At 46.9% G+C, this 144,179-nt stretch overlaps 3 protein-coding genes across 3 annotated transcripts; 2 read left to right on the top strand and 1 right to left on the bottom strand.

The window, feature by feature from the left end:
- The first annotated feature begins 48,354 nt into the window (after positions 1 to 48,354).
- On the top strand, positions 48,355 to 86,720 carry LOC136947482 (SAM and SH3 domain-containing protein 1-like). Its single transcript, XM_067241578.1, has 19 exons — positions 48,355 to 48,482; positions 58,569 to 58,619; positions 58,872 to 58,921; positions 64,109 to 64,149; positions 64,604 to 64,690; positions 64,858 to 64,970; positions 65,997 to 66,098; positions 71,757 to 71,892; positions 71,985 to 72,409; positions 74,997 to 75,071; positions 75,316 to 75,459; positions 76,454 to 76,586; positions 76,998 to 77,167; positions 77,424 to 77,633; positions 79,140 to 79,290; positions 79,430 to 79,558; positions 82,141 to 83,147; positions 84,980 to 85,111; positions 85,343 to 86,720. The coding sequence occupies exons 1-19, from the start codon at positions 48,480 to 48,482 to the stop codon at positions 85,601 to 85,603; spliced, it is 3,420 nt and encodes a 1,139-aa protein (XP_067097679.1). The 5' UTR covers positions 48,355 to 48,479; the 3' UTR covers positions 85,604 to 86,720.
- A 2,217-nt stretch (positions 86,721 to 88,937) lies between these two features.
- Positions 88,938 to 133,361, top strand: usta (uronyl 2-sulfotransferase a). The gene is made up of 8 exons (XM_067242448.1): positions 88,938 to 89,339; positions 116,569 to 116,612; positions 119,958 to 120,113; positions 124,902 to 124,981; positions 125,144 to 125,297; positions 130,400 to 130,497; positions 130,670 to 130,827; positions 131,081 to 133,361. The coding sequence occupies exons 1-8, from the start codon at positions 89,111 to 89,113 to the stop codon at positions 131,371 to 131,373; spliced, it is 1,212 nt and encodes a 403-aa protein (XP_067098549.1). The 5' UTR covers positions 88,938 to 89,110; the 3' UTR covers positions 131,374 to 133,361.
- A 757-nt stretch (positions 133,362 to 134,118) lies between these two features.
- On the bottom strand, positions 134,119 to 141,861 carry slc22a16 (solute carrier family 22 member 16). Its single transcript, XM_067242447.1, has 8 exons — positions 141,761 to 141,861; positions 140,460 to 140,936; positions 140,003 to 140,120; positions 138,530 to 139,115; positions 137,455 to 137,582; positions 135,910 to 136,019; positions 135,663 to 135,762; positions 134,119 to 135,496 (listed from the first exon to the last, which is right to left on the bottom strand). Exons 1-8 carry the CDS (start codon positions 141,802 to 141,804, stop codon positions 135,302 to 135,304), a joined length of 1,758 nt encoding a protein of 585 aa, XP_067098548.1. The 5' UTR covers positions 141,805 to 141,861; the 3' UTR covers positions 134,119 to 135,301.
- Between the last annotated feature and the right edge of the window lie 2,318 nt (positions 141,862 to 144,179).

Below are 144,179 nucleotides of genomic sequence, written 5' to 3'. Positions count from 1 at the left end.
GATCCCAGGCAGAGCTACACTTCAGAATAAACACTGAGCTGTGCTTGTATTGTACGCGTGTTGGAACTGGGTGGGATGGAGCTTGGTGTTTCCATAGTGCCTGGCTGGGAGGAAATGTAGGGTAGAGACTTGCCTCATTTCTGAACACTGTGTTCTCATTAGAACGTATTCCCAAACCGTGACATAGACCAGCACTGGCAGGATAGGAAGATGTTCTCTCTATGTCTCTCTCTCTCTCTTTCTTCCATTGCTGGGTGTTGTGTTGTGTTAATGATATCTCCAGGCTTCATATAGACTAGGGCCCTTGCCAAACAGCCCTAATATCAAAGACAAGCATTGCCACAATTTGTATCTTTGTGGTTGCAAACCATCACCGTAATTACTTCACAGGCAAGTCAATTTTCCACGGAAAACGCCTCAAAGAACATAATGAAGGGAACGGCGCTCCTGGGAATGGCTCGATACAGAACAGAGAGGAACGCAGGATTAATCCTCGGAATACCTCTGGAATTTGCACCCTTGGTCCCGATCCAGTTCTGGGATCAAAGACATTCCCATAAAGAGCGTGTTTGTCCCTGCAGTGTTGATGTTAACTTTGATATGATTAATCTCTTACGGACATGATACTCTGCTTCTCTCATACACACATCCCCACGGGTGTGTTGGTGTGTGTGTGTGTGTATGTGTGTAGAATAGTGTGTGTTGGTGTGTTGCTGTGTTGGTGTGTGTGCATAGAAGACAGTACTGTGTGTTTATGTATTGTTTACAACCAACATCAGCTGGTTTGTCTCAACATTGTCTTTGTTTAAAGGCTTTGTTCTTGACTAACTTAATGACTCTCAGAATGTTGGTTTCATCATCCCATAGACTGTGCTGTACTGTTGTAATTACTAAACCATAATTGGACCTGGTAGAACATATAATAGGGTGTGGCCAATGAACAAATTGCCCATCCTTTGATAGTCAGAATGAAGATGCACTGTCTGCTATTGGTTATTGTAGTAGGGTGTGTAGTGGAGTCATTTTTGTTGTAAGATTAAGTATAGTACTGTAAGTTTGGAAAGGTTTGACAGATTTAATCATCTTAATGATGAACTGAGGATCAATCATGAACCATCAGCAATTGGTTCACACAGCAAAAGTAATGCAAATAAAAAAGCTGGTGTTAAAATACCAGTAAAGCCCCATTAAACGTGTGGAGATTCTGGTATGTCTGCAACACCACAAACACGGCATGAATATACTGTAAATGATCATTAGTGTCACAACGTATTAAGTAGTTCTACTTAATACTTGAAGTGCTACTTTACGTGTTTTTAACCCTTTGACTTTGTGAAAATGTGATTTGTCATTCTGTCTAATCATTCATTCTCTTTGTACGTTTCGGTCGTTCTAAAAATCTCTTTGGAGAGAAGCAAAGTCATGACTAGCCCTAAGTGCTGCTGTATCAAAACTCTGAAGTGGGCCTTATGTATCCTCCCAAAAAAGCATATCAAATATTTGCAATAAATATTTGATTTGTATCTGCATTTTTGGATGTGCAAAATTAACCCCTAAATGAACGTATACCCAGCTTACTGAAAGATGAGACGGAGTTACAAGTTAGAAGCCAGTGGGTGCGAGGCAGCAGAAAGGATCTCTCTGTATCCTAGCCCGCCGTGTGGTGAGAGGCCTCTCCCAGGATGCCTCTTCACACAGTCCTCAGGGGGGGATGCAACTCTACATATTCTCCCCTTAATAAGAGACATTTAATTCAATGTTGAATGCCAGAGATAAGACATTGATTTTTGTGTTCTGTGTGTGCGTGTGTGGTTGTGTGTCTGTGTGTGTTTGTGTGTGCACGTGACAGCAACACCATCATTCACCTGTGAATGTCTTTCTGTGTAATTATCCTTGACATTGAGAGGATGTGTATCGATTGATGTATGAAAGAGGTGTACAACTTGTTCAAAACAGCTGGGTCTGCATCTTAATCATGCCCTCACACACAAACACAGACATACACACGGACACATACACACACAAAAACACATCCTTTCCCACAACGGAAGCTTCCAGTGTGTGTTGGCCATAGCTGCATGACCTCTTCCTCTTCGTTTCCAATGCAAACTGAATGTCTCTATTTCACCCCCAAGCATAATGAATCCACACACATAGATCAATACATCCACAGGGAGTGGAAAATGGATGATATTAGACCCATCCTCCCTCCACTCAGCCTGTGTTGCTACCCTGAGGTGACATGTTTTGTCTGCTCCGCCAGACTAAACCACAACATCTCCACCTGACTCATCCCTCTACTTTAGCCCCCCAGCTGGTCGTCTGGGGAGGTAAGCTAGGCTGAAGTCTACCGCTGCCTATTTGTCCTCAGAACATAGAGAACTGTCTCCCAGCTTCGGCTGTTGCTCGACAGGCTTTACCTCACAGGCTACCTCCAGCATTCACCCTCTTACAGACTGGTGAATTCCCTCCGGGATGTAATTAAACCAAAAAAAATCATGTTACCACATCAACATTTTGAATGTGCTGTTGTTATTACTACCTATGAGTTTGATCTGATCTCATCCATTTCTCCGCTTATTAACCCGCCGGCCCGTCGGGTACGGGTATGGAATGTTGCATGTCGTTTCTCACGCGAGTCAGGGGTGGAAAGTTGGAGGTTTAACTGCCGTTTACACGAAGCAGGCCACCCGGCGACGAGTGACTGAAGTGTTTCCAGGGTGATTCAGCCAATGATCAAGGCCCTCAGGCCTCTTCAGTCTGTCTGTTATTGACTTACGTCCTTGCGTTTGCGAGCCAAGACATTGCAGTCCCTGTTAATGTTTCATTTGTCTTTGATTTGTCAGAGATGTCAGATGGTATTATGCTGCCTCGCGTGACAGGCATCCTGCAGGCATTGACATTGCAACACACCTGGATAAAGACCGGCTAACCTTTCAAAACACAATCTTTCAGTTTGTTGTCACTGAATGAATGTCAGTAAAATTTTAGTGAAAAGTGAAGTTTACATTGTTGAATTAAACAGAATCAATACAAAGGAGTGGGAGGAAGGGCTGTTTTTGAGGAACGAGTTCCTCTCTCTGTCTCTCTCTCTCTGTGTCTCTGTGTCTGTCTGTCTCTCTCTCTCTCATTGTTCTTGTTCTATGAAGTGGCAGTTGAATAAAAGTCAGATTTTGTGCTGAAGATAGTTTTGTGACCTTCTCCAAAGCGAGACAGAGTAAAACTCTGAGATCAAAGCCATGGTGATAGCAGCTGATGCTTAGGAAGGAGCATGAGTGTGTGAGCGTTTGCTTTGGTCTGCATTCAAAAGTGTCTATGTGTGTGTGCTTGTGCATGTGAGCATTTTGGTGAGTTTGTGTGCTTCTGCTTTGGTCTACTGTCAAAGGAGTGTGTATTTGTGTGTGTGTGTACATGTGAGAGTTTGTACAGCCAGCGAGCGTCAGCCTAATGAAACCTGGCTGCAGCTCGGTGGAGATGGCGTCTGACAGCATCAGAGTCTCCAGGCTGGCTCCTCCATCTTTGATGTGTCCCTGCTACAGACTGAACATGATGGGCCCTGTCTCCCCTCCGCTTATCCCGGCCCACTCCTCTCCACCACCCAGCCCCACGAGGGCAGCTATGGCTGCTCACAGCGCCCATAATTATGCACTCCCACCTTAAAACCAGGCACACACGCAGCTAGTTGGTCCAATTCGTTTTTCAACAGCCGAAACAAGTGGGAGTTGGGGGAGCTGTTCTGTGACTGGTTACTGTCACATCAGCAGTGTTGTCAGGTCCGCTCATAAGCATAGGAATGAAGATGTAACCTTGAGACATGTTGGCTGGGTGCTGTGTGTTGCGGGTGTGTAAACAGAGCTGCAGGCACGAAGGGCAGACCTTGAAGGACCGAGAAGGGAGGATGCCATTAAAAACTCTTCACAGGACAGCAAAGTCAGTAAACTTGGTCTATGAATTGATTCAGAGGAACTCACACACAAAGACACATGCAAATCACAAGTAGACCCCCCCCCCTCCAATACTCACACACACAGGTAAAACACACACACGTACACACTGTGCACACGCACACATCCATCACTTGTCAGAATGGAATGAGTGTAAGATAGTGATGAATGAAGGGATGTTTCCATGGAGCTCAGGATGTGAGTGAGCACACAGACACTTCCGCCCCGCCCAGCCCTGTTTCCTCCACTGTCACACCAGTTAGCGACATGTTCCCCCCTCAACCCCCCACCAAGTTTGTGACCTTAAACTTTGAAGGTCAGAGACCAGTTTAAGTGAAAGGTTTTATGCAAAATTCATTCTGAAGCAATGACTGTAAATCAATTTGCGTCATTTGCCTACTGAAAATGGTAGTTCAGTACATCTAACCCTGTGTGTTCAGCACTAAAGCTGTGTTTGGGATTATCAGTGAATAGGGATTAGTCGATTTGTAGAGATAATGGCAGTTGGAAAAGACCCATGTTTGCTTATCTTAAGCACAGGTGTGCGTGTGTGTGTGTGTGTGTGTGTGTGTGTGTGTGTCTGTGTCCTCACCAGCGAATCCTTAACCAAACGACAAAAGGTCTCAGGTATTTTGGGGGTAATATTTGTCTTCGGAAACGATGGAGGAAAACAGCTCCCATCTGAGCGGCGAGGTGTGAAGGTCACTCCAACTGCGCCCCTCCCTCTGTGCTAGGCATCACGTGCGTCATCTCCCATGCCAGCCCTGCCCACTGCCCCTCTCCATCACCCCACAGGGGCTGTGCCGTGCCAGGCAGGGCCCAGCGTGCCTGACCACGGTGCTTGGTTTGGCACTGCCCTCTGCTCTCTCACGTAGATGCCACCTCCGCCGGCGATGCCATATGTTTGCCCCTGTCTGTCACATGCGGAGGGCAGAGGTGAGAGAAGCCCTGCGGTGCCGCCCTGCTGGCAGCGTGACCTGACCCTCCGGGGAGCAGGGCATTCTGGGACACATTCCCCCAGCGTGGTGTGGTATCGGGACAGTGGAGGAAATATCCTTTTGCTGTGTCTGTTCATGGCTTCACCACCGTCCTTCCCTATCACACTCTACGGGCTGAGCTCCTTTATCAGTGGCGGGAAGCCGATTTGCTTCTCTGTGATCCTGCATATTTTACCTACCTTCATGTTAATCCTGTAGGTTTGCTGTAAATAGCTGTTCCTCATCAGGGAACATGGGTTTACGACAGGTGACAGTGCTGATAGTGGCAGTTTTAATTAAACCAGCCTTTCTCCTGCCAGTTTCTTTTTCTAAGCTTTACTGGCTGTTGACCCTCCATGCTGCAGAATGAGATAGTCGAAGGGAAAACAGACAGGTCTTTATTCCACTAAAGGAGAGATAGACTCATCGTTTTGGTAACAATCAGGGCTGTTGTTTTTGGTTTTCTCTATACAGTAACAATTAACTCACGTCAGTCTAGCTTCAGTTCCACTTGGGGTCAAGCTGAATCTGTGTTAGTTTTGTTGATCGTGTCTTGCACTGAGTTTCAACATGTACATAATGGATCATTTCAGCTGCGACTTCCAGCCTGTTCTGACTGTTGTGAAGCAGACTTTCACTATGAAGGGTAAGAGATTGAGAGAGTGGACAGCGTTAGGGTACGTCCCTCTGAGCTGATCTCACTTCCTCTTTTGTACTCTTGGAGGAAATGACTGTCTCCACGGGAACCCCTGGAGAGGGAAACCAGCAGGCTGGGAACTCAGAGCAGAGCAGCACTAATGCTGAACATCCTGCTAATGGGTCATTGTGGACCTCTCAGACCACCTACCCAGCTGCACACAAAGGATCGCACCGTCATTCATCCATACATAACCTACAGCAGCTTTAAACAGACAAGAAAGTGATAAATGCATTCACTCATGGAGGTCTGATGACCGAACACACAGAACAACACTCCCATGACGTCAACTGGGTTTGGCTGATCTCAAAGTCCTTTCTTCTCCTGTGGAGTTTTGTTCTCATATACTGTGTGTAGTAAGTGTTCATGTTAGATTAGAGTGTAGTATTGACAACAACTCTTCCTGTGTTCTCAGTTTGACTGTGCCATCACGGTTATTCCCTGAAGATGTCTCTAGAAAGCTTTCTGCCCACATCCTAAGGCACTATGACTCATCACTTACACACATCTCAGAATATCCGATAGGAAAACATGTGTCCCTCTCAGATCTAGTACCATGTACCCTGGCATGGAACAGAACCACTGACCAGATCTGTTGGGAGATTTGTTTGTGTGCATTATGAATCGATTAGAAGGTCTGGTATTTGTATTTCTAAGAGAATGTTACTCGTCTTCTAGGTTTTCTTTTCTCTCTGAACTAGGAGCAAGCAACTACAAAGCCAATCACAGCTGTGAAAGCCGTTGAAGTAATTCCTCTCAGATCGAGGGCTTGTACAGTTTGAAGACTGGGTTGCACCAGAGGCAGTGCTTGGAGCTTTGGAACGGGACCAACTCTTTTACTACACAGCAGTTCCCCTATTCAAACAGGACAGATATGGGTATTTCGCCATTTTCATACAAGGAAATACAAATCTAAGACTATTTCCATGTGACAATCTCCTGGATGGCCTATTTTTCCCCACATAAAGAGGTTACTCCCATCTGTAAAATAGTATAAAGTTATGAGGTATGAAACTAGCCCTGCTTCACACTAGATGTTTACACCTTTCTAACAAGCCTTGTTAGTTTCCCAGGTCCATCTATTTACAGACGTGTTATATTGCTTCACAGAGCCTCCTACAGCCCAGCATCACTGTGACCTGTGTAGAATTAAGGCTGAGAATGACACATCTGCCTACACAGAAACCGTACTTCACACAAGGGCCTGTGGCCAAGTATCAGTCCATGCATTTAAATAGGAATATTATCATAATGATTGACGTGTGTGTTATGAGTGTGTTACCCAGGGTGCACTGCCTGTCTTGTTTGTAGTGGAGGGCGGAGCCCCACTATAAACAATGATGGAGCTTGACAGTTCTAAGAGTGCACGCCGGAGAAACAAGTTGGAACTGTTGACTCAAGAGCTTGATCTTTATGTTAATGCTGGAGAATTTACGATGGTTCTGTTGCTGCTAGCTCGGGGGCTCATACACAGTGAAGGATTTACAGGATCGACCTGGGATGAATGAATAACAGTGGCAATTATGTTTTTTGTCATCCTTTTAAGTTATCTTTTAACTGTGTGTGTGTGTGTATGTATGTGTGTTTCATGTGTATTTCTATCAGTGCTGTGGTCCCTGACTGCACAGCTAGACCCTCTGTTTCCTCATGGTCCTAGAGTAATTAACTCAAAGCGTGATGATACACTGGCAGCCTTGCTCAGCAACACTGGCAACACTGTCTCAGTGGACAGCAAAGTAATCATCTCCACTGTTATTGGAAAGGGAAGGCAGTGTTTCTCCTGGTGACCGTGTGTCACAGTGGTTAGCAACACTGCTAGCAACACTGCAACAGTATCTGCAGCCACACTGATGGCTGCACCGCTAGCAACAGAGTTACAGAGCTAGCTACACTGCTGTTCACAGACACACTCTTTGGCATTTGAAATCCGACAATCAAAGAATAATCTGAAAATATATGGAAATTACACAACTTGAACTTGCTAGCCCGGATCAAAATCAAATACAAATGTATTTGTATAGCCCTTTTTACAAGCAATGTCACAGACATGTTCACATACGTCTATTGAACTGCCCCTCAACCAATTTAAACCCCAGACACGAAACAGCAACACATTTATTCCAGACCTACAAATTAATCATTTACACATGCACACACGAAACACACACACACCATTTCTTTATTGACACACCTTACGTCAGGTTAATTACTGCAATTACCTTAAATCAATTAGCAATCACAAGCACCATTAAACTAGTTATACTTTTGCTGTGCGCTACAACAATGAGTCAAAACGGTGTTAATTGTTCATGATAATGGTCATGATTGGTTAATCGCCTTAATGGATATTTTGCTTAGTTGATAAGTGATTTCAAGGGCAGTCAACTCTGTGCATTTGTATTGAACCTCTAACTGATTATATTTTCTCTCACCCTTCCTCTCTCCCCCTCCATCTCCCTTCTCTCTTTCTCTCCCTTCCTCCATCTGCCTAATCCGTGGGTGTGGCTTCCTTCTGCTGTCCTGTGTCCAGGTAAGAAAGAGACTCCAGGAGTCCAGTCTATCTCTATTGTCCTTCAACCTGCACACACCTTCAAGGCTGTCTTCTCAGGAACTAACCAGGGTATCTTTGTGATGTCGAAGGACTGCAGCTATTGTACTTCCAAACAGTGAATGTAATTAGAACCAAAGTGAACTGGAAATATCATGATTTAGACAGGCTGGCCTTTTGTGGGTAACTGATTTCAGTACTTGTCGAATCATGGTCGCTTTGCTTTTATGAAAAAGAGAAGCGTCATTGTCATTGTTCTGCTTTTCTAAAAGTGAGAATTATTCTATTACATTGAGAGTAGAGCAGCGGATGTTAGAATGTGTATATAAATTGCCTCTTCTCACAAATTCAACAATAACAGGCTGTCTACAGCTCTAGTTAAATACACACCTCTTGTTATAAAGATGTGGAAAGAAATCGATGAAGGAGGAGGTACAGAAGGAGGAAAGAAGGTGGGATGGAAAATGGAGAGAAGGAGGGGACTAAAGGGTGTGGGGGACTATGAATGAGACAAAGACTTGGGGAGATGAGGTCTTAAAAAACAAGGTCATCTGGACCTGAGTAGCTATTGAGCAGCGACTGTGTGTGTGTGTGTGTGTGTGTGTGTGTGCGTGTGCGTGTGCGTGTGCGCGTGCGTGTGTGTGTGTGTAGACGGGATGAGAGGAGTGTGAGACCAGATAACAGAGCAGAATGGCATTGGGTAATTGAGATATCAATCAAGGGGGTTATTTTGGAGGTAATTGTGGGGATTCTTTGGTGTGTCTGTGTTGAATAGGTGAAAGAAGACAGGATGGCCCTCAGATACAACCATTCACAGCCCGACAATAGCCAGGGTATCCAGCCTGGTGCAATGACTCTCCTCCAAGGCCTTTATGTGAAAGTTGTGTCCTGCTTGCCTTACACCTATGGAGTTAAATTTGGTCTGTTATCAACTGTGTGTTGTCTGCCTGCCTGTCAGCATGAATAACATTGAAGACTTAAAGTAGATTAAAGATGTAAGTTATATGTAGTTTAATCACTGATATTCCAGCTGTATTCATCCTGATGGACATGGCTCTGGTCTGTGGAGGGGTGTTTTGTTTTGCTTTAGAAGAAGCAAGGAGCTCATGAATATTCTGAATCCACATGAGATGATTTACGACAATAATGTGGATTTGTTCCCCAATGACAAGCAGCTTGTGTGGGCCCACACATGCACACACGCATACACAAACATAACCACACAAATGCAGACACACGCATATATACACACACACAAACGCAGACACCTACACTACACACAGACACATGAACACATATACACACCCACAAACATATTCTAACTGTACTCGTACACACATGTACGCATGCCTAAATCATTTATTTATGAGCAAAGCCGTTTTACTTTTAATATGCCATTTTCTGCTCAACTGGTCCCTCTTATGTTTGCTGCTGTGCCTGGCTGGGTTGAGGAACAATGCTTTAATTACTGTGGTGATGATGACAGGCAGATACTGTTCTGGGATCAGCGTTGGATCAGTGGCCTCGCCTCATCTTGTCAGTGAGCGGCCAGCCCAACTGACCTGAGATCAGTGGATTAAACATATTTCCATACTGTATCTCTTACTGGTGTGTGCAGGACCAGATACCAGCTTAGTGAGAGAGAAAAGGGTGGTGACAGGGTTTGACAGACCCCTGAGAGACCAGGAACTGTACTGTATGTACCAGCACAGGCTCTCCTTCCTCACCCCCCCCCCCCCCCCCTCCAAAACAACTTCTTCTCATCCCTCTCTCCCTCTCTTCTGCTTGTCCTGCCTTCCCTCTCTCCCTCTCTTCTGCTTGTCCTGCCTTCCCTCTATCCCTCTCTTCTGCTTGTCCTGCCTTCCCTCTATCCCTCTCTTTTGCTTGTCCTGCCTTCCCTCTCTCCTCCCTCCAGCCCTGGCTTCTTCAGCTGTCCGAAGAAGTTAGTGGTAACAAAGACCAGAACTGACGTTGTTTCCTTATCTCTTAGACCCAGACGTAGAATCACCACGGTGACCGCATTAGCAGGCTGCAACTCACCACCCACTCAGCTGGGACTGACTTGACCTACCAATAATTGGCAACCTTGTAATGTACCAATAATTTGCATTATCCAATCCAATCTTGGGTGATGAATCATTGTCCAGCCGAGCATGACGCAGACATGGGGTCATTAGAGAACCAGTGAGGGGTGGTGAGGAGATGACGGACGATGTTCAGGCATGTCATCCACAGCTCAGAACCCTGTTCAGATTAGGGGAACAAATGAGCAGATGATCTCATCTGTACTATATGATGTCTGTAGCAGAAGAACAGTAGCCTGGCCTAAATTGGGATTGGGGTGATGTGTGTGTGTGTGTGTATCCATGCGTGCGTCCATGTGTGTGTGTGTGTGTGTGTGTGAGTGTGTGAGAGCCAGCATCAGTAGTAATGAGTGATGATTGTGTCAGTAAGCAGCTGGTCCTGCTGCCTCCATGGGCAGCTCTCTCTGTGGTCGCTGCATGCCAGCGCTGCTGTAGGCTGACAGAGGTGTCATTAGCTGCTTCAATCTACCTATACAGTTATACTGCTCTACCTACATCACAACAGTTATATTGCTCTACCTGCAGCATTACGGTCTGAGGTTAAACGTGAGTATAGGTGTGTTTGTGTGTGTTTGTGTGTGTGTGTGTGAAGGACGGCTTCTCGAGCTTGAACATGAATGAAAGGGACTCTTGTAGATGGTCTCCTGCTCGCATTAAACATGTCTGCTGCTTTGAGGAGGCTGTCAGTGGGAACACCAAGCTCCTGCTGCAGTCTGAACCGTGCATCTTTATCAAAGACCAGATTCAGAAGGATACTGTGTTTTCAGGCGGAATCACACTCTGTAGTCCTCCCTGACTGGGCCCTGTATTCACATTAGTCTGTCATAATCTGTAATCTGTGCACAGAGAGAGAGAGAGAGAGAGAGAGGGAGAGAGAGAGAGAGAGAGAGAGAGAGAGAGAGAGAGAGAGAGAGAGAGAGAGAGAGAGAGAGAGAGAGAGAGAGAGAGAGAGAGAGAGAGAGAGAGAGGAAGAGAGAGAAAAAATGGCGAGAGAAAATAGTGTTAGAGAGAGAAAAGGGGAGAGAGATAGAGAGAGTGATCATTATCCAGCTCTTCTCTCTAGTTCTGGTCCAGATCAATACAGAGCACCAGCATGACCGCTGTGGCAGTGCCGCTCCACAGGGCATCATTACTACTCACACACACTACACACACACTGATACACGCAGACACACACACTCACTGACACAGACACACACCGACTGACATGTACATAGACACACTCGCTACACGCGGATACAGAAACACCAAACACGCACACCGACACACATACAGGCACACATACACAAACAAACAGGGAGAGAGAGAGGCACACATTTGTAATCACACCAACAAAGACTCTCACTGTTGTATGTCACTTTTCAAAACAGCTAGTGTATTGTTTTTTGTAGTAATTGTGCCTTTGGGAGGTTTTAAAGCTGGCTAGCCCTGTTAAAACAGGAGAGATATCCAATAGTCACAAAAGGTTAAAGGATTACAAATGTGCACAATTCCCTGCTCGTTCTGTTGAATTTGTATTGCAGGGTCTTCTTTAATGTTGCAGACAGAATTTAGCTGTTCATCTACTGTCAGTCTTTTTTCCTGCTCATTAATGAATTCAAAATTAGGTCATAATATTTACAGAGTTAATGAGTTTCTATTCTTGAATAATTAAGCAGCAGGTTATTTGGTCTTGTTTGGAATCCAGAGAGAGCAAATTGTATCTCTGTGCCAGCCTGTGTTGAGCTGGTGACCAGGACACACCTGCACTGTCTCTGTGCCAGCCTGTGGGAATAATTCCTTAGCATTGGGACTAACTCATAGAATCATTGAACCCTTTTGTGTGCCCATGATCTGCATGAGCCACTTCAAAAAGCCAACTGTGGTTGTCACTGAAACAAAGCTGGACGCCCTGAGACTTGGGCATGTTCCCCCTCTGTTCCTTCCGTGTTACTGCTCTGCTGCTGCACTTTGGCTGTGCCGTGGCCTTAGACAACAGCAGCGGTTCTCTGGACCAGACCAAGGATCGGGGCAGTTCATCTGCTTCTCATAGATGTTTGTATCTGTCCTGATTTGAATGCTTTCGTATCTGGAATCACAACAGAGAGGTCAGAGAGAAACAGATGGAGGGTGAAAGTGAGAGTGATGTCTTCGAGGAACAGAGAGAGTGAGAGAGAATGAAAGAGAGAGAATGGAAAAGAGAGAGAGAGGTAAAAGAAAGAGACCAAGAAATCCGGACCAGGTGTGTGTGCGCCTGCCAGTGCACCACCACTATATCATCTGTCAGTCATGTAAAGCGTTTATTTCCAAAATACCAGACACTCACATATTCTACTGCAGGACTACGCTTCAATGATTTCTCCCCCACCAGAAATTCACATTTGGAAAGAACCATGTCCTCACACACTTGTCACTATGGCAACCAGCCTTCTGCAAAGCGTCTCTTTCAGTGAGCAGAGAAAAAGAGAAGGAGGGAGCAGGGCAGAAAGAGAGAGAGAGAGAGTTGGAGGGAGGGTTCAGTGAGAAAGACAGAAGAAAGAGAGGAGGGAGGGGCAGATATATAAAAAAGAGAGAAAAAGAGACAAAGAGACAGAGATGGGTCTGGGGCAGGGAGAAAGAGAGAGATAGAGCTGGAGGGAGACAGAGAGAGAGAGAGAGAGAGAGAGAGAGAGAGAGAGAGAGAGAGAGAGAGAGAGAGAGCGAGAGAGAGAGAGAGAGAGAGAGAGAGAGAGAGAGAGAGAGAGAGAGAGAGAGAGAGAGAGAGAGGAGGAGAAGGAGAAGGACAGAGAGAAAGATTGATGAATGTTTCTGTGTGATGTGTCTCAGCAGGAGTGGAGATGGCAAATCCCTGTCGTCTCCTGTCTATCCCCCAAACTCTGGCCCTGTATTAAACTGTGACAAACACACGCACAAACACACACACACAAACACACACACATATCTAATATCAGCAGGGAACCACTATAGCCCAGACACGCTTTCAGGTGTCAGTAATATTGAGTGATCTCTGGTCAGCAGGGAGGGACAGTAGGAAACTGAGTTGTAGAGGAGCAGCTTACCATGTGACAGTCAGGAGGAACGTTTACAGGTCTCAGCCCAGTGGGAAGAGATGCCACACAAAGTGCTGTCCTGTTAGTTCTCCGAACATTCAACACACAGAGACCTGTCTATGTGCGCTGTTCTACAGCATAACCCAGACTCCATGGAGAAGGATACTGCACCCTCTTTCTCCCTCTCTCTCTTTCTCCCCTCTTTCTCTCTCTATCTCTCTCTCTCTCTCTCTCTGTCTTTCTCTCTCCCTCCTTCTGTTCCCTCCTCTCTCCTCCTCCCGCTCCTCTCTCCTCCTGTCTCTCCTCCCTCTCTCCCTCTCTGTCTCTCTCTCCCTCTCTCTATCTCCCTCTCTCTTCCTCCCACTCTCCACACACAGCATCGCTGTGCCCACTCATATAACCGTAAACTGCACTTCAGTGTGAGTAGTGCCCATATGAAGAGCCAGTCCTGAACATGAAATATGTATTTTATGTATCAGTCTTTCATCTGCAGCGCCGAGCAGCTTAGCTCTCACCACCCTGGGAAGTTTCACATACTCGCCGTCACCCATTTTTTATCTTCTCCTTTTAATTAAGGGGGAGAATGAGGTCTGCAGAAAGGGAGCTAATCTTTATTAATTGGAATTTCTGGGCCACTGGGTTGCTTGGGGCCTCGTTACGAAACATCCACATCAGAACGCCGCCAGCCAATCCGTTTCACATCATTCAGCCAGGAAGGAATCTAGCGCTGAACAACGCTCCTGGCCTTTGAAACACTAGCCTGACCCAACACAGTCTTTACCCTTAGCTGTCGTACTCCCAGCCCTGCTCGCCACCATCTCATTCACAGTCAATGGGACCGGTGCAGTGCATGTCCAGGTAGAGGAAGGATCTGTCGTTTAGCGGTGAGCTGGGTCAGATGTTAGACGGGCCCCTGGGGTTCCATCTTGCTGTCACATGTCAATCAGGAATGTGTCCAGTGCGAGGCAACACCTCAACTCTCACCTCACCCTTTGCAATTGTTCCCCTGTCACTCTTTTACACTCTCTGTCCTCGCGGTCTCTTTCCGTATCTCTCTCTCGCTCTCCCTTCTGTCGTTCTCTCCCTCACTTATATCTCTCCCTCACTCCCTCTCTTTCTCCCTCTCTCTCTTTCTCCCCTCTTTCTCTCTCTCTCTCTCTCTCTCTCTCTCTCTCTCTCTCTCTCTCTCACTCACTCACTCTTTAATTGAAGTCAGCCAAGGAGAACTGCTGCAGAAGTTCAGAGTGGGGCTAAGCTCTGAGCATATGTGTATGCGTGTGTTAGTAAGTGTGTGTGTGTGTGTGGGGGGGGGGGGTGCCTGTGTGTGTTTTAAGATGTGTGTGGTATGTGTGTGGGTGAGTGTTTGGAGAGGTTGAAAGATGTCTGGCAAGGTAAGAGGTGTGCGTGTGTCTGTGCCTCTGCCTTCTATAACACTGTCAGATCTTCAAGTATGCAGTGTTTTTTACTGTGTATGCATCACCACACAAGTCTTTCCCTTGTGTGTGTGTGTGTGTGTGTGTATCTGTGTGTGTATCTGTGAGTGTATCTGTGTGTGTTTGTAGGTGTGTGTGTCTGAGTGAAACAAAGATGTTTCAATTGCGCTGGCCCACACTACGGCCACGATATCACTCACTCTGGTCTCTCTTTTTCGGAGTGTTATAAATCACAGATATCTCCTCTGTCTGTGGACCTGGCTATCTAAAGGCTGTCTTGTGTGGGTGTAACCTCTGACAGGTTTGTGTTTGTGTAGGTGTGAGTATGTGTGTGCGTGTGTGTGTGTGTGTGCGTGTGTGTGTGTATGTGTGTGTGTGTGTGCGTGTGCGTGTGCGTATGTGTGTGTGTGTGTTTGTGTAGGTGTGAGGGTGTGTGTGTGTGTGTGTTGGAGGACCCTCGCTGGTTGGAATTGGACAGGATTGGAACCTGTCTCGGTAATGGGGTCTGTGACCCAACGGGCCTATCACATCTACAGCAGTGTGTGTGTGTGTGTGTGTGTGTGTGTGTGTGTGTGCCAAACATATTTTCCCAAACAGCTTTAAGGCCAGGTCCAAGCTATTGTTAGTGTGTTTAGCTATCATCAAGACTATAAACATTGATTATTCTAAATGGATGTTGCTTTAGCCTCATAGATACATATAAGTTGTACCCTTTTGGATGGATCTATCTATCCATCGGCTGACAAGGCATCAGACTGTCAGATGTGTGTTTAGTTGTTCTGAGCCCTAAGTACATGACGGATGGTGAGAGTATATGTTTGGAACCATCTCTTCCTTCTCTCCAGCTGTCTCCACTGCTCTGTAATCATGCTGGATAGGAGCTGCTCTCACAATGAGTATAATAACACAGAGAACACAGGCCTCAAAATCACTGCCCTCTCCTCTGCTGCATTCCCATGCATTAGAATGGGATTGTGTGTGTGTGTCTGTGTGTGTGTGTGTGTGTGTTAATTCATCTACCATGCATATATCAATCATATCAATAACCATAACAGCCTTGAACATTGTGCGTCATAATGACTTTGTAAGCCTTCACCCCATGGTTAAAACAAGCACGGAATATGGACTGGGTCCGATAGTTAAAACCACATTATGGATTTCCAGGAGCTCACTGGTCGTTGGCCTGCCTCTGTCTGCCTCAGTCTGCCTCAGTCTGTCACAGTCTGTTGACAGAAGACAAGATGGCAGTCACACTAACAGGCCGCAGCACCACTCTTCTCTGGCATTGGGGTGGGGGTGGGTGGTATTGGGGTGGGGGTTCTTGGGCGGGGCATTACAGACGGGGCTGTACCGGTGTAGACCTCATGGGTTTGGAAAAGTTGTTTTGTCTGTGTCAGCATTGGCTAGTATCTAAACTGATTTCCAACTCTACGGTTAAACTGATCAGCAGTTGGTTTGTCCATCCGTGCGTTTGTGTGTGTGTGATGGCGTGTGTGTGTGATGGCATGTGTGTGAGTGCAGAGAGGAAGTGTTGATCAGGTAGTTGTAAGTACACTGTGCACAGTGGCTCAGCTTGGGATAATCTCATCGGTGATGCCAAGGGTAGATGTCGTGGGAGGTGTGAATTGAATTTCTGAACCCAGCTTTGTTAGTGCCGTATGAATGGTCACAGTCACACTAAGTCAAACGATCTTAAAGGTAAGGAGAGAGAGGAAGAGAAGAGAGATATCCACCTCAGGCTTCTTCAAGATTCTGAAATGCCCACACCCATCACAGGCCTCCAGGAACATGGAACCTGGAGCTGGAAAATACCTGATCTGTCTGCATGCTCTTTTAATTGCACACGGCTGGGTGGGTTCCAATCCCTGGAGACCCCTGGTAATTCACACATGTCAGGAGAGCACAAGCCCTCGACTGGCAGCTCAATATCACCCTACCTAGACGGGGGGTGTGTGGAGGGTAGAGTTGGTCGATGGAGAAGAAGAGAAGGGGAAAGAGGGGAAGAAAGGGAGACTTGCCACAGAGATCTCTCCCTCAGGAGCGTATTGGGTTAAGACCTCCTGCCTTAACACAGAGACAGAGACTGCTGTCAATCATCCCACGGCTAAACGACCCTCCCATTCTAACCAAACCAGGAAGTCTGAGGAGAACAGCCAAATCAGCACATAGATACTGAACCCCTGTTCCCATTCTGTGTCCTCACCCTGTGTTCCCACCCTGAAACCTTGATCTGAGTGACCTTGGAAAGTCTCCTTGGAGAGTCTCCTACATGTAAATCTGAATTCTACACAAGATTCTTGGATCACTGGAAGTCATACATCCCACCAGTAGATAAAGAAAGCTCTTCTGTGAGGAGTCTTGTGGGGCTCCAGGCCTCCAGGGGGAAAGCCCCCTGGCTGGTGTTACGCTGTTTATGTTTGTCCGTGTCCAGTGGGATCTGATAAGGGATCTCATGACTCAGTTATGTTCATGCCTCTGTGGGTCAGCTGATTCAAACACCCACAGAGAGAGAGAGAGAGAGAGAGAGAGAGAGAGAGAGAGAGAGAGAGCGAGTGAGAGAGAGGAGGACAGAGAGATAGATTGATAAATGTTTCTGTGAGAGAGAGAGAGAGAAAGAGAGAGACATTGGTAACTACTAATAATCTACAAGATGATCAACAAGCTGCTGATGGAAAGATAAAAAGCTATATAGTAGGTCCACGTTATGATCAGTGTGGTTAGTTTTGGTTTTGGCATGGGGGGGGGCAGCATGCGGTTGGGTCAATGTGGGGTTTGTCAGTGGTGACGCCAGGCAGCCTATCTCTAATAGGATTTGGACATTGCCCAGTCATGCACACATGCACACACACACACGCACGCACACACACACACACACACTGTAGAAAAAAGTGTTTAAACAGTTCCAGTCCCAGTACCTCCATCTTCCCCCACAGCTATTTATGCCACAGGCACATTTTTATCAGTATTGCTCTCTCTCTCTCTCTCTCTCACTCCCTCTCTCTCTCTCTCTCTCTCTCTCTCTCTCTCTCTCTCTCTCTGTCTCTATCTATCTCTCTATCTATCTCTCTCTGTCTGTCTCTCTATCTGTCTCTCTGTCGCTATTTCTCTCTTTCTTTCCTCTCTCCTGTCTTTCTGCCGCCACACCACCTTCATTCTCTCCTACTTTAAGTATAGTTTTCTGATGTAACCTAGAGGCAACATCAAGGTGAAGTAACTGTGTGACTTAGTCCCCTGGTAACTCCGGTAACCCTGGTAACCCTGGCGGGACAGCTCTGATCCACAGGAACAGGCCAGGCCGGATGAGCCCAGAGAGATGGAGGTGAGAGGGACACAGACAGTAATCACAGGCAATCATCAGCGCTGGGAGAGTCTTCCCTGGCCTGGACTACCCCTGGAGGGTAGGAGTGTGAGACGTGTGAGGAGGATATGCAGGAGGAAAAGAGAGAGAGAGAGAGAGAGAGAGAGAGACAGAGAGAGAGAGAGAGAGAGAGAGAGAGAGAGAGAGAGAGAGAGAATAAAAGTAGAATAAAACCTGGCTAGTCCCCTCTATCTTCAGGCTACTGGAGCAGTGCTGCTGTGAACTTGTCTGGTTCTCTATCATCTTATTACCTACTTTTCCCTCGCCCCATCCCTCCCAACCTTCCTCCATCCCTCAATCCATCCTTTCCTTTATTTCCATCCCTCCATCCATCCACCCCTTTCTCCTTCGGCGCACAAACTAGCTCATCCACATACATAAATATGAATGCTGGGTCTAATGCTGGTATGGTCTCATGTGGTTCAGGGGTTAAGTTAGCATCTTAGCAAGTGACAGATTTGTCTCTGGGGCAGAGGTAGCTGTGACCAAGCTGTCTTCAGTGTATGTCACTCATACTCCTGATCTGTAATCTCGTATCTATGTTACCAGGCAAACGAAGGGCCCGCTTTGTGTTGTCGCATATAATATGTGTGTCTTAGGGTGTGTCTGTGTTTTGTGTTTGAGTATGAGAAAAGCCAGGATTTTTTATTGTAGTTGTCGTTTCCATAAGAGAGACAGAGACAGAGAGAGACAGAGAGAGAGGGAGAGAGAGGGAAGAAGGAAACCTCTTATATTTCCTTACATCCTCGTACCCATATGATTGGAAGAGAAGGTCCGGGGGATGTATTTAGCATTTTGAGGAGGATCTGAGGAGAAAGGGATTGGCTCTTTAGAAATGCAACCCTGCAGTCTCCTAAAGCTGAAATCCCACCCTTATAGAATCGTGTGAAACGGCTTCTTCTCTCTCAGAGAATTCTCATGTCGTGGAAGCTCTCTGGAGCCAGACAGGACACTCTCCATTCTGAGCTAACCACCCAGTGCTCATCTCCACTGGTGAATGTGGTTCCCAGATCGTTGAGACAAAGAAGTGTTCCCCTTCTCCAGTAGCCCAGCTTCCAGAAGGACTCTCCTTGACCATGTGGTTTGAAAGGATGGGACTGCCGCAGAACAGGGATGTAAAGCCTTCTGGTTTGAGGATCCATAGAGCTACTTTAAGTCCTGGTTGCTCTGTGGTTAAGGCTTGGATGTCTGATGTTTGCTTCCACATTTGTTCTTCGCAGCACATTCAATTCTCTGTGTGTGTGTGTGTGTGTGTGTATGTGTGTGAGCAAGACAAGCTCTCTGCTGCCATCTCTTGGCCAGATTCAACTCAAATGTAACCTTGTCATTGAGATTTTGCAAGTCTGTGTATGTCTGTGCCTCTCTCTCTCTCTCCATGCTTTGCTCCCCTTAGGGTGCTTTGTTTGTGCATTTGTTTTTTGGTAAATGGGTATGTGTGTGTGTGTGTGTGTGTGTGTGTGTGTGTGTGAGAGAGAAAGAGAGAGAGAGAGAGAGAGAGAGAGAAAGAGAGGGAGAGACAGAGAGAGAGAGAGACAGAGACAGAGAGAGAGAGAGGGAGAGAGAGGGAGAGAGAGAGAGGGAGAGAGAGTCTCTGATCAAATTAAAGTCTGCAAATTTGGTGGCTAATTACTTGAATCTAGAGAAGGAGGTCAGTGATAGTCAATGAGCGTGTGTTCCAGTTCTCCCCCACCCCCCTCTGTGAGTTGCCACTTGTCACATATTTGCATTTAAATTGCTTTAAATATGATGTTCCTGGTAAATTCCTTATCGGCAACTTGTTTAAAATTCATGAGCGCTTTAGAATTTTTTGGGGGAAAAGTAGAGACGCCTACAAATCCTTTGACGCTGAAGAAAGTGGCAGGTGTGTGTGTCAGGGTCCTTTTCTGTCATAGAGAGAGAGCGTCTGCCATCCAAACATTTCAGAAATTGTGTTCCTTTTTTTCTGCATTTCAAAGAATCTCCTTCTCCCTCTCCCTCCCCCTATATCCTTCTCTCTCTCTCCCTCTCGTTCTCACTCTCTCTGTGTCTCTCTCTCTGTCTATGTTCATTTCCCAGTTGGAGCTAACAGATGGTGTTGGGACCCCATGTCCCCTGCGTGTGTGTATGCATGTGCATGTGTGTGCGTGTGTGGATGTTTCTATGCCAGTTAGTCCCAATGCTTATGATCAGTATTCAGGAACAGGTCTGTGGATACTCCAAAGTCTCCCCAAAGAGCCCTAGGGACTCCTCTCCTCCTCTCTCCGCACTGCCTGTCTCTCTGCCCCCTCACCTGTCTCACCAAACACTGCCTGTCTCTCTGCCCCCTCACCTGTCTCACCAAACACTGCCTGTCTCTCTGCCCCCTCACCTGTCTCACCAAACACTGCCTGTCTCTCTGCCCCCTCACCTGTCTCACCAAACACTGCCTGTCTCTCTGCCCCCTCACCTGTCTCACCAACACCCTGTCTACCTGAGGAGGAGTTCACACTTGCAAACGGGTGTCCACACCTTTTGTCCAAGTGTACAAAGACGCTTGTGCACCCTCAAACACATGTTCCTTTGTCCTAGTGTTGTCTTTCAGGGGGATTGGAAGTTCTGTGGTCAGAACTGTATACAGTATACAGAAGAGCTCTATTCTGAGTCAGCTATGGTATTCTGGAACATCAATGGGGTTGGACAGGGGAGGAAAGTGTGTGTTTTATGTTTGAAACCTTTGAACCTAACAACCTGAGATCCTGCATCAATGGGTAGAAAGGGACACCAAGAGGGTAAAAAAAAAAGAGGGAAAGAGGAGAAGAAAGAGGGGAAATAGAGAAAGAAGGAGAGAGTGAAAAAGTGAGATAGAGAGAGACCCATACTTCACCCAAGCAGTCATAAATGCTTCCTTCCATCTACTCCGTCAGAGAGGAAGGGTCAGGTCCATGAACTCAGCCTGACCTGTTCCTCCAGACTGACCCAGCTCAGAACCATCGCTGCTGCAACCTCCATCCTCTCCATCTGCATCTGCACGCTTTGAAGTTCTGCCCCCGCCAGCATTTTATCCCAGCGATAATCTTTTTCTTTATGAGCTGACCGACCTAATGAAGTGTTTTATGTGTCTGTCTGTGTGTGGGTGTGTTTGACCCGGGAGTTTCTCTGTATTTTATATCCTCTTCCTGAATGACAGATGTGAGTGATGGTTGGCTCAGGCAAGGCTTTCATTAGTTATGATAAAGCTGGGTGTAAATCTGTAACCAGACGTTGTCATGCTGTGATTAGCATTGATTCATATGACAGAGGCTACAGAAAGCATGACCAGCCAAGCTGGGTCACCCCCCCCCCCCCCAATAATAATCCACACAGGATCCACAGCTACGCACTGGAAACGATTTTCCAGCAACATTACAAGAATGTTAGTTGCATTGTATGTGTGTGTTTATATACGTGTGTGTGTGTGTGTGTGTGAGTACCCTTCCTGTGGATGTGTAAGCTTATGAATGTGTTTGTTTATAAACATCCTTTCAGCATGTGCACTTTCTCTAAACGTTGCGACAGCAGGTCTAAACAGGATGCAATGCGGTGTGTGTGTACAGTATGTGTGTGTGTGGGCCTCGCAGTTTCACTGACCCGGCTGTGAAACCCGAACACAACAATCATGACAGCACACCCCGTTCACCTGGCACATTCAGAGAGTTGCTGGTTTTATTTGACGCTGGGCTTGAGTTTGAGGGATTCAGCTTGGTTATTCCATTCACTGAAGGCACGCTGTGCATATACTCCTGCACTGTCACTGGAGGACATAGATAGTGGGTTTTCGTTTGAGGGTTCTTCTGGCTTCAACAGCCACAGTCTCTGTGAATGACCCCTCCCCACCAGCCTCATTCCTGTGGTGTATTCTGGGTACTTGGTCCTGTCAGCGAGTCTGGCTGCCTAAACCTCCTCCCCCGGGGGCTCCCCTGGTAACCCTCCAGCCCCCTGCCTGTCCTCCCTTGGCCCTGTCTCGTTCACCCCCACCATCTCTCTCACTCCCTCTCCCGCCTTCTCTCTCTCTCTCTCTCTCTCTCTCTCTCTCTTTCTCCATCACTCTCTCCCACGGCCCCATAGGGTCCACTACTCAGCATTCCTAAACTGGATGCTTTTTCCCCTGCTCCCTTTCTCTTTTTTTTCATCCCCCTCTCCCATTTAACACTGAGAAACCCTCCAATCCTCACTGAGTGACTCATTCAAATAATAGTCTCTTCTCTCTGTATCAGGTTACTCTCTCCTACTTTTTTTCACCCTCTCTTTTCTCCCTGTATCTGGGCCATTTATAAATGAGGGCCTTTGAAAGAGACGAAGGGAGAAAGAAAAAGAGAGAGAGAGACATGTAAAGAGTGAGACTTTGAGAAAGAGAGAGGGGTAACGAAGGACGTTGAGAGTGAGCGAAGCCAAAACTTGAGTAGCCCTGTAATTTTCTGCTTGGGTTCTATAACCATGACAGACAAATGAGTCAATCTGAGTTTGGTTTGTGGCCCCCTATGTTGACCCCCCCACCCCTCAGCCTCCAGTCCAGGCTTACTCCACAGCCAGCTGGGCCCCAGGGAACAGGGGTGGGGGCAGCCCTGGAACTTGGAAAAGGTGGGGTTCCTCTCTCTCTGGCTCTCTCATAGTTTCTGGACTTGGGAAGCAGTGGGATGTCACACACTGGGACCTCACAGCTGTGAGAGAAAGAGAGAGAGAGAGACAGAGAGAGAGAGAGAGAGAGAGAGAGAGAGGAGAGAGAGAGAGAGAGAGAGAGAGAGAGAGAGAGAGAGAGAGAGAGAGAGAAAGAAAGACAGGAAGAGGAAACTGAGGGAGGAGGAGAGAGGAAACAGAGTCAGAAACAGACTGGAGGAGGGAGAGGCAGACTTGGAAACGCAGGACAGACTTGAGAGAAAGAAACAAGAGAAGAGAAAGGAGAGCCGGAGAGAGTGAGAGCCCTCCCTCAGTGTGCGCCAGCGCCGGAGTTAGCGTGGCTAGCGTTGTGCTAGCCTTCCTTAACACAGTCTGACTCCTCAGAGGACAGCACTCTGTTCGGTTCTACTCTGTTCTGCACTCTGTTCTACTCTGCTCTATCCTACTCTGCTCGCTTCCTCTCTGTTCTACTCTGCTTTGCTCTACTCTGTTCTATTCTACTCTACTTGACTCTGTTCTACCCTGCTTTATTGTATTCTGTTAATACTCCACAGTACTGTACTCTACTGCTGTGCTCGTGCCAGTGCACATTGTTCTCCGCTCTCCTGGTAGTACCCACTGTGACAGAGCTGGCCAGCTGCAGGAGAGACTCTGTTTTCTCTAGGCCAGGACAGCGCTGGTGAGTCATTCTACCTCTATTCTTCTGGGTTCTTCTCTCTTTTGAGATGATTTTTGGGTTTGGACCAAGTCATAGAACTAGCCATAACAGTAAAACCTTTAAGATTTCAAGCAGTGGAAGCCAAGTCTTGTCACTGTGAAACAGACAGCAAGAAGGGAAGTTTCACAGTGAGTCTATCTGATGTGGAGAGACAGTGACAGTGGTATTGTGTTGTTCAGTCTGGGAGTGCGGGTATGTTAGCTAAAACTCTGAAGCGTGACCAACGTCCATCTGAGTGCCTGACAGGTTGACTGACTCACTGGCTGACTGAATGACAGGCTGACTGACTGAATGACTGTCTAACTGACTGGTTGACTTTTCTGCTGCTCAGTCAGCTGGTTAGAAGACTGTGTGCCGCACACTGGACATTTATTTGTGTATGAATGCGCATATTTGAGTGGTGTATGACTCCATTAAACATAATTACACTGTGCTCCTGTAGACAAAACTGAAAAGGGAGCATAAAGAAGGACAGAGAGAGATAGAGAGAGAAAGAGAGAGGGAGAGAGAGATACAGAGAGAGAGATACAGAGAGAGGGGGAGAAAGAGAAGAGTATGAGAGCAATATAGAAGGGAGAGAAAATGAAAGAACAAGAGAGCGAGAGGAGAAAGGGATCCGACTTCATTACTATTTATCGTTCTCCTCTCTGTATTGGTATTGTTCTCCTCTCTGGTCTGTATTGATTTCCTCTTCTATAGAGGAAGATCAACAGCCCACCACCACTCAGTCAGGAACCAAATAAATAAGGTGCTCATATCAACAATGAACCTGCAGATCACACCTGTTCATTGATTTCTCTTTTTCCCTTCTATACACACACACACACACACCTAGACTCACTCACACACACTCACACGTGGTCAGTCATTGTCGTTCGTAGCGACTGTTCAGGGTTAGTGTGCGTGTGTGGGCGTCTGCTAAATGACTAAATGTAAAAAAAAGACTAAATGTGTGTGTAGTGTGCATGTGTGGTGTGTGTTTGGGGCGTGTGTGGGGGCTATGGACTTGAACAATGAACTGTGCTGTGTGAACTCTATCTTTGTCCTTCTCTCTCTCCCTTCCTCCCCGTCTCGGCCTCTGCCGACATCTGGCCATACTGCTGGCTGACAAGGAACAAGGGAATGGAGAGAGGGAGGGAGGGGATGGAGAGATAGAAACGAGAGGAAAGGGAAGAGAGAGAGAGGGAGGCCAGAACAGTCCCTGGCTGCTCCAACTGTAACAGCATAAGGCTGGTTCTCCTAAAGTCTGGCCCCCCTCACCATGCCTCTCTGTGGGAGAGGAGGAGAGGGGGATGGGGGGAGAAGGAGGAAGGGGAGTGGGTTCAGACAAGGGAACACCGTGCTTCAGTACCCTCATCCACACTAGGACTGTTTGAAACTAATTCAGCTACGATGGGGAAGTGTGTCTCTGTTAGTAGTGGGTCACTCCTTTCTCTCTTTTCCCCACTCCCTCTCTCTTCCTCTTTTTCCTTGTTTTAGTTTCACTGAGAGCAGGGAGTGCAGCTGGTTTCTTGGCTTAGTTCAGATGTTTGTGCAATGGAACTGTTTCTGTGTTTAAGAAGCCATGCAGGTGGTGTGTGCGTGTGCATGGGTGTGTGTGTGTGTGTGTGTGTGTGTGTTACAGATGTTGTTTGCATCGCTTGTCAGTGTTGCTTCCTCCACCACTTGCCCACACAGGGGATCAAACAAACGTTTCTCTCACTGCTGTGTTATTGAGATATGCTACTATGGTTGTTGAGCCTGGACCGTCCTGTGGTCAGTCAGAGAAACTAGGTCAGCCCAGCACAACTCTGACCCTGTGTGCTCCTCCCCCCCCCGGCCAGCGGAGTGTGTGTGTGTCTGATGGTATAATGTGAGTGTGTGTGTTGATGTGTTTTGGTGTGTGTTTGTGGATGTGTAGGTTAGTTTGTGTGAAGGGAACAAGGCTTCCTTCTGTTGTTGCCAAGGCAATAAAAGCCTTTCAGTAATGATCTCAGCCCACAACATCCCATAATAACCAGCACTGTGACTGACAGGACTGGGTTGGGGCCAAGACCAGAGCTGAAGCAGAGAGAGGGCAACAAAACGTAATTTCTTACATTGTACACAACTCGACAAACTTCTACCCAATTTCCTTCTCCAGAAGAGAGAAGTCATTTGTATTTCTCAAGGGTAGAAAGCAGGGATTGGCAGAGCAGAAAGGAGGAAAAGACAGAATATGGGCTGTTATTATATGTAAAACAAGTACGCTCATTTATGTATCTGTATTTTGGCTTCATTCATGAGTAATGGCCTCAAGGTCTCTTTTGAGGACATATATGAGATCATGGATGTAAAACACATGTGATGCAGTCAGTTCTCTCACTCAGGGATGTGTTTGAAAGACAGGCTGAGAGAGAGAAAGAGAGAGAAGGAGAAAGAAGCCGCCAAGTTTGCTGTATCTTTGACTTCCACTGGCGTTTGAGGAGACTGATAGATCAGCATATGTAGAATTGTAACCATATGGCTGCACATTACTAGTTTATTATTCATAGAAAGTCTTTATTCTCCCTAGGAGAGCTACCTCCAGGAGAAAATGGGATTCGTTGCACATGTTCGAAACACACAAGGGTTTTCTCTCTCTTTTTATCCCACGCTCTCTCCATCTCTCCATCCCGCCATTTATCCTCCTCACAGGGCAGATGGGTCATGTTTTCATCTCTGATGTAGGGTTTTATTTGCCCCTGCCCTTATCAGCACGCTCACACGCACATACAGATATGCACACACGCAAATACACAGACACACACGCACACACACATACACACAGACACACACCCCTCCTCTATGGAGAGAAATCCATCACTGTCAGAGTACACACTGCAAGACAGATTACCTGTTGGAGACACACACAGTCTTTTAAACACACACACATAAATACAAACACACCACTCTCTCACTCTTTAACACACACATATATTCACATGACATCCTTTGCTTTAAGTTCTGTCAGCCTACAAAATCCCTTAGTCATCGTTTGTGGTTCCAAGGAGGCTGACGAGCACTTCTGTCATCATAACCCCAGTCCCCCATCCCCACAACCTCCAGCCTGCTAGGCCCTCTGTAAACGTCCCCCCTAGGGATGTGGCCCCCAGCCTGCTCCAGCGCTCTCCCACACACTCTCCACGCTGGGTGTTGACTCTCTAACGCTCCACAGATGCTTCCGTCTGAGGGACCTACCCACTATGTCTGGGGGAAACATGACTGTGTCTATACTGTGTGTGTGTGTCGTTTTCAAAATTGTTGTCAATATGAAAGTCGGAGGTACGATGAACCTAGAAACTCTCTCCAGTGTAACGTGTAACTCCAGTGTCCACACCCTTGTTCATAACAAGAGAATATAATATAACAGCCCATAAATCCACTCAGACAATTTACTGGTTCTTGTTGTTCCTCCCATCCCAGGGAGCACGGGGAGCAGTGATAATGAATCACATGCAGGGTCAGTAGAAATATGTCTCCCAGCAGCAGTTTAGTGTGGAAAGCTTGAACCCGGATGATGACTATGATGATGACTGTGTTAATTAAGGGCGAGTGTTTAACAAACCCCACCCTGGGTGCTTCCTCCTCCCTCCTCCTCGGCCGCCCTCTCCACGCTGTTCCTCACTTCCTGTACCTGCTGTGCCCCGGGGGTGAGGTGCAGGGGTAGTTATTTAAACATTAAAAATGTCTGTGTACAGAAGCCCTGCCTGCTTCATCAAATCACTCTGTTTGGATTAAACATTTTCCATACTTAGTTTTGATTGGGTACCAACGCTGGGGTGATGTGTGTGTGTGTGTGTGAGTACATGTGGTGCGAACAGCTGGATTTAGTTGGTCACTGTGGTGCTTGAAATTAAAAGCTCATAAAATGTATTTGAAAACATGTCAGAGGTCAGGTGCAAATCAGATGAAATGTTCTGCTTGGTAAATTCTCCAATGTCGAAGGTTACACACCATATTGGGATGAAAGGATTACAGCTCTTACCTGCACAGCAAAGAAAAACAATGCATGCTGTTAAACTGCCCAGGGACAGTTGAACTGTTTGTGTGTGTGTGTGTGTGTGTGTGTGTGTCTTGCCAAAGGCATCTTACACCCTTCAGCCCTTTCTCCCCTGCTGTTCCAGTCTATGGTACCAGACAACAGTTGATTCCCAAGGGCACCTTAGTTTATCTGTGTGTGTGTGTGTGTGTGTGTGTTTGAGTGATGCACTGTGTTAATCAGAGCTCAGTCCAGATGCCTCTCTGCCTCGCGGCACACACTGTCAAACACACACACACACACACACTCCACTCCTCACTTTCCACTCATAGCTTACAGCTGTCCACCAGCACTGTATCAGTACTTTTTACACCCCATTTATTTCCTGCTCTTTTGAGGTTGTTCTGCAGATTATGTTCTGCTTTAACGTGATGTGATCTCAAGATGCCTATAGAGTCCAATCCAACATTACACACACACAACATGCTTTTCCTGTTTGTGTTTCCTGTGGAAACAGGCCTGCCTGTGTGTGTGTGTGAGTGATGATGTCATGCAGTGATAAACAGCGCTGGGACCCGGGGGCCCCTGTCATCGCTGGCCAGATCTCAGCATCAGGATTTTCTCACACTCCGCAGGACAGCCCCGTCACCATTGCGTCAAGACCAAAACACTGCTGACCAAATACTTAACCAAGCAGAACCACATCACTTAACCCAGCAGAACCACATCACTTAACCCAGCAGAACCACATCACTTAACCCAGCAGAACCACATCACTTAACCCAGCAGAACCACAACACTGAACCCACCAGGACAGGAACATTATTAAAAGCGGAATATCCATCTTCTTGTGCTAAACATATACATCGAGATCTAAGCTGATTGGCAGATTGGTCCAGTAGTCTAGACTAATAGAGAGATGGGGGGGGGGGGCTCTACTCCTCTCTGTGATACTTAGAAGTCACCTGTTCACTTCTAGAATCACCTGTTCACTCCTTCAGCCTGGCAACTGTGAACGAGAGAGGAGGTCTTCCCACACGGCTGAGCGTGATGCTGTCATTGTAGATGATGTTAGACATGGGGAGGGAGCTGGCAGTGGTGAAGCACTGACTTTGAACTGAGATATAGACTTCTTTATTTAGGGGGTCATCATTAGACATGACCTTATGCTGTGGTCAACAGGCTGCAGAGAGTGCTTGTATGTGTGTGTGGGTGTCGTTGTGCATGGCTAGTCCAGCCCAGATTGTCTTTGACTCAAACACCAGTCTTTTCCTCTAATGAATGGTTGCCTCTCTAAAGTCCAGCTGCGCTAGCAACCATAGAAACATGTACAGAGACCTCAGATTAGGAACGGCAGCCAGCCAAGCAGCCAGCCAGACCATCAGCCAGCCAGCCAAGCAGCCAGCCAGCCAAGCAGCCAGCCAGACCATCAGCCAGCCAGCCAAGCAGCCAGCCAGCCAAGCAGCCAGCCAGACCATCAGCCAGCCAGCCAAGCAGCCAGCCAAGCAGCCAGCCAGACCATCAGCCAGCCAGCCAAGCAGCCAGCCAAGCAGCCAGCCAAGCAACCAGCCAAGCAGCCAGCCAGACCATCAGCTAGCCAGGCAGCCTGGCAGACTAGCAGTCAGACAGCCAGGCAGACCATCATCAAACATGCCAGCCTGCCTGGATGGAAGTGGAGAAATGTCATGTGCTGGGCTGGGTTGGAACAACTGCAGTGGTTCAGACGCAGAATGTTTTATCTTTCACCTCTGAAATCTTCTCACTGTGGCCTGGGCTGTTTAATGGCCATCATAAAAGTATGAGTGTGTAAACAAATGAAAGTGAAAATTTGAACGTGTGTGTGTGGTTGTGCATGTACACGTGTGTATGTGTGTGCACCCATGCATGTCTGTCTCTATTGGTGATATGGTTTGACCTAAGGCCATGTTAACCCTTTCCTGAATATCTGACACAGCCTGAATCTTCAAGCTTCCTGTCCTCATCCTTCACTGCTGACGTGGAACCATCCTCTGCTATGATGTTCCCTGACTCTAAGGGGCGCTGTTGCTCCAGAACTCTGCCCTCTGGTCTTGTCTTGTCTGCTGGACCCATGAAAGCTTCTTTTCCCTTCTTACTCCCTCACTTCTCCCTCAACCACCATACCTTCTCCTGCTTTCTTTTTTTGCATCTGTTCAGTTCTTCTCGCTATTCTCCTCTTTGGTTCCTTCTTCCTTCTCTCACTCTTCTTTCCCCTCTCCCTCTATCCTTCTCTCCCTCCCTCTCTAATGCTCTTTTCTTCAGCTCCACCTTTTCTTCAGCTCCACCTCTGCAACCCCCCCATCCCTCTCTTTGCTATGGCCTCAGAGTACAGTAGTAACACATGATGCCATCACATGCTCTCCCTCATGCCTCTCAGTCTGTCCCATGAAGCCCCAGGTCCAGGCTGGGGCTGGACTGGGTCTGGGCCGGCTCTGGGCTGGGTCTGGTCTGGGCTGGGGCTGGGGCTGGGCCGGGGCTGGGGCTGGGCTGGGGCTGGGTCTGGGTCTGGGGCTGGACTGGGTCTGGGCTGGGGCTGGGCTGGAGCTGGACTGGGTCTGGGCCGGGTCTGGGCTGGGGCTGGGCTGGGGCTGGGTCTGGGCTGGGGCTGGGTCTGGGCTTTGTTCGGTTTGGGCTGAGCTGGGGCTGGAACACAGTTTGGTCAAAATGAGACACTGTGTCTGGGCTTGTAGTGAGGCAGTGGTCAGATTTGTGATGATTACGTGGCTCACGTTAACAGTGACGAGTAGGAATAACATGGACTGTTTACTGTAAACCCTGGAGCTGGTTTGGTTGAGCAGTTCCTAGTGAGAAGCCGTGTGGTGTGCTGGGATGGTGAAGACTACAGTGCTGTCTGTGTAGGCTGTTTCACCGTGAGCCACAGAAATCACAGCCCATTTATATCCAGATTAGGGACAGAGCTGTAGGCAGAGACACACACAGATGTGTATGCCATCATAAGTGTTTGTGTTTGTGTGCGTTGCCATGGTTACACCGAGCCACCAGGAACCCCCCTTCCTAAACTCCTTCCGTCCTCATCGGTGAACCACATCCAACAGACTCTGGACTCTATGCCATTGAGGGGCGGGAACACACACACACACAAACCTCTTGTTCAACCACAACTCATCCACATACTACTCTGATTTCTTCTATTTCTGTCTGCATCCTGTACTGTTGTAAACACACCAAACTCTGGAATCTTCTACTCTGACCTCCAAATGCTCAGGAAGTCCCTCCAGAATGCTCTCTAGCAGGAATGGCACAGCCCCGAGGAGATTACCTACACAGTATGGCTCATACCAACTCAGTGGGAAGGGGGTGGTGGAGATGGAGCAGGTAGATGGAGGGTTTTCTGTGGATGCTGGCTTGTGTCCAAATGAACGATGGGGGAGAAGGAGAGAGAAAAGAGGAGAAGATGGGGAGGAATAGGAAGGGGAGTGATGAAGATAGAGGGAAGAGGAGGGTGGAGGAAGATTTATTTATTTGGCGAGGACAGGTGCCAGCTTCTAGCCTCCTAGCTGCCTGGCCGCAGGACATGCGTCCGTCTCGGCTGTCAGCCTGGTGCCTAGCTCCGGAGTCCAGCCTCAGGTGGGAAAACTCAACCCAGATTGTGTGTGTGTGTGTGTGCTTCTCCTCCTACAAAACTCCAGGGTTTCCTCCCACTCTCTATCTCCATCCCTTCTTCATTACCATCTCCCCCTCCTTCCGTTTATTCTTCTAGCCGTGCCTCACTCCCTCACTCCCTCCTTCCCTCTATATCTCCATCCTCCATCCATCTCTCCCTCTGCCTGTGTTTGGCAGCAAGTCATATTGATTTAACACATAGTTCTTTGTTGACTCACTGGAGGAGAGGAGTATGGTGACAGTCTGTCCTAACCAACCCTCATGTTCTTATTCACAGCTGCCTTTGGTCACTGATATGGAGTCAGCGGATTCCTCACCTGCTCAGAACTAGAACCATTAAGGTTTTAAAACTGACCGTAGACCAGCACTTATGGAGGGCCCAGACTTCCAGGAGGGTTAGGGGGGCAGAGGAGGCTCATTACTGGGGGCTAGGTTGGCCGTGGCCCTCTGGGTCTCTCTTTCTCCTCTCTTTCTCCTTCTCACGCTCTCTCTCTCTCTCTTTCACTTTCCAGCTCTCTTGCTAAAGAGCACTGACCACTTGGCTCATTAGGATATTAGCCTGGTCGAAGGGTATGTGTGTGTTTGTGTGTGTGTGTGTGTGTGTGTGTGTGTGTGTCTTAATTGGGTCTCTGATCCAACTAGCAAGAGAGCCCACACAGGGCTTCCCGCCAGCCCATAATGAGTTCTCCTCACACGGGGGTAACTGTCGCCACACGAGATGCTTCTTATCAGGGCATCACCGTGACAACCTTTGCCCTCCCCTACTTACACAAAGGCTTTGAGTTTGCCAATTACACTGTAGGAAAGATTAGACACGACTTGGGGAGTTTAACCAACAGTAGCACAGTCAGCCAGTTTACAAGCTATTAAACCAGATAAATATAATACAAGGTACTCACAAGTGATAATACTTGTATTGCTTTTGTTTAATTTAAGGATTACATCCTAAAATGACTCGTAGGTAGTATGAGAAAAACAGTTTTCTATTGTTTCTGTGTACTTGAATGTGTATTTAACCAAAGACTTTGACACATGTCCTTGAAAGAGCTCCAGGACTTTCCCAAATGTAACAGAACTGTCCACTGTGCTTTTTCCATGCAGTTATGTTTGAGTGATTAGAGGTTGTGTAGCATGTCGTGTTTAGAATTGTGTGTTTGTGGAGACACACTGTAGCCACCAGCCCTCTGGCCTCTGCTGGTGCCAGCGGAGCTGCCGGGGTCACTGGGTTGGAATGACGGGAAATTTCTAGGAAAGCGGTGTAGCTGCTGAGATGAGCTGAGTTTGCAGTGTATGTATATGTAGGTATGTATATATATATATATATATATATACATTTATGTGTGTGGCTATATATATACAGCATGTGTGTGTGTGTGTGTGTGTGTGTGTGTGTGTGTGTGTGTGTGTGTGTGTGTGTGTGTGTGTGTGTGTGTGTGTGTGTGTGTGTGTGTGTGTGTGTGTGTGTGTGTGTGTGTGTACATGTGTATATGTGTGGTATGGGTGAGGAGGCATCATTTTGTGGACACAGAGAGAACTTGCAGAAGAACTCAGGTCCACATATTCCCACTGATCCATGTTTACCTTGTAACAGTGTTCTCAGTGTAGTCCGTGGTGTGTGTCTGAAATATATGAGCGTTGCGTGGATGTTGACAGTAATAACAGTGGTTCCGACCACAGCGCTGGCTGGATCCGGTTGTGGAGGACGTTATTATAAAATACATGACCAAACATTAGCCCAGTCTGCTGTCTACATGTTGCCCACAGTAGGATTGAAGCTGTAAACATTTATGACATTGGTATTGCCTGTGTGAAACCCATTTCATATACAGTAAAAGTCGTGTGATGGATTTGTTAAGTTATGTGTTCTGTGCTGTTTCCATGAAATAAAACCTCCGAAAGAGGAAGAAAGAGCGGAAGTGAGAGAGGGAAATGCCGAAGTCTATCAAGAAAAGAGAGATACATGCAGGAGGGAGAAACCACCATCATGTGTATCTGTTTGTCTACATCTGTTTCCAGAACCATCCCCATAGATGGCATCAGGGGAACATCGTACCCGTTTGTGCCAGTGGCAGAGCTGGCACCCCCCTCTCACCACACTCCAGATGTGCAGTTTCCACAAGCATTGCTCTGGGTGACTGACTCTCTCCTTTCAACACGGGAACACAAGTTTGTCAGTCAGATTTTCCACTGGGATAACTTAGTGAACGCACCACATCTCAATTCCTGAGAGAGTTACCTCTGCCCCAGTTGACTTATGTCACTGCAAAATGACCTAATCAAGTATTCTCCAAACCGTTGCTTCAGTTATACAGATTCCCTATAGTGGCCTGTGAATTGCTACTAAGGACAGAGACAGACTTGTGATTGGTTACTGAGAAGAAAGATCACAGAGACAAACCAGTTGTTGGTTTCTTAGGAGACATAGACAAACCTATTCCAGCTTCCCCATGGTCCCACTGGCTACTGCCTGAACTAGCTGCTAAGTGTCGGGTACACTAGCCCATTCAAACTCATTGGATGTACAATGTCTATATGTGTACAAAATGACTAAATGAAAAACATGTCTATATGTGTACAAAATGTGTTTGTGTGAGTGCTGAGGTGCTTGTCGGCAAGCATTTGTGTGGTGTGTGTGCACATGCAGCTGCTTGATTATGGCTGTGTGTAAAAGTGTATGTTATGAGACAGCAGTTAAACCCGGCCCCAGAGACAGTAAACCTCACCTGGGATGGAACCACAGGCAATAATTATACACACTGCCGTGCTGCACATGGTCATAAAACTAACAGACCCGCTGCAGGTCATCTGTTTCTACCCAGCCTAGTCTGGCCCGGCTTATGAAGTCTTGGGATGGTGTGGTTGGAAACAGGCTGTACTGTTGGGTAGCATGATGCTGGTTTGTGCCTGGAATACAAAGGTAGTCACTAGTTCAGTGGGGCAACAGCAGAGGGTGCTGTTTATCTCTGCTCAATCACAGAGAGAGAGAGAGAGAAAGACTGAGAGACTGAGAGACAGAAGTAGGAGAAAGCATAGAAAAAGGGCCCCATGTGAAAGAAAAGGTTCTATAAAGGAAGAAAAATGATTTGAATAAAAGCCAGTTGGAACAGAAGATAAGTGAGTATACACAACCGCCCCTCAGGTGATTAAGATGTAGTGTGCGAGTCCATCCATATGGTGGATGCTAGGTACATTCACAGGGTATTTTAGCAAGGTGGGTAAGTGGCACTCCAGTCGACCCTGGAGAGACCCTGGCACCACCACGGGCACCTGTTCTGGCTGGCACTTCTGGGGCACTGTCACACAGTACCATCTGTCAGGGACGGGGCCAGCCCTGCTATCATAGCAATACTGCCATACTAGTGTGTGTGTGTGCGTGTGTGTGTGTGTGTGCATGTGTGTATATATACGTTGATGGGTGTGGGCAGACATGAGTGTGGTCTGTGTGTGTGCTGGTGTGTGCCTGTGTGTGTGACAGTGGAACTGGACTATTCCGTAACAGCAGAGGGATCACATGACCTCTCTAATAGAGTATGACATGCTGGGCTTTATTTGTCTCCCTGGTCCAGCCTGGCACTACCCTGCGTCATGCCAACGCAGCTGTCAGCCCTGCCTGTTGACCCACACACTGTGGGAGACTCTCTGCTGGCTGCACCTGTGGTCTTACTGACACACACATACACACACACACACACACATACACACATACTGGATATGTAACTTAAATAGCACTGGAACTTTTGAGGACCAAGACAATGACCCAATGAGTTCAACATTTTGTTGTTTGACTATTGAGGGGACTGGTCCCCACAAGAATCGCTAAATAAGTCCACTCACACACACTCACTCACTCACACACACACACACACACACACACACACACACACACACACACATACATGTCCTTAGGCATTCACACAGTGCATACTGTACCTTAGAGAACTGACTTTTGTCCAAAACAACATCTGTCCTTTTGGTCCAGCCCGATAAAAACTCAGTAACATAATCACATACCACATGGCCTTCGGGACTGTCTTGCGTGAAGAATTTGCTAGGCTGAGGCTTAGCAAAGTAGTGTGGGTAGACAGGACCAGGGGGTTTAAATAACCACTCGGATGGTTCCAAATCCCGCTTGGAAACAAGTGTGTGTGAACATGCATGCAAGCTCATAAATGGACACACACACACACTCTCCTACATACACACATAGACACACAGACACAAAGACAACCAACATGCACACAAACACGCAATGAAACGCGATAATCAAACCCAGAAAAAATAAAATGTCTCCTTTTCTTGAACAGTAGTCTGTAGTCTTGCTACAGGAACCGACCCCACAACCACCACTACCCCCACCCTACGCTTACCTCCCCACCCCCCGCATCCCACTGCCGCATCCCACCTCAACCCAAACAAGCTGCTGCATCCTTGGTCTGTGGAGAGATTGTAGCTATGTTATCTGCTGGCATTCCTCTGGCCCAGCCAGGATCCCTGTGCCCATGTCAGATAGTGGGAGCTATTGCCTTGCCTAGCAGTAAGTATGAACATCAACCAGGTAGTATTATTGTGTTGACATGCCAAGCTCTGTGTGTTCTGTTTGACTTGTCTGTGTGTGTTGTGCCTCACACAGCTGGCTATCACACAACCCCTCTCCAGTTCAGGATGGTCCCTCTCTATTCCTCTCTTTCTGTGCTTTCTGTTTTCTGTCCACCCGTGTCTCCCTTCTCACTCTCTTCTCTGAGCAGTCTCTCTATCTCTCTCTATCACTCTCTCTCTCTTTGGGTTTGAAGTTAGCTTTTGCTCATGATATTACAGGCAAGCACACTCCAAAGAATAATACCGTAAAAACACAAACAGAACACAGGCCGTTCATTATTACTCCCTGAAACCTTTGTTTTTGCTCCGCAGAACAGTGTTTATCTCATTTAATGAGCTGGTTTGCAGGGGTCTAACTGGAGGATGGTAATTAGCTGTTCTGCTAATTGGGCCTGTTTGATTACTCCCACGCAAGAGTCACTGGGGTGTGAAGTAACACAGGGCAGGGATGTTGCCTAAACACACACACACACACATACTATACAACGCACGCAAAAATATACAAAGCATGCTGTTTCAAAGGAGACATCTCAGCTTTGTGTTACCTTTGACCCTTTTGAGCTGTATTAAAAACAAGTGAACTCTAATCTTAATGTATCCACTGAGAGCAGGAACATAAGACAAGCACACAGAGCTGTTATCAAACTGGTATTTCAGTTCCTTTCATGCAAGTTAGTCAAAGAATATGGAATAAACGAGTTGTAGTTATTGTATATATACAGTTTTCTGGACAATATTCTGTATTTACAACATACTGTAACAGTGTAGGTAATACTTTATGTACAGTAACAATCTGTGTTTATGTGCTACTGTATTTAACTGTATCTAACATATTGTGTTTGGTGATGCAACTCTGGGGTTGTCTGTTTCTGCACCAGGCTGTTTATCACCCCTGCCTGGAAAGGTCACGATCCCTGGGGGATATTTTCAGATCAGGGTCACTGACCTATAAGGGTCACTTTTTCTGTCTGGGGTGGTCTCGCACACTTTTCATCAGTTTTCTGTCTTGTCTCCCTCCCTCTACCTCACCCTCTCAATCTCTCCATTTTCTTAACCCTTGAATCCCAGTCTTCTGGCATGTCCTCCTATCCTCTCTTCTCCTCCCCTCCTCCTCTCCTCCTCCTGTTCTCCTGTTAGGGAGTCAGGTGGCTGAGCGGTTAGGGAATCGGGCTAGTAATCTGAAGGTTGCCAGTTCGATTCCCGGCCGTGCCAAATGATGTTGTGTCCTTGGGCAAGGCACTTCACCCTACTTGCCTCGGGGGGAATGTCCCTGTACTTACTTTAAGTCGCTCTGGATAAGAGCGTCTGCTAAATGACTAAATGTAAATGTAAATGCAAATGTTCTCCTCTCTCCTGTCCTTCTCCTATCCTTCCCTCCCCACTCCATACTACTTTGTCTCCTTCACTAATACACCAGTCGGGTGCCAGACTCTATCTCAGAGTAAGCAGATAAGGTACAAGGTAAAGAAAGAGATGACAAGGTGTTGACATCACACAGACTGTAGATCCATCATGTCCAAACACATCTAACATAGTTCATACATATAGACGCTATGTTGCCTGTTTGAAGGCTGTGTTGTCTGTGGTACTGACAGCACTGTATGTAAGCAGGTTAATAAAGGGGCCTCGGGGGTTGTCTCTTCAGATGTGGGTCTTATCTGGTGTCTCTCTGTGGCTCTACCTTTGGGGCACACAGTGCTTAACACTCTCCAGAGACACATATGTCTGCTCCTCTTTCTCGTTCTCTCTCTCTTTCCCTCCCTCTCTCTCTCTCTCTCTCTCTCTCTCTCCAGACCCCCCCCCCCCCCCCCCCCCCCCCCGCCCCCTGCAGGTGGGACAGATTACGAGCTAGGCCTGTCTTTTATGGCTGAGTGTGTGTGTGAGTGTGTGTGTGTTTGAGTATGTCCAGCCAAACTGGCACTAGAACTAGGAGTACTCAGTGAGAACGGAGACTGGCTGGTCTGATCAGCAGAATATCAATTCAGCCTGGGAGAGGACCTCTGTATCCTCTCAGACACAACAAGCCTTCAATGTCTGACCCAGGTGCAGGGACAGAGAGGAAGAGAGTGATGGATGGAGATATGGAGAGAGAGAGAGAGAGAGAGAGAGAGAGAGAGAGAGAGAGAGAGAGAGAGAGAGAGAGAGAGAGAGAGAGAGAGAGAGAGAGAGAGAGAGAGAGAGAGAGAGAGAGAGAGGGGGGGGGGGGGGGAGTGGAAGGAGGGAGAACAAGGGAATGTAGACATGGTATGGCTTGAATTCTCATATTCTGTGGGTTATGGTTCTACAGGTTTCAAGGGTCTACTCAGCTTTACATGCAGAGTGATTGATCATTGTGATGTCATGGCATGCACCATCTGACCCCTGTATGACAGAAAGCCATGAAATCAATTTACCCTTCTCCTCATCCATCCCTTTTCAAAATGTAAAGGTGAATTTAATAGGTTTCAGCTGTGCGTTGGTCTAAGCATGTTCATATGTTCCAGACATCTCATTGCCTCCATTTCTGGACATTATGCTGACATGTCACATGGTGTGAGGTTCTTCCTGGTCACCTTGGAGCTGTGGAGGCCTTGTGTATGAAGTCAATGAGAGTCCTACGGTGGTGAATGAGGCAGGAACGGCAGGATGTCTCTACGATGGTCGCTACCTCTGTCTGGCAACACGACACCTTGATCTGGAGCATGCTTGTCGGGTGGCAATGGGATTACATAGCAGGGGTCCACAGACACACAAACACACACAAGGAGGATGTAACGAGGTGGCGGTCTTGATGATACTCCTCACCATGCAAAGAGTGGTGCAATAAAATCAACATGAACCTGCAGGTAAAGTCCTGCCTTCACGGCTTCTGATTGGCCAGGGGTCATGCATGGGGAGCTTGGGCTTTGATTGGTGTCTCACATTGAGGTCTCTATCACATATATATATACATCTTTATTTGTACCTGTTTCTCTCATCTTCCAAATGTTTCTCTCCACACAATCTTACTTGCTCCCTCCCTCTCTCTCTCTCTCTCTCTCTCTCTCTCTCTCTCTCTCTCTCTCTCTCTCTCTCTCGGTCTCTCTCTGTCTCTCTCTCGGTCTCTCTCTACTCTGGCAGCTGTCACGAGATGGTGCAGCTGTTGCTGTTCAGCAGACACGCTGCTCTCTCAGAGAATGTGCATTTGGCAGCAGAGAGACACTGAAACACACTCAAGACGTTTGCATTACAATAGAGTTGCCCAGTGGAACAAAACAAGCAGCTAATTATTCACAGTTTCCAATTCCATGGATGCATGCAAGACATTTGTTACATGTTTAATCTTTGTAGTTTGTGAATTCTTCTATAGTCCTTTTGGGAAAATATTGTAATGTCATTGGCTTTCAAATAATGTTTATACAGCAAAGTAATAACAAATTAATTGTTATGGTTGACCATAGTCCCTGCTGTATTACTGGATTGCCTGTTTCATTATTGTACACTTTGGCCGTTCATGCAGATTTAGTAGCATGAATAGGGCAAGATTTACGTCACTGCGTGTAGAAATATTTTTCCCATGCGCTTTTGTTTTTGATACAATTGTGTAGAGAATGTCGCTTTGTTCTCGAAAAGCTGCGGACTATTGGTGGAAAGGATAAGCCCTCGTGGGCTAAATGCTGGCAGTATATGCCTATGATGTCTTCTAAAACGGTCGACAGACTACAAATAACAATTCTTAAAGGACGTTTAAAAAAGTAAACTTTCTCGTTGAAGTTTTTACCCGCTCCGCTTAGACATGAGAGCGTTTTTAACTGGGAGGAGTGATTGAGCAGTGAAGTAAGGGGGAGCTCACTGTTGGAGGAGGGAGCGTTGATAATTATCCACAAGGACAGCGCTTCGGGCGTTCTTTTCTTTTGTTGTCAATGAAAACACATATATCTGTATTTGAGAGTTTCTTGTGTTGTGCGACTTTTTAAAAAAAACCGTTAGATTGCTATTACATTAAATATTTGAACGAATTGTTCGTGCGCCTTAAAGCATTCTCACCCGCTGTATGCTTTGGTTCAAGCCAGCGCACAGTGCAGCGAAGTGAGTAGGCTACTCAACCAACAAAGTTTTTAGACGGAATGATTGCTGTTGAACCTGTTGCTATTTTTTTTAATGGTTTCTTCGTACGGCGAGAAGTATGTGCAGCGCATTACGGAGACATGCCTCTTGTATATTTAGCAAGTTTTCTTTCATAAGAATGGGTGGATGTATATTACTTGTGTCACCTTCAATGTTTTTTGTGCCAAGGAATGCTGAAGGATTTCAAGGCTAAGACAAGGGCAACTTTCTTTGGCCAAGGTGCATGTCACGGTCCACGGTTGCCACCGGATATCTTGGCTGAGAATTGTGAATGGTCTCGGATTAAAACTTTGCACCAAAGGCAACTTTGTACTTCGTAAACATTATGGAGAGCGACCAAGGAGCCGCCGCCTCCACCGTCGAACCCGAGGCGGCAAGCGGAGGATCAGATAGTTTTTCCCAGCTCTGGACTGACGTGATGGGGATGCTGGTGAGTGTGTGGGTCGTTGTGGAGGGGGAGGGGAGACAGGAAAGTAACACTTATCTGAGAAAAGCTTTTCAACTGTTCTCCTCAAAGGGGCCTCAGTGCCGATTCAGTTGTGTATTGAGATTGGTTAATGCATGTAAATCACGTATCAAAACAAGAGGCAAGCGAATCCACACAGCCTAGACTACGGCTTTTATCACATTTCATCCTCTTGCCTAACGAATGTTTGAGATGAGTCATTTTCTTTAAAGCTGCTTGCCAAACCTTCTTTATGCTTTAAATCAATTGGTGCGACCAGGACACAGGTGAGAATGGTATATTGCGCTATGACAATTCAACTTTTTCTAACTCGTTATTTAACCAGTCGGATTGTAGTACAGAGCACCGGAACCTTAGCGGTCCTCTTATTGTAGTCTATAGAGTTGGCTATGAAATGTAGAAATTATTAGGCAATATTAACAGTTTATAACACCGTAATAGACATTGAAGATAGCATTCGTCAACACAGCTAATTTATTCTGAAACTCCTTATGTTCCCTGAGAGAGTAAGAGTCAGTCAGCGTGCCAGACACTTGTTGCTGTGTTTTTGCACTAATGGAATGCCAATGTTATGTTGAAAAGGAATTTTGCAATTTTGTATTTCTGAAATCAGCTTCTCTCTCTCTCTCTCTCTCTCTCTTTCTCTCTCTCTGTCTCTCTCTCTCTCTCTCTCTCTCTCTCTCTCACCTTTGTGTAGTTTCTGTGTGTGTGTGTGTGTGTGTGTTTGTGAGGCATATGAGTGTGTGGGAAGGAGAATCACTTCTGGCCTTTGACTCTGGGTGGGAGACCTGGGCTGTGTGCCAAGCGATTTAACTGGATTTATTACTTTAAAGACAAATGTCTTGCAGTGCTCTCATCTTTGACGTATTTCCCTTACAGCTGTAGCACACACACACGCACACGCCAACTAATGATTCTATTGGTTACTGTAGCAAGCCTCTTTCACTGTGTTCATCACAGAGCTCTCCATTAACCCTCCCCCATCACAGAGACCTGAGACAGGGAGAGGGAGATGTTTTTAGCTGCAGTGACCCTCTAATACTCAGCATGAAGAGCCAGCAGTTATTTACGTTCACAGACAAGACCATTAGGCTTCTCTTCAAGTTTCTGAGTTACGTTGCCGGTTTCTGAGCTCAATTTCTTATTCAAGGCCCCAAACCTCTTTATTTGGAGATAAATGTTATTGTGGCCCTATTCCTTGTAGGCATAATGTGTGCTGTGTTGCTAACACCCTGTTAAATCATTTCTTTTGAATGTATATTTTGTTGCCTGGAAATGTCTTGGAAAAGTCAACTGCCAACTGCACCTGCAAGCTGTGTTGTTACAACTAGGGCTTTACATTACCCAGCCAATAATATGTTGAACCCATATTTATGAAACATGTGTAGTGAATGGTCCCGGCACAGTGTATTCTAGTATCTTTTGGCAAGTACAATGGCTGTGCTAAATATAGTCTTCTGGCTACGTAATGCTTTTCAATGGTCTTTGTTTCAAAAGGGCCCTTGGATGAGAATGGCCTTTTGAGCTAACCTTTGCTTGGGGAGATTGAAACATCTAGCATAAGTGTTATAGATTAGTTTTGCCATTTGGACAAGTTCTAGTGAATCTAGAGAGGCGTGCATGCTAGGGCAGATAAGTTTGTAACTTTTATAGATCTAGGCTAGCCTTGTAGCTCTTTCACCTGACCTCTTCACCAACATCTGCATGTACGTCTGAAAGGTCATACACACAGAACCTTCATATCTTTACATAAATCACAGGCTGAGAACCAGGGCAGATATATGCTTATCTTCCCAATAAGCCTGAAAATACCTTCTTATCATGTTCGGGAACCAGATTAAATTTCATCATGGATTCTCAGTCTTTTGAGTGTTTACGCGGCACACAGTAGCAAGAAGTGATTTACTAAGTACTGACCATAGATCAAAGCCTGGGTTGTTTTAAGCCCCCACCCCCCCTCCACACCCCACTTACCCCTCTCTGAGGTTAACTCTTCACTGAAGGGGGGGTGTTTAATGAGAATACCTCTGCAAGCCTCCCAGCCAGGCATTTATTTGTGGTTGCAAGTGGGGTAAACAGCCTGTAGCTAATTAAGAGTCTGGGGCTGTCTGGAGGAAACTGCTGCTGCTGTTTAAACTAGTTTGGAGAGAAAGATGTTCCAGGAGATCTCAAATAAGCACTATTCTTTATACAAACTCAAGGTTTTTGTGGAGTAGTTAACCACCTCAGTGCTCTAGGAGGTGCCAGTAGGTAATCTTGGTTGAAGTTTCTGAAGTTTACATACAGAGAGGTGTAGGTATGTGTAGATATGAGGGAACCATTCCCACCAGAGCCCACAGAAAACACTCAAGACCCTACTCTGGAGCTCAACCAGAGTAGCTCTAACTGACAAGGTTTCATCTCACCTCATCCAAACAACCCCAAGGAATGAGAAATACAGATCTGCTCATTTTCAGGTATGCCTTAGTCTGCTCAGGCTTCTAATTCTCGTCCTTGACCCGATAATTTGATCACAGATGTGGATAGCTAACAGTCATCCTCTGTGTTCCCCCAGTGCCTCTCTGAAAGACGCCTCTCATCCCAAGTATCCTGGATGTTTGTCTCAAAGCAAAGCTTCAGGAAGACATTTTGCTGGGACTACAGAAAAGGGCATGTGCTAACTTTGCCTCTGCCAAATCTAGTCTTAGTACAGGCTCCTTCTTGGTCAGCCTGGTCTGGCTTATGAGTTCTCTCTCGTCCCAGACCCGGGTCTCGTGGTCGGGGTCAGGCAGAGCTCCAGCAGGTTTCATCTGACGGGGCGGCGGTGCCCTGTTCTCTCTCGGCGGCGGATATCCTCAGGAAGCCCCCTTGGAGAGGCCGGGCCACGGCCCCTGGTATGGCCATCAGCTCCTTCCCCTGCTGCAATCTTCCAGAAACCCCTGGGTCTCTGGAAGCTTCATCATACTTACTTCATACTTAGTTCTTTCACTCCCTCCCTCGCTTTTTTTTAAATCTGTTCCTCACCCTCAGTTTTTTGCGTCAGAGACAGTTTTATTTTCCTTGGTTTTTGAGAGCAGATTAAATCGATCTTTAATGCTTCTTCTTCCCCTCGTTCATCCTCTCTCCATCTGTCCATCTCCCCACCAGAAGTTCTGGGAGGCCAGCTTCGGCTCCTCTGCAAGGGGCTGATGGCTGACTCAGGCTGGGGCATGGGTGGGGACAGGGGCAGGACACCTATTGTCCTCTGCTGCTAAACCTTGGCTTCAGAAACAACCCCAGGGAATAGAAGAACAAAGAGAGAGGTGGACTGAGGGATTGCTTACACTCCAATGCTATTGTGCAGATAGCTTGTGTGGGGGCTGGCAGGTGTGGCTTTTGGCTAGTCTTTAACATGTCCAGTGTGAATTGGGAATAAAAAGAGCTTTTAATTCACCTCTACTGTATTTAACTTGCAGCTATGAGGACAAGACGACACAATACAACTGAGTGGGTCAGAAAAAAGGCAGTCGTTTCTATCAAGTGTAACTGATCATACCAGTTTAGCATCGCATCAAATACCCAAATCCATTGTCACCGTCCCTCCCTTTAAGTCACAAGGCTAACTCAGTGACAATAACCTCTGCCATACAAACCATTAAATTACATCCCACGTAACAATGTACCTCAAGAAAGACAAACATGAATGTTCAGCCAGAGACGTTAGCCTGAGTTAATGGTTTTTAGAAGTCTGGAATGCCATCGCTGACTGCTGTGACAAACAAGCACTGGCTTTAAGAGTGTAGCGCAACCAAGCATGTGGTGGAAATCAATTGAGTTTAGCCTGAGCTAAATGATTAGTTCTGTGACTTGTGTAGTGACTTGGTGGCACGCAAGAGGAGAGGTCAGCTTGAGAGAGTTTTAGTCCTACACGCTGGTTATGGAATGTTTTAATAACTTTGACAGAAGTGGCTTGGTGTGCTATTTAGGTTTGTCTTGGGGTTAGAGTGATTTCAGCTTTGGAGTGCAAATTCTTGTTTCATTTTTTTTCTTCATAGAATGACAGAAGGAACAGCTTGCTTTCTCGTGACCTGGCTGTCCTCATGTCCTCTGAGGAGAAATATCAGCCTCCAATCCAGACAGTTGAAGTGTTGAATTGCTCAAATATAGATTTTATTCCAACAAGAGCAACTCGTATCAGAACAGTTTTTAGCACAATGTCCAGTAAATGTTTCAACATCTGTTACACTATGTGAAAGAATAATGACCAAAAACCTTTGTTTGAGATTTGTTTTCTGTTTTTTTCTGGGGGGGTTTTCTGAGTGAGGGAAGTGGTTGGTAGAACATTCAAGAATGAACCGGCGCTCTTGAACGCTGTGCATGCTTGGCGGACTGTCTGTAGCATGGCCTCACAGCTCGAACTAAAGTCAGCGAGTTAGAAATATAAAAAATGTTTGATATATGCGGCAATGACCATGGCACATTCCAAAAAATGGACCAGAGATAGGAATGTATTTGCGGTATATTCCAACTAGTTTAGGAGTCATCATCAAAGTCTGACCTTATGTGTTCTAACATGTCTTGGATTCTATGACATGATTTTTCTCTCTCACAGTGCACACCTGGTCTTTGGTTTGTACATTTACATTTAGTCATTTAGCAGACGCTCTTATCCAGAACGTTTGTAGAGCTATGCCTGTCAGTGTCCGGCTGTAAGAGTGTCAGTACCCCAAGCTGCCCTGTGTGGCTCTGAGCTCCGGAGGTCTGTAGGTCTCCCTGCTGGTGCCACAGGCTCCAGGGTGGTCAGAATGACAGGAATGCTCCGGCTAATTGATTAACGAGGTTGGGGTCAGCAGGTCCCAAGGCTGTTTCCACCCTCATCTCCTCGGCCGTGCTGTCTCACAGCCTATGTTCCCTTTACATTGCTCTCAGATGAGCTTGATTCAAATCTAACAATATAGAGGACCTTTCTCTGTGAAACCGTTTTGGAATCTGGCCATGGTTTCATTAGATGATATCACCAATTGTTAGTCACAGTTTCTTAAGACAAAAGTCTGAAGAAAAAATGTGGTGGGAGTTTTTTGTTAAAGACTCCCTAGTTCTTAATCTGGGACATAAAAGTAACCTTTCAATGTTGCAATAATAGCAAAAACGGTTATGATGCAATAAACCATAAGACATGAGCTCATCTGTCCATCCTTGACTTGGAATAGCAAGATCCAGCAGGAGTCTTTACAGGAACCTGACATCCAGTCAGACTTTCTGTTTCACTTACTGTACATTTTGTAAAGTTTTCTAGAAGATTGACTGGACCAGTCCCAAAATGTTGTTCCAATGTTCTGAATCTGACACAATTCAGCTGAACAGGATGTCGAGAAAAAGGTTGTTTAGGACGAGAAACTTTGCTAAGGAGCGAGGACAAAGCAGTCCTGCTCAAAGCAGACATATTCTGAAATAATTTGGTTTCTCTCCTGTATTGGTGTGGGTGTTGTCTTTAAGGCCTGTTCGTTCCACTAACCATGCTGTTGAATGTGAGGCACGTTGTCAGGGTTGTGTATACACAGGGGGTGAGACCATCGCATGCGCACAAACCATCAGCCTTGTTTCATAAGTACACCCACACACAACTAAAGGCTATCTGTTCATGTCCGTTTAATACATTCTCCTTTGTGGGTCTCATAGTTCTTTTGGTTGATGTAGTAATGATGCAGACTTACTCAGACATCAGGGTTGTATTAGTCATGTGGAGCTTTTAGATGGGGCCTTGGGGTGGGGGGGGGGTGCTCCAGTTAGTGTCCCAGCTGAGGCCAGCTATGTAGGAGCTGGATTAGCTCATGGCAAATGAAGGAGTCCCTGGCATGCACACAAACGACACACACAAACTCTATGATGATTAAAAATGACTAATTAAAGCCTAGAACTGGTCATTCCATTTGGGGTCATTTTAATCAGGGATTCCTCTCGTCCAATCAGTCATGATACTGTATCAGACCCCTGTCTCTTTCACTCATTTTCTCTGTCTCTCTGTCTCCAAATCCATGATGTAGACAGCCAGTCTCAGTCACGCCATGTTCATGCTTAATAAACACTCCCGTTGCTCGTTACTAGCGTGCCTCTGTCTCTCTATCTCTCTCTCTCTCTCCCTCCGTCTCTCTCTCTCTCTCCCTCCGTCTCTCTCTTTCTCTCCCGCAGTGGAATGTTAGGAGAATGTCAGTAAAGCATGTGCCCGCCCAGCCAGGGCTCCCACAGGGAATCTCCACCATCTCAAACCATATGTCCTGGACAGAGCTCCTGCAACAGGGCTGGGTGGACAAATATGAAACAGATCAGAACAAACTGGACTTTGACTCTTGTGAATCAGAGTGTGGAAGGGGAGGCGGGTTATTGAGTTAGGTGGTGGCCAAAGGGAGGAGGCCATGTGTTGGTTTTAGGTGTTGGTTGAAGTGGAATGTTTCTCGACGTTTCCAGTCATGTGTAAGATAGATGGATCCGACCCACTGAGAAGCTGAATGTAGAATATGTTGTCTTGGCTCAGACTGGTTTGTTTTGAAAGTCCCCAGTGTGTGTGTATGTGCTCGCCCCCGTCCGGGTGTGTGTTCATTCTGAACAGGGGCCATCTCTGAAGAAGCCCCTCTCTCTACCCAGTATGCGTGTGGCTCACACACTCCACAGTGGCTCATTCATGAGAGACTGGCACAGAGATACTGGGAGCTGTTCTGAGCCCACAGAGAGACACCAGAGACTGAGAGAAACTGTTCAGGTCCTGCGTGGTGATTCAATGCCAGCTGTCTGACTGGCACCCAACACAACAACACTGTTGATGATTCAAACACGGCCACCCATCCTTCCTACCTGCCCAGTAAGGGCCCGGGGCAGGAAAGGTCCAGTAACCACTGTGTGGATGGAGGAACTGTGAATCTAAGCAGGACAGTGGATCTCTATTAAGCATACTTCATTCGTTACTGTGTGCTTCAGACTACAGTTCTGAAACTTCATACAGTCATATCCCCGCTTGTCGTTTCTTGCAGGGTGTTTGAGGTGAGTTTTGTTGAGTAAGGTCTTTTCTTATTTGGAGTTCACTTCCTCCTTCTATCTCAAACCCACAACTCCCACACAAAGGCAGGAAGAGTGGACCGAGGGAGAGCACAAGGGCAGGAAGACTGTGTTTGGGTTACAGGGGTTGCAGAATGTCATAGCAGTTGAAAGGCCACTACTGATTAGAAAATAAAAAACCGAGGGAAATGTCAAAGTTTGCCATCGTAGTTAGTTACCCTAATTTTAGATTCTTTACTGAAAGCAAACCGATATGTTTTTGCTGCACAAGTAGTGTGTGTGTGTGTGTGTCTCAGTTACAGGTAGTGGAGGTCGAGTGTATGTGTAGAGGCCATGGCCATGTGAAGAAACATTGGCACGCACACACACACACATAAACATGCATAGCACACCCAACCATCAAACACACCTAAACACCTAGACCCACATCCTCTACAGTAGCTTCAGCATAAGCTATGATCAGCCCTATTTCTTCCCACTCTCCTCCTTTCTCCATGTATCCACCAGAGAGAGCGGTAAGATAGACTAACAAACAGCCCTCACCTTCTCACCTCTAACCTCACACATCCCCTGGTGGACATCCCCTACCAGCTATAAGCACAGTGTTAGCCTGCTAACAAAGTTAGCCCAACTTGGCACAGGGGGAGGTAGTGGTGGGTGAGTGATTAGATTTGTGCCGTTGTGCTACCCCTTGCCACCTCCGGCAGAGCAGCACACCCGCCCGCTAAGCTGGCGCCTTTCCCGCGCAGCTAATAACAAGCGTCTGTGGCAGGAGCGTCTTCATTAAGCTGTACCAGGAGCCGGGGGCAGATGGGGAGAGAGCTTGTTACGGCCTTTATTTGATCAGAACTCCTTTTCCTGGCCTGGAGGAGTAAGGAGGCGGGAGGAGAGAGGTCTTTAGGGAGGACTCTCAGGGACAGTGGATGGTGAATGGTGTTTGACTCACTGTTGTGGTATGACACTGTGTACAGTGGAATTGTCCAGGCTACTCCCTGACGGAGAACCGGCCTTGTGGTCTGGATGAAATGCTACGACGTCAGTTTCTTATGTGTTATTGTTCTATAATCTGCATTCCCTCATGGGCTCGTCTCTCTTACGTCCCACTCTACCTGCCTTTGTCTCCTTGCGAGCCTCCCTGTGCAGAAGTTAACCAGTCCTTCTCTCTGTTTCCTGCTCCAGGACGGTTCTCTGGGAACATAGATGACCTTGCTCAGGAGTACTCAGAGTACTACAACACCTGCTTCAACGACGTTAGCGACCGCATGAGGAGCTACGCAAACGCCGCGTCTCCCAGGACCTGGACATGGTGAGCGCACACACACCTTGGGTTTATTTTAAGTACCTTTATACCTCCAAACCACCAAGTACAAGTAGGACAGTAGACCCTTATTTGACTTCACAGAACATGTGAGCACAGTTACAAAACTGGCAACCCACTCCCAACATGTGAAAACTGTTACTGGTCTGGCAACCTCTCTCAAGAGCATCCTGTCTGAAGTTGAGTTCAGCCAATGCAATCTCTACATTTCTTGAGGCAAACACTAATTTTTCGAATATCCTTTTTATAACTCATAATACACCCTCCCCATTAGACCAGTTTATAGCTTTACATAGTGGGATTTCCGCCGAATGCATAGCCAACAGGCTGAGGAGAGAGAGAGAGAGAGAGAGAGAGAGAGAGAGAGAGAGAGAGAGAGAGAGAGAGAGAGAGAGAGAGAGAGAGAGAGAGAGAGATGAGGAGAGAGAGAGAGAGAGAGAGAGAGAGAGAGAGAGAGAGAGAGAGAGAGAGAGAGAGAGAGAGAGAGAGGAGAGAGAGAGAGAGAGAGAGAGAGAGAGAGAGAGAGAGAGAGAGAGAGAGAGAGAGAGAGAGAGAGAGAGAGAATAAAAGTAGAATAAAACCTGGCTAGTCCCCTCTATCCTCAGGCTACTACCCCTGGAGGGTAGGAGTGTGAGACGTGTGAGGAGGATATGCAGGAGGAAAAGAGAGAGAGAGAGAGAGAGAGAGAGAGAGAGAGAGAGAGAGAGAGAGAGAGAGAGAGAGAGAGAGAGAGAGAAGAGAGAGGGCGAATAATCTAGAGTGAGTGTTTGTGGTTGTGACTCTTTTCTAAAACAGTTTGGTCTGAAAGGGCCTGTGCTGGGTGGGTGGGGGGGATTGGGGGTCCTTGTGTGGTTCTGGAGGGGTTCTGGGCTCCTTTCAGAGAGATCTAGGGTAGTGGGGCACCCCTGTGTTGCCAAGCTACTGATGGAGATATGAAAGAATGCAGCTGGTACTGGCAGCAAGTGGCTCTCCCTTCTTGCAGCGCACCACACACTGGGGGTTAACTCACACACACATACATACATACAGACATGCATCACCTCTCTCTCACGCACACACACACACACACACACCCACACACACACACACACACACACACTGACACATACACACACACATACATACATACATACATGCATCACCTCTCTCACACACACACACACCCACACACACACACACACACACACACACACATACATACAGACATGCCTCACCTCTCTTTCTCTCTCTCTCTCTCTTTTTCTCTTTCTCACTCACACACACACATATAGTTTAGCATTCTTCATAGTTAATTGTATTCATTTAGAATCGGTATCCATTTAGCCCTGAGCCCAGACGAACAATCTAATTTCAGAAAAATTCCTTAATACCAGTCACAAGGCGAATCTTCATGAAGAACTCAGCACAACTAATGTATGTCTGTCAGATTCAGAGCAGCAAAGCAGCCAGCATGTCTGTTCCACGCCTGCTGCCATCCTTCTGGATGGTTCATATGTTATCCCCACTTGTGTCAGGAGTCAATTAGATACTCTTATGTGATGAAAGGCATGAAGATGGAAGATAAGAGTAAAGGTGATGTTAGAGTGGAGTGTGTAGGTGTGTGTGTGTGTGTGTGTGTGTGGACTGAAGTGGGTCATCTGTGTGTGTGTGTGTGTGTGTGTGTGAGTGTGTACAGTATGTGAGGGTTGGAGGGGTTCCATCCTGGGCAGATAAAGTGGAGGAAGGGGAAGCAATCAGGACTGGATTTACTGGCTGGGGAAGTCTGCCTGCAGGGGGCTGGCTAGGGGGCTGGAGGCCTTTGGCCAGGAGCCTAGAGCTAGTAGAGGCTAGGGACCCAGGGATGTGGCTAATGCCTGGGGCTGGACTGGAGTTTAGACCCAGGCTAGAGTTGTGACCGGGACTAAGGTTGGGACTGGGGGGTATCAAAGATGTGTGAAGAGGACATGGGACATCGAACAAGGGAAAAGGAAAGAAGAGTAGCTTATAAGAGCCTGCAGCTGCCCCTCTCCCACAGCTTAGAGAAGAGAGAGAACTAGAACGAGAGGTTGGTGGGAAAATGTTGACTGCACAGAGTGATGTTCAGGAAAAAAGGAAGAGGAGGATGGGACAGAGATCAGATTATATCTATGCTCAGAACTCTCACGTAAAACACGCGCACACACACACACATAACTATATGCTTGTACAGTCAAATGTTAAACCTTTTTCATCACACTCCATACCCATACGGGATGCATCATATGATGCTATGCAACAACTGAATCCACGACAGCCAAAATGACTTTTTTCAAAGATGGGATTTCTAGCCAGGTTTTCTAGACTGTCCCAGCGCAGAGATCCTCCAGCCAGCCTTGGGTCAGTTGTTTATGCCAGCTTGCTCGACACTATGCTCCCCTCTGTGCTTGTGTCTCTGGAGATCTTGGTCACAGAGACCTTAGTACCAGTTAGCTATGATAACCTGGAATGAGAGAGAGAGAGAGAGAGAGAGAGAGAGAGAGAGAGAGTAGGAGGAGTGAAATTGGAAAAAGCAGTGAGGGGAGGAAGGAAAGGAGGGGAACGGAGGAGAGGGGGGAGATAAAATAATGATTGTCTCACAAGAAATGTGTCCAATAAGAATGGCTGCCTGCCAGTCCCTTCCAGAAGCTCTCTAGAGATCAATAACAGTGAGATAAGGTGGACCTGCTCAAAGGCCAGACTGATGGGCTGGCATTTAAAACCCCCTTGAGGGACATGGCCTTTCAGGGCCCGGTCGTCATAGCTACAGGCTACCAGGGTCTTCTGGGACATGCAAGCCTCTCCTCCACCACCACTCCTCTCTCTGCCCCTTCTTCTCCATCCCTTTTTTGAACGCTTTTGTCTTTTTCTCCTTATTTCTCTCATCTTTTCTCTCCTTCCCTGAGACACCTCATCACCGTGGCCTGTCTGGTCACTCTGTCCACCTCTGAGGCATGGAGGTCTAGGCGGTCAGAGATCAAGGTAGCTGTGACTCGGCCTGGTCCTTGCACCCCAGTTCGATGACATACACGTGACAGCAGACATAGGAAGACTGGGACTACACTGTGAGAGGCCGTAGGATAGAAAGCCTGCCTGGTCCTGTTGGTCTGTGGAACTGCTGAGGGCCTGGATCTAGACCACAAAGCTGCTGCTGCTGTTGGAAAGTCCCCTCTCAGGAAGCCCATTGGTCCAGCTTCAAAGGATCAACACACTTGGTGTCCTGTTTCACTTTCTCTTCCCCGCAGCCCATGATCCTCCAAATACACCCATATCGAGGTCACTAAGTCCAAGCACGTATTTCATAAACGATCCAGTTTTGCTTTCTTTTCCTCTCCACCGTTGTTTCTCCTTCCTGGCTTGTGTCTTGGAACACTTCCGTTTTTTTCTGCTGTCAGACATTCCGTTTCACAAACAGAACAATACAAAAAAAACTCCAGGGGGGGTTTGTGAGATTTGACCAATACTTACTTTTCCCGAGGGGAGTGCCCCGTTGACTAAAACCGTGTCAGTTTCTGTTGTATTTAGAAGTGTTGACAAGTTGGGCCCTGGAACGGAGCCCCCCCAACCCCACCCCGGCCTTACAACCAACTGTTGACTGAAGCTCTTAGCGATTGCTATCTGGGTCCCCGTTTCCTGTCGACCTGTGCTGGCTCCTCCCCCCGCCCCCCCCACCCCCCGCCTCTGTGTTGGCTCTGTGGGGGGCAGACCTGCGGAGGGGGACACAAAGGGGTTAAACAAACTTCCCCACAGAGAATGAGACGTATGGATTAGCTCTTATCACGCAGCCTAGCGTTCCTATACAGCCAGGCTGACTAGGCTGCTTCCACTGTCAGCAGGACGAGTCTGGCCCAGCACAGTTAAGCCCCACTAGATCCACTCTGGACTCCATTCACATAGAGGTTCCCTTTAAAACATGTTATTGACAGTAGGTTTTTTAAAGGTTACACATGTATTGTAGCAATAGTCAATATGCTAGAGGTTGTTATGGTTGACGCTACAGATGTGTTGGAGATACGGCATGTGCTGAGACTACTTCGTTCAAGTGTTTTGAACGTCTTGAGCTCATCTTGAGTCTCTCTCAAGTGTCTCCCTCGCTCTCCGACTCATCTCTGTCGGAGGTGTAGTCTCATTGCTCTTAGCAACGTCAGCCTCTAATCCGATATTTAAATAGTTGCAGTAGCTTGTTGTTCTGTTTGTCTGCCTGCCTGCCTGACAGTCTTTCTGTCTCTGACAGTTGGCTTGGATGTTTGCCTTTATCTGTTTGTAATTGTCTTTGTCCAGCAGTCTGGCTGACAGTTTGCATGTCTGTTTTTCAACCTGAATGCCAGTCAGTCTGCCTTTCTGCATTGCCAGTCTGTCCGTTAGCCTGTCTATCTGTCTTTGTTAACAAACCTCAAAGATGCCAGGAAGACAGGTAATAGAGACAGAGCACACGGATCGCTCCAGGCTAGGCGTGAATGGACTGGCTAGGTCCAGTCCTCCACTGAGGTAAACACAATTGGAGTTTTCCCATTGGATGGTAGGTCACCATGTTTAGAAACGATGTACACATTTATCTCCCGTTGGAATGTCTGTCCTTAAGCAGCCTCTAGTTTATCATGTCAAATATTTTACATATCCCAAGGGGCTTGACAATAGTACGCCATCCACAAAAGAAGTGTGTACCTGACTATTGTGATTGCACAACATTCAGTAACCACTTAGACTCCCTAGACTCCCCTATTGTCTGGAAGCTTCCATGTTTAATCCCTGGTAAATAAACCAACCAGGAGGAGACAGGAAGGCCTTTCTAGACTCCTCTGGTGTGGTTGAGCTCATCCCCAGCTCCTGATGTTACCAGGTTAGCATAATTGCTGCAGCTGGAGGGGCCTTGCTTGGCGTGGTTGGCAGGGTTCCAGGACTCGAGCCTGGGCTTGTTTGGTGAGAGGGAGGAGAGGCAGGAGCTGGAGTTATTTACCCAGGTGAGGGGCACCCTTGTTCATATCAAAAGTGGGTCAGTTCAACAAGGTCACACTAGCCCGCTAGCTAGCGACAACAAGGAGGGAGGGATGTGTGTTTCTCTAGGCTTGATTTTTGTCTTTGTTGAGACTGACAGTGCCAGTGAAGACACAGGACTATCAGGAGAGGCTTATGTTTGGTGTGTGTGTTTGTATTGTGAGATGTAAGGTCTAATCCTGGGAGTGGTTGAAACTATATTTAGCTGAAGTTCTGTGTACTGCAGAGTTTATCTTTTATTATTTGACTTAGTTCTGGATGAGGACTCTGACACTGGTATTTCTAATAAGACAGGAATTTGTGAAGGAATACCAGACAAACATATGACAGTGCATGTGGGTTTATTGGTTAAGAATTCCTTGCACTGTACACACACACACACAAACACACAGTGTATGGAGGGGTTAGTCATAATCCGGACAGTGTTTTCTTGTAAATGTTACCCATAGGTCTGCAGCAGCAGCGTAGGGCTGGCTCTCTAGACTGAGGTGGAGTCAACTGCAGACCAGAATCTCTCTGTTTCTGTGTGTGTGTGTGTGTGGTATCTTCAGGATCAGCTCGTTCAGCAGGCCTGAGCAGAACACTCTTGTTTCTCTTTAACCGTCACTTTGGGTTGGTCCCGGTCACGCACGCACACACACGCACGCACGCACACACACACACACACACACACACACCACCATGCCACACACCTACTCAAACCAAAGCATGCCACACATGCTCAAAGAAGTCCAACACCAAGGCTGTGGTTCCAACATATGGTGTGTGTTTTTTTTATGTGTGTGTGCGTGTGCGGGCATGTGTGTGTGCTTGTGCGTGCATGCTTTTCGGTTTCTGCTCTAGCCTGGTGGTTTTAATGTCCTTGACTTTTGTCTGACTCTGCCATCCCTTCCTCATTGGTGTATATCAGGCTAGGGCCTGCACCACCAACACCACTGCCTGGCTGGTGACTGGCCTACAATGATATGTAAGGGAGTGGGCTGTGGCAATGGGAGTGTCTTGGTACATTGGTAGTGTTGGTGCTGTGGTAGTGTGTTGGTGTATTTAGCTGTCTGAGACTATTCAGACTGGAAGGCTTTTCTCTTTAGTGTGGTAAGTGTGTTTTTGTGTTTGCAAGTCTAGTCAGACTGTCAGAATGTTCTCTGTCTGCAGGGGAGACCTTGTGACTGTCATTAGCCTCACTCTGATTGCTCTTGTCTGCAGGGGGGATGACAGGACCAGACTTGCCACATATGTCAAGAAGCAGCGTCAGTTTGGTTTCTAAGCAGTGCAGTTGGAGCAGATCCATATTGCCAAGATGAAGTGTCTGTACTATTAACAAAGTGTATACTAACTAACAAATAATGACTCTTTCCTCCTGAACTAACCAAGGACACACTTGCACACACACGCAATATGTACCCATCTGGACACACACAGGCAAGCACGGCAAAAGACACGCACACACTCGCATACCTTTAAGGAGAAGTGGAGCAGCATCTCAGACAGGTTTCAACAGTTCATGTAAAGGAGAACACTCCCCCTCTGGGAGTGTGTGTAAGCGAGATCTCAGCATCACACACTGCATACACACACACAGATCACTTTCATTTCCAGCTTGCCTGTGGAGTTCCCTGCTTGCACCTGCAGACATGCCTCCAACACAGCAGTCCACAAGGCCGGCAGAGGATCACCTTTACCTGCCCTTATGTGGAGTAGCTTTTCCTTGAGACCCCCTTCTTTTCCCTTCTTCTTTCTCTACTTCACTACCTCTTTCACAGGGATGGAGAGAGAGAGAGAGATAGAGACTGAAATAGAGGAGGAGGTGGAACAGAGGTCTGCTTTGTGTTCTTGTCTTGTTTGGACTCTGGAAGTGTGTTTTTGTGCTAGGTAGTGAGGTACTAGATGCTATATAGTCAGTGGGCATGGTGCCTGTAAATATACACCAGTGGAAAGACTGGCATATCAGCCTCTTACCCTGGAGCGGGCATCAAAGAGGATCTGATAACAAAGGACATGAAACACCACCCTCAGGAACAGAGCTGGAGTGTGTGTGTGTGTGTGTGTGCCCCAGTTTTTTGCACTTGCATGTGTACAGTGTGTGTGTGGGTGTGCTCCGAGCCAGTGAGAGCTGTGTCTGTCACTGTCCGTGCAGCACACAGCCCTGTCCGGGCCTCCATGTGAACAGTTTTACATCCTTGGGCCTCTACCTGTTCCCTGGCTTACGGAAGTCCCTTATCCCCCTGGCCTCTTCTGCTGACTCTCCTGATTTACACTCGGAAGAACTGACATCCGGACTGTCCACTTCTATAAGTGTTCTAACAGACATGCAAGCAGGCAGACCGACAGACAGACAGACAGACAGACAGACAGACAGACAGACAGACAGACAGACAGATACAGGCAGAGACAGGCCAGAAGACAGGCCTAGGTTGCTACTGGCTAGCAAAGGCTAGGCAGAAGCACTGGTACACAGTCAGATTATCTTCTGCAGGGAACCACAGTGTTAGATGTTGACTCATTTGAAGGTGTTGGACTTGGTCAGGACCATGGCTTCACCTAAGTAACCGAAAGTAATAAATCTCTGTAAATGGGTTCTGACAGCTCTGATGAAGTCTCTCCAGCTATTCCCATTGCCAGTTGTTCTCATCTGTTTCCTTGTTTCCTGATAACATTTGGGAAATGGTAATGCGCATTACACAATGGTAATGCGCACACACACAGAAAATCTCCCTTCATGTCTCCCTCCACTTTAGAGGAAGTTGCTACTCACTTCCCTTCCTGATGTCTAGTCATTCAGTTACTGGATTTCATTGGTAGGAAAAAACGATCCAACACCAGCTCTTCCTTTGATTGTCTGCCTTCATGCTCACTGGGATTTCCTTCTGTTAAGTCAAAGGTCATCCAGGGTGTTTTTGGACGACCTTTGATTTCCCAATCAGAGTCAGTGTTACTCACCCATACCCCAGTCCAGTACTGCAGATGCATGACTGGAATCATGACCTCTGTGATTAGGAAAGACATAGAAAGCTTCTGGCATGCAGAGGCATTACATGAAGTCCCAGCTGGACTAATCATGTGTGGGTAGAGCTGGGAGGCCAGGACTGACTGACTGTCAACCCTCATCAGCCTCCCACAGAGAGCAAGGCAAAGGAACTGAGTCATTTGAATTTCCAAATGAACTACCTTGGATAATATTGTCTTATTTTTATCCACTGAACTTTTTTAAAATTATTATTGGGCTATCATCTGACATTATTAAAGTAGCAAATGGTAAAATAGATACACAGGGGGAAATGTGATTGTACAGATTAGGAAGACCATTTCAGAACCAGAATGTCAACAGCTGATTTAGGCTGAAAGTATGATGAGGAAGCTGGTGTATTTCGGTGTGAATTGGTTTTCCTCAAGGCTGTGTAATGGCAGCACACTTGTTCTCTGAATTGTACACTCATGTGAATGAAGAGCAGTTCCCATGTAGTGAATCTTCCCTAGAACACTCAAACAGGTGCTGAGGTACTCAGAAACACAGTTAGCTTGCTAGCATTAGCTTCTTATCTTCACTACAGTAACACATTCCACTGTGGAGGGGATGGGGAGGTTACTGCTGTTGTTCTACTGGGAGTTTCAATATAAAAGGGATTAATATGAGACGGGGACTGAAGCCACACAACCTTCACATTTTCATTTCAACATTTTAACACTCAGAAAAATGGCTTGCTACACTTTTTATACAGCAGGCTACTGTACTATATAGTCACATGTTTTGGTGATACTTGTTATTACAGGTTAATGTGTGGATAGTTATGTTAAAATGCAAATGTACAGCCAAAGGCTAATAGTCAGTTGGTTCTGGATTGCAAAATAAACCCATGTCTTCCATAAAGGACTGTACGTCTGCCGTCCATCCCTTCAGCAGGCTTAACTTGGCAGCGAGAGTTGTTCCAATTGGTTTATCCGGTTATCTGTCTCTCTCTATTACTCTCTCTCTCACTCTCTCTCTTTCTCTCCCTCACTCTCTCTTTCCCTCCCTCCCTCCCTCCCTCCCTCCCCCTCCTTCTCAGTCGAAAGCGTGTGTCAGTAATGTCTGGATAGGCCATAATAACAGCAGCTGTTTTAGACATTATGCTACTGCTAATCTACCTCACTGACAGGGTAAACAGACCTGAGCGATGGGGCTCAGGGCAGGAGAACAGCAACAAGAACTTGTCTAGGGCCAGGGAGGTCTCACACCACACGTCAAGTCAGGGACACACCACCATCCCCACTGTTTTCCTCCATAGTCAATTCATGTATATCATGGCTGCGATCTACACTCAAACCCATATTTCTAGTCAGACTTGAATTCATACTTCTCATCATTTTTAGACAGAGTAGATTTCTTGATGTTGGTCGTGATTGATGAGAGAGTAATTTGAGGTGTGGTGATGCTGTGATGATAGGGCCATGCAGGTGAACAGCAGAGTGGTGTTCCTTCTCTTTGACAGACTTGTCGTACGAGGGCGGAGCCAGCTAGCTAAGAAAGACACCCACTATGCCGACTGGCTGGCCATTGCTTTGTTTGTTGAGTTGTTCAAACTACATCTAGTGTTGAAGTAGGTAATACCACACACACACACACATACACACACAGACTGATGGACTCAAACACACATGCAGACTGACAGGCACACACACACACACACACACTCTCTGTGCCCTATAGGTGACTGAACCAACAGGTTTGGCAGGTTTGTGAATAGCTCAGATGAGTGGTGAGGTTTTCAGCTGTTCAGATGGGGTGTGCTTTAGGCGTGTGCCTGTTCACACGTGTGTGATTGTTTTTGTGTTGACGTACAGGTCGGGACGCGTGAACACCCCTGCGGGGTCACCCCTCCTTTTCTCCTCTTGTTCTTGATGCTCCAACATCTCTATCTTTTCATCGTGGTGCAGTGCTGGGAACAGAGCTTCGGTGTTTTACAATGCTGTGATTTGTCATCGGTTTATTTCGGAAGCCTAGAGTCTGGTTAACCAGCGAGTGTCTGTTCACCATTCATCTAACCTCTCCCTCCTTTTCCTCCCCTCCTCCTCTCCATCCCCCTCTCCTCTTTTCCCTCTCTTTAACAGGACAAAGTAGACTCCAGTTCCACCTCCCTACAGCTCCGCTCAGAGATCCAGGTAAGCTCAGAACAATCCACACCGTCTCTAAACCCGAGAGGTAGAATGTGGTGACATCAGCATTACCTTATTTTCCGTACAATACGGTACACACTCCTTACTGGCCTCCCTCCAGAGACTAGAGCATGGTCTTACATCTAAGTGATTAGAGCTTTACAGAGACATGTGGTATTCACGTTGTCTGAATGTTCGACGTGTCGACATCAGAAGCTTTCCGTGCATGCCTGATCGCAGTACCTTTTCTGTCCACAGGAGTCTCTGGGCTTCAGCAGTGAGATGTCCACTCCAGAGACAGAGAGAAAGTAAGAACCTCTCCGTCCATGTCTCTTCTCTCTCTCCCTCACTCTCTCTCTGCTTATGAGGACACACACACGTGCAAGCATCCGGACGCACACACAGACAAAGGGCACAGACACACACAGCACGACACACACGCACACTTACATCCCGTAATCACTTGAGCATGATGTACAGTCACATGCATCATCCCTCCTTCATCACTGACATGCTTACATAGACAGTCATCAGTGTTGAAGGACACTCACATGCCCACACACACACATACAACCACACACACACACACACACACACACACACAACCACACACACACACAGCCTGGCTCAAGCCTGGACCTGGATATCTGTCACGTCCCTCTGTGTGCCCCTCCCTCTGCAGGTGGTTCTCCAGGCTTCCTTCCTGCCATTGTGTGCACTGGGGGGAGGGAAGGGGAGAGAGGGGTGAGGAGGAGAGGGGAGAGGGGGGAGAGGAAAGGAAGGGAGGAACTGAAGAGTCATAGAGAATGAATGAATGAATGAGAGAGAGAGAGAGAGAGAGAGAGAGAGAGAGAGAGAGAGAGAGAGAGAGAGAGAGAGAGAGAGAGAGAGAGAGACAGAGACAGAGAGAGAGAGACATAGAGAGACAGAGAGAGACAGAGAGAGGATAGGGAAGGAGGGAGGGAGGAGTAGACCTGGTGTCTTTGAGTCCCGGTCCATTGAGCAGGACATGGGTGGGGCTGTCCTGCTGGATTTGTGTGTGTGTAAGAACCACAAATGTCCACCTCTCAGACCACAATGGCCCAGTCAGTGACACACTCTTCTCTGGGGACATGACCATCAGTCACAAGACTGCCCCAGACTGACATCACTGCAGAGACCCAGTGACATACCAGGGTCCTGGCCCGTGGCGTTGGAGGGGGGTGGGGGGTGGGGGATGGGTGCAAACACTCTACAGGAGGGCAACAAACACCCTACAGTACTCTAGACACCACGCCGTGTCACCAGCCACCTCTGGGATTTAGACGTGTTCCCGGGGGGGGGGGGGGGGCCTGAGCCCCATGTGTGTGTGAGGGAACACATACCACAGGCGTGATCCGTGCTCCCCGGCTCCTCACAGCGGAGGAACACGAGCCCGGGGTGATAGGAACCAGATGAAGGAGCAGGGAGGAGGAGGCCCCAGAAGCCTCTCAGAATGAGAGGGGGCCTCCTTTGTTTCCAGGGATCTCTCACTCTCTCTCTTTCTCTCTCTCTCTCTCTCTCTCTCACTCTCTCTTTCTCTCTCTCTCTCTCTCTCTCTCTCTCTCTCTCTCTCTCTCACACTCTCTCTCTCTCTCTCTCTCTCTCTCTCTCTCTCGGTATTTGCACATCTTTACTCCCCCATGCAGCCCCCCTATATTGGGGGAGGGAGGGAGCAGGTTCATTCCGGAGGGTTTTTATTGACAGGGAGGCCTGGCTTCACCCTTCTTTCACCCTGACACTTCCTGTCTCCCTCTTCTTCTCTCTCTGTCTCTCTGCCCCTTCTCTCCCTGCCACCGTGCTGACGTTTCGCTAAATCCCATGGAGCCCCACACCCCAAGGCAGGCGGTGTCCCATTTCTGCCCTCTCCCTCTCTGTCACCCACACGGCCCCTCCCTCACCCCTCCTCTTCCAGCTCTCCTTCTGACCCCCTTTTCACAGCCTCTGCTCTTTCCTTTCATTTTCCCCCCGCCTATACTTTCATTGCTTCCCTTCTTTTTCCTTTTTATTCTTTACCAACATGCTACATCCCTCATTCTCTCTGCTCCCTAGCTCAGCGGTTGTCTGGTGCAGCCATCTATCATGGGTAGACAGACTGGCCCTCTCCCCCTTTCTCTCTCTCTGTCTTTCTCCCTCTTTCCACACTCCCCCCCCCCCCCCCTTTATCGGCCTACCCATCACCACCTCACACTGGAGGACAATGGCCTCACAAGACATTACCCAGAACCCCCTGGGCCATGCCACCCATGCCCGTCCGGGGCTCTCCATACAGGAAGCAGGCACCATTCCCATAATACATGGCATGCGAGGCGTTGCAGGGAGGCGATGACAGAAGACTGCTTGGAGCGCAGGACAGAATGGGAAGGTGCAAGCATGGATCTTCCTGTGGTCACGGTTGATTGATAAGTGGACACAATACTTTTGGCGTGGAGAGAAAAGACTAGTCTTTATTGGCCAGAAAGGACAACAGAGGTGACATACTTTTGTTGAAGAATAACTCTGGGATAAGCCTTGGTTGGCCAACTGTCAACGATCTATAAACCTTCTCTTTGAAGGGCTTTCAGAGGTTTGACCTGCGTTTGTTGGCTTGTTTTCAAAGTTCTGCTGATGGTGACGTCATGACAAAGGTGTCTGCAGATGGATGGTTGTTGTAGCAACACAGTCATGTTGGAGGAACACAAGCGTAGCAGCAAGATAACTGTACTCACCAGAGGAAAGGTGTCCTGTCCCTCATGGAACAAGGCGGAGACCTTGTGTTTATGATGGTGTGTGTGTGCGCTCATGTGTGCGCGCGCGTCTGTGTGTGCGAGGCGTGTGAACATATGCTTGAGCATGTCCTGTCCAGTCTCTTGACTACCCTCAAGTCATGGAGGATATCCCTGTGACCTCTGACCTCTACTGTGACCCCTGTCAGGGTCGTTTCCTTGCTCTTCCTGTCTGAGCTCTACCGGGCCACCCAACACATTGTCTGGCAGGAACGCTGAGTCCTGCCCGCTGCAGGTCAGGTGGCAGGTGTGTGACACACGCACACACATGAAAGACACAATACAACACACATAAACGTACATATAAAAACACACACACGTGTACATGTATCCATATATACATTTCATCATCAGCATTCCCTCCATGACGAAGTGACAACAGATGCTCACATTTCCACACCCACTCGGTTAATATACAAACCACCAATCAGAGCACTGGATACCTCCTCACTGATTTGCTCTGCTGCTTACGGATTCACTGCCAGGTTTCTATTTCTCTGTGTGCCCCACAACGGTACCACACACTACTTCTAGCCTCCACACTGGACTATTAAGCTGAGGTGTGTGTGTGTGTGTGTGTGTGTACACAGCATTAGTACCCAGGTCACTGCCTTCCTGGTCTCATGATTCATAAGTAGTCCAGCGTAGTTCTATGAACTTATGACTGTTGAGGATTGAAGTAGAGACGCATGCCGAGATTTAAACCAATTAAAGCAGCCATACAAAGACATGCACTGACAGCCTGGGGGAGAGCGGCATTCACTACTCCTTGACTAAAGAGTGTGTGTGTGTGTGTGTGTGTGTGTGAGAGAGAGAGAGAGAGAGAGAGAGAGAGAGAGAGAGAGAGAGAGAGAGAGAGAGAGAGAGAGAGAGAGAGAGAGCGAGAGGTTAATTTATAGAGCGTAGAGCAGACCTCTTGCAGAAAGCTCCTCTACTACTCACCCCTTCTTATTAGCATTAGCCCCGGCCCCGGCTCTCCCACTGCATAGCAGCCGAGACAGGATATGAGAGAGGGATGCAGAGAAGAGGAGAGTGAGTAAATGAAAGAGAGAGAGGCAGAGAGCAAGGAAGAAAGAGAAGGGATAGAGGGGAATGGACGGAGGGAGAAACGGAGGGGGATAGGATAATAGAAGGAGAGATAGAGAGAAAGAGACAGACATAAGAGGAAGATAGGAAGGTGGAGGGGCCAAGCATACATGCCTCCATTCAATTAGCATCTCATTAGGTTGCCATGGCAGCCAGGCTTTAAGCGGCGGTAAACTTTCCCATAGCACCAAGAGGGCCGTCATGCCATTACACACGCACGCACACACACACACACACAGAGTGAAGGAGGCTGAGACAGATGTGGCATGGTTCTTGTGCTCCACCTCTACACACCTCAGCCAGCTTGTCTATGACAGGAATGTGAAGCATGGACACTATGCACCTTGCTATGTGTGTGTGTGTGTGTGGTATGTGTGTGTGTGTCTGTGATGCCTTTAGCAGGGAGGGCAGGTCTATATCTCCCCCACATGGAGTGTGTGATGTCAGGTCTCGATGAATTCCTTCATTAACGTAACATATGAACGTAACACACGCTGCCGTAGAAAACCACTCCAAAAGTCGACAGTGAAAACCAGACGTGACCGAGACACCGCTCTGTCTGAACTACAGGAGGTCATGCCTGTTTACTCCTCACTGGCTCACCAGCCCAGGAGACAGGGACGAGAGAGGTTGCGAGAGGAGACAGAGGAGAGAGGGAATGGGAGGTGGGCTTGCTGAATGACAGTGTCTCTGTGCTCCGACTGGAACATTTATTTGCGTCTGGAATAGGCAAAATGTTTTGCAAACTTCATCAGCTTCTCAATCCAGTTATTTTCCATGTCCTCTCCTCAGCGATCTCTCCCTCTCTCTCTCTCTCTCTCTCTCTCTCTCTCTCTCTTTCTCTCTCTCTCTCTCTCTCCCCCTCTCTCTCTCTCTCTCTCTCTCTCTCTCCTCGTGACTGTCTATCTTCAGAAGGGAAGTGGAAACACAAACAGGCTGAGTCTGCCCTGTGGTTTCTACTCTCTGGCTTTCTCTGGCTTTCTCTCTCCCATCGTTTGCTCCTCTCCTTTTCTCTGCCAACACCCATCCTATCCTCATATCTTCATCAGCCTCGGCTCTCTTAGAAATCTCTCCTCTACCCACTCTTCTTTAATTCTCTCACCCCTATCTGGCGCTCCTCTCATGTCAATCCCTCTCTCCTAGCCACCTTTCTCATTTCCTTTCCTCACCTCATCTCACCTCCTCACCTCACCTCCTGTCTCATCTCCTCCCCACACCTCCTCTCAGCTCTCCTCGTATCCTCTCACCTCTCCTCGTGTCCTCTCACGTCTCCTCTCCTCACCTCCTCGTTCCTCACCTCCTCTTTTCCCCCTGATCCTCGGGAGCCTGTCTTCCCCTTCTACCGTGTTTCACCACTGCCCCCTAGTGGTCAACACATACCACAGCCAATACAACCGTTCCCTTCTTAAACACATTATTTAATGTAGTTTGTAAAATGCCTGTCCTCACTTATCCTTCAGTGTGTGGAAATGGAGGTTTGACAATGATGGAGATGAGAATGTGTTCGATGGTGGGGATGTTGGTGTTGGAGGGAGTAGGGTATGTTTGATATGAACTTGTGTATTTTTGTGGTGTGTTTGCGGTGTGTTTGTGGGATGTTAATGTTCTCCTGTGTTCTTCTTCCAGGATGTCTCTGCACAAGTCCAGCTCAGAGGACGGCTCTGGAGGTTAGTGTCATCTACACACACACGCATACACACACACTGGGATAGAGACGCACATAAACATCACACACACACAACACAGTCACATTCATACCAATAAGACTCCACTGTACAAAGATTCAACAGACACACATTCCACATCCATGGCAGTGCATGTGAACTGTGGGTGACCCAGGGACAAAGATAGACACTTTAGTAGGAAACTAGGGGTGAGGATCAGCATTCCTTCCCACTGGCAAGTCTCTGTCTAATGTGTATTAGAAATTCACGAGTGTGAGATCTGGCTTACACACACACACACACACAGAGACACACACACACAGAGACACACACTCACACAGACACACACCGAATGGCCTTAAAGGCTGACCGAAGGATCCCATTGTGTCTTTATCAGATGCCCTAACTCCCCAGTCAGGGTTCTACATAAACACCCACTCTCTCTCCTGACTCGCAGGTAAATGGGATAACAAGAAGAAGAACAAATCCTTCTGGCAGAACTTCCGGAAGTCTCAGAAGGGAGTCGTGAGGCAGATGTCGAAAGGTTCAGTACTGATTCTGTCATCCTTCTGTTTGTTTACCCTATGTCTTCACCATCTCGATCTACCTCCCATATCCCCACAAAGGGAACTTTGAAATACTGAGACATGAAATCCTGCTCCTCTACTTGCCCCCTTCCTCACTTCGACCTTTACCCTTTGACCCTGGCAGGAGAGGACATTGGCTACGTGGCCAGTGAGATCACCATGAGTGATGAAGAGCGTATCCAGCTGATGATGATGGTGAAGGAGAAGATGATCACGGTGGAGGAGGCTCTGGCCAGGGTAGGAACCAGTCCTCTCTCCTGGGCCCAGCCTGCCTCTCCTGGGCCCAGCCTGCCTCCAGCACGCCCCACCCTCCTGCTTCATCTCTCAGGGATGGAGCTCTTACTAAAACGACTCACACCTACTAACATGTACCTGGCACATACATGATAATCATGTACTATCCCCATTACACACACACACACACACACACGTTCAGCCCAAGCCTCTTGGCTCAGGCTCTTGTGGCATACTGGGGTTTCTGGGGTTCATAGTTGGTGTGTGTGGGGTTGGATGTGGATGTGTTCATGCTGCAGGACATACTGTAGATAGAAATGGTAGCTCAGTAGCTCCCCCTGCTGGTGTGGTGAGAGTGATGCACTGGGGGTTTGTTGCCTGAGATGGTGACTGGTTTTTCATTCGTTTCGGTTTTTCATTATCGTACGTTTCTCCTCCTTCCCTCTTTTTTTATATCCTTTTTTCGTGCTCTGTTATCCTATTATTTATTTCCTACCGTCTCTCCCCTCCCTCTCCTCCCCCTTTTCTCCTCCAGTGGGAGAGCATGTCTGACTGGTTTGCAGTTCTCTACCACCAGGTTGCTCTCCACAAGGCAGACATTGATTCTCCTGCCCCCTGTTTCCAATTCTCTGGCCTACTATTGGGTATCAACCCTCTTTCTCTGTGATTGACACTCAAACAAACCAATCAGACTCCACAATCAATGGGCAGCCTCTGTGGACAGTTGTGTTTGTGGACTGGTACTTGTGATGTGTTGGTGGTGGCCATGTTTGTAGGCCTGTGTTTATGTCTGTTGTTGGAGTTCAATGTAAAACATGTTGTGTGTTTTACTCTGTGTATGCAAATGTGCTCGATTCCCCTGTGTGCACTTGTGATGAGTGTGGGCATTGAAGAGTGATGTGTGTGTGTGTGTGTGTGTGTCAATCTATGTGTGGACTGCGTGTGTGTGTGCGTGTGGAGGCAGCGACCTCGTCCCCAGTGTACCAGGAGGACGACCTCTGTCTTAACTCTTGTTCTCCGTGCGTGTAGCTGAAGGAGTATGAGAGCCAGAGCAGACAGTCCAGCAGTGCTGACACTGCAGAGTGGACTGACGGATCCAGTCTCAATCTAAACCAGTCCTCAAACTGCAACGTAAGTACCTCATACATACCCACACACACACACACACACACAAATACTTCTTAACCCTTGACCCCTCATCCCTTCTCCTTTGAGCTCTGACCTATGAGCCTCCACCCCTGACCCCTTGTCCCTTCACCTCTGACCCCTCACCCCTGACTGTCTCAGTGACCTCAACGACTCAAACAGGAAGCTTCACAGGAGAGCGGCCATCTTTGTTGTGTCTCCGTTGTAACCTTGAATGTGATACGATTGTTGTTTGTTACAACTTGTCTTATCTTTGACTGGATATGTGTGCGAGGGCGGGCCAGTGAATCACTCTGCCTGCCTGTTCCTTTGTGGTGCATTCAGCTCATATTGTTTTTGAGCATGACCGTGTCCTCATACAGACACCATGTTCTTGTTCAGCTCATATGGCAGCGATGATACTTACTAATTAAACATCCTTAAGTAACATCAGCATCACTTTCTCTTTTCCCTATTCCTGTCCAACTCCATCTCTGTCTCTCTCTGTTTCTCTCCCACCCTTCTTCCCTTCCCCTCTCCATCCATCCTTCCTCCCCTCTCTCTCTTTCTCTTCCTCCTCTGTCTCTCTCTGTCTCTTTCTCCTTTTCTCCCTCCCTCTCTGTCGCTGTTCTTCTCAGCCAAACTAAGGCATGCCCTCCCCCAGCATGCCTGCATTCCTCTCCCTCTCTATCCCCAGAGCTGGGTCATAGCAATCAGCATGGGTGGGACCAGGATAATCGCTGGCCCAGGGAGGATGAGACAGAGGCTCATGCCCAGGCTGAGGCACTCTTTCCTGGCTAAAAGAGGCGACCATCTGGGGTTATCCCTGGTGGTCCACGTAGAGAAGGATCACGCTGCAGTGGTCACCCATTACTGCCACGCTTACTTCAGCTGTCAGTCTAATCAGAGACCAGTTGATCTGAGACAGGCCTCAGATAAAACCCAGTTGACCGAAGTGACGAAGATGTGACTTGGCTCAGACCAGACCATGGTCCTCTAAATGTTACCTCACACCAGGGTGTACATGTTTGGGTTAGTGTGTGCTGGTGTGTGTTATTGTGTGTGTGTGTGTGTGTGTGTGTGTGCGCGCTCCTCTCAGGGAGGATACAGCATGTGGAGGGTTAGGATGTTGGGAGGATGTTAAAAGTTGTTTTGGACCCGGCCCAGTGGTCCGTAGGGAGAGAGAGCCCTGTTCTGCTGTGTTGAGCCCAGAAGTGATGTACATCCATGGTTCTGGTGATGTGTGTGCGGGGGCTTAGGAATACGCTGTGTGTGTGAGTGTGTGTGTGTATGTGTGTGTGTGTGTTGATGTAGGTCAAGGGTTTTGGACCAGAACCAGGTCCAGATGGGCTTCCTGCTTCGTAATCTCTCAAAACTATGTACACACACACACACATAAACACACACACACACACTCTTTTTATGCAGCAATGCCATTTAAATCCTAATATTTCAACATATTGACTTTATCTATCCATGTTCCCCCTGGCCCAGCCTTCACACTCCACCTTCAGGATGTTAACATTCGGCACTTCCGGTTCATCATATTCATTTGACATTTCCTCCAACAGTGGCATGATCTGTGACAGCATGTGTTAGTACACACACACACAAACACACAGTCATGCACACACACTTCTACACTTTTTTGCACGCTAACAGAGCTTCCCCTCTGGACCGGGTTTCCGGGTGGTGGTAGTGATGGGTCTGGTATCACTGTGTGGTCTCCAGCCCCGGGTCTGGACCACAGTCTGGCTCTGCACGTTTGATGTGGATGAGTGGGCCGCCCCATGGCCTTGGCACACTGATGTGCTTGTTAACCCTCGACGTGCCCCCACAGCCACCACAACTCTGCTTCCTGTCTGGGAGAGAGATAAATGGACTGACAGAGAGAGAGAGAGAGAGAGAGAGAGAGAGAGAGAGAGAGAGAGAGAGAGAGAGAGATAGAGGATAAAGGGATGACTGAAGGTGTATTGTTCAGAGGAACAGTTGGCTTGTCTTCGGGGGCTGCTAGCACACGTCCACCAGAGGAAGAGAGGGAGGACAAAGATCCCTCACTCCCTCCCTCCTCCCTTGGACCTCTTCAGGAAATGTCTGAGGGCCCTGGGGGGGGGGGGCGGGGGGTTAGGGGGAGGGGGGTGTAAAGTTCCCCTCTTAGAAATGGAATTAGGTCCCCCCTCCATCTTTCCAGTGGTCAATGGTTGTGTGTGTATGTGTGTGTGTCCATATGTATGCACACGCATCTCTGTGCTTCCTCTGTCTTACAATCCATCCTCTTTTTGGCTCGCTCGCTCTTCCCCACCCTTCCCTCTCTGCCTCTCTCTCTCGTTCTCTCTCTCAGATCAGAGCCTACATTCCAGGGCTGGTCGTTACAGTGGTGGGGGCCAGAGTAGGGTCTGGGGGGGGGGGGGGGGGGGGGGCGGGGGCGCTGAAACGCTGGGATTGTTCTCCAGGCACAACATGCCTTTTCTCTGCTGCCCCACACACCACTGGCGTCCTGCTCCAACACACACTCTCCGATCTCTCCCTTCTATAGAGCTGTGCTTACCTACTGGCCGCAAGAGAGTGCGTGCATCTTTGAGTGTGTGTGTGTCGCGTTATCAACTTTGTTAGGGACCGTCTGTGTGTGTGTGTGTGAGACTCTGAATACTTCTCGGTGGATATGCTGTTACCAGACTAGACATCCAGTCTAACGAGGTGAGTAACATCACACACAGCTGGTAAGCATGCTGAATTAGGTTCTACTGGTTGCTGGGTGTCTGCAGAATAGAGGGACCTGTGTTTATATAGAGAGTTCTGTGTTTCTATGGAGATCTGGGTGTGTGGGATGTTAGTGGTCGGTAGCTACTTCTCAGTTCAGGTTTGCTGTGATTTATCAGAGCAGTTATGACTTGGTTTTCAGGAGAACTATACCACATCATTATGCTCTGCACTGTACAGTATAACCAGCAAGACTAGAAACTGGAGCAGGAATGCTGTTTTCTTTGTATGTGCATGCACATGTGTGTGCGTTGACCAGGGGTCATCTCCATGGCTGTGACCTCTGTGACATGGTCCCTCTTGTTTACATTTACATTTAGTCATTTAGCAGACGCTCGTATCCAGAGCGACATACAGTAAGTACAGGGACATTCCCCCCGAGGCAAGTAGGGTGAAGTGCCTTGCCCGTCATTTGGCACGAACTAGCAACCTTTGGATTACTAGCCCGATTCCCTAACCACTCACCCACCTGACTCCCTTTGTTTGGCTGCAGTTAGCAGCTTTTCACAGTTGTTTGATTGGCAGTCACATGTCCCTAGAGGCTTAGTCTCAGGACCAGGGTTCCTGTCACCTCCTATCTCCTGACTCCTCTTTCCTGTCTCCTCTTTCCTGTTTCCTTTCTTCTGTCTCTTCTCTCCTGACTCCTCTCTTCTCTCCTGACTCCTCTCTCCTGACTCCTCTCTTCTCTCCTGACTCCTCTCTCCTGACTCCTCTCTTCTCTCCTGACTCCTCTCTCCTGACTCCTCTCTTCTCTCTTGACTCCTCTCTTCTCTCCTCTCTCCTAACTCCTCTCTTCTCTCCTGACTCCTCTCTTCTCTCCTGACTCCTCTCTTCTCTCCTGACTCCTCTCTTCTCTCATGACTCCTCTCTTCTCTCCTCTCTCCTGACTCCTCTCTTCTCTCCTGACTTCTCTCTTCTCTCCTGACTCATCTCTTCTCTCCTCTCTCCTGACTCCTCTCTTCTCTCCTGACTCCTCTCTTCTCTCATGACTCCTCTCTTCTCTCCTCTCTCCTGACTCCTCTCTTCTCTCCTGACTCCTCTCTTCTCTCCTGACTCCTCTCTTCTCTCATGACTCCTCTCTTCTCTCCTCTCCTGACTCCTCTCTTCTCTCCTGACTCCTCTCTTCTCTCCTCTCTCCTGACTCCTCTCCTGTGTCTCTGCTGTCTTCCACTCAGAGCTGTTGTTAGTGTTAAGTGTCTCTAAGCCTCAATGCTCGGAGCCCTCGGGAGCCAGTGGAGACTGGAGGAGGGCTGTTCCAGCCAGATGTGTTTACTTGAAATGAGAGAGGCTGGGGGTACTGTGTGTGTGTGTGTGTGTGTGTGTGTGTGTGTGTGTGTGTGTGTGTGTGTGTGTGTGTGTGTGTGTGTGTGTGTGTGTGTGTGTGTGTGTGTGTGTGTGTGTGTGTGTGTGTGTGTGTGTGTGTGTGTGTGTGTGTGTGTGTGTGTGTGTGTGTGTGTGTGTGTGTGAGAAAGTGGAGGGTTGTTCTTCTCTACAAGCTGAGAGGTCAGAAGTCAAATGAATGCTCTCCGGTCCTGGCCAGGTCCTGTTAACAGACGAATGGCGTGCAGAGCTCACACCCAAGAGACTGGTGAGGTGAGGGGGGCGGACGGAAGAGGGATTTATGGGTAATCTGCAGCTCCCATGGTTCCACAAACACAAGGGGTTGTAGATGGGCCCTAGTCATATAGGTTCCCTCCTGGAGAACCGAGGGTAGACCTAGCATCTGTGGTCTACTGTGGTCCACTGCTAATCTCAGAACATCACCCCTACTGTGCACACACACACACACACACATTCTCTCTCGCACACACACATCCACCATGGGGCTGCAGCACAGGGTTGTGTCAGGTGGAGAGTTAGGCAGAGCTGAAGGCTCCATGGGTGTGTATCTGTGCACGTGGACACTGTGTGTGTGTGTGTGTGATGCAGTCAGCCTTGGCCGTGGGGGCAGCTGCCTGTGACCAGCCCCAGCGTTGCCGTGGAGACCAGTGGAAAGAGAAACAAGTGTGGGTGGTGGACCCAGAGAGACTGTGCTGCTGCCAGGACCTCCACTGGGCCAAACCCATCACATAGCACATGAGCCCCATACGCCACCAGGGAGGGGGAGACCAGCTTCATGTTTGAGTGTGTGTGTGTGTGTGAGAGAGAGAGAGAGAGAGAGAGAGAGAGAGAGAGAGAGAGAGAGAGAGAGAGAGAGAGAGAGAGAGAGAGAGAGAGAGGGAGACGCTGATGATTCTGTTGGTGATGACTTATTTCTCTCTGTATTACTCTCTCCATTTCTCTCTTTTTCTCGGTTTGACTCCGTCTCTACTACCACTCTCTCTCACTCGTGCACAATGGGCCTCTGTGTGTCCAAGCAGTATCAATTCTATGGGGCGGGTGGCTCCATTAGCCAGTAAACATTCTGTCAACTCTTCAGCAGGCAGCACATTCTAACTGCAAACCCATATCTGTGTATTGGTTAGGTCATACACTGTGGTTTATTGTATAAGCTACACGTCCCACAATGCGTCCTCAACCAATCCAAACCCTTCATGTTCTCATATCACTAACTGTGACCATCCATCTGAAACCCCCACCATCAGCCATGACCTCATGTAACTGTGTCTATTCCAAATTAACCTTGTTCATATGTGTGTGTAGAATAACAGCGGTTGAGTCAACTGAGTCAACATATCTGTTGAGCTTTGTGAGTGATACATTACAAAGTCTTTCCTCTTATCTTCTCTGCGATACCCCTCTGGTCTCAATCTGTCTCTCTCTCCCCCCCCCCCCCTCTCTCTCTCTCTCTCTCTATCTCTCTCCCTCCCTCTCTCTCTCTCTCTCTCTCTCTCCCTCTTTCCCTCTCTCTCTCTCTCTCTCTCTCTCTCTCTCTCCCTCCCTCTCTCTGTCTCTCTACCTCAGTCACGTGAGCAGTCAGATGACGAGCAGTCGGAGGACTCGGTGAAGTTCAAGCGCCTCCACAAGCTGGTCAACTCCACACGCCGCGTCCGCAAGAAGCTCATCAAGGTGGACGAGGGAAAGAGGCACGGCTCTGAAGGTACGGAGCGCGCACGAATCCAACCATCCGGGATGCATGACCCTTGACTCCAAGGTGAGAATGATCCAAACGGCCCTCGTCTCTCCCCGCAGATTCCTTGAGTCTGGAGGCGTCGCCCACCTGCGAGGACAACACAGCCCTGTACACCGGGGTCCTGAAGAAGCCCTCGGTGCCCCAGGACGCCTCGCTGTCCTCCCTGGCCCAGGACCAGCTCTCCCTTGACGGGGACAGCGACAGCCTGACCACCTCCCCCTCGTCCAGCAGCCTGGACACCTGGTCCGGACACAAGCTGGTGAAGACCTTCAGCAAGTCCTCCAGCACCCACGGCCTGATCAGACCCCCCCGGAGGGCCCCCGTGGGCTGTGGGGGTCCTGGGGGCGGCGGGGCCGTGGGGGCGGGGGGCAGCGGGTCCTCCTTCTCTGAGCTGGAGGGGTGCGCGGCAGAGGACGAGGGGAAGGTGTCCCGCTCCATGACGGAGGGAGAGATGCGCAAGGCCCTCAGCTCCCTCTCCCATGGGGTAAGTAGCAACGAGAGCCTCTACGCCTTCTACGGCCTCACTAAGCCCCGCCCTAAACCACACCCTCAGTCCCACCTCCTGGTGTCCCTGGACGACGCCCAGGGAAGCCCCAAATCCTCCCGGCAACAGCACCACCAGCAGGGCAGCTGGACCCACAAGAAGCCAGACCCCAACTACGCCTACTCCACCAAGCACCTCCTCTACCAGCGTTCCCGTGGCATCGCCAAGACCCCGCCCCAGCCCTCCTCGCCCTCCCCGTCCCCCGCCCGCTGCGACCTCGCCAAGGCCAAAGGTGGCGGGTTCGGGGGCGGTGGGGTAGGCTGTGGGAGCTGGGCCTTCCCCTCTCGCCGTCTCCGTGGTCGCACGGCGGTCAGCGAGCTGAACATCACCTACGTGGTGGAGCGCAGCCTCTACGGCCATCTTAACTGGGCCCAGCTGGTGCGGCCCGTCACGCTCAGCCGCGCAGAGCGCCGCTGCCTATTGGAGGAGGACAGGGAGGCGGACAGGAAGTGGGCGGCTAGCGTGGACCGCTGTACCAAGCGCGTGCTGTTGCGCATCCAGCAGAAGTCTGTGAGTTAGTATGGCGGGGTGGAGACAGCTCCCTCATCTGGTCAGGAGGACCGGCTTCGCCTCAAGGCTGCAGAATAGCTCTAAAGAGCAGATGCTTGATCAAATCCTTGTGCTTAAGTTTGTACGTTTTCAATCCACTGTCGAGGACTGTGACTGTGTCCTTGTCACAGGGCAAGTGTGTGAAAAGAAGAGTGTTGTATAACTGGCCTTTAGACAACGTTAGCCCGGTTGGGCCCAGGGACTGAACAAGTCCACTGTGACAGAACTGAAGGAGGGGAAGAACCAGGGTTCTGACGGGTCACAGCACTCGGCCTCTGAAACTAGGGAGGGGTTTAAAGGGTGGAGACAGAGAGAAAGAGGAATCAGAAAATACAAAAAGAGGAGAGAACAGCAGAGCAGTGGGAGGAGACATTTACTAATAGTAATAAGGATGATACAGTCTTTTACAAAACAAGCATTAACTCATGAAATTGTTCAGTATTAACTCGTTACAAAAGGTACAGTAGAAATACCTATTCTGCAGCCCTGAGGAAGCCTGAGTCAACACTGGCTCATACCCGTCACATCAGTACACAACCTCATCCATAAACATTTTTGTCCATCCGTTTTTGATGGTTACTTTTGTCCGTGTGCCTCCATACTCAAGTCATATTTACAGATGTCACGGATATTTCCTTTTTTTTATCTTTAGAAGTTTTTTCCTTTTTTTCTTCTCTTTTTTTGCACCTGTTCTGTGGAAGACCATTTGCCATTCCATTGAACATCACTGTAGAACTCATCTCCAGCCTTCCTTTTGGATGCCTCTGCAGTTGTTCTCCAAACAGCAGCTTTCCTTGGAAGCTCCGTGTGACATGGTTGTGTGGGGCTAGCAACCAGAGTTCTATTTAGTCTAACAGTACCCTGTTACTGTAAATAAGGACTGTTCCCAGCGTGACCCAATCACAGGATGAATCTGAGGCCGCAGTTCCTGGAACCTTCTAGATCATTAGAGATGCCCTATTAAGATTAGATTAAATTAGGGGCTGCTCTTTAGCGCTGTGTGTATGTGTAGATGTGTGTGTATGCGTGTGTTCACTTCCGTGTGTGTGTGTGTGAGGTGGCTGGAGGTCAAAGGCAGGTCAGTGATCAGATGATCCACCTCTCCTCTACTCAGGACCCTTATCTTCCATCTTGTGACTTCGCTCACCTTATATCAGTTCTCTCCCCTTGGAAATCACGTTACTGGAGAGATCCGATAAGGAACCCCCAGCTGCCATGACCCTGTCAAAGACACACTACGCACTGAAGAAGCCCCCCTCCATGATGTCTCTACAACCTCTAAGCATAATAATGTTCCTTAAGACTTTGCTCTCTGACACACTCTCTGTAAAACAGGCTCTGTTGATGCACCCAGAAAATGTGTGTGTTTCCATCCTAAATAACCCACTAATAGCCAACCACCAGAGTATTGTACTTGGGTTGGGCGTAGTGTGTGTGCGCGCGTGCGTGTGCGCGTGTGTGTTCACTACCCTCATAAAGATACTTCATGTTGGGCTCCAGCTTGACCACATCAAACCTAATGATCTCACATGATTTCTTTAACATAATAATAAAGTCCCCATGGCTTTAGAGGTTTAAATGAACATAACCCAACCATGCAACAACAATAACTGCATCTCTCCAGGGACGAGCTAACCAGCCGACCCTTCCTTTAACGATGACTTCACACTAACTTGCTATAAGAGGCTTCCATATACATTTTTCATGTGACATCATATTTATTTCCTGTAGACCCTTATGAGATCATACCATTACATAGTTATTTCACTTGCAGACTGACACCAATCACCCAGCAGCTCCATACATACATGCGGTCTGACTGCTGCCATTGTGGTGCTAAGCATGAATCATCTGTGATCTGACTCCTACTGAGCAAGAATGTGGACAAGATGTCACTTGAAATCAGACTGATTTTCTCTGTTCTCTCTCTTTTCCTCGTTCTTTCTCAACCTGTCTGTCTTTCTCTCTCCGCTCTCAGAGGACGTGTAGTTTCGGAGGGTTCGACCTGTCTAACCGCTCGCTCCATGTTGTCAGCACCGGGTCAGAGGTTAATGTAAGTACGGTATCTGTACCGGATGCTTTGTTGTGGGTCAGTGCTGTGGGGGCTAACTGACCTCCCAATGTACTCAATCAATCTCTTTGTTCGCCCCCATCTCTTGCTCTCAATCCCTCTCCTTGCCTCTCACTCTCTCTCACTCTGTCCCTCTCCACCCTGCCTCTCTCCTATTTCACTAACTCTCTCGCTCACTCTTACTCGTATCACCTCCCTCTCTCTCTCCCTCTCTCTCTCCCCTCAGAGTAAGGACCAGGAGGCAATCTATCGTGAGGTGGTCAAGTCTCCCAACACCTCTCGTATTTCTCTGGGGAAGAAGGTCAAGTCTGTCAAGGAGACCATGAGGAAACGCATGTCCAAGAAGTACAGCAGCCCCCTGTCTGAACAGGTACACACACACACAAACACACACAAACACACACACACAAACACACACAAAATATCTGGGTTGCTGTTCTCAGTCTGGCCCTGTATGTGTGAGTGAGTGGGTGTGTTTGTGTTGGTTACGGAATAAACATCCAACTACACAGAGAAAAAGAGTGAGCGAGCGAGACACACACACACACACCTCAGACACAGCTGTCCCCCCTCTCAATGTCGTTCCCTCCGGGGCTGATGGGGTGTGTGTCTGTGTGTGTCTGTGTTGAAGTCACCGAGATCATGCAGTGAAGCATATCATTGTGTGTGTATTAACTTGGCTCATATACATCAGCATTCACAAACACACTAGTGGACTCGCGGTCTAATCCACATGGGCCCTTTTCCTACGGCCCAGAGGCTGGATCTTTGGCCTTTGCAGCCTCTAGGTGTGTCCTGACCTCCAGACCTACCCATCCACACACACTCCCACTGGGAAACACCGCTCTCACAATGGCAGCCTCAATACACTCGATGATGGGAGAAGTCATGGTTATGTTGCTTTGAACAATTTTGGCAGCCACAGAGGCTGTAAATGTCCTGTCGCACCAGACGGCCTCCTCACTGGCTGTCCTGTAGGACACAGTGCCCTCTGGTGGTGCAGTGGAGTAGAGTCATGTAGCCAGTCCACGAGGGGGTGGATGAACGATCACAGTGAGTCATGGAGTTTCTGTGAATTATACTAACCTCCTGTTATGGTTTCTCGCCCTCCTGCTCCTCTTCCATCATTTCTACCACCCATTTATCTCATCTGTCCTCACTTTCACTCCCTCCCTCTCACTTTCTTATCTATCCATCTATCTTCCTGCGCTCTCTTCTATCTATCTCTCTCCCTTAATGTTCTCCCTGTCTCCACTGTCTGTGCACCCCTCTCCCCTTTCTTTCCCTCCTCTCCTACATCTATCTTTGTTCCGCCCCTCCTGCCACCCTCCTCTCTCTGTCCCTCACGTCGTCCTCGTCTCCAGTCCAGTCCTGACGGGGCCCCAAGCTCCCCCCAGTCCCCCCAGCCAGACACAGACTCCCTGGAGAAGCCCAAGCTGAAGGCAGGAGGGTCTGTGGAGAGTCTCCGTAGCTCCCTTAGTGGACAGAGCTCCATGAGTAAGTGTGTGCGTGTGTACTTGACTGTGCATGTATTCATTCACCATCGGGCTCATGCCTAACTGTAACACTGTAAAAAAAGTGAATTCACACCTTTTACTGAGGTGGTCAGATGAAAAGCACTATCTGATGTTTGACCACAAGAGGGCGCTGTCATTGCACTTTATTCCAATCTCCACACTGCCTTGTTTAACAATTTGTCATTCCAATGAACTTTATATTTAACCCTGTCTGGTAGTGTTAGAGACTTTATTATATCGAAACCTCTCCACCCCTCACACATTCAAATAATATACAGTATATACTGTGAATCATCTGTAACATGACATCATGTGTAGCCCGTGTCACCTGTTGACCGCATGTGGTCATGAAGTGGCCAGCCTGGTCATGGTGTGGTCATGGTTATTCCAGGTGGTCAGACGGTGAGCACCACAGACTCGTCGGCCAGTAACAGAGAGAGTGTGAAGTCTGAGGACGGGGATGACGAGGAGCCTCCGTACAGAGGCCCCTTCTGTGGCCGAGCCAGGGTCCACACGGACTTCACCCCCAGCCCCTACGACTCCGACTCACTCAAACTGAAGGTACACACCAGCACTTCTAGACACATTTTCACACGGGTACACACACTATTATCCCTGTGACAGTCTCACTGAAACTGAAGATGCCACACACACACAAGATAACACCACAGAAACTCATCTTATCTTGAACACACATCCGTTAGAGACATTTCTCAGCTTGTGGTGTTTTCTTCTTGCATTTGACATCTTTTACAACTTTCTCACACTCTTTCTATTCCTTTCTCTCTGGTCTTTCCCTCTCTCTCTGGTCTCCCAGAGAGGAGATGTGATCGACATCATCAGCAAGCCTCCCATGGGTACCTGGATGGGCCTGCTGAACAACAAGGTGGGCACCTTCAAGTTCATCTACGTGGACGTGCTGAGCGAGGAAGAGGAGAAGCCTAAGAGAGCGGTGAGGAGGAGGAGGAAGGGCCGCCCTCCCAAACCCAGCTCTGTCGAGGAGCTGCTGGACCGCATAAACCTCAAGGTGAACACACACACGCATGCCCACACGCGCACACACATACGTGTGTATGTACTGTACGTGTGAATAATGTTTTTCTACATGCATGAGCACTCACAAAGTACAGACAGCAAAGAACATACACAAATACCTCACTCCCACATATACATATCACACCGTAACCAACCCTTCAATTAAGCTAAATGTGGCCCCAATCTCCAGAACACACCCCTGCTGGCTAGCCTAGCTGCCCCAAGGAGAGAGATTCATAGGTGGGCTGTGTCGGTGGCCAGCCCATCCAAGTGGAGCTCCGTGATTAGAGACCATGCAACTGAATGTCTAAATCCTGTACTTCCCAAGGACATGACAGTTTCAGCCATATCGTTATATGGTTGGGAGGGTTTGGTCAAATACGTTATTACAGCCCTCAGGGCCTTCTGTCCATGTGTGTCTGGAAACCCTTGACATGTCACTCAGCACATACGTAGCTTTCACCTGACAAACAGCCACCACATGTAGCAGGCAGGTAGACTAAACACTATTTCCCAGAACCACCCGTTACAAATCGCTAACTGTATGAGTATTTTTACCCTCAGGTGTTTTGGCTTGCCTGGTCTGTCCCATGTCAGGCTACTGATAAATCAATATTCTGTGTCTTTTTTCAGATTTTTCTGTATTTGCTTGAAATGCATTTTTTTTTGACTAGTGTAAACATGTGGACATGTGGAAATGTGGAGTTATAGCCCACATAGATGTTAACATAGCTGCTGTTGGTGTCTGTGGTCACCTCTGCAGTCTCCCTTTCCTTAGTCAATAGGGATCTCAGCACCAACTCTATTATCTCAGACTGAAAAAGACACAATTTCCCAGCATGCTGATTAACAGTCTGTGTTGGTGACTCCATGTCTGTGTGTTATGCCACAAGTGGGGGTCCACCACAAGTTCAAAAAGCACCCAACCACCATCTATCATTTAGGTGGCAGCCAAGTGTGATTGGGTGACATGATAATTTTAGTTTTGACCAGTCAGAGACACATTAGATCAGCATTGTAGACTGGGAGTTGCTGTGGGATAGATATCTCGCTACATGATGACTAGCTGTGTGTGTGTGTGTGGGTGGGTGTGTGTGTGTGTGTGTGTGCGTGTGTGTGTGGGTGTGTAGCCTTGTCTCATGTGGTTGAGACGTGGAGTAGGGCGTGTCCCCACCCTCATCCCTGTCTTCACCCTTCTTCATTGTGTTGCTGTAGCAACAAGAAAATATCAGCCTTGTCTGAGCTTCAGTTGCTCATCAACAGTCATATTGACCTTCTTGAGAGTTACTGGCTGGCCCCAGGTCAGGTCTATTTCTCTCTAGATTATAGTATGTCAGAGTCAGATCTCAGGTAGAGATAACTGACCTTGAATCAGCCTAAAGAACCCAAAAGGAGCCCTCTGCTCTCACATTTGAACAGAAGCTATGTAGGGTCAGGACTTGATAGTCAGCCTGTAACACGGGAGAACCCTTCCTGATGGTGACCCTGTCCCCTCCAGGAGCACATGCCCACCTTCCTGTTCAACGGCTACGAGGACCTGGACACCTTCAAGCTGCTGGAGGAGGAGGACCTGGACGAGCTGAACATCCGGGACCCCCAGCATCGCGCCGTGCTGATGACCGCCGTGGAGCTGCTGCAGGAGTATGACAGTGAGCACAGACCCGTGAGGAAGCCCGGCGGGGGGTCGTAGCCTCGATCCTGGGCGACGTATCCGTGTCATGTGACTTTGGGAGCACCGTGTCAGTGTTCCTGGTTACATTGGTGCTGCGTGTGTGTTTGTGTTTTCAGGCAGCAGTGATCCGGAGCGAAGCGGACTGTCAGGATCCCAGGAGAAACTGCTGTCCGAGGGCCACAACCTAGTCGGCGACTCCCCCCGTGATTCAGGATGCTACGAGAGCAATGAGAACCTGGAAAATGGTAATGATAGCCTAGCCTAGCCCTAGCCAAATGCTAACTGGACTTGCCTGGCTGTAGCTTAGCCTACCCTAGCGCTACGGTGACTGCGAGTCTTCCCTCTCTCCTGGCCTCGTCCTGCACCTCCTCTGCCATGCTTCAGCAATCTAACTACCTACCCCATCAACGCTCCTCCAGATGATCGCCAGCCAGTTAAACTCCTCCTCTCTGTGTCATCTGCATTTCTCCGCCCCTCAACTCCACCCACCTCTCCCTTGCTTCCTACTGTACTAGAGGGACAATGTATGTCTCTTTCTTTTTCTCTCATTTCTGTCTCTTTACCTACCTACCTCTCTGTCTCTCTCACACACACACAAACATACTCACTTTTCTTTCTTTTTTCTACCCTTTCGCTCCACTCTCTTCATCTCCAGGCCTTCTCTTTCATCACTTCCGAGGCCCTATCCTAAGGGAGTGCATTCTCGTCCCCAGGCTGCAAGGCCTAGTCCACCCCTCGGTCACAACGCCTTATAAGGCCCAAAGGGACAACCACACACTAACTCACGGAGCTCTTCCTCTGAAACCTAGCCCCCTTAGCACCCAGCCTCGCCAGGCTCTCATTGGACCCAGGGACCCCCCTGCTCCCCCTCCTGCTCCTCTCACGCTCCAAGAGCTGCTCCTGATTCAGGAGGGGGAGACAGAGCACTGCTCAGTCAGAGAGTTCTTCTGTTGAAAGGTGTTGTGAAGCGGTATGAGTCTCTGGGACATTAGGACATGGGCAGGCCATGTGTTACTAATTGGAATGGTTCCAAATGCGGTGGGTAGAAATGCATGAGTGGAAAAAACTTTGATGCTGATCATGTGATCATGTTCTGATTCTCCCATTGCCAGGGCGTTCTTTGTCCATGCCATTTCAGTTTGTTCAAATTGTAACCTTTATCATATTTATTTTCGTAGTGACCATGTTGCACAAATGATCGTACGTGCCTAAACAACTTTGAGAAGAAAAAAAATCTTTAAATATTTGAACTGTAATGGATACAATAGCATTACATGCTATCCTTGTATTTAGATATTTGTTAGATTTGAAGCTACTTGTGTATATTTGAGACTCCCCCAAGGCTGTGCTTTATTCCTCTACACTGTTGGGCCATCTTTCTGTGTCATAATTCATAAACCATAGCTGTCATAACTTCTCTTGTCATAACTTCCTCAGTGAGTGTCAGTCAAATGACCGATTCCCACCTGTTTAATGTGCGTGTGTGTGTGTGTCCGAGTTTGTGTCTGTGTGTGTTTGTCTGTGTGTCTCATACTGTTAAAAACGTGCAATCTATCTGCCTCGGTAGAGATGTGAGTTGTGGAATAAACAGCTTCAGTAACAGAACATCTTCGGCCTGCTTTGTTTCTTTCACATCTATCTTTCTTTTCCTGTGTGTCTCTTTTCTTCATCACTCCTCACCAGCAGCATAACATTCAGCATTTTTTGATCAGTTTCTATTTCCGTTCCCTATGGCGTAGGCACACTGTAGGCCCTCGTCTCCTACATGGATCTGATCCCGTGTCCCAGTCACACACATCCTGCTTCCTGATGTGCAGTCTTCACAACTATTACATGTCTGTCCCTCACATTCCAGTACTAAACTATTGTATTTGTGCTGTCTCGGAAGTACACCACACCACAGGTTCAACAGTTTCTTTATGGAAATGGATTATATTGATGGGGTAATTAGTTTTGTTGAGTGATGATCACTTCCATCAGAATGTAAATTGTATCAAAGATGAGCCATCCAGACTGAGGTTCCTTATGTCTCCGTTTAATGAAAAGCATCCCATATTTCACTCAGTGCCAATTCAAATGATAGACAGTGAAAGGATTGTTTCCAAGAGATTCTTTCTTCTATGTTCAATATTTGTGCCCCCTGAGACTTCAACACCAACTTGTTTTTAATCATTCAAGTCTGGATGGCAGTTGTGAGCTTTATTAAAAAACTGAAATATTATCACGGCAGACATCAATAGCCAGTGAATTAGAAACACCGACCACAATCCTGCGCTCTTAATGAAAGCTCTCCCAGGAAATAAGAAAAGTGATAACTCGGCACACTTCAAAGCCCAAAGTAGATGATGTCATCAGGCTGTTCATAGAGTGTAGTCCACCACAGAGCTGAGCCCAGCCCATACATTACTGTGTGTTTCCATCTGTGTGTGTATAAGCTGAGAGAGATGGTGGGCCAGCGTAAGACTGTCTTTGTCTTTAGAGTCACTCTGTATAGGTAACTGCAGTCTGAAGTCTTATTATTACATAGACTGATCCCAGACTGGATGACGTGCAGGATCACTGTGTGCTCATGGCTCCCTTCTCTCACTGTTTGGAGTCTAAACAGTCCATGACAAGTCAAATTCCTATTGGGGGGAAACAAAACTCAGTTTTAATCCAATACCCCCACCAACAATCTAATATCACCACAAACAGTCTAATACCCCAGCAACAGTTTAATACCCCCACCAACATTACTTCCACCAAGAGTCTGATATCCCCACCAACAGGGTTAGAAGTGCTTCCTCTGACTCTAGAATCAAGCAAGGGGGTGTGTCCTTTGTTTCAGGCAAGAGCAGGAAGATGTCTCGCTCCAGCCGGTCGTCAGGAGGACTCCAGTCCCCAGACTACCCCACCCTGCCCATGACCCAGTCCACAGAGGCCCTGCAGCAGAACAAGAGGGAGCGCAAGTTCCCCAAGGGCTTCTTCCACAAGCCCAACCTGCGGGGTTTCAGTCTGCTGGGGCTGAGGAAGAGCCACCGCCGGACCCCCATCCCGGCCAGCCGCAGCTGTGAGGAGCTGGATGGGCCCCCACAGACATCCGGACCGCAGGCCTGGAAACGCTCTCACTCCCTGGGGGACCTCCATTGGGAACAGGGCTTTGACCAGAAGAAGGACCACAGTCCGGAGCTTAAGCCTGACAAGGGAGTGGTGAAGTCGGTGAGCGGTACCCCAGTAAAGCCCCCCCTGGGTCCTCCGGCCCAAAGTGGAGGTCCTGCGGTTAGCCCAAAAAGGTTTGCCGATCGCCCGACTGTGCCCTCCCAACTGCCCCTCTGGCCCCCCTGCCCCGCTAGCCCTGCCCCCCAGGCTCCAGAGCCCCTCTCTAGCCCCAGCCCTTCTGAGGCCTCCCCAGGCGGGGAGAGGAGCCTCCGGACCCACCCTAAGAAGCCCCCCGTGCCCCCACCCGTACCTATGAAGAAATCCAAGGAACGGCTCGCCAACGGCCTCCGCCACCCACCCCTTTCCACACCTGCCTCCCCTTCTCCTACCCACTCCCTCTCCAGCTCCCACCCCCCTAGCCCAGTCATCGGCAGCCCCAGTGCCCCCTCCCTGCCAACAAAGAACCCTTCCAGCAGCACTCCTGCCAGCCCCTCCACCAGTTCCACAGCTTCAGCAGAAGAGCAAGACTCTGCCCCCGCCGTGCCCCCTCCCTGGCTGTCCCACTTGCCCGCTGGCAAGGTTGCCGTGGCCAGGAAGGCGTCCCACGCCAAGATGGCGGTGGACCTGCCCACCGTCCTGGAGCAGAGGCTGGAGGCTGAGGGCATCGACCTGACGGAGGAGCCCTACTCCGACAAGGTCAGTCACCACCTCCTCGTCGACTAGGTGCACACATGTAGGAACTTTCCGTATTAGAGGTGTAAGAAACACTCCTAAGCTGTGTTTTGTCTCCTCTGTAACCTCTGCGTTTTGCGTTTGAGTTCTAACATGCCCTACTTGACTCAGTCATAACAGTATTCTGTGCCAACAATAGCATTGGCTTGCTTCAATATTAAAAAGAAGGAAAGCTATGTGTATGTGAGTGTGTGTGCGTGTGTGCGTGTGTGCATGTGTGTGTGTGTGTGTGTGTGTGTGAGACTCTATATGAGGGTAAGCCTTTTGTGGGCATAGTCATTGCAGTGTGGTGCAGTCTGTTAAGTTTACAGGCCTGGGCCTAGACCCTCTGATACCCCTTTAAAAATGAAACCCCAACCCTGCCAGGTTAACCACACATACACATTCTCTCTCTCACACACACACACACACACACACACAGGCACATGCTCTGATGGCTGGTGCAGAGGTTAGACATATGTAATGGAGACCACAGACAGAATTGGCTCTGAGTTTCAGTGTGTTCTGAAGGGAGTCTGCTACACCAGTAGGGGTGCTGTAACTGGAGAAAATGTAAATCAATAAACACAAAATTTGAACACACATTTTATTTTAAATAGAATAGCATTCCTTTCACGTTGGGTAAATTCCTCATTACCCATTTCCAACCCATGTTATAGCCATCTCTGTGTCTTGTGGCTTGCTAGTCCTGTGGCCTGATCATCTTGTTAGGCCCAAGTCCTATTTTCCCTGGCTGCAGGAAATGGAAAAGTCAAACAGGACACCTGGACTTCCAGTCCATTTATTCGCATTCTATCCTGCAGCCCTCCTCTCCTCCTCACCTCTCATCCTTTCCTTCAGCTGCCATTCCCTCTTCATCTCAGGGCCTCCATGTTACCTCCTCACTTCCAGCCCTCCTCCTCCCTACTCCCTTCAGCCTCCAGCCTAGTCTGGTTTAGCTCGCCAGGGCTGGCCAGCTCCTGGCCGTAGTTCTAGGTGTCTGGAGTTGTTTTTCTGCATGCAAGGCACTTAATCTAATTCTGACAGATTACTCATGTGATCTCTATCCTGCTGCTCCCAATCCATCTTCTCTCTCCCTCTCTCTTTCTTTCTCTCTCTTTCTCTCTTCTTCCCTTTTTCCCTGAACAAGACACAACAGTCTAGTTGTTGTCTGTTATTGGATGTCGCCTCATTTCGAAGCCTACGGTTGTTAAGTGTGGACTTGTTATTCCACATTACGAGTCTGCTTCATTTGCCTATAAACATCAGAATCTGGGCCTCTCATTCCTCATCATGTCCAAACAGCCACATAAAGGCAGTGGCCTCCTCCGCCTGCTCTGTTTCTGACCGCTACCAAACATGCGGTTCTTGTTGTGAGTAAAGTTGACAGTCAGCGCCCCAAAAGTTTATATACAGTTCAGTGTTTAGGATTCTGACTTACCAGTCTCTACAAACTAGCTGACACTTTCTAGAAGCGGAGAGAGAAAAGTGAAGTGGAGATTCTGATATTGGCTACTCCCAGTCTGATGAAAACAAAGACAACCCTCTGATTGTTGTTGAATGTCTGTACAGTAATGTTTCACTGCATAGCAATATTGATACACTCCAGACCACGGTTGCCATGGGTTTCACAGTTTGGAAAAGCTGCCAGTTGGAGTTCACATCTGCACTAAACTGAAACTCATCCAAACACATGATAGCAATTTAGACGACACATACTGCACTTCCTGTGTGTGTGTCACTGTGTGTTAATGGATGAGTGTATCATTTGAATGTGTCCCTCACGCTTCACTGACCCTCACCGTCCCTCCCTCCAGCATGGGCGTTGTGGGATCCCCCAGCCGCTGGTTCAGCGCTACTCAGAGGACCTGGATCAGCCGGTGAAGGAGGTGGCCTCCAGCCTGGACCTGGTCCGGGTCAAGCAGCTCCGCAAGCAGCACCGCATGGCCGTGAGTCTCCTCCACGTCCCCTAACCATAACCACGGAACCAGACTGACCCTAACCCTTAAAGAGACTGTACCACGGAACCAGACTGACCCTAACCCTTAAAGGGACTGTACCACGGAACCAGACTGACCCTAACCCTTAAAGGGACTGTACCACGGAACCAGACTGACCCTAATCCTTAAAGGGACTGTTTTTAAACGTCTGTTCTCCCTGACGGTCTTGTTTTTTTCCAGATACCCTTCGGTGGTTTGACCGAGATGTGTCGGAAGCCCCTGTCCCCAGGTCACGTCACCACCGTCTCTGATTGGCTGGTGTCCATCGGCCTGCCTATGTACGCCACGCCCCTGACGGAGGCAGGGTATGACACCCTGGGCAGCGTGTCGTCCATGACAGAGAGCAGCGTGTTGGAGGCGGGCGTGCGGGACGAGAGGCACGCCCGCAGGCTGGTGAGCGAGGCCCAGCTGGTGACGGCACACAGAGGCCCACAGTCGTAAGATGGCTCGGCTCCACCGCAGGGCAGTTGTACCACAAGCCGTCGGACAGCTGGAGAAAGCACAGTGGTCCACTGTGAACGAACACAAAACTAAATCCTAATCCTTATAGTGCGAGTGACCACAGCACAGCTTGCACGTCTCATGGAGACGTCTGATTGGATGACGGGACAGCCATTACGCTTGAGATTTAAGAGAACAATTTGTCTCTTGTTGCGCCCTCTTTTTATCTATCTTTCTGGACTGTTCCCGCTCGTTAACTGGCGTTCGCCCTGGGATCTCTCCGACTGCCAAGAACAGATATCAGATGCCTTTGAAAACGGACTCTGACTGTGTCTGCAGGGTTGGGTCTGGTTTCCATGACAACCGTGTGGTCCAAAAGAACACATCCTTGAGAGCTGCCGTTAAGGAAAATAGCACACTCTTGTCTTTTTAAAGTTGGATTTTTTATGACTGTTTATCAATGCTTTTCCTGTGCTTCATATGTGCTTCATGTCCATCTTTGATGTCAGTAAGCGTTGGAGAACAGTATGAGGATGAAGTTGGGCCAAAGCAATTTTGTTTTAATCTGCGAATGTCACTGTTAATCCCAGGCATAACATGCCACAGCTAAAGCATTCTGTAATCAGCTTGGGGCATTAATCAATTAAATGTACAAGTAACACACAAAACGGGCAAACAAGGCTGTCAAAGGAGATTTTAAACAATAATTTCAAAATCTCTCTCATATTATCAATATAATATACAGTATAATTTATTCTAATTACAAAAAGTGATCTTATACTTTCAGATGTGTATCTGTTATGTCTTCTTTGTGAATGTCAAAGCCACAATGGTATCCTGGATGTCTTTGTCATTGTAACCATAGAGACAGCTGCCGATTGGAGCCAATGTTTGAGATTATATTTTAGATTTGGAATCATATCTTGGGTGCGCAAATATGTTAGTTCCATCTGTCAAGGTTCAATTTGCACATTAAAATCCGCTTTTTTTTGGTTGTTGCAGATAATATGACTCTGGGTGTATCCAAGCTCATTTTACATTGCCTTACCTGTGCTATGTAGGAATGAACAGATTAATATGTTACCATGTCCTATTAGCCCCTTAGTTCATGCCATGCTGGGAGGGAGGGAGGGAGGGAGGGAGGGAGGGAGGGAGGGAGGGAGGGAGGGAGGGAGGGAGGGAGGGAGGGAGGGAGGGAGGGAGGGAGGGAGGGAGGGAGGGAGGGAGGGAGGGAGGGGATACAGCTGTTTGACAGAGGCGAAGGATCACATCTGGAGTGTCATGTCTTATCTCGTAAGAGGAAGTGGGCGGGTGTCGGGGTGGGGATGGTAGATCTAGAAGGGAGAGTTTTGGAGCTTCAACCTCATTGGTGGTTTATTTATGACATCGGGGTCACCAAGGTTACTGTCGATTTCATAGATCATTGGGTTATCTGTCATTCTGGGGGGGAGACTCCAAACATCAAACGTAATTTACTCCCAGCTATGGAATTTCAAAATATAGGTTTGACAGAGTGGCATAAACTAGAGGGTGCTGTTGCCGTGGTGACTTGGTAGTTGGAATGCCTTTTCTGTTCATACAGAGGCTCTGGGTCATTAGCTGGAAACTTTGAGCATAAAGGCCCGACATTGAATATGTATTTTGTAAAGATTAAAACAATTACTGTCACTGTAAATGCACTTTAGAAAGTAAATCCAGATGTTTTTAAACTAAATTAGGTCCACAAATGGATATTTGTTTTCAGGTTATGTAAAGGTTTTGAATGGATGATACTGGTATTTAGCTATCTTTTTATTGAGTTCCCAATGCCAAGTCAATGTACAAATGTAATTAATTGATCATGAATTAACTGTTCAAATTACTGACTTCCAAATTGTTTTTGCAGTCGTACAAAAAACAAAATCTTAATTACATATATGAAATGATTAACAAAAGTTGCACATTCTGTATATGTAATTGGTATTTAAATAACTTATTTTTTGCTTTTCATGTCAAATGTAATTATTAGCTGTACAAATAGCAATACCTTACTGCATATTGCTTTAGACAGTGACAAACTACAGTATGGACTGTAAAATATAAGTGTATAAATGATTTTATTTGGTTTCATCTAGCTAATGATTGTCAATAAATATTTGCTTGTGTATTGAAACAAAAAAAAATGTCTATAACGATTTGTCATTCTGAAAATATAATAAAAACTTTCTTGCCATCTTCTGTCCTTTGTTTGCATAAACACACATGAACATGTGCGCTCTCCCACAAACAGCTACATACAAGCAAGAACCACACACATACACAAACACTCTCACAACACTCACACACAATCTAATGTATGTGTGGGAGTATACGAGTTATTAGCTTCTCTCACCCTTTGTGGTTAACAGCTAAAACCTGCTCCACATGTTGTCTTCCACTCTCTGAATTTATTCATTACATTTTACATTTTATTTGATAATAAGTCTCTGTATACAATAACAAGAGCTATCATGTTACCCAGCTGGATTTGTTTAATCTGAGCCACAACGTGAGATCAGTCATCCGGATATGCTGTAGGAACTGGGGCTAATTTAATTCCCTCTGGTTTGGAGTATGGGGAAATTATGATTCACTTTTGCTCTTGTGCTGGCACACCTAATACATACACACTGATGTCCTGGACTCTGGGGGGCTGACATGGACCCTGTGGTTTAAAAGTGAAAGGCGGTCAGATAGAGATTGTGTAATTATTTCTGACCTGGGCTATAATACCTAAGTATTGACTGGTCTTGACTGTAGTGTGTCTGTTCCAGGCTTGTCATGATGCCAAGGAGGTTCCATAAACGGATTATTTTCCAATATCCCAACTGGATATGGAATGACAGATTGATAACTCTAATTGATAAATAAGACCATCATTTTTATGGTCTTCATGGCTTGATGCTTTTGGTTGAGATGTTGAGATGCTGTATCCATTATGACGATAGCATGTTAGACGAGGTAGATAGCAGAGATACGGTTGGTTGACTGTCGTTTTTTTTGTTAAAGGTATTACTGACACACGCGCGCGCGTGTTTTAGGAACATAAAGTGATACACGTAGGCTAAATGAAGGATAGGCTGCATGCAGTCTTTAATAAATAATTGTACAAATTAAGTCCCGTGAAAATTGGCCATAGCCTATAAAACAGTATGGGCTAGGACGCATGGCTAACACACGGTGACGCTATTTTGCATCCTTGACTAGCTGCAAAAGTGTACTTTTCTTCCACGTCCAGTAATCTGACACCAACGCTAACCCCCAAAAAACTCAGCCGGAGGATGGAACCTCAACTTCACTTGCAGGAGTAGACGAGCACGGACGAGACGTACCGAACGGAGGCGACGCTGTGCGCAAACAACTTTGGCTGCGGAGAGTCTGCGTTTCCGAATAGGTGTCCGTTTCAAATGATATCAAAGCAAAGAGTTTCACTTTCCACAGGCGGATGGGTGACTACCGCTCTCTGCGGCGGCGCTTTATGAGGAGGAGATGATGAAGAATTTCAGCAACAGTCCCCTTCACAACAACCAGACTCCAAACCACATTAGGGAACGGAACAACAAAAAGTTCAGCTTGTTTTCGGCAATTCCGTTACGACTGTCTCTGCGAGGTTATGGTTTCTGTATGGCTACGTTGTTTCTCTTCTGTTTCGGCTCTCTTTTCTACCAGTTAAACGGAGGACCCCCTAAAATCTTACTGGACATCCGACAGTATCTCGGTAAGAACTTGCGCACTTTTCGGTGTTTGAGTCTTTCTCAGAAAGCTGCCGAATCTTTGAAGTAGGCTGCCAACGCGATTAACTCTGATCCCAGTCTAACACTATTCAAGTTATTGCCTATATTAATACTATTAAGTAATTATGTTCAGTAACTGGGGTTAACACCTCTGTTTTTGAGGACGTGTAACAGCAAGTGTATGCAAACTGTTACCACCCCCTCACCTCTGGACAATGGAATAGTTTTTTTTGTGTGTGTAACGGTGTCTTCACGATACCTTTGAATGGTCTCATTCTGGATGTTTATCTTGGTGTCGCTGTCATTAATGTGCACATGCAATAAAAAGTATGTCTGTACTTAAACACGAAATATATTGGTTTGTAACTATACGGTTGTCATTTATGACTGTAGGTAAGGTGTCATTTCCACGATTGTCCTGGCTTTTGCATCGTGGTAACAATATAAGCATGGCCATTATCTGTGTGCCTTTACAAAAAGCCTGTTGATGCACGCTCTGGTCCGTGTCATTCCTGTCCCAAAGTGACAGCGAACGCGTGGAAAGAGCGCAACAGCTGGTGACAATAGTCGTTCGCTTTCTACCAAACCAAAATAGTTTGAAAGGGTTCTGGATCACCATAAAGGCACACTTCTCTGTTTCGGACTGCAACCAATAAATACAGTCTTCTTTTTTTTAAATGCCTAACATTGTAAATCTTTGCTCGAAGTTGAAAGGCTTGATAAAACTGGTCAAATGCTGTGTTTTCATGTAATGTTGCCTAATGTATTCAATTTAGCAGACGATTTTACGCAAAGCAAGCTACAGTATGAACTTGCAACCTCTTGATCCACAGACACCCATTCATTTGAACCTAGACTACTTCCTTCAAACTTCTTGGAATGTTTGCCCTCAGTATTCATACTTCTTGTAAATGTGATTGAGAAACTTTCAGGAGAACTGTCATCATGTTCTCATACTTACATTTACATTTAGTCATTTAGCAGACGCTCTTATCCAGAGCGACTTACAGTAAGTACAGGGACATTCCCCCGAGGCAAGCAGGGTGAAGTGCCTTGCCCAAGGACACAACGTCAGTTGGCATGACTGGGAATCTAACTTCTCTTAAGCCCTGATTATCTGTTAATAACAGCTGAACTGTTTCCTTTAAACAGATTGACTCATAGTGACAAGTGCAGCGGGGAGTGAGTGTGTGTGGGTGTGTTTGACTGTGTACTGTGCATGTGCTCGGGTGTGTATAGGGGTGTGTGTGTGTATATATGTGTATATGGCTGTATGTTACTGTATGTATTTGTGTGTGTACAGTATGCATGTATATATGTGTTAATGTGTGTGAGCATGTGTGTTGAGAGGAAGCTGTGTTCATACCTACTCCATACAGCAGATTGGAGCCTTTATGACGTGATAAACATCTGGAACTGAACCAGAGTCACTCACCAAGTCAGCCACTAATCCCCTGGGTCAGATTGGTTTCCTTCACACACACACACACTTTCAGTCCAAGACAGATGCCCCCATACCCGAACATAGTCACAGAATGGGAGAAATCCGCTCCTTGCATCTCTGCCACCCACTGCCCCCATGTTGGGACCTCAGAAGGATGTCTCTGTGGCTGAGATGAATGAACCCCTGGTCCAGTTCAGCTGCTGCAGGGAAGCCCCCACCTCTGGGCCTGGCAGACACAGGGCCTTCTATGACGGGGGCTTCAGGGGAAGGAAGGGAGGTGGGGTGGAGGGTTATGCAACAGTGACATAACTGTACTGTTGCACCACTCGTGCTGTGGCATCATACGTGTTAGAGAGGGCGACAGGGGAGTGAGGGGTCCCTCTCTGACACACGTGGGGAACTGCTTGGGGAACTGATTTGAGGAAACTATGGTTTCCTCAAATCTCTATGTGATTGTTCAGCACTGTGAGAGAGTTGGACTCTGAACACAATTTCAGAGCACAGCAGAGGAATCTATTTTAAACAGTTTGTCTCTATCTTTACTTTAAAACTGAATGATGACAGGAATGAGAGGCCCAGTAGTCTGTTTGAGCAGAGTACTGCTCGACCTACACACTCATATATCACCAAGCTGACATCACCAAGCTAAAATATGATCTTAGTCGCTCTAAATGCACAGATTGGACGGTTGTTTAGATAGAGCCTTTGATGTTCCTTGGCTTCAGACTACCTGTGAAGAGACCCCTGAACTTGAGGAAAAGACACATTTCCTAGTTTTATTTTGAATCATTATCTTGCTTTCTGCATTGCTGTTTCATGAATAGCCAAGATACGCTGGAACTCAAAGACATTTGAATCAACCAGATTTGCCGTAGTTCTAAGGACCAGGCCATAGGTTAGTGTGTGTTGTTTGTATGTGAACACTCCCCCAGAAGAACAAGCCAGGGCCTGGAAGATCCATCCTGTCTTTTTACAGTAAAGCACTATGTTTTGTGTGCCTGTTTCAATTCCTGATGATTCCCCCGTGAATCATGAGGGCCGGCTTAGAGCAGCTACCCTGGGAACAAGACCAATCAGCAAGCTCACGTTTTATTTGCTCTGGCAGATGGGTTTGGTCACCCTCCCACTCAAACAGATTTTCCCTCCGGCAAGAGAAGGGCCGGGCCAATCGCAAACATTTATCTGATATGGGGCAAGTTTAATATGATGACTGTACAGAGGTGCGCTGATGAAGTAGAAGTTTTGTTGCTCTGATTGTTTGAATGGATCCAATTTAAAAAAGTTCAGAGGCATATTGGTCAGTGCTTGTTGATAACGCCCCTTGGAAATCATAAATGAAACTAGGACTGATAAGCAGGGTAATTTTCAAATACACACACATACACACTAACATAAACACACAGTCTCCTACTTTTCCCTTGAACCATAAGGACCAAGTCAGAGAGATCAGAATAACTTGAATCTCCCCAACCCTGAGCACTATGGGCTCTCTCTCTCTATATATATACCTCTCCCTCCATCCCTCTCTCCCTCTCCCTCTCTCTCTCTCTCTCTCTTTATACCTCTCCCTCCCTCCCTCTCTCTCTCTCTCTCTCTCTCTCCCTCTCTCTCTATCTCTATCTCTCCCTCTCCCACAGTGGTAGGAATAGAACTAGAATTGGCGAGTGTGTGAGTAGTTTCCCACTGTGAAGGGAGCATGGATTGACATGTCTAGTCAAACATGGGTAATAAAAACAGGCTTCGCTACAGTGGACCCCACTCACACATGACAGTCTTTCACACACGCACAGACACACACACACACGTTCGTTCAGACTTAACTGATGACATGTTTGTTACCGTGTTGGACGAAATGCTGATGTAATCTGTTGGCAAGACTCATAAAACACACTCATTAACTTTTTCACCTATGTGCAGACACACTCACACACACTGCTGTAACACCCCATGCCTCTGTCCTGTGTGAGGGGGAGACAGATGCAGGTCTAACAGCAGCTCAGGCACCTTCAGAGCAGCACTGCCAGCTCTCTCATGGGTGTGCAAGGAGTCAGGTGGCTGAGCGGTTAGAGAATCGGGCTAGTAATCAGAAGGTCGCTGGTTCGATGTAAATGTAAGTGTGCAGGAACAGCGACACAAACATCCAGATGGGTTCACACACACATCCAATCATTTTCACTTGCTGAGAATACACACACACACACACACACACTGTAAGGGACTGCTCGCACATATGCACTGGGAACAGACACAAGCGTCAGGGCTTGTTGAGGCAGCCAGCCATGTAAGTGTGATTTTTGGCACCAGCTTGGCCCTCCACACAGACACCAGTAGAACCATTCCACACTTCCTGGAGAAGGATATTAAAAACAACGCCTTTATTTCATCCAATCGTATTTTATTTCCCAGAATGTCAAGAGTAGTGGCAATTCCTTTCAAACTTGGGGGAGGAGCCAAGTCTTCCTGGATCAATACCAAGGGGTCACTTGTGAGGTTTCTATGGAAACTATGCCTTATGTCATATTGTAGGTCTGTTGAGCTGTCACTCAACTTTCAAGATTCCCAGTCAGGGTTCCCAGTTGTGTGCTATTCCGGAAAGAATTAGAGCATTGCCAGATTAATGGATATCTCTACTTTAAGAAACCCAACCAGGTTTATGATATGGGTCAAATGTATAGCATTATAACTTGGCAATCCTATACTGTGTGTGGCATTTATAGGGATTTATGGAGTTGGCTTTAGTCTGTAGAGGCAGCACAGGTAGTGTTGTCTGCAGTCCAAAGTTGTGTTTCTAATTTAATATTCTTAAACTGTCTTGTTGACCTTGTTTATTCTTTCTTTTCTTTATGTCTACAAAGACTGAGAGTGAAAACAAGCCAAGTGGTAGCTCCGTTTAGTGTTTTCAGATGTTTAAGTCTCTTCATATTACTGTTGAAGGGAAGTTAGATTTTGTGGAATGTGTCTCTGGTCCTGTGTTTTGAACCATCTTGGTAATATGTTCTTGCTGTCCCGGTTGTGAAAACAAACACACCTCCCCACTGCGCCAAGGCAGGTTATTTGTTTGTTTACTTTTTCCTGTTACGGACACGATGTCTCATTAAGTGTGTTTAGGGGGCAGTGAAGGGAGAACTGCTTTCACATGACTTGAGACCAGAGAAAACCAACAATCAGGAAGCGTTTTAACTGAAACAGAGAAATTAGTTAACATATAGGCGGAATAGATCCAGGATATATAATAAATAGATTTGTAAATAGCTGTATAGAAAAGGTGAAATTTTGCCGTGAGTAGAGGATATTTGTAACGTCTGATCCTCTTTCAGTAGCAATACTCATGTCTCCTCATGCCGCCCCCCCCCCGCCTCCGCCTCCCCCTCCCCCCCCCCCCTCCATTACACCCCCTCCCCTTAGGGGTCGTGCCCCACAGCTGGAGAAACCTGACGTGTACCATCCACTGTACACCAACTGTTGCTGTGTCAGTGTGGTTTCATGCTAAATTGGACGTCTGTCTCTGCCATTTACAGAACAATGAGTTTACCATGCTGTGTTTTGCAAGCTCATGCTGAGCAATAGATTCCCAGCATGGTCGACCACATGTTTGTGCTGAGGCCTGTGGAGGCGAGGGTGTTTGTCTGCCCCTGTGTGTCCCTGCCGGCCCTGTTCACAACCTCCATCAGAGCTGCTGCAAGAGCAGCCTGGCTCTAACCCTCTTGATTGGATAATTGTCTCAATTAGCACAGCCAATTAATGGCTACATGCACCATAGATTGCTAATGCTCTCTCTGGAGGCTGAGCCGCCCACTGCAATAACACACAGTCATTATCTTGCATTACTGCGTTAGTGTTTGAGCAGGCACAGAAAGGAAAAGATGAAGGGACGCCAGACCCGTTAACTGTTATTGGTTTGTAAGTTCTGATGAACGATGACGGTCAGAACTCATAAAGCTTTTTGTGGAATCATATGAAGTGGAGTGTGACTAAATCAGTGGTCCGCTACTGTTTGTGCTGTCTTGTTTATATGCTTATATAAAACATATATATAATATAATTGTTGTTGTTTTTTTTATAGAGAAATATTGTTGAATATGCTTCTTACATCCTTTTCTTGTCCTCAAGTTTGGAATATTAGCGGAGCAGATCATTCTGCAGTGGAGGAGGAAGGGTGGATCAGCACAGACTATTTCTTCGAAGGGGGGGGGTATTTGTGTGGTATTTCACGACTGCCAGGCTCAAGCTCTTGAGCTCACTTTAAACCATCAAAAACAGACCTCTAAAAAACATCCCTCCTTTCTACAATTTTGAAATTCTTGTTTGCCAACTTCTACAATCAAACCTGGCACCGTGAAAACCAAAACTGTTCCTGGGATGGGTTTTTTGCTCAACCACCTTCACTTTCTGTTGCCATGCCATAGAGCTCCTACACTCCAAAAATCTGAGGAAAGTACTTATTTTGTATAGCATGATTCGATAAAATAAAAATGAACGAGGCTACACCATCTCAAACATCATGAAGAATAATGCTGTAGTTTACTGACTCTCTGAGAGCATTCAGGCTGCTTTACCCAGGAGGTAGGGTGAAGCATATAGGGGCTGTGGGCTGGGTTCAGTGCCCCAGACATAAGACTGTTTTTCAGTGGTTGCCAGGGCACTGATGACAGCTGCTTGTGGTTGCTTTCATGGCACAGCCGGTGGGTCAGAGGGTGGGTGGCATCTTGCCCGCGGTTACAGGGTGGTACCCTGGCAATGTGTGCCATCACGGCAGCGCTGGGGAAGAAGGATTTTGAAAGAAGGTGTCCACTAAGACTTACATACTGTGGCCCTCCATCTTGAACTATGACAGCTATGACACATCTGAGACATTTTTAACACATATTTGAGAAATGTTTCAGGCATCTTTTAAAAGCTTCCCTCTTGTTGTCTTTTTAGCCGGGTTTCTTCAGCGATTCTGCTGTGTGTCCCTGAGCTCTCGTGTCGTTAGCCTGTTTGGTACAGTAAGCTTGTTTTGTTTATTTTGGCAAGAGTTTCAGAGCTTCACATTCCTGTCTTTATAGCCATAAAAACGGCCACAAACATGGTGTGCACCAGGACACTATGCTTCACTTGTCATCAAGTACTCTGGTTGAATCATTTACTGAGGACAAGTCTTCTCTTCATGGGGGCTGTATGTGTGTGGGGGAAGGGGATCCAGCTATTTAGGAATGGTCTTCAGTCTTCTGAAGCATCATAATTGGTTGTTAAAGGTCTTGTTAAGAGATAGAGAGAGAGAGACAGAGAGAGAGAGAGAGAGAGAGAGAGAGAGAGAGAGACCATGTTGCCCACTGGCCAGCTCCTTACCTTGTTCTGGGGTCTGGGTCTATGTTTATCTCTTGGGTAAGAACCACAAGTCTGTCTGCTCCACTCATTTAATGCCCATGAAAAAGTATATAGCTGTTTAAAATAGCAACCTTAAATACATAGTAGAGCCACATCGGGTGCCGATGCCCGTCCCATGTCATTAAACCGCTAGTTGCTAGTTTGGGAAAATGTATCGCTGTGCACTTTTAAGTTTTATTTAGCTTATCCGACTCTGGTTTTATGCAGCAGAGTATGAGAGTGGACCAAGTGTTGTTTTCCCTCTGTATTGTTTGGACTCGAACTAAGACAGCTGTTTGGACATGTCCAAATGATTCTGGGATTCTTTCATTTGTCATGATGTGTGTGTTTTAGACTTGGTATGGAATCTGATCTAGATGGGCCATGTACTCTCCTGACAGAATACTATACACTATCCAGGGGGGGGGGGGGGGTGGTGGCTTGAAAGTTAAGAGAGGTTATGTTTATAATGAGGGGGGGTTGGTGGGAGGAGCTGTTTTCTTAAGGAGGGCCAAACAAACCTTACAGTGTGTGTACTCGCCACAGGTTTTAGTATCAAACCCTGCTTATCAGTGCTGGTTCCTGATATCAGTGTTGTAGTACTCGAAACCCATTACCCCTCGCACCCCAAAAGTAAATGAGGAAGATAGGTGAAACAGTGGCTGTCGGCCAAATCAGCTATAGCCTAATTAGGTTTGATTACCTGAACCACAAAGAGTTTACAATAGCGTCCAAAATAAAACACACAGCTTGTGTAAATTCTTCACAGACGCTCACTGAGACGGCTGGGACTAGGCCTACATCAAACTTTTACCAGCATAAAAAGAAAACATAGAAAAAGGTAAGCTAAGCCTTTGACACTAGCAAAGCTAGCTAGCTACCTAATGTTTACAATCTGCCTCCCGACTAAAACTCTTCAGAAATCTCTTCCCCCTTTACACAAGAGATTTAGTGAGTATTAGCTACCTATGTAACGTTACACTGTATATTTTAGAGCGCTAGTTTCAGTTATCAAATCTAACTTTGTACCTAGTCAAACCTTACTGTTTGTGTGTGTTGGTCTGGCCTTGACCTGGTCTCTCTTGGCCTTGGTCTTGGTCTTGACTCGGTCTTGATACACTCTGGTCTTGGTCATGACTTGGTCTCGGTTTAGGTGGTTTTCACTACAACACTGCCTGAAATATCTCCATGTTAAGCAGGTTGCACTTGAAGTGGCTGTGTAACTGGGTGTATTCCTGGCCTGTCTTCCAGGCTGTTTCAGGTGCAGGTGCCTCAAGGGGGTCTTTTTACACCTAAAGACAGTTATTATCTTTTTCTATATTATTATTAGTCTTTTTGAGTTCTTGTCTGATAGTCATCTGAGTGTTTGATGAAGAGACTGTGTGTGTGCCCATGCATGAGACTGTGTGTGTGTGTGTGCATGTTTGCCCATGTGTATGTGTGTGTCCAAGCATGCATGAGGCCAGGCATGTGCGTGTTTGTGTATCTGTGCACAGTGCACACAGACCAATCTCCTGTGAGTTGCTCCCTGATTAGGCATGACTGCAGACGTGCTGAGATTAGGAAAACATTATTACAGGGAGGTGATGCAACATTTCCATTAACCCAGGAATGTCAGGAAATTAGGAAAATTAACTCAAGCATTCTTCCAACTTTCCACTTCCACTCTCCTCTTCTTTCCTTCCTCATCCCCCTCCCCCCCCCCCCCCCCCTACATCCTCATCCTCGAGTTCCCCCCTCCCACTCACCCCTCTCCTGGGCACCACAAGACACCACCTCACCTCTGCCAGCCACCAGTTGGCTCTAGCTCTGTCTTTCTCTGGAACAGCTCTGTTTGGTCGGCTAAGTCATTAGTGAGTCAAGTGGTACTGTTGCACAGGCGACTCTCCGGTTACTACTGGGATGACACGTTTTACTAAGGTGCTTTTCACCACGGCCTGGGCTTGCAACACACACACACGCACACACACACACACACCATGCTGGCACTGGTTCTGCCTCGCTCAAAGGCAGCAGCGGATCCTGTTCCATGGCTACTGGCCCTGCCCTTTGTTTAGTCTGAATTGTGTCTCTGTGTGTGTGTGTTTGAGTTTGTCACTGCACCATGACAAAGAGTGGGCTTTCTATCTCTCAGCTTTACATCTGAAAGGTATTTTGGTAAAAAAAGAGAGGTTCAGGCAGGAGGACTCAGTATAGGATTTACTTGATACTTTATTTCACATGGTACAATACATACTAAGTAATACTTGAATTTGGCATAATGGTTCTGCTCGCCGCGGCTCCCTGCCGCACCCAACGGAGACACCGTCTCGACCTCCGAGCAGAGAGCAGCGACACATTCCCACCTACGAAAGGAACACAGAACCAAGCTTGAGGCCTCACACATTATTATGAGCGCAAGTAACTGGAACTAGAGGCATTAAAGGGGGATAGAATAAGCAAAACTGGAAACCCTAGCCTCAGAGAGGAGATGGAGGCTGAGGCAGCCATGGTGGATTCTCACAGAAGGGGATCATGGGTTTGACCGGCGGCAGCTCAGTTGGAATGTGGCCCTGCCCTGCGGAAAGCAAACTTCACATCATCCAAAGCTGCCACCTCCATCTTAAAATGTGCTCTCTCTCTCTCACACACACATACACACACGCATGCATGCATGCAGTATGTGCACACACACAATATTATACACACACGCATATAGACACTCAAATGTACGCACCTGTACTCAAACATACACCTCCACACACACACTCACTGTGAGAAGCCTTAGGCTGTAGTTATATTTTACTTAGTTTGTGTCGTCTTTTACATGTCGGATATAAATGATTACAATGGTGCACATGCGGTACAGTCTGTCAGAGAGTGTGATTCTTCCCCAAAAAACATTCAGCGACGGTTTTACAACCTGCTGTTGCAAGTTACAGTATTATTAACTCATTTAGCTGCTAAGTGTTTTTCCTGTCATTCCCTGATCCCTAAACTAAAGACAGTCCAACCACTAAACCCCCAGTTGAAACGTCCTGGCAGTGTTCAGATCTTGACCCACACGGGCCAGAGTTCCTCTGACAAAGCCACATTTCTCCAGATGTTTTCAGGACATCTAGAGAGTGCCAGAGTCCAAAGTTAACATAGTTTCTTCCAAAGACACACAAACTCCCTGCTCTTCCAAGAATCTGGACAGTCCAAGTTAAGGACATGTGGTTGTGATTGGTTCAAAGAGAGGGCAGGGGGTGTGGCTGGGCTTGTCTGATTGATGTAGTAAAGAGTGGGTGTGTTTCCAAAACACCTGCGGACCCAAAACACCAGCCCAGGCCACTTTCCTAAGAAATCTTTTGTAACCCGGGGCAGCCCAAGTGGTTGGAGGTTCCCAGTTTGTGTTTTTATCATATGAATGCTCATCCACTTAATAGTACATTTCCAGATATCCCTATTATGTGGGGGCTTGCCATTTTCTCATTCTACTAGTTCTTCACAACATGTCAGAGAACACTGGAATGTTACACATGCAGGACCAGTTTTACTGCTCACTCTGGATGACCTCGCCATTGAGATTTAACAAGGGGTCAAAGGTCATGTCAGAGCTTTGGGATGGACTGTGGTGGAGATGAACCACCAGTCCTCATTCTGACTGGTCTCCACAGACACAGATGGTCTCCTTGCACACTAACACATTCCGTGCGAACACTAATAAACACTGACACTAATAAACACACCCCACCTTGCACACACCAGAATCACTCTTTTGACCTTTCTGTCTCCCTCTCTGAGAGTCTCTCTCACACATAGACACAGTTACCATGACCCTTGAAAGCCATCAGAGTTCTGGTCTACTTAGGCCCTGGTTTTGTTGGGTCTCAGATGGCCTGGTTCAGAATGTCCTGGTTTAGCCCACAATTCTAGTCTGATCTGGTCTAGTTTGACTTTGTCTGGACCCGTTCTGATGCAAGTGAAACTGAGATCCCTTTGTGTATACTGTAGGCTACTTGTATGACTTCACAGTGGTTTTCAGAAAGACTTCAAGCAAAATCTCCCCTGTTGATTTGGTCAAACCTTATTAACTGTCTCTTTGACTGTGTTTTTAGTCCATAATTCTCTCTGGCTCCCTCTCTCACTCTCCTCGCTTTCTCTCTCACCCTCCCTCTCTCTCTCTCTATCTCTCTCTCTCCCTTGTTGGCAGAGTGAAGTAATGGTTTCCTCATGAGTTCGTTCCTGGACAGTGCAGTAGTCTCTAATGCAGATGTGGCTTGTGTTGTCCCCAGTCATCCACTCTGCTATAGCTTAGGGACGGCTCAGTTACTTTCCTGTGGTTGACACACACACACACGCAGGTACTCGTGCACGCGTCCACGCACACACACGCTACAATTGGTCTTCCAGTGTACTGAAGATTGACTTTCCACATGGACACACACACACAGAGAGCCTCTTGTTGCGTAGGTGCAGTTCATCAGGCAGCTTGTGAGAGTGTCTCTAATCATCGCAGTTCCATTACACAGTCTTTCACCGGAACACTAAACTATTGTCTGACACCACTTTCCTTAGTATTCTGAGTGTGTGTGAGTGTGTCTATCACTGTACTGTACTCCCAGCCCAAACTCAGCTCAAATCGATGACTGCTTCTCGGGTATCCTAACTGCAGTTGGAGATGTTTACGAGCTTAGACAGTGTGGAGGTGACAATTGTGTCCACTAAGGGATATGGACCTATGGAATGGAAGTTAGTAGGGTGGTGATAACATTCTGGAGTTCTGGGGTCATGACCTTTTGAGAAGTCTATGTGATCTCTGGAACTAGTGGAAAATTCCCATCTGGCCATTGTCCATTTTCTTTTTCCCTCATATTTTTTTCTCTGTCTTTATCTCTCTTCTCTGCTTTCCTTTAGCAGGTTGTTGTGCAGTGGGGAAACATTTAAAGTTAGCTTTGTTCCTGACACTAGCCTATCTATAGTAAGCAGCACAGGCTTGGCTCTTCAACGTTTTTCTGTACTTCTAATGCTAAACACTTGTTAGCCCTGTAAACTGAAAGGAGGCTTGATGTTGGAGGTCACGGAGCCTTAGCCAGTACTCACCATCACAGCACTCCATTGCAATTTAAAACGCACAAATGCAGCATCAGCAATTGATTATACATAAACACAGCACAAAACATACATACACATAGGTTTTCAAACAAAGAGACTTCAAAACATGGAGGCACAGCAGGTCTGGACTGGGACTGAAATGGTCCTGGGACTTTGAAACGCAGACCGGCCCACGACCGTGTATTATTATTATATTTTTTAGCATTATGCCACGGACGTTTAAGCGGCCGTTCGGGAGATCTCCCGACTCTCCTGACGGCCAGTCCGACCCTGATGCACACACATAAACACACTCAAACCACATCCTAGATGCCTGCCTATTTATATGTGTAACAGAGCCCAGTGGCCGCTCCCAACAAGTGGACAGGGGCAGCAGGAGGAGGAGGAGGGGGGGGAGGAGGAGGAGGGGCAGGAGGGGGGGGGGGGGGAGGAGGGGCAGGAGGGGGGGGAGGAGGAAGGTCTGCAGGAGGGGCAGGAGGAGGAGGGGGAAGAGGAGGAGGAGGGGCAGGAGGATGGGCAGAAGGAAGGTCTGCAGGAGGGGCAGGAGGAGGAGGGGGAAGAGGAGGAGGAGGGGCAGGAGGAGGAGGGAGGAGGGGCAGGAGGAGGAGGGTCTGCAGGAGGGGCAGGAGGAGAAGGGGGAGGGGAAGGAGGGTCTGCAGGAGGGGGGGGAGGAGGAGGAGCAGTAGGTGGAGGAGCAATAGAGGCTGCAGGAGGAGCAGGGGGAGGAGGAACCGCAGAAATAGGAGAAGGAGGAAGCGCAGCAAGAAGAGGTGGAGCGGTAGGAGGAGGGGAGAATAGTGTGTCCATGTGTGACTTCTCCTAAACAATTCCAGGCATTCCCAGCTACAACGCTTTTGGAAAGACACATGGCAGTGTGTCTATGTATGATAGGGGTATGTGTTTATGTTTGTTTGTGTGTGCGTTTTTAGGTGTGTGTGTGTGTGTGTGAATGTGTGTGTGGGTTGAAGGTAGTCGAAGCTCTCCTTGCTCCACTAACAGGTGGAAGTCTGTCAGAGTGCTGTCATTTTGTACTCATGAATATGTTATTGAGCTGCCATCTGGACACTGTTTGTTTTATAGATCTTAGGATTTTCCTCTCCATTCTTTCCCTGTCTCTTTCTCTCTCCTCTCTCTCTCTCTTTCTTTCTTTCTTTCTTTCTTTCTGTCTCTTGCTTTCTTTCTTTTTTCTTTCTTTTTCTCTCTCCTCACAAATGTTTTTCCTCTGCCGTCCCTCTCCACCTCCATCTTCCCATCCCTCTGCATTCGGAATGATCTCTTTCCCTACACCTCAATGTCTATGTCCTCCCTCTTTCTCCATCTCCCTGGGTCTCTCTCCGCCTCTCTCTCAATATCTCTCTCTCACTTCATCCCTCTTCTTCTCTCAGTAGTCCTTTAACAGATCAGAGTCTGCCTCCTATGAGACAGGGCTTCTGTCTCTGTATTTATAGACTTGCACCCCCCTTTTCAGACTAGACAGCTAGACTGGACGATGGCCTCTTCACTGATGCACACACCCACCCATCCGCACACACACGGGATGTGCTAATTACAGGCTGGCACTGAATGTCTGTGAATGCCATGAACAACCGCAGACCATACCATGCCATACCAAACGCTGTTGACCGTGAATGAGAACAGATGACAATGAGTGAAGGCAGCTGACGGTCAACGGGACTCTGATTATCCTGAGCGGAAGTTGCCGCCCACAGTTCGCTGTTAGGAGCTACAATAGACTTCAGAAGACAACAGTTGAACATTGAAGAGTACAAGAGCAGTAAAAGCTATGTTTCCATGAGACCTTCAGTTTTCCTCCTCTCCCTGCTCTGTACACAACCATAATCTCTTTGCATGGATAAACAGTATTGGCACGCTTGCTGTGTGTTTTATGTGTCAACTGGAACTGTGTGCTCTTCTAAAGTACTGTGTGTGTTTGCCTTTTATTAATCAGGGTAACTGTGTCCATGAACGGCTTCATGGTGACTTCAGTACTGTGTGTGTGTGTGCGTGTGTGTGAGACTCCATGCCGAGCCCATCGGGGTCTACCCAGCCTAGCCTCAGTATAGAGCCCCAGTGTCTTCCTGCCCCAACGACAGCCTTCTCTAAAGAGCGCTTTATTACCCCCGCCCCTCGAAGGGAAGGGGAGAGACAGATTTAGAACCCCTTTGACTCTCCCTCCCTCCCTCTATCCCAACCTCTTTTCCTCTTGCCTGGCTCTGCTTTCCTCTGGACTCAATGGAGAAGGTTATGGTCTCATGACTCATCATTAATGGCTGTTCACCTCTGTTTCAGACCTGTGTGTGTGTGTGTGTGTGTGTGTGTGTGTGTGTGTGTGTGTGTGTGTGTGTGTGTGTGTGTGTGTGTGTGTGTGTGTGTGTGTGTGTGTGTGTGTGTGTGTGTGTGTGTGTGCGCGTGTGCCTATGTACAGTATGTACTGAGTGTATGCATGAGTGTGCATTCAAATGATTTCCCAGTAATGTATTAACGGTCATGGAATGATTCGTCTCTCACTCGTTCACCTACCAACTACTGTCGTCATGCTGGCCACACAGACAAGCTGCTCCTGGGTGGGTGACACTGTTAGGAACAAAGGGAAATAACCAATGTTGAGAAATATCTTACTTAGGGAGAAAGAACCCTAACCCAAGAATGGACCGTGGGAGCTGTAGTTGAGGGGAAAGTAGGTTTGTGGAGTTAGAGTCATGGCCAGAAGGGTTCCAGTGTCGACGGGCTTCACTCCATAGGCCCTTTCACCCTGTGGGAAACGGTGTGACTCTGATTTCTGTCTCACAAACACACGTTCACATACTCTTTTTCGATCTTGCTCTATTTATCATAATTTCTCTCACACAGACACACACACACACACACTGCCCTCTCCAAGTGCAGCCAATGCTACTGAATGGATCTGAATGGATTCCTTCTCTCTCTGGTATGCTTTCCTCTCTGAGACCACGGAAATTTCCACACCCTGTGCGTGTGTGTCGGTGTGCACTGTGTGTGTGCAGTGTTAGTGTGTGTTAAGTGTGTGTAGTGTGTGTATTTCTGTGTGGTGCATCACCTCACCAAAAGGTTTCTTTTAGACCCTACGGAGTGATGGTTGATTTGAGAAGTGCTCTTGCTACTGTGCCAGTGTGTAGTCTGCCGCTGTTTCCTCCATGAGCTCATCCATGAAGACCTCGTCTGCTGGACCTCAGAGTGTCCAAAATGGCTGCGTTACCCCCATCATCCTGCTCTCAGCCTGATCCAAACAATAGGCTAATCCTAAAGATTTGCCGTACCCGCTTATTTTCTTCATCCTCAGCCAAAGCAGTACGTTAGCTTTTCATGACGTCATTGTCTAAGGGCACGTCTTCACCTCTTAACTGTGCGTGGTTTTGTTTGCTTCACGGCTAAAGCTCTCAGCTGCTTTTAAGGGGCCCAAGGGGTGTGTGCTAGCTGGCCTAGCTGTGCTAGACCACATGTGCTGAGGGGGTGGAGAGTTGTGTGACGCTTCAGGGCATCCCAGTGCTTCAGCGTGCTCTCGGTAGAGAGCCTTCTGACGCACGGAGCACCTGCTGTAACAGAAGAGGGATGGGGGGTGTGATGCTGCAGATTCCATCCCAAGTTTAGTTGATCTGTTGAGGTTTTCGTTGATGCTAAATGTGTGAGTTTCTGTCTACATTAACACCCATCATGAAGACAGAAGTAAGAAAGTCCACGGTCATTGCTTTTTGGCCCCTGTCTGTGGGAGTCTGTGTGAACTAACTCTCTCCCGCTCTCTCTCTATCTTCCTGTCTCTCCCCCTTTCTCTCAACACCCATCACTCTCTCGGTTGTTTGTCTTTTAACTTTTGTTACAAAAAAAGTTGGAAATGGAGGTTGAAGTTGAAGACCACTAAGCTACGTTTGTTTACGCGGCTTAACCCTTGTTCCCGTAGCTCTTTACCAGCGGGGGACAGGGAGGTTGTGGCTCAGGTTGCCCTCAACAGATCTCCATTTTGGAATATAAAAACACATGCCAACATATGGAGAACACATGGACTTTATATGAAACTTAGAGAGGAAGGCAGGAGGCAGTCTGTGTGTGTGTGTGTGTGTGTGTGTGTGTGTGTGTGTGTGTGTGTGTGTGTGTGTGTGTGTGTGTGTGTGTGTGTGTGTGTGTGTGTGTGTGTGTGTGTGTGTGTGTGTGTGTAAAATCTCAGGAGGTTTTGAGATGATGTCATTGGGGTACCAGGTGGTCCACTTCAGTGCGCACATCCGGTGACTTCTGGTATGGGCCACCATGAGACACTCACACACACACAAAGGATCTCTCTCTCTTTCCTGCTCTCTCTCTCTCTCTCTCTTTCACACACTGCATCTCCTCCACAAACACACACAGTTTAACAAAACTGAACTAAAAAAAGCAGTGACCACTGTACAAGGGAGGGGTCCACATTCCCATTGTGGTGTAACCTGGCACTGACCGGTACTGCTGACCAGTACTGCTGACCGCTGCCACCCCGGACTGATGCTTCCGTTGCAGGAGTATTTATGTGAGATGATAGATTCAGACTAGGGCTCTGCTTGGATCCACTGTGTAATTAGGGAAGAGGTTTGGGGTTTTTGTGAAAACACACACGCACGCAGGCAGGCCCATGCACACGCAGGTACACACAGACATTCACGCACACACGCAGAACATGCTGGCATCATGTCAACTGGGTCGTATTAAGGGGCACTGCTGTTGTATGGAAACCTAGGGAGGGAGGGGAAGAGACAGAGAAGGAGAGAGGAGAGGGGAAAGAAAAAAGAGAGGGGGAAGAGAAGAGAGGGAGAAGGAGAGGGAAGGACAGAGAAAGAAAAAGAAAAGGGAGAGGAGTGGAAGAGAGAACGAGAGGATGAGAATTATGGCTTGGATGAGGATAGTCATTCCATAGTAATAACCACTGGTCAGGAGAAAAGTTGTCGCTGAGACGATGATGATGTGGTAGGAAAGACAACACACGCACACACAAACACAAGTGTATACGAGACTGATGAACAGAGAGAGTTATACTACACAGCACTACGTATGGATGTGTGTTTTGTTTCCTTTTTCGCACTCTGAAGAGCCTGATATAGTCTGTCAGGGGATTAGGAGGACGCGCACACACGCATGCACACACGCGTGCACACACGCGTGCACACACACGCTTGACCTCATGTCCCCAATAACACCACCTCCTTTCATCTCCTCCACTCCAGAGACGGTGTGGTTCCACACAGCTGCTCCAGCTGTGCGTGTGTGTGTGTGTGTGCCTGTGTGTGTGTTTGTGAGGGAACATTAATGTGTGTGTGAGCAAGCACGAGTGTGTGTGTGTACAGAATGTGCGTGTGCCTGCGAAGGCAGCCTGTCAGGAAGCTGTTAAACCTGATCAGTCGTCCAGCCACCGTGCTGAAGACTTTAACACACCTTTACATGGCCTATATCATCACATTGTGGTATGCTGCGGTTCATTTAGCTACATAGACGTTAGTTCTTTCCCTAACATTGGGCAGTGTTGTAATGGGGTATGTTTACCGTAGAAACCAGTTGAAGTAGTTTGACCTTTAATCTTCTGAGCTGCTGTTCCTAGCTGAGTGTCTGTGAGTCACCAGGCCTTGTCTGTTTGGTCATGTGTGGTCCACTACAGGTTGCAGAGAAGGGTAGTACTTTGTTGGAAGGTGAGGTGTAGAAAGGTGCAAGACTTAAATTACTCATCCACTTACTCTGGCTTTGTGTGTTCTCTCCCTCTGTTTCTCTTTTGCACTCTCTCCTTCTCTCTCCTTCTCTCTAACTTCTTTGTCATTCTTTATATCTTTCTCCCCCCTCTATTTGTCTCTCTGTTCTCCCTTCCTTCTCTCATACTATACAGCAGTTTTGTCATACTGTGCAGCTGTTTTTCCTGAACCTTATCTTATGTCACATGACCACCCCTCAGGGATTCTGAGTCACCACTGCCAGCCAGTAGTTTTCTCTGCTCCCATATTAAGTTTGGACTTCCCCCCCTCTTCTCCTTTGCTCCACCTCTGCTCCTCTCCTCCTCACTTCCTCTCTTCCTCCTCTTTTTTACTTGTCCTGGGAGGACGGTGATGCACATAACACACTGGGAAATGTCGGAAGTGTGTGTGTGTGTGTGTGTGTGTGTGTGTGTGTGTGTGTGTGTGTGTGTGTGTGTGTGTGTGTGTAAAAAGAGAGAGAGAATCTGCAGGAATCTAATGAGAGGACAGCCCAGGCTGAAGTAACATACAGGACAGTGCTGTACAGTAGCAGAAGCCTGTGGTTGTGGACCTTTCCCATTGTGTGTCCAGGGACTGTAGAATCCTCTCCACAGGACCACAGGAGAGAGAGAGATTTATAGTAAAAGAGAAACAGGGAAATGTTTCCCACAGCTGGCATTTCTTTTCATTGCCTTCATGATGAAAGGAATCTGTAATACCAGGTTGTATTAGCTGTACAGTTTTATCCTCCGCGGAGCTAAGTGCTTCCAGAGGGCCTTCCATGGGGACAGCATACTACAAGGGAGGCTGCTGTAGACTAGGTTGCTAACCTGACTTCTGTTAGGGTGTTTGCAAAGGTCCAAGTTCATAGCAGGCAGGTGTGACATTTCACAGGACGCACACTTCCTGGTTTGTGCTGGCTGCCATGGAAACAGGGAGCTGAGACCACAAATGGAGCTAGGCACGGGTTGGGAATGGGGTTGGGGGTGAGGGAAGCTGGTAAGTAGGCTACTCAGGACGAGTGGGGGGAGGTGGGTGAAAGGTGAGGGAGGAGGTGGAGAGTAGCGGAGGAGAAGAGGAATAGAGGAGCGGGGGGGGATGATGGGAAAACCTTGCATAAGAGTTTGGCGATGAAGAACTGCCACAAATGTAGCCTGAGAGAGAGAGAGATGCTTTCAAAAACTATTTAACAGGGATGAGAAGCACAGTCAAAGGGCCTGTACTGTGCCCAAACATGTCCAATACAGTAGTGCTTTATTTAGTTTATTGCCTTTCAAATGAGTCTTCTATCCTTAGTGTGAGCTCGATGAGTTATTTTAGGATAGCCTCCAGAGAGACTTGTTTGAACGGAGAGGTTGGCTGGAAGATATTTCAGGGGGTAGGTGGATAGTGAACCATGCAACAGCTCAAAAGACGGTCAAAAGTTTGCCAAATATTTTCCCTCCAAAACTAGAATTCTAGCTGTGCACAAGATGGCCGCCCACTGTATCACTCCAAACAGCTATCTGTTGCTATTTTCTCCCTCAATCTCTCAGCCCCCTCTTCCCATTGTTACTGTAGTTATTTTGTCACATTTCAGTACGTCGGGTTTGTTTTTATATGGCTCGTCGTGTGTTTAGAGTTTGTGTTAAGCAACTGAGGCCATGCTGTTGTGAGGTCGTCCCATTGTGGTTGAAGTTTAATGGGCTGGCTTTCAGTTTACGGAGGCTTAGCTGTTGTTATTGCACTAAGGCCTTCGGTATTCAGTAGGCCTTCAATGTCATTAGCAAGGCCTATTCTTACTCTGCCATCCATCGCGGCGCCATTGTGCAGGAGAACGTTTTTATTGTACAAGATTTGAAACCATTTTACTGTAAGATACAATGCAACTTTTATTACCCATGTGGGTTATAACAGTACTTTATTGTAGCTTACAAAATACCATAGCACACAACACATTTAAATGTAATGCTATTTGTCTAAAGAATAACTTTATTTTACCAATATGGATTAAAGGGTCGTTCCATTTGGCTTCTTTTCGTAGGGGTGTTTGAGAAATTTCACTGGTCTCTCAGGCCGCCAGTGGGCAGTCTCTTAGTCCACAAGGACAGGCTAGCCAGAGAGCTGACGGGCCGTCCACACGTCCGCACACCCAGACGAGGTACGTACCACTCAGTAAACTTGGAGCCTTCAAACAGGAAGTGACAAAAATTAGCTTAGTTGAGCAAGCTTAGATTTGTGTTCTCTGACATCTTGTTACGCTGGCCGGACTTCCTGACCTGTGTGTGTGACACTCGTGGCTTCTGGGGAAATAGTGGGAGGTTTTAGACTTGTGATTGGAAGAGGAAATCTTCCATAGCAGGAAGGACAATGTTTCCTGTGTCAGTGCTCTGTGTGTGGATCTACTGTGTGATTGGTCTCCGTGACTGCAGGTCAGTGACATCATTAGGGTCAAGAAGGGATTGTTCAGTCTTCGTTGTGTCTCGTGTTGAAATAGGCCTTCTGGGGTCAGGGCAAGGCTGAATCAATAACAATTAGCAAATACTGTTACATACTTTCAAAATCCCTTGATTTGTCTTCACCCACTGCACTAAAACCAAAAGGTCAGTCATATAGGTGTTGGGAGGCAAATCATACACATCCCATCTCCTTTCAGTGTCATTGGTCTCTGTAAACACACTGCTGACTGTGCAGCACTTGTCCCGGTGTGGGGAGAGAAGTGGGAGGTAGTCAAAGGGGGGTCAAAATCATTGCCTGATTTGGTGGAAAAGTTAAAAAAGGGAAGAAAAACTAAGTCAAAGTGAGAAGAGGCCCCAGGAGCAGTACTTCCCCTGAACGGATTACACAAGTAAAACAGCCCATAATATACCCCTTCTCCTGGCGTCTGGCAACGGTGGCAGACTGGGAACAGAGGCAGAACAGACCAGCACTCTGTCTTCCTCCATCCAGGAGTCACTTCTCCAAAAGACTGAAATCCCCCGCTCTCTCTGGGTTCTCTGCCATCACCTTAGGGTAACAGGCAGGGTGACGGGGTTCACAGTCATGTGGCCAAGCAGCTCAAATGATTTGATTCACTAGACTTCATTCAATTGACTTGACTTGATTCACTTGACTCTCTTGATTTAATTAGCTTTGCGTAACTCGCCTGACTCAACTTGATTTGGTCTCAATTTGATTCACTTGACAAGGCTTACCTTGGTGATTTGACACACCGGATGACTTTGGCAAGTCTCACTCAACAAGCATGGATGTCTGTTTGTTCCTTTAGATCTAGTTTTTTTTGTAAGAAACCAAGCGTCTGGAAGAATGTTCCTGCTATTTTAGAACTTGTGTTCAGGGGTCATACAGTATCAGTTCTATATCCTCTATGAACACTGAACTCCACAGCCTCTCCATCATTCACAGCTGTATCTCAAATGAAGTCTGCAATCTGCACAGTGTTGCTACTAGTTGGCCCTTGACTTCCACGGGAGGTTCAGCCACTGGTCTACTGGAGCCTTCATGTCCAACATACACCCCCCCCCCTCCTCTACCCCCCACCCCCCCCTCCCCCGCCTTAAACAACAAGGGTGTGTTTCAGTGTTTTTAACATTGCTTATCTTCCTTTGTCTGTGGTCTGTCCTCAACCTAACAGATCCACACCCAATCATTCTCCGTTGTTTCACTTCCAGTCATGGATTCTGTGGACTCTCTGATCCACAGAATGTGTGTTTAGTTCCATAGGCCACAAAAGTCAACATTGCTTTTTTGGATAATCTGTTTAGCAAGGCCCTGGTGTGTGTGCGAGTGTGTGTGTGTGTGTGTGTGTGTGTGTGTGTGTGTGTGTGTGTGTGTGTGTGTGCTTGTATATGGGGGACTTGACAGTGGCTACTGTGCAGTGTCCACAAATTGCATGATGATACTGCCTGAACTCCCCTTGTGCTTTCCTTACCTCATTGTGGTGTGTGTATGGGTGTGTGTGTACTCATGTTGTGCATAGTATGCATGAGTTTGTTTTGTGGGGTGTGCTATATGACTGAAGCAAGAGTTCTTGACCTTTACATGTTTCAGACAGGAGTGGGAATCTATTAGAATTATTATGTTTTATCCAGCTGCAAAGAAGAAGATCACCCTTCTACTACAAAAGACAAGCTAAGTCTATGTTTAGAACAGTGTCTATTCATACAAATAAGGATATGTATGGAACACTGTCCATTCTAACAGACAATTCTAGGAGTGTTGCTGGAACACTGTCCATTCTGTCTTAACAGAATGTTGGGGACCCGCAGTGTTCTCAATGCTAAGCAGCGTTCCACAGTGCTATGCTACTGTGCCTTCTCAATCCACCTGTAACAACACAGCATTTGCAGTCCCAACCAGGTCCTCACCTGTAGTACTCTGTCTGGCCACCAGGGTGACAGCACGTGAACCAGAGCTCTACAGAGTGGGTGGAGACCCTAACTCTCCCCCTTATAATTACAGAGATGGTTCCAGCCACGAGTCTTAATGGTGGGCCACTCCCACTCTCCAAATCAAAGGGCTGTGTGACCACACACACACACACACACACATGCTCACACACACACACACACATGATGGCAGACTGACAGGCATGCATGTATGTAACCACAAACACACATATTGTACACATACAGACATGCACACACACAAGCCTAGAATACACATTCACTCAGACACACAACCACACATTTACTGTCTCTCAAACCAGGGCTTGTTTGCATTTTCTTGTTTATCTTTTTGGACATAGCTGCACAGCCATCCTTGTAATATACAGCACATTTATGTGACTGTTGTGAAGTTCTAAGCATGGGTTTGACTGGAGTAGGGTGTGTTTTTATACCAAACTGGTTATAGTGATGAAGAATAGTCTAATCTATTCACTGACTCCTGACACACACACTCTCCAAAACCCAGAATTCAAGGAGTGACACTGCATGTGGTAAGAAATGTGGTAAGACATAACATCCTGTAGTCAGAAGCCTCCTCAGGAATCCCCCATTGTGGTGCAGTAGGTTTTAGAACTCTCCGTTGGCTTCCGGAATGTTCCGTATCAGTGTTTCAGACTTGGCAGGTTGGACCCTGATGCGAAGTAAAGGCCCTGACTTTCAATGTCGTGTCTTATTTGCGCTCGGTGTCACAGCAGTCGTTCCCTGTGTTTTTCCCCCCCCTCCTCCTCCCCCTCACCTATTCTGGGATGTTCTTTCTCTAAGCCCTACTTAGCTAAGTCACCAATTTCATAAAGCAAATGAAACGGTTTATGCTCTAAGTACATGTTTATGAAATTCCCAAAGTTACTGTAGCATTCCTGACTGGGGCCAAGTCCGGAGGGAAAATTCCAGCACCCTGAGGGATGTTTCAGCATGGCCTCAGGGAATAGTTCCTGTAGATCAGACTGTTGTTTCACTTGTAAAAATGTTTGGAAAGCTCAAAGACTTAACGAGCTCCTGACTGTCTTTTATGTTTATCAAGCAGAGGCACACTGTGATTTTGTGGCAGTGTTGATTTACGATTTTCAGGCAGATATAAACCCCTCTTTTTGAGCTTCTACAAAAAATAATTCTGTTGTCTTGCAGTTTATTTCCCTGTGTCTCCATCTTTTTCTGTCACGCTATAAGTTCATCAGTGTCTTTTGCTAACCTTTTTGTAACCCTGCTAGGGACTTGAACACATAACTCTCATGTCTCTACCAACACAACAGGATCTTGCTCCTGTTTTTCTCAATAACTTCCTGATAGTGTGGCACATTTCTGAGTGCACCCAGAGTCTGGGAATCTGACCTTTGACCCTCCCCGGGCCCAGCTGGCGGAGGGGCTAATGGGTGGAGGTGTTAATTTGCCCTAACGAGGTACTAAGCTCCAGAACCCAGAGAGGCAGCAGAGGCTGAAACCGGGCCAGGTTTGGGTTGTTCCTGGCTGGGTACGGGTTGGCTGGGCACTGAGCCCTGTGGATCCTTGCTGAAACTCTCTGACAAGCATATCAAGATGAACTTCAAGTTAATCATCCCTGGAGGCACGAAGGTGGTGCACAATGCATGGCTGTACAAACAGCACACCACCACAGAACAGAAGATGTACTTGCACAGACTTACACCCTAACACTTGCGTAACTGTAACCACACATTCCATTCACTAACTAGTGAATAGTGTGTGTACAATGTTAGATCATATTTGTCATATTCTTTATATGTGGTGAAATGACACAGATTCCAGTTTCTGGCTTGGTCCTGGTGTGGTGTGGTATGGTGTGCAGGATGCAGGTCTGGTCTGGTGTGGTATGGTGTGCAGGATGCAGGTCTGGTCTGGTGTGGTCTGGTGTGGTGTGCAGGATGCAGGTCTGGGTGTGGTGTGGTCTGGTGTGCAGGTCTGGTCTGGTGTGGTGTGTGGTGTGGTGTGCAGGATGCAGGTCTGGTGTGGTGTGCAGGATGCAGGTCTGGGTCTGGTGTGGTGTGGTGTGGTGTGGTATGGTGTGGTGTGGTCTGGTGTGCAGGTCTGGTCTGGTGTGGTGTGGTCTGGTGTGCAGGATGCAGGTCTGGTCTGGTGTGGTGTGGTGTGCAGGATGCTGGTCTGGTGTGGTGTGGTGTGCAGGATGCAGGTCTGGTCTGGTGTGGTGTGGTATGGTGTGGTGTGGTCTGGTGTGCAGGTCTGGTCTGGTGTGGTGTGCAAGATGCAGGTCTGGTCTGGTGTGGTCTGGTGTGCAGGATGCAGGTCTGGTCTGGTGTGGTGTGGTGTGCAGGATGCTGGTCTGGTGTGGTGTGGTGTGGTGTGGTGTGGTGTGCAGGATGCAGGTCTGGTCTGGTGTGGTGTGGTGTGGTGTGGTGTGCAGGATGCAGGTCTGGTCTGGTCTGGTGTGGTGTGGTGTGGTGTGGTGTGCAGGATGCAGGCCTGGTGTGGTCTGGTGTGGTCTAGTGTGGTCTGGTGTGGTGTGGTCTGGTGTGCAGGATGCAGGTCTGGTCTGGTGTGGTGTGGTGTGGTGTGGTGTGCAGGATGCAGGCCTGGTGTGGTCTGGTGTGGTCTAGTGTGGTCTGGTGTGGTGTGGTGTGCAGGATGCAGGCCTGGTGTGGTCTGGTGTGGTCTGGTGTGGTGTGGTGTGGTGTGCAGGATGCAGGTCTGGTCTTGTCTGGTGTGGTGTGGTGTGCAGGATGCAGGTCTGGTCTTGTCTGGTGTGGTGTGGTGTGGTGTGCAGGATGCAGGTCTGGTGTGGTGTGGTGTGGTGTGGTGTGGTATGGTGTGCAGGATGCAGGATGCAGGTCTGGTCTGGTGTGGTGTGGTATGGTGTGCAGGATGCAGGTCTGGTGTGGTCTGGTGTGGTGTGGTGTGGTGTGGTGTGTGGTGTGGTGTGCAGGATGCAGGTCTGGTCTGGTGTGGTATGGTGTGGTGTGGTGTGTGGTGTGCAGGATGCAGGTCTGGTCTGGTGTGGTATGGTGTGGTGTGTGGTGTGCAGGATGCAGGTCTGGTGTGGTATGGTGTGGTGTGGTGTGGTGTGGTATGGTGTGATGTGGTATGGTGTGGTGTGCAGGATGCAGGTCTGGTTAAGCGTCACATTGCGGTGTTCTTCCTCTTCAGCTGCTCCGCTGCAGGCTTGTGGATCCCATGACACGCTAATCCCATTAACCATTTAGCCACTTCCATATGCATACCCCGCTGAGTATGCACATACAGAAACACACACACACACACTGACCCCTCAGTAACCCACGGGCAGGGATCAAAGTTGAATGCGTTTCCTGGAGTCGTTTTGACCTACAGACGTTCAAGCTGTGATCTCTGGCCACACCCCTTAACCTCTGTTTATTTCTCATGGTCAACTCAACCATATCAACCATACCAAACGTGTCATTTCTCTCAGTCTCTCTTCCTTCCTCTCTCCATCTCTCTCTCTCTCTCCCACAATGTCTCTTATCTATTTTTCTTTCTCTAGCTCTCCTAATGGGTGGTGGAGGTGGAAGGTAATTGCCCATGTTTATGAGCTTCTGCTGTGCACTGGAATTAGAATTAGTTCCAATCCAGCAGACTAATTAGAACCACACACAGGGGGTCGGTCATGATAGATGACAGGGAGGAACTAAGATGTTTGCCTTTCGTTTCCCCCACCCTGTCACGACCTGAAATGCCTCTGCGCCATCTGCTAACCTAAGATTCTCACAGCACTCCTCAAGATCCATGTCTAAAATATGATGTAATACTGTAAAGGATATGTGTGTGTCTGTACATGGTGTTTGTAGTGCAGCTGTCTAAGCATTAATGCAGTTTAGCGTCTGAAGAATTAATGAACCTCTGGGTTCGCATAGAACAGTGTGTGTGTGTGTGTGTGTGTGTGTGTGTGTGTGTGTGTGTGTGTGTGTGTGTGTGTGTGTGTGTGTGTGTGTGTGTGTGTGTGTGTGTGTGTGTGTGTGTGTGTGTGTGTGTGCATTCAAGAGTGTGTGCCAATCTGAAGCCAAGCCACATAAACCTAGATTGTATCTGACAACATGACTGATTGCCCAGACACCAAACATTCATATCAGAAAGCATAAACAGTACTTAAAAAAAGCACCAAGTCTTACCATGCTGAACACAATCTCATAAAAAAAATTGTAAAGTGTGTTCTTGCAGAGAGAAACATTTTTTACAGCCAACGTATTTATTTGATTATTTACCCATCAGTTTACCATTGACGATAAATTCTCCACTGCTCAATTAGTTTCTATATTTTGTATATTTCTACATGTGGTATATATTTCTCTTTTACACAACATTTCTCCCCCTTATCTCTCTTTATCTCTTTCCTTTTCTCCCCACTCTTTCTCTCACTGTCTCTGTCGCTCCTCTCCCTCACAGATTCAACACACTGTCTCCCTCTCCCTCACTCTCTCTCCCTCACTCTCAGTCTCTCCCTTACTCTCTCTCTCCCTCACTCTCTCTCCCTCACTCTCTCCCTCTCTCTCACTCTCTCCTCACTCTCTCTCTCTCTCTCTCTCTCTCTCCCTCACTCTCTCCCTCTCTCTCTCCCTCGCTCTCTCCCTCACTCTCTTTTTCTCAACTCTCTTATTCACTCCCTCTCTTGATGCCTCTCTCCCCTACTCCTCTCTGAATGTTGTAGAGATGATGGGAAGTATAGCGCCTCAGTGTCTCTGGACAGGCTTCGCGTGCAGGAGAAGAAAAGGCCGCTGTCTAGAGCCTGGGCCTGGAGTTGGAGAGCGGGCTGAAAGGAGAGCATAGATCCTCAGTGTGAGCCGAGTCTTGAAAGGGCCCCTTTGTCCCAAGATGAAACAGCCCCACAGTGGTAGATACTGTATGAATGGGCCGTGGCTCACTCATGATGACATTCCCACACTTTATGTGGCTGTAAAGGCTGGTCTGTTTTTCTTAGAGGGATCGTGACCGAGGAGCCCTCTGGGGAAGCTCTGCGGGCCTATTGACTATTGTTGTGGCTGCAAGTTGGAGGATTTGGACTGAAGTGACACCTGCCGTTTGTGTCGTTTTTCAACTTGAACTATTTTGAAACAATTTTCTCGCACCTGACTTAGAAGGGCGATCATGGAGGACCGTGTGTATAAAAGTTGTCGGTCACATTTCGCTCAGTTTCTATTAACTTTACAGAACATTCACTGTAATGTCGATTGCTTGGCTGCAGCCACGTAGTTCATTGGTTAATTACGCTCCAATAATAATCTTCATCTTCTCTTCACAGGTGAGTCCACGTATTTAGATGACCACGGACCACCAGCCCCAAGGGTAATAACTTTATCTTCTTTCTCTATATCGCTCAATCTGTCTCTTGTCCCAAGCTGTGTGATGACTTCCCTCTCTGTAAAATCTGTTCCTTGGATTTATCTTGTTCTTTCTCGACTTCTTTCTTTCTTTTTTTGGTATTTTTCTCCCTCCCTCAGTCTCTGTGATGTGTTGCCCTGTGTGAGATTGCCAGGCAGGATAAGGGTTAGGTCTGTCTGTCTGGAGGAGTTGTGTGTGAACTCACTCTAAATACCAAATAGACCTCTGCTCTACACTATCCACACTCACACATACAGACACACACACACACACACACACAGAGGCCTTGTGTCTGTACAGCTGCATCTGTCTACTCTTCAATCCGTCTCTCCTCCACCCTCCAGTCTTCCCCCTCACCTCCTATCCTATCCTGCCCTGGTTTAGACCGTTTTGCCGCTCCAACTTGCAACATTAATTAGATAATTACTGTGTGTTGTTTCGTATGCTACTCATATCTACAGCAGTATCTGTGGCGAGACTGGTTTTAGCTTAGGCCTTCTGTGCGCGTTGTGACCACAAGTATTTTAGTCCATATTTTGAGTCCATATGGCTTGGTATCTGTTTAGACAAACCCAAGCAACTGTTCTGATTAGGTCTGAGCAAACATCTGGACTATGTTTGTCTGTTATGCGCTTGTTTGGAAAATGCCTGTTTGTCGTTTTGGCCAGCTCAACCCAGAGGTGAATGACAAGAAGCTATGTCATCTGTAAGAACAGAGGCCCTCGATAATGAGAACATTCTGGATGTGTGATTGGTATCTGATAGAAGTCTGCTCTTGCCTCACACAGGTTTGGTGAATTGTGTTTAGAATTGTGTTGCTTTGCTTCCAACCTACAAAATGATATCAGCAGCCATGTTTGTTTGCTAGTGGTAAGCCTAGTTGAAGACACTGTGGAAGAGACTTCTCAAAAGCGCCAAACGATCTCCACATTAGTCTGGTCAAACAGGGACAGGAACAGCTGGCTTGTGTCCTGCGGCAGAAAGAGTCATGAATTTTAACCACCTTGTTCAAACACAGTGGCTATAATAGAATTATATCAGTCATAATGGAGACATCCTTTGGCGCTCTTGTCTAAAACGGCGGCTATTTTATCAAGTTGAGTATACACAAATGTCACATCTCAACTCCCGGTTCATGACGTTTTGGGGGGGTTCCATTTATCTTCTCTGGTCATGGAATCCTTACAGCCAGTCTGGTGGAGTTGCGTAGGAGACTGGCCGCCACATTGGTTCATCCCCTTTTTTTCTTTCTGCTTCTTAGATCAAAATGTGACAGAAGATACAAGTGGAAACCACATCAGACAGCTTAATAGGTTAGCTAAGCCCCGTGTGGTCCCAACTCAGAACAGAGGCATACTGAGTTAATACTGCATTAGCCACTAATGTTAGCGAGAGACCGTTAGCCATCTGTCATTATGGTAACCCCTGCAGGCTGGAGAAATCATGCTAATGCGGCTAACGCTGAATGGACCATGCCTGTCATCAAGCTATCTTCTGATGTTAACCTGAAACTGAGCTAGATTTAGAAGAGACAGCTAATTCATCTTAACCATCTATGGCAGAGCATGAGTTTAATGTAAGATGATATTGTTTTGATTGTGAGATTACAAACATGATTAGATTAGAAATGCTTCACAGAAATGAGAGCGTAAAGAAAAACCAACCCCCTAAAAGTGGGAAGCACTCTGTGTGTCTGGCTGAGAGACGAGGTGGGTGGAGGTTAAGAGGAGGAAGCGGCGAGCACATGCAACATGTCCTGACTGGGTTGTCCACATAGTGCTTCCTGTCAAGGGAAGGATGAAACACACACACATATACGGTATACAGTAACACACACACACACACACACACATGAACACATGCACACACAGAGATATGAAAACAGAACAGTGCTAATTCAAACCAGCTGAAGCTGAATCATAACCCTGTGCACTTCATTTAGTTTCCAGAATCTACTGCAGATGCTCCCTGTGTGTAAGAAAGAAAGTTTACTGTCTGCAAGCAAATAATTTTCACAATAATAATCTGACACTGAAGGATACAATTTTACATTAAACAATAACAACAGAACATCTCTGCGTCACTAAAGAGATATTGACTGAATATTTCTATGCGCACACTCACACAGTTCTTTTTTCTTACAGAATAGAGATCTATGAAGGAGGCAATCAAATCAATTTAACAGTTGAATTGTAATAGATTGAATTCCTGCTTTGTGCTGTGATGCATCAATTCACTCTCATGATTATTCCCATCTGCAATTCTGTCGTGTTTTATACATCAGACTAGAAAACGACTTCATACATTTATTTCTAATTGTGTGACAATATAAATATATTCATGCAAACAAAGCATGTGTCTCATCATCCTTATTATGACACGATAAACTGTGGAGTCTGTGATTACTTAGTAAATACCATTCCAGAGGACTTTCCACGGCCATCCAAGACTAACATCCAACATCTGACCTCCTCATTCTTAACTGTCACAACCTCTTCTCCAAAAGAGCATATCTGTAGAGATTGAATTAGAGGCTGTTGAGTTGATGGGGGTTAAAGTTGATCATATTATAATTCCAGTTACAGGATGGCTCAGACTCAGTCATTTTTCACCGCTAGATTATTGTTCTCCAAACACATAATCTGGGCCCCAGGGTTGAACAGAAGACCACTTTATACAAGCAAAGCTTCTATATATTTCTATACTACAGGAAAGGTAACTGTGACTTTGTAGCAAGATTAGGATATTTAGCACGACACAGACTCATGCCTGTCAGCACAAGTTGTGCAAACAAAGACATCCATCCAGTTTTCTTTCCTCTACTCTTTTAAGATAGCAACCTTCAAGCCAAATAACACAGATAGTTTTACTGAACACTGTTTATCAACAGTCGACTTCCTGTAAAAGCTATTTCGCAAAACAGGAAGGGCATCATTGATAAGTCGACTGCCTGTTCTCAAGATGATACTTTATGTCCTTATCTCTTCCTCTCTCGTTTTCGTAATCTTTCTCAATCCTTTATTTTCTATTTACTTTCTTTCCCTCTCTCTCTCTCTCTCTCTCTCTCTCTCTCTCTCTCTCTCTCTCTCATTTGTAAACTGGAAGGGGGTTTGTTTTCCTTCTCACACCCCTGTCCCAACACTGTTGACCCTCATGCCAGAATGTGCTGCTTACCCTGTGCACACATGTACATAAACATCATTATTTTCCTCTTAACACTCCCCTTTTCCTCCAGAAAGACAGAACGTTTGTACTAAGATACTTTTCCTTTGTTTGTGTGGGCGTGTGTGTGTGTGTGACCCCCTCCAGATCCTACCGTTTCCCAGCCAGGTGGTGTACAACCGCGTGGGGAAGTGTGGCAGCAGGACGGTGGTGATCCTTCTGAAGACTCTGGCAGAGAAGCACCAGTTCAACCTGATCTCCTCAGACATCCACAACAAGACCCGCCTCAGCAAGCATGAACAGGTACGACCTGAGGGATACTGCTGGGTGTCGAAGGGGCCACGCGGCGAAGACGGGGAGGAGAGGGGCCGCTTGTCTGTCATGATATAGTGTTTGTCGTAGAGTGTTTAAAAAGGCTTAAAAAGGCTCAACGGGAAGTATATAATGAATGTAGTTATGTTTCTCAGCTTCATGAGCCAAACAGGATGCCATCCTCAAGTACTTCAAGCTGATCTGGCCTATTGAGCCTCTCTAGGAATGGGACGAAAGAACAAAAGAACAGATGGGGAATCTCTTTATTGTTTCCAGGAGCATCTTAAGCACATAAACAGCCTTTATAGAGGAAAGGCTTCTTTCGTTTAAATCTGTACCCTTCTGAGAAGTGCTGAAAGGCCAGGCCGTGCCTGGGGAAATGCCAATACAAATGCCAACGTCCATGAAACATGGCTGAAAACCCTGCTAATGCTATGGGATTCAAATCACCCCTTTCTGTTTTCTTCTCCTCGTCCTAAACTGAACATAGAAACCTCCATCCTCGGTGCTCTCTGGGTCCGATGGGTAGAGGAAAGATTTGAACAGAGTTACTCCAACAGCACACACCTGCCCTGTGGTCGGCCCTGTAGGACCCCTCCAAGGCATCCTCCAACAGTGCCAAACCAATAAACATGCTCATGTAACCTTCTATAAACTACTCTGGCCGCCCACCTTCTCGTTCACTACACGATCCGGCTTTCTTAGACAGCCCAAGGAGGAAGTGAGTTGGTGTGTGCTTCTGTGGTGTGAACCAAACCTAACCATTTCTCCTCCCCTGAACTTTTCCATTAGCATTGAAGTGTTCTACAGAAAACTGTTGGTAAAGTTATTTCAAACCACTTCTGAGTGGCCAGCTACACATTCATGACCGTTACTGACCGATTGGATTTGGAGTAAATATTTGAAGCTAATATTTAATCAGCAACTTGTTTACTCATTCATCAAATCTGAAAGCATGGCTGTGTACTGTCAAAATTCCATTATAGTCATTAGGATTCTGGAAAAAGAAAGAAAAAATACATAAAACTGAATGACCCTTCAACATTTCGCCACTGTGAGTGAGTGTGCGTGTGTGCGTGTGTGTGTATGTGCAAGTGCATGTGTTGATTTATGCAGATCCACAAACACACTGCCCTAAGTTTAGAGCCTGGTCTCATTAGCCTCTGTCTAGCTGGGTCTGGACCGATCTGTAGGGCTGCTGGCTCAGCTAGTGGTCTGCTAATGGCTTTGCCCTGATCTGAAGCTCTCTGCCTGGTTAGCCAAGCGGGCACAGTTCCCCTCCTCCCTCTCCCGCTCTCTCTCTCTCTCTCTCTTTTTCTCTCTCTTTTTCTCTCTCTTTTCTCTCTCTCTCTCTCTCTCTCTCTCTCTCTCTCTCTCTCTCTCGCTCTCTCTCTCTCTCTCTCTCTCTGTCTCTCTCTTTTTCTCTCTCTCTCTTTCTTTCTCTCTCTCTGTCTGTCTCTCTCTTTGTCTGTCTCTCCCCCGTGTACCCTCAGAGCATAATGTCCTGACTGTGTCTGTACCGGGGAAACATGTTTTGACCGAAAGAGAGAGGTTTATGATTCATCCAGAAATGGCATCACAAAGTCTTTAATAAATGTTAAGTGGAATTTTGCATTGTCACTCTCTCGAAAAGAACCAGCAAATAGACGTGATGCTGCCAGAGCAGCTGTCTGTTCCTGTAACCACCGACCACATGTACGCAAAGACCAAGGAGCTCGCTTCTGCTTTGGACCAGTAGACTGAACATACTATACCTACAATGCAGTTCATTGATTACCTTAACTTTTCTACAAGCCTAGTCATTGACTCTGAATAAAGACTCTTTTTTTGAAAGAACATACTACAGTTTTTCTCGATTGGTTACACACATTTTCTGAATGCATATCTCATACTCTCAGAACTCTACACACAAATCAAGAAAACACACACACAATGGGCAAAACCCCTCACTTCTCCTGCAAAATTAAACTTTACATTCAAAACAATGTTATTTCTTCTCAAAATGGTATTTTGTCTTCAAATGACACACACAACCCATCATATGAATCGACATTTATAAGAACCATTTGAACACTGATGTGCTCAATGTAAAACACTATCATCATAGTGATTTAGGCCTTTTTTTGTTCAGTGTGTTATAAAATATTGAGAATATTGTTTTTATACTCAGATCACAGAAATACACGGTAACAAATATATTTTACGTATTTTTCCCAGAAAAACAATGTAAGCAGTGTACATCCCAACCAACACAAAGTTGCACATACAGTGCTCTACATACAAAACAACATAATCATTTACTGTATAGTGTACACAGTTACATTATTATTATTTTTCTTTGTATTTGCCGCAATGTTATGGCGTTATTTTCTAGGACCATGTTCATGATTTCAGTTTTCTGTTCAGGAGACAGAAGATGTTCCCGACCACCTTGTGTTGGTAATCTTTCAGTTCTGCCAAACAAATAGTAAAATACTGTAAATACTGTGTAGGAATACAAAGTAGGAATACATTTCCCAAATACTTGAAACATACTTTATTTGTACAGTCCTACAGAACAGTCCACAGGCAATACTGTACTACTGTACTCATTGAGTACTGTATTGATATGCAGTAGGCCTACTGCAATTTTGTAGTGAGAGTAGATTTCTTACCTATTCTCATTTCGGAAAGTCCGGATGATGGATGCTACAGTGTACCTGCTCAAATTTGGCTGTACTCTTTGCCCAACCTCCTTCATTGTTAGACCATGGTTGACTACATGGTCAACCAAAGCGGCTCGGATCTCATCAGAGATTATGGTCCTTGGCCTTCCTCATCCTCGTCCTCCCCGTCCTCCTCCTCTTACTCTCACTCCTCTGCCTCTGTTTCCAATGTTGGCATCCATTGCTCAAAAACAGAAGAGGTCACTTGTTGCCCTTTTATGCTAAAGCTCTGATTGCTAATTGTAAAACTGTGTGACAGGTGTTTGTCCTTGCGATGAGTCAGAGTGCGTATTTGAATGGCAGTGTGTTCCTTGTGAAAACAAAAGATTTTCTTCATGAAAATTGTTCCAAATGCAGAGAATTGTGTGTAGTGTTTTGAAAAAAGTGTGTTTTAGAACTGCAATTTGAGTGTAAAGCAGGAATTGTGCTTGTAGTTTAGCAGAATTGGTTCATGGGGTTGGTGCATGAGTTACATGTTGTGGTCATTGTGTCTCAAGTACCAGTATTTGTGTGTAAACAATTGAGAAAAACTGTAATGCATGATATAGTTGAATGGGTGAGGAGAAAGAGGGAGGTAGATTTGGGCTGAAGGCGAGAGATAAGGTGAGAGCCTGTCCATGTTTGTTCATCTTTAAATGGATGAGGTGAAGGGAGGAAGGAGATTTTAGGAGATTACAAAGTGGGGGGTGGAGCAGAGCTGGCAGTCGCTTTCAATCTATTTACACTCCTCTCCTCCTCCCCTTGCCTCCCCCTCCCACCCCCAGTCCAGCCGTCAGATGGGCCCTGTGAGGAAGCCTTGGGGCCGTATGCTCAGGAAGAGAGGGGATGAGGGTAGGGGTGTGGAGGGAGGAAGTATGCCTGGAATCCCAGACTATCCTCTACTTTCACTCTCTCCCCCCGTCCCGCCCTCCTCCTCCCCTCCTAAATGACAGGGGGATTGGCCAGACTCTGTGGACGGGGCGGGTCACACAAACAGGGGAGGGGGTGTTGGGCAGCCTTGTCGTTTCCCTTAAATCAACCCAAACTTGTTTAGTGCCCAGACGTCAGCCAAGAGCCCTATGGGGCTGGACTTTTGTGGAGGAAGTGGGGGGGGATCAACACTGAGCTAATTGGTCTGGACTAGTATTAGCTTTGTAGAGATTTCTCTGTAGAAAAGAGGGAAGGGAGAATGGAAAGAGACAGAGTGAGAGAAAAAGAAAGGGGAAGGAAGTTGGAAGGTAAAAAAGGTATTCATTTGAAGTAGAACATTCATGAGAGACAGTGATGGAGAGAGAGAAAGAATGCGAGAAAGAGACCCCAAGGAAGACAGGAGAGAGTGAGTGGAAATATACTGGATATTGGTGACGAGGAGGCTATCCAGTTGGAGCCTAACGAGGGCCTTAGACAGACTGGCTTGTCTGTGTACATATGCATGGATACATAGATTACTGGAACTGTCCAAGAATGAGCAGCAATGACGCAAGGTCAGGTTCACTAAGATTATTTACTTGGTCCCAGTCAGTTAGAAACTAAAACAAAATGCAATTTTGGAACTGGAAAATATATCAACGTCACAGCCCTTAATGCAACAAGAACCCACACTGGAGCGCAGATTAGACACGGCTTGTGTGCAGAACTCAGTTCACTTGTCGTCTTCTACCTTGTGTTTTCCTCCCATTCTGAAACCTGAGGACAGTGTTTTGGGTGGATGTCTTGTACTGTCCATGTTTCCAGTCCTGGCTCCAGGAACAGTGCTGTGGCACCGAGCAAAAACATGTGTTGTGGCTTAGCTCTCGTTAATACAATCATCTAGGAGTGTGATGGGTCGTATTCCACCGTTGGGACGCCAGCCCCTGGCAAGCTGGGCGGGGGAACTCGAAATCGATTATGCCACATAGACGTGAAACACGATTACACGATAGATCTGCCATCATCCGTGCAAACATCCTCCAGCGTTCAGGGTAACAGTTCACAGAGAAGTAGACTACAGGTTAATCTTGAAGCATTCCGTAAGAGAAGTTGTCTTCAGAAGAGAATCCTTTTGTAGTACTTTCTAGAACAGTTTGTGACTAATGTGAATTTTTGTGTGTTTCAGGTGGATCTTATGAAGAACATCAGTAACATTCCCCAACCCTTCCTGTACACCAGACATGTCCACTTCCTCAACTTCACCAGGTAACAATAGAAACATCACTAGCCTGACAAGAATCCATCAAACTCGCCTTTGTAACTCCAAAATACAGTTTTGGACAGCATGCAATGTGGAATATTTGAAAATACCAGTACTGCTTCTGTAGGGATGAATGGTGAACATGTCTGCCTGTCCATGTTTCCCAGATTTCGAATAGAACAGCCAGTGTACATCAACATCATCAGAGACCCTATCAACCGCTTCCTCTCCAATTATTTCTTCCGACGCTTTGGTGACTGGCGGGGCGAGCAGAACCACCTGATCCGCACGCCAGGGATGAAGGATGATGAGAGATACCTGGTGAGACTCATCCTTAGTGGTCCTTTGTCCATCATGCCATCTTCCATTCATTGATCCGTCCACCAAACCATCCTTTATCCATCTACCCAGCCATCCTGTACATCCGCCCATCCATCTACCCAGCCATCCTGTACATCCGCCCATCCATCACTCCATTCATCCGTTTATGTCTCATCGTCATGTTTCACATCTGAGCCTCAATACCCCAAGGCCCAGTCAGTCAGAACGTAGACGTCGAGGTGTAGAATACCAGAGGGAGATGAAAACGTGCTCACTTCTGTTTCAGTCTGTTTGGTTATTAGTTAGTTGGGGCTGAATCCTTAACCACAGTTAGTCCCGTCTTGATGTCCTGGAGCCATGAGTCATGAGTCTGCTGTAATACCAGAAAGCCTTGGGATGATTCCACAGTAGTTGATGAACTACTTTTCATAAGGAAACTGAATAAGTGACTCAACACAACTTGTCTTTCACTCCGCGTCAACAATGTTTCTCAGAACTGGAGTCTTTTTTTATTTTTTACACGTAACAGCGAACCGGAAGTGTTGGAGCTGTGAGGGTGTGATGGTGCAGATGGTGGCAGAGGAGGGATGACGACGGTTAGGAGAGGAGCAGATGGTGGCAGTTGAGGGATGATGAGGGTTATAGTGAGGCAGGGAGCTACCAGCCCAGAGCTTTTGCCTGATTAGTCTACGAAAGACTCAATTACAGACCCGACTCTTAAATGACAGACTCCCTGTCTGGAACATGTAGACCTGGGGCTGTGTTTACCCCAGCAGCACACTCACAATGTCATGGCTGATCATTCATCCCTTTGAATGTCAAATGTTGCCACACTTTGTACACTGAAACTGTCATTTATATTTGATTCATGTGAGTTGAATAGAGTGGGTGTCTTACTTTACAATGACTGAGGTTGTGAAGGTGATGTGTGCTGTATGGTTAGTGGTGAGGTGCTTGAGATCATCTGGGAGCAGACGTAGTGCGCCAACACTGAGGAGGAATTCCCCTTACTGCTCCCCAGTCACGCATAGAGTCTCACACACACACACACACACACACACACTAGCAATACCATTCTTTAAGAGTGCTGCCACAAATTATTATATAACTGCATAGTATGCATGTACACACTCACAGACTCCCCTGCGTTGTCAAAGATACTCAACAACAGCCATAAAACATTTGCAAACAGTGGATGTAGTTCTGTCTAGAGTTTGACTGTGTGTAATTAAGTTCTGCTGAGGGCCCCTGGAGGTTAGGATCACGTGAGTTGAGTTATTAAACTATGCAGCACAAGAGGCCCCTCTTACTTAGGATAATGTGGTACTTTGGCTGCCTTACCTGTGTGTGTGTATGTGTGTGTGTGCCTGTCTATATTTACATGGTCTACTATGTCACACTGTTTCAGACCCCCCCCTCCCCCCTTTGGAGAGGAGAGGGGAGGAGGAGAGGAGAGGATAGGAGTAGGGAAGGAGAGGAAAGGACAGGCGGAGACGAGAGGAGGTGAGATGAGAGGAGATGAGAGGAGAGCAGGAGTAGCTGAGTGTGTGAGAGGAGCAGCCTCTGAGTGTGTAGAGGAGTGAGTAGAGAAGGTGTCTGGGAAACAACTGTCGGCCCCCTGACCCAGGAACAACTCCTGATGCACTCGTTACTGCAACATTTCTGCAGTGGCCACTCCCTCTGAACACAAACTCAAGGACACACTCCCAGAGACAGAGAGAGAGACAATTGAGGGAAGGTAAAGTGTTGACATATTGTAGCAACGCCAACACCAACCTGCAATGCTCCCAGTTAAGCAGGTGTGTAAACACACACTCCCACATACAGTATATATATACACTCCTGAAGGATGATGCCCTGGCAGCAAGCCGTCCTCATGTCATGACACGCCAGTTCACAACCAAGAAGAGGATGGTCTGATACTTTTACTACCTTTTATTGAACAGTGATGGAAACATTGAGCACTTCACTTGCCACTACTTCTACCAACCCACTCCCAGCCCCACCCCCACACCCCCCCCACACACAGATAGACAATTGAATGGACTCCTCCTCCCCATATGCACACACACTCAAATGAGCAGCAGTTCAGTCAGAGTTCCAGGCACCTCAGAAGTGAATGGAACATTAATCTTCAATTGAATTGGACCAGTGACTGTGTGCAGGCGCCTTTTCCAATACTAATGGGTTTCCCTTTGTTCAAGCACGGAGTGGGCATTGTCCATCACGAGAGTGAAAGTGTATGTTTGTGTGTGTGTGTGTGTGTGTGTCTGCGTTGCTTTGTATAAATGAGCGTGACTGCCCTCCCTGAGGTCCCCTAGACCGTGGGTAGGGCTTGTATCTGGTGTCACACAAGAGGCTGGGGCATGCTTGGCAGGGGTCCAAGTGTGTTTGTGTATGTGTGTGTGTGCATGCGTGCGTGCGTGTGTAAGGGGGGGGAGATGACAATCACACGTGTCACTTCCTGTCTCTATCTCATTTTCTCTCTCTATCTGCTTCAAAAAAAATTTTTCAGTTGATTCTGGCCGGTTTGAGAAACAGCTTCGCCTCCAGAATTGAATCTGTTGTTTATGAGATATTGGCTAGTGGAGAGTGGAGGGTGGGACGTGTTGGGGTGTTTAAGTCTGACTAGGGGGGGGGGGGACTCCTGTTATCCTCATGCTGTGTGTTGCTGTGTTTGTGTGTGTGTAAGAATGTGAGAGAGAGGGAGGATGAGTCAAAGAATGGGGAGAGAGAGTGTGAGAGAGAGGGGATGGGGCAGAGACAGAGAGAGCAGTATTTGTACTAGGATCATGCATGTGGTCTGATGCACAACATACTTGTGTTCTACAAATGTTCTATTTAAGGGGTAGTCCCAGTTGTTCTGTTCTCAGACATACTCTCCCACCGGAGACTCCATCAAACTACCATTCCAGAACATCCTAACAAATGTTTCCTGAGAAAGATTTTTTCCTGAAAAGAAAAAGCAACAGGAATTTGGATGAAGAACAGTGGAGTGTGATGCAGTTGGCTTCATTGAGACTATCTCTGGACACTTGCATCTCGTTGGTCTGTTTTAGGGCAGGGACCTTGCATCCCCTGGTGGAGAGCAATGACAAATACAACTCTGCATTAGAAAGCCGCATTGGAAACCTGATTTCTGTAAATTGCTTTTTCTTTGGTTTTCCTTGTCTTCTTTGAGAAATTTGGTTACAGTGTTCTCCAGTATCTCTCTCTCACTCTCCTTATTCTTTTTCTCTCAATTTTTTTATCCTGATGTTTCAGTGCTGTTATTTGTGTGTGTGTGGTTTTCGTGGCGACAAAGAGCTGTTCTGTCAGGTGTGCTTGGGTAGAGCAGATGTTTCCTGCAGGTCTGGGACTGAGCTGGGTCTAGAGAGTGACCACATGTTAACAGGGCTGCTCATAGGTGTCCCAGGGTCATGTGACTCACCAGGAGAGAGCCTCACACATCCTGCAACCACGCTGATGTCATCATGGCTGTGTTTCCTGAACATTCTAGTTCTGTCTTTTCTCTCTGGCACTTTCTCCGTCTCCTGCCCCCTTCATCGACTGTATTGGCTTATGTGTCTGCCTGTGTGTGTATACATGTTTGTGAGTGTCTGTGTGCATGTATGTGTACAGTAAGTAGTCTAAGTGTGATTAATGTGTGTTTTGGAGAGTGAAGTCAGAGGCCAAGGTGACACATGAATCGTTACTCTTAAGTTTTTTAATATGCGTGACAAGCAGGACTGTTATTAATTAGCTGGAGCTGGCCTGCAGCCTGAGAAAGGGGATGGAGGGCACCTACTGCCTGGATCCATGTGGAAATGGAAATACTACTCATATTAAAACTTTCAATAAATCTGCAAGTTGTTGAAGGATGGTGAATACCTCCCATTGTGTGTGTGTGTGTGTGTGTGTGTGTGTGTGTGTGTGTGTGTGTGTGTGTGTGTGTGTGTGTGTGTGTGTGTGTGTGTGTGTGTGTGTGTGTGTGTGTGTGTGTGTGTGTGTGTGTGAACTTCTGTGAACATTATGCTCCTTTCAGTGTAGGGTCCTTTCACTCCAAGTCACCCAAGCTTTTACCCCCTGGCCCCTCTCCTCTCACCCCAGAAACAGGCTCTCCCTCTGGGCTTCACCAAGGCTAGGAGGTCCTGGGCCTCTGGTTCTGTCTGGCATGGCTTATCCCCTGTGATGGAGTATCTTTGCTTGGGTGGTTAACTTGACCAATGATCCTTTTCCATGTAAAAGTGAGGCCAGGCTAGGCTTGTGAGAACCGACCCTCTCACCAGACCTCATACTACTTTTTCACTGTTCATCTGTCAACACCCTATTCCCCAGACACACTTGCACAGCTACAGTTAAGTTTATGTGTGTGTGTGTGTGTGTGTGTGTGTGTGTGTGTGTGTGTGGTGTGTGTGTGTGTTTGTCCTGTCGCTCTTTCACGTGTTTTTGTTATGTTGCTCAGGCATGGTTGCCATCTATAAAGCTTACGTCACCTGACATGGCTTTGACTCTTGGGTTTGTGTTACTGACACAAACACACACACTTGCACTCTCTCTCTCTCACATACACACACACACTGTACATATGTACAGAATGGTTGACTTCACTCTTTCATGTGCTTTTTTTATCTCTCTTTCCCTCCACTCTTTTTACTCTCTCTCTCTCTCTCTATCTCTCTCTCTCTCTCTCTCTCTCTCTCTCTCTCTCTCTCTCTCTCTCTGCTGCCCTTCATCATGTAGACCTATATGACATGTCTGCATTATACTTTGATAGAAAATATTCAGAGAGCTTATGATTTCATGATCCACATTTAAATTAACTGAAGTTCTTCATTTTATCTACATTCATCTTCAAGGTGATAGGCTCCCCCTAGGGAAAATTATTTAATGTTGCATCCAGGTTGGTTGCAAACCTTGAGCAGTGGTGTGGGGCTGACTTGTACTGGAAACATTTACTTTGTTAACCAATATTCAGAAATCATGCATTTTTCACATTAGTAACCATAACGCTAAGAAGTGGGTGTACTGTGTGTGTCAATAGTCAATAAGTAAGACCAACAAATAAAGTTATGGTTTGTTTGACTTGGACTTCCGTGCTGATCTTGATCCTTCTGTCTCAGGACATTAACGTGTGCATCCTGGAGAATTACCCAGAATGCTCCAACCCAAGACTTTTCTACATCATCCCGTATTTCTGTGGACAACACCCACAGTGCAGGTATTACAACCTGCATGGTCAGGTCCATGATGAAGTCATGTCTTCAGATGAAATAATAGAGGACAAATATGAAAAATGTTCTCATGTTGTGCTGATTATGTTAGGATATCGATAGTTACACATCATTTTCCCTCACAATCTCTCGGTCTCTCTGTCTCTCTGTCTCTGGCAGGGAGCCAGGGGTGTGGGCTTTGGAGAGGGCCAAGCAGAACGTTGTAGAGAACTTCCTGCTGGTGGGGATCCTGGAGGAGTTGGAAGATGTGCTGCTCCTGCTGGAGAGACTCCTACCTCACTACTTCTCTGGTGTGCTGGGCATCTACAAGAGCCCAGGTACACACACACACATACACCCACACATACACACACACACACACACACATACACACACATACATACAGAGGAAGACTTAAAGAATGTTTTTGTTTTTTCAATTCTATTGGCCTATAAAGGGCTAGTTCACAACCATTTGCGTTTTTTGTGTTCTGTCATAAGTGGGCCTGTTTCCTCATCTCATGCTTTCTCGTTTAACCCACACTTCACTCATTTCCCGCGGTCTCCCTCTTGTCTCTGCCCCTTCCTGCAGACTACAGGAAGATGGGGAACATGACAGGCACAGTCCGTAAGCACACGCCCACCCTGGAGGCGCTGCAGGTGCTCTACCACCGCATGCGCTACGAGTACGACTTCTACAACTTCATACGTGACCAGTTCCACCTCATGAAGAAGAAGATCGGCCTCAAGTCCATCTCGCGCCCGCCCGCCCACCAGGCATCCTTTCTGAGAGAGCTGGAGTTCCACACCCCTGAGCCCCTGGACGAGGACGAGGAGCTGGAGGCCGACCTGGAGGACGCCAACAGCTGGTTGGTGCAGCCCTGAGTGTTGCCGCGGTGCCTGTGGAAAGAGCCGTGATTAGCTGGAGGTGGCAGGAAGGGGTGGGGATATGCCCTGTCTGTCAGCATTCCCAACAGGAAGAGGAAGTGAGGTTGGGGGTGTGTGGATCCTGATGCCCGTGTTTTTACGGGCTCCTTGTTGCATCTGTCCTGGACTCTCCGCATGCCTTTGAGGACCATGGCAGTGGGTGGGCAGCTGGACAAACTGCCATATTTAAATATTGACTAGAATAATGGGAAATATTTTTTTCTTCAAAGATCCATTGTTTTTGTCCCTTAGTTTTTTTATTTGTTTGATCCAAGAGGCTGTCCTAGTTGGTGGATCAATCTCCAGGTGAGATATGAATAAAATATATGGAGGCGATTTAGGAAGCATTTTCAGAGTTGGGGAGGGGGGAGGGGGGGGGAGTGCCTGAGACGGGGGACTCGCTGCAGTGGAAGTAGTCCCAGGTCTTCCCCAACCTCGTCATCCCTTTCATTCTTCTTCACCTTACATCCTGTACTAGGGAGGTGTCCTTACATGTGACTACAACCAAACCTTGAATGCTGTTTAACAGTCATCCAAGACTTCTCAAAGTGCCAAACCTCACTTCTTGGGTCTCTGTTGTCACATGAACCCAGATTGGAAGAGTCCATTCCTCACATGGGTGGAACATGTGGGGGTGACTTGCATCAATCCAGCTATAGTTTATGTGATTCATATCTGTATACTTGTGGATAACTTATGAGGGTTAAACTGTAAGCAGAGGAGCACTTATCTATGAATTCAGAGAATTCAAATTGTGAGCCTGTGATTGGATTCTGACATTAGTATTTGTCACTGACAGTGTAATAAGACTGAAAGTTGAGATTTAGCAAATTCAAAACATTAGAGGGGTCCAATCAGGTTAACTGAATCTCTAATTAATAGGATGGCAAGACTTTACAGTAAGATTACATTAATTGTGTAAGTACATAGTAATCGCGATATAATTAAGTTGTATCAAGTGGTATAGATTACAACAAAAGTGTAAGAAGGCACAGTAACAAAAAGGTGTAAGGGTGAAGTTGAAGGTTGTGTTACCAAAACCATTTTAACATCCACTTACTCCTGGAAGCCCAAGGTTCCCATATCAAGTTCAACCGTATTGAAGTGTACTGTAACTACAATGTTGTAACTATTAGTATTGCTACTTAGTTACATGGTAGTTAGTGTAACCTTTAATGTAAAGCGACGCCAAGATGATATTTTTGGACCGACCATTGACATAAACATGGAACATTTGGTTATAGTTCCATTAACACAGCTACAGTAATTTATCTCCAAAAACTGGTCAAACCATGAAGGCCTGATTAATCCAAAGCGTTAAACATCTGCAAATGAACAGAATTTTTGTTAGAAGCATAATATGTGTATTATACTGTGCTTTGATCACACCCCAGTTCCTTTAATACAAGATTGTTTGTTTTCTAGCCACTCCTAACTAAAAATCCTCTTGTTTTTTCTGGAACCAATCAATAAATCTACCTACACATAACTATGATAACTAAGGAGATGGAATGGGACTGGTGGTTGTCATGGATCCCTGCTGTTTCCAGATCCCCTGTCTTCTTCTTAGCCAACAGTGTCAGCTCGTGTATCTGTACCCTGCAAGAACAAATGTCATTAAGCTCCTATCAGACATTAGTACAGTATATTTGACATGCAACCCTTATGGTGTAATATAGGCATGTCTATTTTTCATTGTTTTTAACATTCTCTTTTCAACAGTTTAATTTATTATTATGTATTCACAGAAATTCCATATAAGCTTCTCAGGAAAGAAAATGTTTTATTACGACCGTTAAATATGTTGGGATCTTACAGCAAAGAAGCCTATTCTGGTTCTTACAGAAATGAGTCCAAAATGAACTGAAACAGCTACAGATTAGTGAAACTAGGTTACAACAGAGTCTATTGTTTTGTCCGTTTTGAAAATAAAAATCTGCTAACAATTGCAGTTACCGTCTCTTCTTTTCTTTCAGATATCAGAGAATTAAACAAAATTTTTGTACGTAATATTCTTTCCACAATTATTTATTTTAGTTACATTTTCTTTACATTAAGTTTATTGACTTAAAAGCATTTACTTTACTAACATCTATCCAACGGGCAGATAGTTAAGTTAAGGATACAGCCTTCCTTACAGTTGTTACGCCACCTGGAGAGTAATATTAGAAGATTGAATGAGATAAACATATTGGAGGACAAATATATATCCAGGTCTGGAATGTGTTACTGTGAAGTATCTCCTAAAATGACCAGCAGGGGGCATTATCTCCTACCCCAGATTGAAAGATGAGTTACTTACGCACTAGCAGGTCCTCAGGTAAACTTGTACAGACTTATGCTGCAAATAGTTATGTGTAGGCCATTGTATGAGTCTGTCGTTATTTTTTAACCATATCTGTATCATCTTTTTATAGTGTGTGTGTGCGTGCGTATGAGGTTAACAGGCTGTAGATCAAACGTTCTCTCTTTTTATCTATACTGTAACTCAATCACAACATGTGTTTGTGCGAGTGAATTGGTTTGCTACACAAACACTACATATCCCCACACATACAAACACCAGAGAGAATTACTCAGTCTGTCTAAGGCCACGTACATGCGATCCTGATGTTAGAATTGACCAACAGATAAAGTATAAAGTTTTGCAGTGAAAGTCTGAAGGTGTGAAGTTTCGGTTTTATATATTCCAACAAGGCCATATTAGGCATTTTCTTTTAATTTCTTTCAACAAAATAAATTATAATAATTAAACTTACATCAGTACAAAAATACATGCCAACCACTCAGTACAAAAAGACATAACAACCACTTCACTGGCTAAGACTAAACAGACTGTGTGCCTTAAGTCAAAGACTCAGTATTTCCATGAGATAAGTAACAGATGTAATATAATTGTTTAAAAACTGGTGTCGTTTTTTCAATGGGTTAATAATCACTGTATTTGGTCCAAATATGGTCCTTATACACGCAAGCTGTACATGTTGGAAGCAAGAATTCTTTTAACTAAATAATACAGCAGTCCCAACACAGACATGTAAGTTTAATACAGTACTGTATTAAATATGGACACCAGTATATAGCTTGGATATTTTCAGATGACCCAATCACACACAATAGCTCAACTTAAATTATTGGTAAACAACACTGATGGACAGTGAGAATATTAAGGATTACATCACAGTGAGATCCTGCACAATAGATTCCCTGAGATTCTATAACTAGTGCCTGGTTATTGTGGTTACGCATTTATGCGTGTTTTCTTTCTTCTTCAAAATGGCCACCGGAATCTATTCACATGATAGCTGTAGAGAAGCGGTCATCTAATCATCTGTCAGTTCACTTGTGTCACTGTACGAGCACAGAGACACACAGACTCACACCACTCTCACTTTGTTCATTACACACACACACACACACACACACAAACACACAAATACACATGCAACTGATTATCTTCATGCTGTTTGTAAATTCCCTGGTTGCTATGATGCTAAGGCACACGACTACCACATCTGTGGCATCTGTCGAACAGCAGAACTGCTCGCGCTCCATCGTCCCTGGCAACAGCAAGCTGGGCTCCTGGGAAGGGTGGTGTCCCTGCTCTATAATTGGTCTCTTGGCCGATGTAAAAAATATATTTCATCTGAAAGTTTTCTTTAGTATCCAAATGAGAAGTTGTTTGGTTGGATCCTGAGCGTACTTTGTATTCATTTTATTTTTTTCCATTTGTAGAAACCTCACCCTTGCTTTCGCCTTGGTTTCTTTCTTTACTCCCCTTTTTGATTTTTTGGGCGCCATCTATGTTAATTTCCTCTCTTTCTTTCTCTTTCTTTCTCCTTCTCTCTCTCTCCCTCTCTCTCTCTGTCCCTGGTTGGCTGACAGCTCAGGCCTTGATCTGGTGGTTGGAGCTCTGGATCATCTCTACTCCATCCTCCATCCCCAGGTCAGGGATCCTCTTGCTGGGCTTGCGTCCCAGGGCCTCAGCTTCCTTCAGGGTGGTAGTCAGGGGCTCCCCCAGGGTCTCTGGTAGCAGGAAGGTCATCACACCGATGATGAACGCAAGGACCCCCACAATCAGCTGGGGAGAGAGGATCGAAAGGAGAGATGTCAAGGTAAGAGAGAGAAAAAGGGATAAGAACAGGAATGTGCTATTACATTTTATTACAGTAGTTCAATATTCAACCAGAGACAGTGTGAGTTATACGGAGTGTAAAGCACATGGTGCCTGAGGTGGAGGAGGGTACCTGAGGTAAGAACAACCAGATGTCGGCCAGGTACACGCAGAACGGAGCCACCACACTGCCCACACGACACATCATACTGCCACTGCCTACCGCAAGGGACCTGGGCACACACACACGACCACCATCATACAGTGTGTAAGGTATATCATATGTCTTTAAGAGACGTGTGCGTGTGTGTGTGTGTGTGTGTGTGTGTGTGTGTGTGTGTGTGTGTGTGTGTGTGTGTGTGTGCGTGTGTGTGCAGTACCTGATGACGGTAGGGTAGAGCTCACAGGTGTACAGGTAAATTAGTCCAAAGGCGATGGCAATGGCAAACTTGCCTGTCATACTGAGGATGATGGCTAAAACCTGTATATCCTGGAGAGCAGAATGGAGAGAACAATGGAGAGAGAAAGATAGGGTGGGGGACAGGGGGGATAAAGATAACACTATAAACACAACCAATGTGTGTGCATGCATGCATGTGCTTGTGTGAATGCGTATCAATGTCAGCATAGGTTTGTGTGCCTGTGTGTGTGCCTGTGTATGTGTGTGTGTGTGTGTGTGTGTGTGTGTGTGTGTGCCTGTGTTTGTGTGCCTGTGTGTGTGCCTGTGTTTGTGTGCCTGTGTTTTATGTCAGTAGAAAGAGCTCTGTTCCTTGGGATCTCCTCAAGCCATCACACACACAGCTGAAGGGTCAAAACTCAGCCAGCTGTTGCCAGGGCTAAAGACATAGACTCCAGACCCAGCACTAGCCTAGTACCGGCTACGGAGCAAAAACATACAGCCAACCTAAAGCCAACCTGGGCCCAAATTGGTGTCAACCTAAACTGAAACAATCCATTTTATAAGATATACTATACTCCTACACACCATGTAATACTAATATATCCTGTGTGATCTTTTTTAGACCACAGTTTTTATGTTATTTGTTGTAGGTTTTTGCTAATATTTGCTCAAGACGGCTGTAATTGATTAACCCTTCTCTAGCTCTCTTTCTCTCTATGTATCTCCTGCCCTGGAAGCCTTTATTTTCACCTGATGACGTCCTGATGCTTGCTCACTGGTTTTGTTTACTCTGGGTTCTCTGGGGTCAAAGGCACTTTTTATTTGGGAGTTATGGCTCATATCCAACACACAGAAAACCACCAGCACCTAAACACACACGTACCTGCGTATATCACAGAACACACACAGTCATGGCCATAAGTTTTGACAATGACAAAAGTGTTTTGCAAAGTGTTCTGGTTCAATATTTGAGGAAAATGTTTTCACATGTTTCTACAGAATACTGGAATACAATAAGGCACATTCCATATTTTTAAAGCTTTTTTGGGGCGAAACTGTTCAATATATGCAAATAGTCCCCCCTTTTACAGCAGTCAATCTGCTCTTAAAATCCAATCAGAATGATAGAGTGGTTTCACCTGGCTAGAACTGACTTACTGAAATGATGTTAGCAGTCATTTTATGCCAAGGCCCAGCAAGCTTTGCAAACACAAAATGTATATTGCTCCCAATACCTTTGGCCACGGCTGTACACACTATGGAACTCTGACTGGGGGTACAACATTACAATATCTGTAGCTCCGGTGTGTTACGGGTTACATACAGATCTGGGCATGAATGGATGAGGTTAGAACATCTGATATCATAGTCTGTTAAAGGATGTTAAAGGATTATGGTGCTTTTGTTAGTCTTTGTGGTATTTGTTGTTTGTCACATTGTATCCTATAAGAAAACACGGACACACAGAAATGTATGTACATACATACACACACACTCTACGTACGTACACACACACTCTACGTACATTTGGCACCACAATGATGAGCATGCAGGCAATCCCACTGAGCAGCAGAGCTGGGGCACACGTCCTCTTCCTGCCCACCCGGTCCATGGCATAACAGCCAATCAGATAGGAGGGGAACTCCACAGCACCTGCAGACAGCCAATCATAAAGAGGCGAGGAAAGGAGAGGTAAGGAGATGGCAAAAGTGGGTGACACAAAGACGTTCTGTCTGGTGGCAGCTGTCAGGGTGTCAGCTGTTGCTGTAAATTGACTGACAAGAAATGTGTTGAAATGAAGCATGCGCAAGTTCAGTCAGGCAAGACCGATCTCCGCACTCGGGCTTAATCGTAGTGTACACTTCTCACTCCCCCCGCTAAGAACGCCCTACCTTCCCCCCGTTCCCTGGTCGGGCGGTCACTAGGGTTCAGGTCGATTAGCGCTCCCGCTATCAATTAATGGTGTCACATGATCCGTGCCTTTAAATATGATTCTCTCCCTTTGTAGTTTGTCCATGCTATCAAGTGCGCGACCCTCCACCACCCCGTCGCCGCCCGGCTGGCATTCCAGAGTTTCAGACCTGATTTCTAAAGTGATTGTAAAGGGCAGTAATGGTTAAGGGCTTTGGGGCTTGTCTAGGAAACAGCTCCTGTAGCCTGCCGTTGGAAGGGTTTATCTGATAGGATTACGCAACAGTCTGCAACATTTAATTTTAGACACTGAGGAAAGGGTCTGTTTGGGTCTGTGGACTAGGCCACATTCATAAATGCACAGAACCTGTGTAACTGTGATGTAGAGTCTCTCTCACTCACACACAGACACACACACACACACACTTGCACACTACCTGCATTCAAAACTAAGAAGCTGCTCAACAATTACACTGTTCATTTAAGTTAGTACTTAAATGTAGGCTAGTCTACCAATGTAGACTAGTCTGCCCATGTATGCCACTCTGTTCATGTAGGCAAGTCTGTCAATGCGACAATTCAGCGAACCCACAGTGCAATGTAAAAAAACACATATCATTATCACTACCAGGTTCATGCTGAACACATTGCCCCTAGCTGTACCTGAGTCAGCCCCTATCTGTACTCACCAGCCAGGAAGAGGTTGATATACTGGTTCCCCCCAAGGTTGACAGAGCCCAGGGAGAACACATAGTAGCCCAGGCTGCCAATGAACCAGATGGCCCACACCGTCAGCGTTCTGCCAGCCATCCTCCAAGTGCCAAAAAGATCCAGGATGCTCAGCTTCCTCTCAGGCAACCCCAGCTCACACTTTGGCCCAGCCTCAGGCCCAGGCCCAGACTCAAGCATAGCCTCCTTTTCCCCAGAGCCCTGATCCTCCGTGGCCAGGAGGTCTGTGGCCTTCAGCCCAGACTCCAGACCGTTGAAGCGGGCCATGATGTCCAGCAGGGCCTGGGTGTCCTGGATGCGGCCCTTGGCCATCAGGTAGAAGGGCGTCTCTGGGAACATCCAGCAGAAGAGCAGGAAGGGGGAGGTGCAGACGGAGAGGATGATTTGGTAGACCCACCACACCCGGACCAGGTAGCCCACCAGGGCCACCACCATGATGCCCACGGCAAAAGAAGCGTGCACGTGCATGGAGGTCCACGTGCGCACCTTGTTACCGGTGAACTCAGTCACGTAGACAAACACCACCACCAGGTAACCACTGGACACCTGCAGAGGTGTGTGAGGGGGTGGGGTATGAGGGGTGTGTGCAAGGGGGATGGTGTATAAGGGGGTGTGGGGTGTGAGGGGAATGGGGTATAAAATCAGACATGGTAAGTTAGTCAAAGGCAAAGTCCAGCAACAAACTGTGTGATTAAAGTGTTGTGAGCAGTGTTGTGATTATTGATGAATGCCAACAGCTGTAGGTCTGGATGAGGAAAGTGGGGAAGGGAGTATTTGAAGAGTGGAAGGAGAGAAAGAGAGAGGACTAGAAAACTGACAGGAAAAGAAAGGGAGAAAAAAGGAAAAGAGGGGAAAGGAGGGAGAGACAGAAGGAAGAAGGATGAGAAGAATAGGGGGGGAGAAAGAGGAGGGGGAAAGAGAACACAAGAACAGTTTCTCCTCATGTCACAAGAACAGTTTTCTCAGTTTCTCAACAATTTCTTTCCGCTGCTAGCCTTTTTAACAAGGCTCCAAACTGACACTCTGTCACTTTACCCCATACACTCTGTCACTTTAACATATTCAGTATTATTTTTATTCTATATTATTTTTTATTTTATATTATATTTATGTTTTATATTATATTGTGTTTTTATTTTATATGAAATTGTATAGCTCTGCCATTGTATGTTAAAGAGATCCTTGTGACCTAGTGATTTTTCTTTGATCTTGACTAAGACCGTGGCCCTCCTTACAGACACATGACAGTATTCTAGTGTAGGTATTATATGTCAGCAGCAGTTAAAGACATCCAACTCCCTCACTTAGAGGAGACTGGATCCAGCCAACCAATCCTAAGAAGCATTAGGCTCCCACCCCCCTTTGACCAGCCCCATTACTGTTTTTTAGTGAGGCTTGTCTATGCTGGCCATCTCCACCCTCCCCCTGCTCACCATGGCGAGGAAGAAGCGGACAACTATGAAGAAGTAGTAGTTTCCTGTGAACGCCACACACACACCGAAGATGAACTGCCCCAGACTGGTGAACTGTAGAATCCTCTTCCTGCCCACCCTGGAGAGGAGAGAGGGAAGGATGGAGAGCGAGAGTCAAGACAGACAGACAGAAAAAAGTAATGACAGGCAGAGAGAGAGAGAGAGAGAGAGAGAGAGAGAGAGAGAGAGAGAGAGAGAGAGAGAGAGAGAGAGAGAGAGAGAGAGAGAGTTTGGTATTAGTGCTGGTAGTGATGTTGGCTGCCAGGGAGTAGCCCTGGGGGCCCGAACTGAATCCCGGAGACCTGATCTGACCTCCTTGTATCTCCCTGAGTCTTCACCTGGCTTTCAGGATCTAATTCCCACTTGACTGTTGGACAGACTGGTGGGCCCTGAAAAGCATACCTCCAGAGCAGCTTACCTATCAGCGATGTCCCCAAACACCAGGGCCCCAATCAACACTCCCAGCATGAAGGTAGGCTGACACAGCTTGGCCAGCCATTCCCTCTCACACACCAGGTCCCAGTCCGTCACAATGCTCTGGTACACCTCGCTGTGGTCGTACACGTAGAGCCCGCCGCACGCTGACACCGTCTTGTTGCCGTCAAATTGATACGTGAAGTCCGTAGGGTTGATCCGTAAAGCGCAGCTGCAAGGGCTTAGCTCCCATTGGTCACCACTGGACGTTTGCACAACCACTGGCCCCTTCCCCGGTGTGAAGAAAGGTAACACCTCCTCCAGCGTGCGTCCCGTATGGTTATCGTACAGCACGTCGCTCAGGTTCCCTGGCGGTGCACAGACGAAGCTTGGCGTCTCCACAAGAAACACAGATGCAAGGTAGTGGATTCCACAGGCTATGGCCTGGAACACTGCAGCAAAGTACAAACATGCCTGGAACCTTGGAGGGGAGAGGAGAGGGGTTCAAAAATGGAAAGACATTTCACCACTGGACCAATCTGTTTTATCAAAGCAATGACCTGCCTATGAATGAGTGGAAAGATTTATGTAAGGTTTCTATAGAATCTTTTGCTTTTGTGATTCCTACAAAAATGCCATAAAAACTATAATACAATGCAACATTGCTGATGGATTATCATCAACATGCAATCAGATGCAGTCTAAACGTGTTGCCGTTTGTTAAATTATGTTGTCATCTGTCATTGTTAATCTCACATGCTATTAATGTTTTATTGTTTACGATAAGTTTCTTTTGTATGCATGTGCTGTAATAGGGCATTGTGACCACGTGACCTGCACCTATTTAAGAGGTGATCATCATCATATATTTGTTCCGGCGACTGATGCCTCCCAGCGCGCCAATTGATCTTGCCTAGTTTAAAGATTACTTATTTGGAGTAGGCTACAGAATGGAAAATCCAACACCGTTGTCGGTGCGTTTGGACTGAATCTTAAACCTAGTAAAAATACAGTGTGCGAAATCTCTCCCAAATATCAGATTTGAAAGCTCTAATGAAATGTCTGGCCACAAAAAGACTAGTAACCAACATTTACTATTCCAAAAAAACCAGAGCAACAACGTTATACTCTTTAAATTGCTATAGGAAGATCTAAACTCTTAGCCAAGTTAACAAACTAACGTCCGCAAGAGGAGTAGCCTACTCTTGAGATCGAGACAGCAGGAAATGTTCAGGCTACTAATAACAGAACATTTAATTCACCATACACTTCACAAATTACGGTTTAAATGATTTATATAAGTACCTTTTAAAGTGTCCAAGTTCATCGAATATTCGCTCAACTGACATTGTTCTGTTAAGTGACCTGAAAATCTGACAGTCTAATTTAAGCGACACCAATACGTTCCTCGGGTCGTCGGATAGCGGATTCTAAAAAGGATCCAATTTGTAGTTGCCTCGCAATGATCTCTGTTTAAGAGGTGGCGCTAAAGTACATATCTCCGCCCTTTTCGTGAGTTGTAAAAAGTTCACTTTAACTCAAGACTACATCAGCGGCTTAGGGCGGAAGTTAATGAGAATGATGAGCGTATTTTATCAACATTATATGCAAATTGTGTCGTTGTGCGCCCCACTGTCAGTGATTGGGTCAGCCAAATAGGCAGCACAGCCTACCTGATGAACCTTCATATTTTGCTCACTAATAATTGGACCATGTGATGTTCCAGGATGGAACGATGTCTCCCAAACATTGTATAAATACTTAGATTTATACATTTATACCTACTTCTATTAATTTATTGTCTGATTGTTTTCTTTTTTCTTATCAAACTTGTAATCCCCTTAGAATGTTGCAACATTAATTAAATACTTTCTTATAATTTTTTGTATTATTAATATTGTTATTTCTTCTTATTCGTATTACCTTAAATTCGTATTACCGTAAACAGTGTTTGTTGTAATTCACAGCTTTTAGAGGTCCCTGTTGTGAGGTTAACAAGCTACTGACCTCTCTCGCTCTTCCTCTCTTTCTCCCCTTCTCTCACAGTGAACTCTGGTTCTTGAAGGATAATGTGAAACTTTCAACAACAAAAAATTGCTATGCTTGGCCTGTCGGGTTATGGTTAATCCAAGGGTTAATCCAGCACACCAATTTTGAATTTTTATTTGTGAAACAGTTTATTAAAGCTCTGATAAGACAGTCTGGCTTTAGAAAGGCTGAACTTTAGGCCATTTTAACACACCACACAGATGTTTGTACAGTATTTTCAACTGAGTTTGGCCTTGGCACTGTTGGCTTACTATCTTCACCTGCTCTAGTAACAACTGGACATTTCCCACAGCGCAGCTGCACCATAGTGTGTGTGTGTGTTTGTGTGTTTGTGTGCATGCATTACTGATTTAGTGTTACTTGGACAAAGGTTTTCAGACATACTTCCCCCTTGTTTGTGTGTGGATAATCTGTTCTTGTTGACCAGATTTTACCTGCTGATATCAATTTTATTGAAATACAACTGTACTGTGTCTGTGTGTATTTCTGTAACACAATCTTGTTTTATACCCACAAATCAGGCCACTCAGACGAAACAACAAACTCCAACCTAGTTATTCTCAAATGGTTTGAAAAAAAGCAACATCTAGTTTTGTGCACATACATAAATAAACAAGCACACGGTATGCTGAGAGCATGCACACACCCTTTAGCACAAGCCAATCACAAGCCAGTTCTTTTTCTATTCCTGTTAGCACCACTTGCTTATTTTGGGGGGTTTCCTCCCCCTTCCCTCTTTTTCTCTCTACCTTTCTGTCTTTTCCTCATTCCTTCCTTCTCTTGTATTCTCTGGGGAGTCAGCTGACCTCTCGATATTCCACACTCATTCTATACCTGTTGACATACTCTTTCCCATTCATTTTGCATAGTGTTTAGTTTCATAAACCACAAGAAAATGAAATTACACCAAGACTAGAGAAAAGGAAAAAAAATGTAAGGAGAGAAGAAGAGAAGAGTAGATAAAAGAAAAGACAAGAAGAGGAGAGGGTTGAGTTTGTAAAAGAGTCACTTCCAAAAACATGGTTTAATTTGCTGCATGCAGATCCTCCACACACAGCAGGGTTAATGACCATGGTAGCGTTTGGCGTGATGAAGACCCACCAGCCTAGCAACAGGGGGAGTATAACTTGACTCCAGGGAGTATAAATTGACTGCACTCTTTGACCCCACTTTCACCTTTCACCTCTACTGGTTCAGCACGCTTCTGAAACACAGTAAGTGTTCCCCTGACACACACATACAGACACACACAATCCCACATGTGTGCTTTTCGGGTGTGTTACTGCTGCAGATTCAATATACGTAACTTAGTTAGGCAGTCAGACTTCTATGTGTGAAGAACAGGTCATGACATATTAAGAGACACACACACAGGAATAATACATAAAGATGGCAACTTTCTACTTTATCTCTCTAGATCCAGATTATTCTATCTTCTTGATCAGGCCACTGTGGACCACAGCCAATAAAAGTTTGTTCAGTTATGACACAATTTGTGAAATTTCTTCCTTTTACATTGAGTGACTTTCTTTCTCAAAGTTTTTGTCTTCTTTTACAGTCAATATTCAAAAATGTTGCAGGGTACTGAATTATGTTAGTTTTTTTTTAACATCCCCACTCCTACAGCTAGACCTACTTCCAGTAGAGGGCGCCACATGCTAAATCTGCATTATTA

This window comes from Osmerus mordax, chromosome 8 (assembly GCF_038355195.1).
Source record: "Osmerus mordax isolate fOsmMor3 chromosome 8, fOsmMor3.pri, whole genome shotgun sequence".
NCBI lineage: Eukaryota > Metazoa > Chordata > Actinopteri > Osmeriformes > Osmeridae > Osmerus > Osmerus mordax.
Note: the sequence above shows the minus strand (reverse complement) of the source record. Positions and strands in the feature narration are given on the sequence as shown.

Coding starts and splice junctions, on each gene's coding strand:
- LOC136947482 (XM_067241578.1), top strand. Junction 64,150..64,603: donor CTCAGAGGACGGCTCTGGAG/GTTAGTGTCATC, acceptor CCTGACTCGCAG/GTAAATGGGATAACAAGAAG. Junction 83,148..84,979: donor AGGAGCCCTACTCCGACAAG/GTCAGTCACCAC, acceptor CCCTCCCTCCAG/CATGGGCGTTGTGGGATCCC.
- slc22a16 (XM_067242447.1), bottom strand. CDS start 141,804: ATGTCAGTTGAGCGAATATTCGATGAACTTGGACACTTTAAAAG. Junction 136,020..137,454: donor TCATCATTGTGGTGCCAAAT/GTACGTAGAGTG, acceptor TCTGCTCTCCAG/GATATACAGGTTTTAGCCAT. Junction 135,763..135,909: donor CTCTACCCTACCGTCATCAG/GTACTGCACACA, acceptor GTGTGTGCCCAG/GTCCCTTGCGGTAGGCAGTG.
- usta (XM_067242448.1), top strand. CDS start 89,111: ATGATGAAGAATTTCAGCAACAGTCCCCTTCACAACAACCAGACTCCA. Junction 89,340..116,568: donor GGACATCCGACAGTATCTCG/GTAAGAACTTGC, acceptor TTCTCTTCACAG/GTGAGTCCACGTATTTAGAT. Junction 120,114..124,901: donor GCCTCAGCAAGCATGAACAG/GTACGACCTGAG, acceptor TGTGTGTTTCAG/GTGGATCTTATGAAGAACAT.